Source organism: Callospermophilus lateralis, unplaced genomic scaffold, assembly GCF_048772815.1.
Source record: "Callospermophilus lateralis isolate mCalLat2 unplaced genomic scaffold, mCalLat2.hap1 Scaffold_386, whole genome shotgun sequence".
Classification (NCBI taxonomy): domain Eukaryota; kingdom Metazoa; phylum Chordata; class Mammalia; order Rodentia; family Sciuridae; genus Callospermophilus; species Callospermophilus lateralis.
The window spans coordinates 327664-461936 of record NW_027514285.1 but is presented as its reverse complement, the minus strand read 5'-3'; the positions used below and the strand labels follow the sequence as shown (position 1 = coordinate 461936).

The window sequence follows — 134273 nt, the reverse complement described above, 5'->3', positions numbered from 1 at the left end:
CCTTTTCTAATCATAGAACAATTTGAGGAGGATTGTTGTTCTGTTTTGAAGGTCTGGCTGAACTTGGTTGAAAAACCATCTGGTCTGGGGCTTTTCTTTGTTGGTAGGCTTTTGTTGGCATCTTCAATTTCATTGCTTAAAATTGATCTGTTTAAATTTTCTATGTCCTCCTCATTCAATTTGGGTAGATCATATGTCTAGAAATTGTCTATGTCTTTATGACTTTTTTTTAGTGATTTCTTAAATAAATACAGTGGAATGCATTACAATTCATATTACACATTTAGAGCACAATTTTTCATATCTCTAGTTGTATATAAAGTATATTCACACCAATTCGTGTCTTCATACGTGTACTTTGGATAATGATGTCCATCACATTTCACCATCATGCTAACCCCATACTCCCTCCCTTTCCCTCCTACCCCTCTGCCCTATCTAGAATTCATCAATTCCTCCCATGCTCCCCCCTCCCTACCCCACTATGAGTCAGTCACCTTATATCAAAGAAAACTTTCGGCATTTGGTTTTTGGGGATTAGCTAACTTCACTTAGCATTATCTTCTCCAACTCCATCCATTTACCTGCAAATTCCATGGAAAACAGTATGAAGATTCCTTGGAAATCTGGGAATGAAACCACCATTTGTCTCAGTTGTCCATCTCATTCTACTTAGAAATAGCATACTACAGGGACACAGCCACATCAATGTTTATTGCAGCACAATTCACAATAGCTAAACTGTGGAACCAACCTAGATGCCCTTCAGTAGATGAATGGATTTAAAAAATATGGCAGAAATACACAATGGAATATTACTCATCAATAAAAGAGAATAAAATTGTGGCATTTGCAGGTAAATGGCTGGAGTCTTCATGATTTTCTATTTTATTAGAGTATAGATATTTAAAATAGTTTCTGATTATCATCTATAATTCAGTAGTGTCCCTGGTGATATTTCCTTTTCATTACGAACTTCTGTAATTTGACTACCCCCTCCTCTCCCTCCCCTTCTCTCCCTCCCCCCACCCTCTCTCATTACCTTGGCTAAAAGTTTATCAATTTTACTTATTTATTCAAAGAACCAACTTTTTGTTTTGTCGATTTTTTTTTTGAATTTTTTTGTTTCAATTTCATTGATTTCATCTCTGATTTTAATTATTGTTACTGCTTTTGGTGTTCATCCATAATTTGTCATCTCTCCAACAATGCATCAGTGTGCCTGTTTCCCCATATTCTCACCAACATTTGTTATTATTTGTGTTCATGATAACTGCCATTCTGACTGCAGTGAGAAGAAATCTTAGGTAGTTTTAATTTCCTTGATAGCTAGAAATGTTGAACATCTTTTCATACATTTGTTGGCCATTTTTGTTTATTCTTTCAAGAAATGTCAGCTACTCCTGCTATGAAGACAGACTCCCTTAAATACACAATTTCAACTTCTACACAGCAAACTCTGAGCATTCGGAGTCTTTAGACTCTCTTCATAGCTTTAGTTAATTTTAATAAAGAAGTGGGATGCCATTGACCAAGTGCTCAGGGGCATGAGTACTTGTTCTACACTTGAATTTCTCCAAACTCCATCCTGCCAACATTCTACCCAAACAAGAATAGTTGTCCAGCCAAAGAAAATGAGGAGTCCCTCAGCTTTAGAAGGAATGTAAAAAACCATGACATCGAGAGACTCAAGATCCTTCTGATCCAGGATGATGTGCTCCTTGTCACAGAAATGGCAAGAAAATACCAGCCGTAAATCCGGGTTTTGTCATTGTTTAAATGGACATTCGTTGAGCACCTCATGAACAGTTATGCTGTACTATTTCTTCTGAAAACCTATTAAGAAAAAGTATCCCTTTTGAGAGTAAGAACACTATTTACACATCCCTTTGCCCTGACCAGATTTACTCAGGGATGTGGAAATCCTGATGTGATCCTTTTGTAAACACAGTCCAATCAACCCATTCTGGTGCTGTCTGTCAGAGGCTCCTGAGAGTAGGTTCTTGAAATCAGTGAGCATTCTGCCGCTGGAGAAGTACACCAGTCACAAATAGACAAACAGTGTATGATTCCACTTATGTGAGGTACCTGGAGTAAAGAGAGGAAGCCGACTAGAGATTACCAGGGGCTGCGGGAGGAAGCAATTGGAGTTATTGTTTAATGGGGTGTAGTTTATTCTGCAGGTGAAGAGCTCCTACAGATGGTGGTGTTGGCAGCTGCCTAGCACTGTGATTACTTAACACTGTGGAACACTATGCTGAAAAATGGTTGAGTTAGTCAATTTTATGCTATGTATCATTTACCAAAATTTTAAAAAATTAATAATACTGGTTAAGCATCCCTTATCTTATATACATGGAAAGAGAAGAATTTCAGGTTTCAGATTCTTTTCAGACTGGGGAGTGTGTGCATACCCATAATGAGATATCTTGGGGATGGAGCCCCATTCTAAACACGACATTCATTTATGTTTTATGTAGACCTTATACACATAGCCAGAAGGTGATTGTATAGAAAATCTTTAATAATTTCACACACATAAAAATAGTTTCCTGGTAGGGAATTTTTCACTTGTGTCATTTGGAGCATTCAAAAACTTTAGCTTTGTGGGCATTTTGGATTGTGGATTTTCCCATGGTGGGGATGTTCAACCTGTAATTTAAAAAAAAAAACAAAACAAAAACATAAAACTGTAGCGTACTCCATTTTCCTCTCTACAAATTTGGAATACAAATAAATGTTCAAGCCTAAAGAAGTGAGAGAAAGTTGGCCAGAATTTTTCTATCTTCAAGTAGGATGCAGGTATTTGTCCTGCGCACCCAGTTATTACTCAGAAAAACCCAAGGACTGTGGAGAGCTGAAAAGCAAGGCTCTGGCCTGTGGACTGTACTCAGAGTGGAGAGAGGAAGAGAATCTAAAGTCAAGGAAGAGAATCTAAAGTGATACCTGCTGGGGAATTTTAGTCTTCTGTGCCTCTCATCAGTTTGCAGTGCCAGAAACTCAGACTTTGGAAGGAGAAGAAGGCATTTCAGCAACACAGAATGAACACGTGAACTTCTGGAGCTTATCTGGAGGATGTGCTCTTTGACTTGGCTGTCACCTGGCGAGCACCATGCATACATGTGTACACAAGTGTACTAAAGAGGGAGAATGGGCCAAGGGCAAACACAGTCAGAACAGATCCTCCTTCTCAGAAGACAGGCTAAGACAAACACCTCAACACAAGGACCCCAACACTTCTCCAAAGCTGAGGTCAAGGAGCGGCATTTGACAACTGGGCGTTCTCGTACACTTCCATGGGGGAGTAGATAGATACAACGTTTAGGGGACAATTAGACACATACACTTCTTTTTTTTTCTAAATACATGACAACAGTGGAATGCATCACACTCATTATCACCCATACACAGCATGATTTTCGTAACTCTGTATATAAAGTATGTTCACGCCAAATCTACCAAATCTACTTCCAAGAATTTACAGTAAGGAAGAAAATACAAATATGTATCTAATAACTAATGTATAGTAAAAGTGGGTACAGAGTCTTATAAGAGGTTGTGCAATGATGTAAATATGAATAGTGTCCCCGAAAGGTCCATATGTAGGACTTAATCCCCAGGTGGTGCCATTGGAAGGTGCTGTGGACCTTTCAGAGGTGGGGCCTCGTGGGAGTGGTGTGCCCTCCAAGGGGACTGTTGGAGCCTAGTCTCTTGGTCTCTCTCTGTTCCAGTTCCAGATGTGAGCAGTGTGCTCCACCATGGGCTCTGACCAGGATGTGCTACCATCACCAGAAGCCTAAACCAATGGAGTCATATGATCTTGGATGGGAACCTCCAGAACCCAAATAAATAAAAATAAATCTGTCTTTTTACTTCCTAAGTAGCCTGTGCTGAGTATTTCATTATAATGATGGAAAACTAATACGGGCAACAATTAGGCTTGATTAAAATAAGTTTGGATATGACCAATCGATGCAACACAAAGTGCTTGCTTAAAAACTATTTACATTTGTATAAAATGCTTACTGATATGGAAAATTATTACCCCATATTGTATACAAAAAAGCATGTTATGCAATAATTTGTTTAATATGATTCTATTTTTATAAGATAAATATAAAGCCTGGGTTGTAGCTCAGTGGGAGAAAATGTGTTTAGCATGTACCAGGCACTGGGTTAGCTCTCCAAAGAAAAAAAAAAAGTAAATAGATAGATGCAGATATAGGTATTTACCTGAAAGCATAGATAGTAAAATATTACTAGTAGTTATTTTATAGACAATAAAGTTATTGATGATTTATTGTCATTCCTTTGCTTTAGTTACATTTCTTTATAGGTCTATGTTATTTTTGAGCAAAAATCTTTTTAGCTGGGCATGGTGTAATCCCAGCTACTTGGGAGGCCAAGGTGAGAGGATGACTCGAGGCCAGGAGTTTGAGGCCAGCCTGGGCAACGTGGCAAGATCCTGTTAATCAATCAATCAATCAATCATCAATATATATATATATATATATATATATATATATATATATATATATATATATATATATATATATTTTACTACCTAGGAGTGAACTCAGGAGCACTTTACCACTGAACCACATCCTGGCCCTTTTTATTTTTCTGAAGGATCTTGCTAAGTTGCTTGCAGTCTCACTAAGTTGCCGAGACTGGCTCTATGTGATCCTCCTGCTTCAGCCTCCCAAGCTGCTGGGATTATGGGCATGCAGCAATCAATTTTTCTTAAGCAAGTAGAGAAAACCCATACGTATTCCACATATATTTGAATTTTTAGCCAAGCAATATTGTGTTTGCATTGCTTCTCAAGTGATAGCCCACAACCCCTCAGCATCCCAAGATGACTTTCCAGAAGTTTGTGAAATCCAAACTATACTCAAAAATATTAAATTGTTTTTGACTTTTTTTTTTTTTTGCTGTGGCAATACCTCCACAGATCGTAGATAAAACTGCTGATGTCTCATCACAGGTAGAGACAGTAGCCAAACTTAACAGGTAGACATTACATTTTTCATTTCCAGATTTATGAGTGTACTTGATAAAATAATAGCAATTATTAATTTTATTAAATCCTGACTGATGCTTGAACACCTGTGTTTTGAGTAATGTGCCTAATGAATTGGGGGCCCACACAAGACACTTCTGCTGCTTACTAAAAAAAACAGTGGCTGTCTTCAGGAAAAGTATTAAAGGCAGCTACTTGAATCTCACATGGAACTAGCAGCTCCCCTCGCCCATGCAATATTCTTATTACCTGGAAAACTACAAAAAAAAATCATGCTTTGGACTTGGGTATTTGGTTGACATGTCCTTGGAAACAAACAAAGGAATCTTGTCACTTCAAGGGAAACAATTGACAGTGTTTGTTGCCAACGATAAAACACCAGCTTTCAAGTGAAAATTAGAATTTTAAAAATGTATCAGTCCCCATGAACTTGACAGTTTCACAATGCTTTAAAAACTTCTCTGCTGAATATATCAGCAGTGATATTAATGAGTGTGATTGTTTTATACTGTATTAAAAAATGTATCTTTATTTGAAATAGCTGCATAACCCAGTAACCAATAGTTTCCAAATGACCCCTGCATACTGTTTTAAGAATCATGCATGGATTAAAAACTATTCAGAGTGCAAGACAGACCGATAAATAATAATGCAGCAGCAGATCACAAGAATCAATTGATATGATTTCTGATTTCATATTGTTAGTAAATTTTCTTTAAAAATTACTACTTTACCGTGTGACATTTACTCAAAGAAAAAATAAAATAGAATAATCTAGCAATTCTGCTTCTGGGTATACATCCAAAAGAACTGGAAGCAGAGACTCAATTGTCCAGCCTTGTTTTAAAAAGCAAGGAGAACACCTGGTGTAGTGACTCACAGCTGTAATCCCAGTGGATTCAGGAGGCTGAAGCAGGAGTGTCTCAATTTCTAGGCCAGCCTCAACAACTCACAGAGACCCTGTCTCAAAATTTAAAAAAATAGAAATTGCTTGGGCTGTTGCTCACTGGTAGAGTGCCCCAGGCTTAAATCTCCAGTAGTAGGAAAGGTAGGGGGCAAGGAGGAGAAAATCCTGGTATATGCCCTAACATGATGAACCCTAACTGTATTATGCTAAGTGAAGTCAGCTAGTCACAATAACAAACACTACATGAAGTCACTTACTCCAAGTACAGAGAGCTGTCAAATTCAGAGACACAGAAAGTGGAGTGATGGTTGCCAGGGGCTCTGGGGGGGGGGTGGAGCAGGGAGCTAGTGTTTAATGAATACAGTTTCGTTTTACAAGATGGTGAAGCTCTGGAGATGGATGGGGTGGTGGTTGTATAACAATGTGAATGAACACTTTAAAACGGATAAAATGGTAGGTAGGGAGGGAGGGAGGCAGGCAGTCCTTGTCAAGATGGGTACCACATCAAAGGAGAAGATCCATAATTATCAGGAAGCTTGCTAAAATACTCTTCCTTTGCCCAACCATTTATCTGTGCGAGACCAGATTTTCTTCATATACTTCAACCACATCAACATACTACAACAAATTAAATGCAGAAGTGGAGATTAAAATCCAGCTGCTAGACATAAGACATCTGTGAAAAGGTAAAGCAATGCCACTCTTCCTGCTATGCATTCTTCTTTGGAGGGGAAAATACAATCATTTTTCCTAAAAACATGTTTTGATGTTTAACATGTAATGGTCTTACTATGATTATTTTTGAATGGATTCATAATTCAAGAGTGCAAGGGTGCCTGAGACCAAGACAACCACTGGTTTGGTACATTAATATATGCTCAATAAACTTTTGATGAATGGTCCTCTTCTTCTCCCCATTGGACAAGTCAGGACTTCTTAGCCAACGGAATAGTCCCTACCAGAGTATAGGAAATGCTTGGAAAACAGACTGATGGTTAACAGGTATGGGGCACAGGTAGATAGGAGAAATACCTTCTAATGTTCAGTTGACAAAAAGTAATTGAACATTTCAAAATAGCCAGTAGAGAGAATTTTGAATGTCCCCAACACAAACAAATGATAGATGTCTGAGATGATAGATAAGTCAACTACCTGTTCATTTCACATTGCATACATATATTGAAATATCACATGTACTTCATAAATATGTACAATTACTACATGTCCATTAAAAATGTGTTAAAAAAAAGAAGTCAGGGCTTCTCAGTCTCCATGCTAATCAATACATTTCTTTTCTTGAGAAATCTGCCAAAGGCTTTTCTGATCCAGAATCCCCTCCCCTTGATACCTGTTGGAAATCTGCTATGTCCTGCTGCCTGTCAAAAACCTCAGCTCCTACTCTTTCAATAACCATTTGCCAAAAGTGTTGTCAAACAACTAACTGCACGTAATTGAGCTTCTGAAAGAACATGCCCTTGGGTGAGTTTCAAAGAAATGTTACAAATTAAGATAATAGATGATTATGTGAAGCATACATCAAAATTGTCAGAAGACTGCAATCTCAAAAATTGATGCACTTGGCAAATGGATAGATGTGGTTGCACTTGATGCCCACTGAGCCCTCTCCCGATTTCTCCAGATTTTTTTTTTGCTGCCGCAGAAGTTATGATTCACATTGCACATTTGTACTAAGGAGTGGTTAACACAGAAAAAGGGGGAGGGGGGAAACCTCATTACTAGAGACACCTTCCTGAAACTTACAACAAAATTGGATGGAAGGGCTGGAGATCAAGATGCCAGAGGAAGAATGTTCTTGTCTCTTGTCTCTTCTGATTAATGAAATCCATGAGATGATCATCAGAGGCAAGGGCTTCCATGGATGAATTTTGAATATCTCTGGGAGCCCAATGTCAGATTTTCTTCATCACTCAGAACACATGAATGGTTCCCACCACCTGCACCTGCACTCTGGCTCTTTGCCTTTGGGCTCTGCCTGGTCACCCAAGTTCCCTTGTTCAAAGTAAGGACAGACCAGGGAGATTTCCTTCTGGGATAAAAATCCCTCTACCAATGACTCACAACAGCTGATGGACAAATGGCTCAGTTTCCTTTCCCCTTGGGTGGGGTGAGTCTGGAATTTGCTCTGTACTGTCCCTCAGAGTTCCCCAAGGATTTTGAGTCTAGTTATCCAGGGTGGTCATCTACTCCAAAAGGCATACTTTTTTGATTTTCTTGGGGACTGATTCTAGGACACTCAAGTTCAGCACTAGATATAAAGAAGCACATGTCCAAAGCAGAATCTTCAATTGTTCTAGGAGGTCTCTCTCTTGCAGGTTCCACTTAAGTATGGCCAACTATGAATGAGTCGAGTTCTAACAACTGGAGAAAGCTGCTCCCCAGGAACCTGCACCCCCTTCAGGAGAATCCAGCTGTTCCTTAAACAACGTGGGCCGGGCAAGAAGCAAGAAAACTCATTCTTTCCCCAAAGCAATAGCAGGGCACTGCCTTTGCCAAAGGTCTGATTTTCTGCTGCCTTGCTCCCACCTGCCAGCTGCATTCCATTATCAGCACCTTCAGAGTTCCCAGGCAGAGCCCAAGAGGGACTGCTTCTCACCAGGGTGAAAGAGGAGAGAGCACAGCTGGGCTGGGCCAGCAGATGCCTGCCTCTGAGCAGCCCAGGGACGGGTGGTCATGTGCCCAGCCTGCCTAAGCAGCTCCTTAGCTCTCAGCCACTCTCCTGGGAACCGAATGTTTGCATGGGCTTTGTCCCCAGTTATCTGTGTCCCTTGATCTTGATTTGCTTTTCTGGCCTCTGACCCCCACTGTCAACCCAAACTTCAAGTGTTATCTTGCTCTTTTGTCTGTGTCACCACTCTGTCTCGGCCTCCTCCACTGGCCATCAGCAGGGCACAAACACAGAATGAGAGGAAGAGGGGAGGATTTCATTGAGTCAATTGAGCAGTTAAAGGGGAAAAAAAGGTTGCTTTTATTTATTTATTTTCTTCTTCTTAAAGCAAGTGACTTGTTTAACTTGCATTGATTCACCTTTCGACCTCATTGACTCATGGGTTCCAACGGTCAACCTGACGGGAATAGGTAAATAAATGAGGACCAGCAAAGGGGGGTTCAAGGCCTCCTGTCCTTCCATTTCTGCTTCTGATCTGAGAGTACAGTCCCAGCTTGTACCAGGGAGGGTCAATGGCGGGTTTTAGTTCATAAAAAAAAAAATAGTCACATTTGAGGAAGCAGCTCCTCATGCCATACTTACCATCTTTGGAGTTGAAGCACATTCTGTTTCAAAAACAAATACCTTCTAACATTTTGTTTAGAAAACAAAACCAAACAAAAAATGCCTCCCTAAGAGATCCCCACTTGGAGTATATTATTATGTCTTCAGAAATTATTTCCTCTTGAATATAAATGGGCCATTCTGAAGGAGGTGAAGCCCCCTCCCACCAAATTCCTAGTTTAAAAAAAAATAAAAGAAGAAAATCTACCTAAACCAAGAGTAGAAGGCAAAATTTGGAGAATGTGCCTGTCCGGTGTGACAGAGGCCATGTAGACACAGGTATATGTGTTTTCCCATGTAGACTCAGACAAGGCTCAACTTCAGTGACCTCAAAAAACAAACAAACAAACAAACAAACAAAAAAACTAGGGACTTTCCAAAAAGATGAGAGAAAATACTTTAATATTCTACTCTTTCAGTTGAATCTATGTTCAAAATAAAAAGTGTTGGTGAAGTATCCAGCAGATCTTAGCTAATATTTTTCATTCTCTTTTCCCAATAATGAAAATATAAAATATGAATATATAGCAAAATTTAATTTTAATGAAACAGATGGATCAATATAAGCCCAAGAGTTTGAACAGCTTTTAAAGAAATTTGTATCTATAATTTAATTTTTTAAGTAATCTCATGGCATTAATGAAAAGCCCAAAAATATGCAATCCTTTTAACCCAGATGTTGCAATTTTATAAGTTTCTACCAAGGAATGTTTAAAAATTCATACCCAGGACTATACTCAAGATATGAGAAAGTAATATTAAATAAAAATAAGATGAAAAACTGTATATTTGGCATAATTTCAACTATGAGAAATATGTTTACCTTTGTGCCTTTACATACATACGTACACAAGATCCTGACCATTACAGGTGACCACAAAAATTCACATGCATTAGCCACAATACCAAATTTAAAATTTCTCTTCCAACACATAAATAAATGTTCAATAAATCATACTAACTAATATTCCACTATTTGGAAACTGAAATAACCTTAATCCCTGGAAGAGGCTCCCCCATTATGCACTTACCCTGACCTTCTCTTATGTAACATTTGTCAATATTTTAACAATTGTCTATGTTTCTTTGTTTAAAGTCTGTCTCCTTTCAAGATGAGAACAGAGTTGGTATCCAGTTTTAATTTTAGTTTTAGTTGTTACCTAATATCTGTACATATCTATGGGATGTGGTACAATATTTTGATACATGTATACAGTGTATCATGATCAAATCAACATAGTATTTGTTTGTCTCCTCAAATATTTATCATTTCTATATATTAGGAGCCTTCAGTCTCTTCTAGCTATTTTGAAAAATACCATGAATTGTCACAGGTTGTAGTCTACGTAGCACAGAACACAGTGTCAAAAGTAGCCTGGAGCACTAGAACTAATTTCTCCTCTCCATCTGTATTTTGCTACCCATTATTTCTATCTGTCCCTTTCCTCCATACCTTTCCTTTCCACTAGTGATCACTATTCCACTCTCTACTCCTGTGGGATCAGGAGTAGAGAGTGGAATAGTAGCTTCTGTAGCTTCCCCAAGTGAATGAGAACACACGGCATTGGTCTTTCTGTGCCTGGCTTCTTTCACTTAACATGATGTCCTCTGGTTCCATCCTTGTTGCTGCAGATGACAGGATCTCATTCTTTTGTGGCTGAAAAATATTCCATTGTACATATGTACCATCTCCTCCTCAGCTGTTCATTCCAGGTGCTCGCCTTGGCTAATTCTGCCCTGGCTATTGTGAAGGATGCTGCCGTGAACACAGGACAGCAGGTATCTCTCTGCTACAACAGTATCTATTTTGTGCTTCGCTATCCCATCCCAGGCACAAGCACCATGAGGCATAGTGGATGCTGACAGTACCCAGCCCCATGTCACCTTGGACCACCTCTGAGTTCACCTGCAAGAGAAGCACTCCTGCAGCGGGTTGCTTAGTTTTAACTAGGCATTTTCTAGAGGGATGCAAGCAGGTTCATGCCTCCAGCACCAAGTCTCAAGTTAGGAGGGTGAAGATAAATGCTAGCTTCCCTCCCTCCCCCTTCCCTACCTGGACAATGCTACATGATCCACATGGTTTTTCAGAATATCCACAGCAGGGCAGAGTCCCACTCATTAAAGTGATCTCCTTCCTCCTTTTCTCACTTTTCCCCTCTCACCCTTGCTTTCTGGAGTTGCCTCACAATTAACCACCTGCATGCACATTCCTCAGCCCATGCCCAGCTTAGGGGTGAGCCCAAAGGAGGTACTGCTAGATTTTTGACAGGTATTTGTTGGATGGATGGACAAGTGAATACTTTCTCACCATGACTCATCTGGGAACGGTGTGCAGCAAATCATTTTCTCATGGATGGTGTGAAATCATGGGCATGAGCAAGCCTGTAAGAAGGATAAAAAAAAGAAAAAGAAAGAAAGAAAGAAATTTGAGCATGCACTCGTATCTCCCAATTTTTACAAAAGAATTTGATGCTGTTTACTCACAGAACTAAATAAAGCAGTCTCCAAAAATCTAGGCCTTGCCATGTTGGCTGTATTCTTCAGGGAACAGAACCATTCACTTCATCCAAGAAGAAAGCCACCATTTTCAAAAGGGTCTGGTAGGCAAAGCATTTTTTTTTTCTTTTTAACTCTCTTGTTTCTAAGCAAATAAAGGTCATGGATTAGACTCAATTGGAGGTAAAAAAAAAAGTTCACTTTTGAATAGTTCCACATCATTAGGAAAATATCCTCAGCTTCACTCTTCACGAGCCTCTTTGATTTGCTGGATGGCCCTTTTCAACATCTGTGAACAGCTGGACAAACTGGCTGTGCTGGGCTCGGTTCTAGCATGGCCCTAACATAAACAATCAATAGGACACTGATTAATTTCTCAAGACTGGAAAATAATTAAGGTAACAATAATCCTTCACCCACACCCCCCCCCATTTTTACAACCATTTAAGAGGGAGGTGGCAGAGGTCAGCCATAACATTCTGACCAGAACCCCCATTACTGCACCATTGCCTGTAACATCAGGCACTCTGGGGAGTCATTAGGGAAAAGGTCCTCAGGATGCCTGTACTTATAAGGGAGAAGCAAAGACCCTTAGCCCCATGTAAACTCTAGAGAGTTTCCACCGCAAAGTAATCCACTTCCAACCGTAGTTTGTGAATCAGGGGAGAACCATATGCCTCTGAGCTTCTCAACTTCAGGGGAAAATTTCCCCGTGTCAACCATGCAAATGAATATTTAAATGTAGATAGGCAAGCTCATTGAAAGTTAAGACTTAGACATTTATACACCCACATCCAGAGCAGCATTATTCACCCCAGCTAAAAGGTGGAAGCCACCCAAGGGTCCACCAAAAAATGAGTGAAGAAACGAAATGTGTTATATGTATATGTCTCAGTTCATTTTCTGTAGCTGTAACAAAATACATGAGACTGGATATTTTTATAAGGAAAAAGTAGTTTATGTAATTTGCAGTTTTAGAAGCTGAAAGTTCAACATCAGGCTGCACCAATCTGTTTGACCTCTGGTGAGGGACTTTCTGGATGTGTAGCAACATTCGGAGAAGCAAGGAAGGAAACTACCATGTGCAGAAGAGATATCTCATATTGAAACAGGAAGCAAGTACGTGTGGCAAGAATTAGGAATGTATTTATTATATGACAGCTAAAAATCCTGATGCTACTAATTACCAGCTAAATGATTTGGAGAAATTAATAAATGTTTAAAGCCCCCATTCACTCATCTGAAAAATGAAGATGAATAAAATTATCTCTTTAACAAGTGATAGAAAGTATGGACTCACTTAATATTAGGCGTTATTGTTTTTCTTCTTGTTGCAACCACCTGGAGAGTGTTCAAATTTTCAGTTTAGATCCCCCCAAAACTTTGTAGCATTAAAAAAAAAAATCTCTGAGAAATTATCTGTTACTCTACCATACTGAGACTTACCTGAATAGGATCCTAAAACTTCAAAATACTCCACACAGAGAGGAAAAGGATTCTCTGATCAAAGTGTTGGGAAAACACTGAGCGTGTTTTCATAATGTCATCAAGTTCCCTCTGTGTGACAGCATGATTTAAAATTTCCTTCCTTTTCAAGGCTGAAGGATATTCCATTGTAGCTGCTATGGGGTAGATAGGTTTTGAGTGTGTCCCTGAAAATTTCCCATGCAGGAAGCTTGGTCCCCAACGTGGGTTGTTGAGGCAGTGGGGTTCTTTCAGAATGAAGGGTGTTAGGTCATCAGGGGGTGCCATTAGAAAGTATTAATGTAGTTCTCATGGAAACCCAGTTAGTTCTCATGAGAAGTGGGCTTGCACAGAAGGCTGAGCAGGGTCCCTGAATCCGTCTTGCTTCTGACCTCACTATGCGATCTCTCTCTTTTGCATACAGAGTTTCTCCATTGTTCTACAACCATTGTCCAGAATACGGTTGGTCAAACATATCTCCCGAATAAATGTATTCGTTAAGACATTTTAAAAGGTAGCATTGCTTCGAGTCTTTGACGGAATCACACACGACGCTGTGCTTTTTTCTCTTTAAAGTTAAATGGTGCTTAATCATGGATTGACCTGATCTTGGCCATCCACTCAGCTTGAGAAAAGCTCATTTTAACTTACCTTGAAAAATTTTTTTTGACATGAATAATGTTAAGAATCCGTTGAGACTTCAGCAGTAATTTGTGTTCACTCTGATAAAATGGGATCTCAGGGTCATTTGTCATCGAAAGAACTTAAAGGATTTGAAATGTAAAACAATTCACACACACACACACAAAAAATGTGCTGAAACTAAATGTTTCTGAGAAGGAAGGGAGAAGGTAGTAGAGGGCAATGCCATTTGGGTTATAAGTCTCAAAGCATTAATTGGCATGTATTAGTTTGATTAAAAAAAACTCAAAAGAGCAAACAAAAGAGTAAATTAAAAATGAAAATGTAAAAATTAAAATTAAAAATCAAAGAAGCTGGTGGGATGCACCGATAGAGGTGAGACTCGTGTATCATGGTGGCATATAAAGTATCATGTAGGGACTGGGTCAGAAAGACTGACCGCAGGAATCCTTATTATTTAAAAGTTTAAATCTAATGTAGTAAGAAAGACAATTTACCACTCAGAGGCAATCACCGACACAACCATCCAAAATTTCCTATGTGTTTAAATAATTGAGATAGCCATGAAAATACAATTTTGCATTCTACTTTTTTAAACTTGATATTATAGAATACCATTTCTCCCCCTATAATTATTGCTACAGAACAGAACACCATTACTCGAATTCTCCATGGAGGTGACAAACTTAGAATCTGTATTCATGCTACTGATTTTATTTATATTTAGACTAAGAAAATAACCCAAAATAGAACTACAAGGTTTTCTTTAAAACTTGGTTTTAATACGGGAACATCTAGAATTTCCAATAACGTGGAAAAGATGAAATAAGTTATGAGACATCCATAACATGAACTATCTCAAAGTCAAAACAAAAATTAAGTTTTCTAAGAATGTGTATCAATAAAGGATAATGGTTCACAATGTAAGGTTAAATGATAAATGAAACAGAATCCAAAACTATATTTTTCCAGTTTAATAATGTTCACATGTAAATATATATATATACAATTATACATGCAAAAAAAGAAGAAGAAAATATTACTGTGTTCAGCATGATTATTTCCAGGTAGTAGGAATCAGTGGTTTTATATTTTCATTATTTTTTTTGTAATTCCTAAACTTCATATCATGAGTAGATATTATTTTTTTTATCCAGAAGGAAAAGATATTATTTTTAGAAATGCCCTTGATTGAGTTAATGCACAAAAATCATTAGGCTTTTTTTTTAAACTTGGATCATTCTACTTTATACATGAAGGATAGCTGTAAATAAATCATGATTGTATGACAGTCCTTAATTAGGTGGAAATAGTAGTACTTAAAAAAAAACTTTCTTGGGTTAAGTTTTAAAGCTTTGGATTCATAAATTCCAAGCTAAGTACTCCATCTGTCAGGCCTTCCAGCTCAATCACTGTGTAGCCAGGCCAAGTTTCTGATGACATCTTGAAATGTTATTTCACCAACTTTGGAACTGGGGATGATTGAGATGATGAAAATTGGAATTTTTAGAAACTCTTCCGATCACAATTTATTTTTTCAGAGACTTGTTTATTTTCATCTTCTACATAATACCTTCTAGTCCATTCACAGAACACCAGGCAACATGAAAAGATGTCTACGGCTTGTAAAGAGTTGGAACGGGTTTCATAATCACAGTATTGCTCCACAAAGTAGCAGCACAGCCCACAAGACCCAGGGAGAATGGAGTGGGGCACAGAAACAGGGGAACCACCCACAAAGGAGCAGGTCACCTGAGGACTGGACACCTGGCCCCAGGAATACATGGTCCACATTTTCTTTAAAAGTTGAGGCAGAGACATGCTCTGCAGCATCCGCTGCAGGCATGAAGACTAATCTCGGCAATTTCAGCAAACCAATCTCAGACCTTTGGCATTCCAGAGAATGTTGACATCACTCTGAAGGGTTCAGCCATTGCCAAGGTCCAGCAGGGAACCCTGCAGAGGGACTTCAATCACATCCATGGATTTGAAAAGAAAATGGGCTTGAAAAGAAAAAAAAGAGGCTCCGAGGGTTAACAAATGGTGGGTAAATAGAAAAGAACTGCCTTATGTTTGCACTACCTGGAATCATGTACAGAAGGCAAATCTGGGTGCCGCTCTGGGCTTGGGTTACAAGATGAAATCTGTATGCACACATTTCCCCACCCACTTTGTTATTGAGGAGAACGGGTCTCTTGTTGGAATCTCAAATTTCTTTGATAATAAAATACATCCACAGGGTTTGGATGAGCCAGGTGTTGCTTGTTTGGTATCTCAAACCCAGAAAGATTGTTAATCTGAAAGGCACGGTGGTGCAGGCCTGTAATCCCACTTACTCATAAAAGCTGAGAGAGAAGGATCACAAATTAGAGATCGGTCTCTGCCACTTAGCAAGACCTCTGTCTCTGAATGAAAATTAAAAGGGCTGAGAAGGTAGCTCAGTGGCAGAGTGCTTGTTTAGCAAACATAAGCCCTGGGTTAAATCCTCAGTATATATGAGGGAAAGGAGGGAGAAAAAGATGAGTTAACCTTTCAGGAAATGACAGTGACCTTGTTTTAACTCCAGCTTCTTTGATTCAGCAAGTCACAACAGTTAAAAGCAAGCATGTCAGAACATTTTGGGGTGTCTCTAAGTCTCTGAAAAAGACAGCTCAGCAGGCTGATAGTAAGATCTTAAAGTAATCCAGCTACAGAAACTGGATCCCAGATTATAAAAGCAATTTGTGGCATTATAATTATGCAGTAAAAGACCTCTATTAAAAATATTTTTTTAAAGTTGAGGCAAAGGATCTTACTCGAAAGAATATAGACTTCAGAATTCGCCTGACATCTACATCCTCGCTCAGCTCCCTGGAAATAGGGTAACCCCTTTAGGTATCTACTTTGCCAATCTCAGACTTCAGTTTGCCTATAATATGGTAATAAGGACTCTACACAGTCCTGTAAAAAATCTCTGATTTCTTTAAGATTGGCAAAATGATTTTTTTTTAATGCCAGAACCATGGTTGATCTGCTGAAAACATCTATGAACAGATATGTGGGAATCTGTGGTTTGGGGAGTAAGAATCTGGCCAGGGCTCTCCATCATGCCTCTGAATCATGCCTTCCCACTGTGTGACCTTGGGCAAGTGACTTAGCTTTTCTGAGCGATGGCATCTGTCTCCATAAATGGGGACAATAAGACTGCTTCCTTGGTGAGAATTTTGGACCATTAAATAAGATGACACGTGCGTTCAGCACACTCTCTAATCCAGAGGAAGCCCTCTGTAACTATAGTCACTGTCATTGTTGGTGTTGAATGTCTGCATGGAGAAGCTGATAATCTCCTAGCAGAGAAGGGAACACCTCAAATGACCCGGAATAGTCCAGTAAACATTCAAACACATAGCACAAACCTTAAGGGCCTACTACGTTCCAGGTACTGTGTAGGTTCTAAGTATCCAGCACTGAGCAAAATAAGGTCCTTGCTCTCACGTGATTTACATCCAATTGGGTGTAACTCAAACTGGGAATTCTTGGACCTTCAAGTTTAAGCTGTAAGTGTAAACACAGTAACCTTCCTGGGCTTGCAGCTTACAGATGGCGGATGGTAGGATTTCTCAGCCTCCAGACTCACGTGAGTCAATACTTTATAATAAATCTCTTTCTATATATAGTCAGCCCTTCCTACCCACAGATTTTCACAGGATTCAAACAACTGCAGATTTAAAGTATTTTTAGAAAATTAAATCTGTACTGAACATGGACAGATGTTTTTCTTGTCATTATTCCCCAAACAATACAGTTCCACTGTTAAAATAGCATTTACAGTGTATTAAGTATTCTAATTAACCTCGAGATGATTTAAAGCATATGGGAGGATACGCCTAGGTTAAATACAAATAATATACCATTTTATAGAAGGGACTTGTACATGCACAGATTTTGGAATCCACAAAGTGAACTGAACTGGAACGAAGCCCTCATGGATACTGAGGGATGGATGTTTGTGGATCTATAAAAGAGGTGCATTTCTATATATGCAGATGTATATATAGATCTGCATATGGATAAATATATTTATATAACGCACCACTGATTCTTGTATTTGCTGGTGAACTTTGACTAATACAATCACAAAAGGCTAAAAAAGTACAGCAGATGTTAAAAAAACAAGTGTTGTATACTGCAGCAGATGTTAAAAAAACAAGTGTTGTATACTTTAATGTTCCAAAATGAATCTAAAAAGAAGTACCATTTGAGCTGGGCTGTAATTGATAAAGGGTAAAGGGAGAGTCCATCAAAAGTGCCCACTTGGGAAAGATTGAAATGCTTCCGAATAGGAACTGAGATCCTGGTTTAGCACCTTCCACCTTTGAAGGCATATAGGTTGCTTCACATTTGCATCCTATCATCACACCTGGGCAGCTGTGACCCTCCTGTTCACAGCACTCCCCACAGCCCCCTTAGTGGTGGGAGGTGAAAAGCAAAAGTAAGAGATGTGGAGGGGCTCATGGGGGGGGACTGGGGAAGCTCCCTGGCTGGAAGCCAGTCCCCCAGTGCCATGGGGGTAGGGCCTCACCAGCCCTCATGGAGTAAATACCCCCCACCAGAGAAGCACTGGGTGGGGGGCACGTGGCCCGGGATGCACATGACCGACGGGCAACAGGATGATCATTCTGCAGTACCAGTTGGCCATTCAGAACTGGGCTCAAGCCCAGGGTTAGAGAAGACCAGAGATCAGAACTCTGTGCATTTTCCAGGTCTTGAGGGCGTTCTATTAGTCCAGATCTGGACTGTGTCCTGAAGGCCCATGTGTTCAAGGCTTGGTCCCCAGCTTGGCCCTATTGGGAAGTGGTAGTAGATATGGGTCCTAGTGGAAGATTTTATGATATGGGGCAGAGTGGGGAGGTTATGATATGGGGGCTAATAGGAGGTTTTATGTAGGGAGGGGGCATTTATCTTGAAAGGAGACTGTGGGATGCTGGTCTCTTGGTCTTCTGTATCCCAGCCGTAAGTGAACAGGTTTTGCTCTGCCACACACTGCCACCATGCTGTGCTGCCTCACCACAGGTCCAAGAGCAAATGGGATCGATTGATCATGAATTGAAACTGTGAACCAAAACGAACCTTTCATCTTTAAAAGTTGATCATTTCAGGTATTTTGTTACCGAAATGGAAAGCTGCCTAACACAGATCCCCAGATGATTAGAGTCCAGGGTAGTCTTTAGTTGGAGAGGAAATATGACCTCCAATTACTTTTAAAACTAAAAAACAAATCCCACTAGGCTGATTTTCTCTAGCTCCCAACAGTACACCTGAACCTCCAGGTTCCCAGACACCTAAGAAGCTCATACTATCAGATGGTACCCACATTGGGACATTTGGAAAAGCAAGAAAACTGGAAAAGCCAGGGATAGTCATCAGATCGAAACCCTACCCTGACCACCACCCCTCTTACTCTTAATGTCTGTGTTTCTGCCACAACAGGTTCCTCCTTGTTTCTTTCCTAACCTTTAGCCTCAATATCCACCCAGGGGTTTAAGTCATAAACCTGTTTGTCCTCCTTGGTGCCTCTTTGTCCCCTAGTTCCTTCAGTGTGTGCTCTCTGTGGTTCCCAAATCCATGGACTTGCCTCCATCTCCAACCCACTTCTGTATCCTGCTTGCCATCACTCCTCATCTGGTTCGGTCTCTGAGGGACCCCTTTGCCTCTCCTCCCAACTCTTCGGTCCATTCTTCACACCAGCTACCATCATCTGCCTCAAGTGCTAATCTGCTTGTAACTTGAGCTTCTCCCAAGTTCCACAGCCTTTCCAGTTCCTGCTTGTCTTTCATAGCCAAATAAAACAACTAGGACATAACCGCAGGATCTCCATGCTTATCTTTCCCTTTGGAGGTTAGCATCTCCTCAGGGTCCCTTGTGGTGTTTCACTTTCCTCTCACACAATTCTCCAACACCTCCCTTCGTTCCCATGGGCAGAGCTGAGGTCTCTGGTAGGCCCTTTCTAAAGGGTCTCAATGCCTGCAGCAATTCAGAAATGCTTTGGGGTTGCACATGGGAAGGCATTTGGGGCATCTCCAAATAACTGCTTATGTTGCAGATGTGATCAAATTAAGATGAGGTCATTAAGATGAACCCACATCCAATCTGGATTTTTTTTTTAAGAGAGAGAGAGAGAGATTTTTTTAATATTTATGTTTTTAGTTTTCGGCGGACACAACATCTTTGTTTGTATGTGGTGCTGAGGGATCAAACGTGGGTCGCACGCATGCCAGGCGAGCACGCTACCGCTTGAGCCACATCCCCAGCCCCCAATCTGTCTTGATGCTGGATTTGAACTCACAATCCTCCTGCCTCAGCCTCTTGAGCTGCTGGGATTGCAGGTGTATACCATCATGCCCAGCTCTGCTTTATTCTTATTTGACTGAATTTCAAAAGGATGTGTCCTTTTGATGTCCTTATAAAAAAAAATGGAAAATTTGGATCCAGGCCCATACAGGGAAGAGAATGTCATGTGACCAAAATGGATGGAAGAAGTCATAGGAAGGCAAAGGCCAAGAATGAAATCTTTATGCCATAAGTCAATGAATGCCTGAGGATCCTAGAAGCTAGAAAAAGTAATGAGGGATTCTAGGAGCTTTGGGGGTACCGTGTCCCTGCCAACACCTGGATTTCAGATATCTGGCTTCCAAAACTATGAGACAATAAATTTATGTTGTTGTATGCTGCCCAATTTGAGATATTTTGTTAAAGCAGCTATCAGAAACTGATACATATCCTGAGCACTCCCTGCTCCTCCATAGGGAACATTCCTGTTTTCCCATTGAGACCTGGCCATCTCCCCAGAGAACCAACTTTGTCTCCTTGTCTTTTTCTCTAGGTCTCCCTGAAGGCCTACCACTATCACTTCAAGAACATTTAAATCCCTTCATTTACTTTTCCTCTCCCCAAGGAAGTCATGTTTTACCTATTTTTTAGTACATATACTTCTTCCCTGATCCTTGCAGTCCTGGGGATGAAACACAGGCCCTCATGCAACCTAGGCCAATGCCGCTCACTGAGCTACATACCCAGTCCCCAGTACGTACACTTTTAACTTTCGTCTCATCCTTTCTCACCCAGACTTAAGCCCAAAGCCTTCTCTTTTCAAAATCCAAGATCCTTACTGTTTCAAAACCGTAAGAAAAACTCTTAAGACATACTATACCCCATTTAAAAAATAGCTTTTAAAATATCACTTTATTTCCCTCCATTTGAAACTATCTTGTCACTCATCTGTTTAAAACTCTTTATCCTTTTGCCCTCAGGTTAAAATCCAAACCCCTTATTCTCCATTCAACAGATAATTATGTAATTCTTAGGTTCCAGCAAAAATACCAGGTTCATTAAAAGGAACTATGATCATTTCTTATCGTGCAGATTGTAGAGGATGGCTGCAAAAAGTAAATCAAACACACGAATACATATGTAACTACTAAACGTGGCAAGTGCTCTCAAGGAAGGGGATTGAATATTCTGGACTGATATAAGAGGAGAACCTGATTTAGATTGCATGCCTGTAATCCCAGCCACTTGAGGAGCTGAGGGAGGAGGATCACAAATTCAAGGTCAACTCCAACAATTTAGTAAGCCCTGTCTCACAGACTGATTTTTTCATTTTTTATAATTAACTGGGGTTTTTTTTTTTTTTTTTTTGGATGGTGCTAGGGATTGAACCCAGAGCCTTGCACATGTTAGGCAAGCACTTTACCACCAAGCCACATCCTCAGCCCCTTCAAAACCATTTTTAAAAAAATGAACTAAGGATGTAACACAGTGGTAGAGTACTTCTGGGTTCAATCCCCAGTACCACAACCACACCCAAAAAAAAAAAAAAAGAAAAAAAATGAGCAATGCTCCAATTAACTACCATACTTGTGTCAATTAGTGACAGGAAAAGTTTTTGAGCCATGACTGGTTATATGATTTTATTGTTATGTAAGTATCCTAGGGTTACTTGCACAAACCTAGGTGGTGGTTGTCAATCTCTAGATGTGTCCTTTTGATGCAATCAAGAGATGCCATCAACATCAGATGTTTGAGGCTGCTACAGGCAACAGAGCTGGGCATGATGGCACACACCTGCAATCCCAGCGGCTCAAGAGGCTGAGGCAGGAGGATTGTGAGTTCAAAGCCAGCCCCGGCAACTTAGTGAGGCTCTAAGCAACTCAATGAGACCCTTGACTCAAAATAAAAACTATAAAGGGCTGGGGATATGTCTCAGTGGTTAAGCGCCCCTGGCTTCAATCCCTGGTACCAAAAAAAAAAAAAAAAAAAAGTGAAGCAAACATCTAAAGTAGTCAATAATAATCATACATGTGTACAGGTGATGTATCAAAAGAAAACAGAAGGTTGTTAAGAGATCAACTCAAGATACAGATTGTCTTGTTCAGATCCCTCTCTGTCTCGACCTCACAGAGGATCTCCATACAAGAGGAGAACACTGCAGATGCTATTATACGGTGCCATCCAGCCTTGGGTACTTGCTCATATCACACCTGTTGTGTGACATTTGGCTGCCTACATGCATCCATCTTGGCCTAAATATGTGGCTCTGAAAAACTTGACACACAGTCGCTTTCATCTTCTTGGAATCCCATGTAACAGACATTACTTGGGGGATGAGGGGCTAGGTTTAAGCTCCTCCAGGGTTTAGGGCTCCTCTTAACGTATCTTATGTTCAGAGCCATTTGCAAAAAAAAAAGAAAAAAAAATTCATCCCAAGTACTTGAGGATTAATTGGCTATTGAATTGAGCCCTTTATAATCTGGAAAAAAAAACAACCTTCCTGAGAATTACTTTGTGTGTGTATGTGTATACATGCACATGTGTGATCAGTTATTGAATAAAATATTGTACCTTTTCCATCTTCAACCCATTATAAAACATTAAAGTACCCACAAGTTGGTAAAATATATTTTATTTGTTCATACAAAGAAATAGTATGAATTACCAGAATTTCATTTTCCTAGAAACATCTTTCTCTGTGTAAAATTAATTTGTGTTATACATAGGACAAAATACTTGATTTAATTTTTTTGTACATATTGGCTATTCTAACATCCAGGTTATAAAAGACATACTGCTAGAATTTGCTCAGTATTTTTTTTAGATTACTGGGCTAAATGTAACTCAGTCATAAATTAATGTTACAAAACTGAAAAAAAATCTAACCACACCTTTAAGTTTTATTAACCATTCTTCCTGAAAAACAGAAGGGAAATGACATGGACTTCTGAATCAGCATTTCAGATACTTACTAAAATTATTCTAATTTATTAGAACATTCCATTTTCCTTTCTTATGAGAATATCCTGCTAGGACCTGCAACTGTGTTCTCCAAAGGTCTAAAATTTATATGTCACTCAAAATGACTCCCCCAAAGAATCCCATGAAAAAGACAATTTCTGCTCTTCATTCCATAATCCCTATACCTAAAATATCTTTCCAGGTACCACCTTTTAAGTTAATAGACTACTGTACACAAACGACTCAAAGAAAACATTGGAAAGGTAGAGATAATTTTTAAAAATCTCCAACTTCTTGTTAACCTTTTTATTTTATTTTATTTAGTGAGAAAAAAAAAACTGAGAGAAATAAAATACTTGGATGAATACCAGAGCTTTTTCTATAAATTGGAAGAAAACCAAACATATGCTGGGACAAATTGCCTAAACATGAAATGGTATTTTTTTCTTCTAGCAGCTAAAAAGTTAAGCTTGGTGGCCTTGCAGATGGCCAGAACAGGAAGAAACCCAAGGCTTAATTTTCCGTGTTGTCTAACTTCCCTAAGAAGAAGACATGCGGGTCTATAGTAACTATCACGTGATGTGGTGTAACCTGGGGGCAGAAGCTGCATCTGGATCAGCCAGGAACTACAAGCTATCAGAGTCCTAGGAAGAGATGCATATGACATTTGATTTATTTGTCTCACATAGAAAAAAACTTGCCCTGTTCCATCAGTACTAATTATCGACATCTGTTTGGATTCAAGGACTTGACCCAGAATAGAATTTTGACCCACTTCAGTGTTCATGACTAAATGACCCTCCTATCTGAAAACTTCCTGTTTCATTCTTATTTGAAAGCAGGGGATAAACAACTTAATTAAAAATCGTCCTGTTTGGAAAGAGGGCAGGAACCCGAAGGGAAAGGAAAAGTTCATACATATTTTGGTACAGTTTTGTGGCATACCTTTCTCTGAACTTTTCTGCAATCTCCATGGTGAGTCATGTCATACCATAAGAGTGTCCAGAAGGCCGATGGGACAGGACTAGGTGAAGGACTTGCATACTGCCTTTAAGGTCAAGAGAGGTTATGCTGTAACTGAAAAGAAGTGTTCTCACTTTGATTTCAAATGAGCCTTCCAAACAGAAAAATGCACAACCAATTAGCACCCTGATGCAGGTGTTTTTCCACACTCAAACAGCAAGAGTGCAGAATTATGCTATGATTCTGGGGTCGCCCTAAAGGCAGGCTATAGTTGGGCTAAAATTCGTGGACAAATACAAAGCCAGATGATCAAGATGTCACTTAAAGCCCAGGGACATCTCTGGTTGATTTCCAAAGATGAATTCCTTTGTCTTTTCATACAGCTTTTCTGGATCTGGCAGGTTATCCCATAAAATATACAAAGAAATCCTTTGTAAATATCAAACCATTTTGACAATGTGAGTGTCTTCTTACATATTCCTTAATGTAAGTATAACAACCATTCCTTTGTGGTAGAAGGACTCTAGATTTAGGAAATTGAGGAGGAACTACATATGTTGTTATGTGATATTGCTATATGGTTACCCACTGGCTAGTCATAACAAAGGACCCCCCCAACTACTGTGCCAAAACAGAGTTATAGAGAAAGCCTTTTACACCATAATAACAATGCCCCAACCCTTCTGCCAAGACCTGGCTAAAACAAGGGATGGCTGAACAAGCGTCAGGCTCAAGAATCCACAGGCAACTTGGAGCCAGCTTTCCCAATATGTCCTTACAAAAGACACTCTGGATTCCTGCGGTTTGGCCATTGTCTTCAAACCATGTTGTCATACTGGGATGAGCTAAGAATTCCAAAGAGATATCAAGCTGCAGTGCTAGGGATTTCTTTCCTCTCAGGTTGCCTATCATTTTGGAATCTTTTTGCCCTATTGTGGTTTTGAACCTATGATTCAACACTGGACAGTTCTGTACCTTGCCACACCTTGTCTGACAGTGAGGGATACACTTGACCTTCATGGGTCTTGACACCCAGGCCCTGGGTTTGTGCCAGTGGCTTCAAAAGCCTGTGGGATTCTTTGGTGTGTCGCAGCAGAACTATCTGCCTGGAGAAAGGAGCATGGGCACTCTCATGCAGATTAGAAGAGATCATCTTTATTTTTAAAGCAGCACCCAAGCATGTCACTACATGTGACCTGGGAAAGAAGGGCTAGCATGTGCATACACTTCAAGGTGGTTAATGGACCAAGGAATGGGGCAGAAGGGGACACAGGGCCAGCCTTCAACATCGAAAGTTAAAGTAAATGGTCCCTGTCATTCAGACTGTAAAAGGATATGATGTCCCTATACAGCGTGGCGATTCCCCCTGTGCTGAGTGGAGGTGGGGAGGCACCCTAGTGCGGTGCTTTGGAATCCTTGGGAATAAAACCACATCAAGGAGGGAAGCCGGAAGCTGCTAGGTGAGGTCTGACCTTCAGAATGGAGGCAACTCAGCGCTCCTAGGAGGTACACTGGGCAGGATGAGTCGCAGAAGCTGGACCGTGAAACCCAAGACTCGAGGGGACAGCCATTGAAGGCTGGATACCCGTAACAACAAAAATCTCAAGTTGTGCTTTTCTTCTTTTTAAATATAATGGGGAGGAAAAAAAATGGAAGCACCATCAATTGTGAGGACTCCAACAAAATCTCAAGAGTTAAACACTTTGGAATGTTAACAGATCATGAAGCTAACTCTCTAAAAAGAGTGTGGCTAGGCAGCTTAGTGAATTAATTGCTTATGAATTAAAAATAAATTATTATAAAATAGATTTCTGTACATTTTACATACATATAATCTCTCTCTCAATATATAAGCCACATGGTTAAATGACACCGCCCGGGTCCGTTCCATCCCAGCCAAAGTCATGCCCGGTCATCTGGTAGAACTTCAAGTTGAAGGGCCGGTAGAACTCGCGCAGCCTCTGCACCACCTCCGGGGCGATCTCGGGGTGGGTCCTGCCCTTGGTCTTGCCCAGGCAGTGGGGTTTGCTGCTGCCCTCGGCCTTCTTCAGGCAGGGGAAGCCCTTGGTCTTGTTGAAGTACAAGTGCTTGTCCGTGATGATGCGCTTGAGGCCCAGGAAGTCCTGCACGCGGCCCAGCTCGCAGGCCGGGTCGCTGATGAGCCGCTCGCCGCTCACGAAGAGCATCTGGCCGATGGGGAAGTGGCGCAGCCAGTGCTCCAGGTGCTTGGCGTAGATGCCGATCTGGATGGCGCTCCACGACGTGTCGATGAGGCCCGTGCTCCTGTTTTTGAACGTCAAGCTCTCGAAGGTGGGGATGTCGGGCCGCTTGGAGAGCGTCTGCGTGTAGTACGAGATGGCCCGGGTCACCGGGTCGCGCACCACCACGATGAGCTTGGTGTCCTTGGACATGGCCGAGATGCGCGCGGGCGCCTCCCGCGTGACAAAGTAGCTGGGCATCTTCTCCATGGTGATCTGCCCGTCCAGGGTCCTGGGCATCAGGTCCCTGTGGAAAGCAAACAGAGCAATCTAGGGTCAGAAAGTGGCGCACACCTCTTGAGCCCCACCTCTCAAGATCAACGCTTCCAATCCTGGCCATCTCTTATTAAAGGGGGTGATGGCAGAGACATAAAAATGCAAACTGCAAGCAACATTTAGAGCTAAAGGTCCATCAATGCCCCGTGGGAAGTTTGGAAGCCACATACTATCTGCCTGAAATGGGAAGACATTCTCATGCAAGGTATGTTTTACTCTAAGATCCCTCTAAGGGTGTCACCTGTTCCTTATTTTTCAGGGTACCCAGGTTTCAGATTGCCCCCAAAGAGTTGATGTCAAAACAAACAAAAAAAAAAGTCTTTGGCCTCTGGATGTGCCTTTCCTAAAAAGTAGCACTTGCGTCTCAGAAATTTCCTTACCCTTGAGTTCCCAACAAAACACTTTCACCAAGCCCAGGCAAATGTTCCATTGGTTTTTATTTAGAAAGCAAAGGTCCCTGGATCAGGCCTGGTTGTACCCCTGGCCTGGGGACAAATACCTTTGCTTCAAAAAACAGCAAAGCAAAAACAGCAACAAAAAATCAAGTGAAATCAGGAAAGTATAAGCTGATACAAATACCTATGAGAAAATCCCCTAGGCACAATTCTAGAAACTTCCAAAAAACACTTTAAGAAAAAGAAAAGAAAGAAACTTGGAAGAGATCTATCACAGCAAACTCAAGCAGGAAACAATACTGATACAACCTGTAAAGGAACAGTTCAGAGATATAGGCCATGGGATTTGGCCCATAAAGCAGTTTTGTGGCATGGAGTCACAATTACACTGATTGCACAAATCACTGGTGTCAGGCCCTGGTTATAAGACAGCAAGTCAGAAGATACATGAATATAGCTGATCTTATAAAATAATGGTTTGCAACATTTTTGTTGTTACAGAAATGCTGTTATGTGACAATGCAATGGTTTCTGTGAACCATGGATAGACTCAAGTCCTGAATGTAGAATTTAGGAGTCTGTGGACGCTGCTATTCTTTTTGTAGAATATTTTCAAGTAAATCTGGAAGAAGACGCTCAAAGTGAGCAAGGATATGGTGGGAGAATTGGAGAAAGGAAGCAGGAAACCCTGGGATGGGGAGAAGAATGACACATATCCTATGTCATAAGTTTCTGCTACACCTCAGAAGGTGGGATACATATGTGTGCATATGCCAGCGTGTGTCTATTAAAAGACAGATTCTTACCCACAGGAGAATAGAGAGAAAGAAAGAACAACACTGGGTGAGATGTTCTCCTCTGACAATAGACATCCAGATGTGTGCCTTCAAAAGCTCCATGAAGGTGGGGGCTGTATGCACACCTGGTCCCCTCCTCTGTTATTTCCCTACCATCTAACATGGTTCTTAGAATGACAGCAGGTGTCTACCAAATATATGCTGAAAAAATGTACAGTTAAGTGATCTGGCGTATTGGAAAGTCCCATCTGGAAATATAAATGATTAAGAGTACGTCAGGGCTGGGGTTGTGGCTCAGTGGTAGAGCGCCTGCATCACATAAAAACAAATAAATAACAACAAATAAATAAAGGTTAAATTCTTAAAAAGAAAAAAAAGAGTACATCCTTATAAATGGGCTGGGGTTTGAATCCCTCCACCACTTATTAGCTGTGTGATCAGGAGACAAGTTACTTAATCTCTCTAAGCACTGGTATCCTATTATGCAAAACAGGAATAATTCTGTCTACCTCATCCAGTTGTAAAGAAAAGTGAGTGAGGATTGCCAAGCTGGAGTGGTTTAGCTTTACAGTTAAAGAATGTGGGCTTGGAAGTCAGGTTCAAATCTTGGCTCTGCCACTTAAAGCTGTGTAACCTTGAATGATTAAACTTTTCTGGGCCTCTTTTCCTCACTGGTGAAGATGGAGATAACAACACCTATTGCATGAGAGTTTAATAAAATTTAAATAATAATATGCTTAAAATATATCTGACATACATTACCATGTCTGGTATCTGCTTGGTAAATAACAGATGCCAGTACTGTTATTATCATTAAGTTGCTCAATACCCTGTTTATGGATGTGGTAGAGCCAAAATTAAACATCAATGTGTGTGTGCCAATGTGTCCCATATAAAAAATAAGTGTACCAAAAAAATTAAGTGCAATAATTAACTGGGTATTAAATATTGGTCACAAGCTGGGCACAGTGGTGCACACCTGCAATCCCAGTGACTCAGGATGGCTGAGGCAGGAGGATTGTGAGTTCAAAGCCAGCCTCAGCAACTTAGCAAGGAGCAAAGTAACTCAGCGAGACCCTATCTCTAAATAAAATATTAAAAATGAATGGAGATGTGGCTCAGTGTTAAGAGCCCCTGGGTTCAATCCCTGGTACTAAATAAATAAATAAATAAATAAATAAAAATTAAAAAATATTTTTTTTTTGGTCAAACTAAAATCACCTTTTAGCTATGGGACAGAAACTTCTGATTGATTCACACATCTGGACCCTGGAGTGGAAAAAGAAAAAAGAACCCACCGAATTTCCACATCATTTTTACCAAATATTTATTTCTTGGTAGAACATTCTAAACTTCTAGCTTTAAGCCATCCTAACCCACTGAGACTATAGTTTGAGCACATTTTATAAAAATAATGATATAAACAGTTTATCACATGAGCCAGAAAGGGCACTTCCCTGGAGAGGGTGAGTCCCTTCTTCCAGAACACTGCTAAGAGAAAGTTCAGAAGAAGAGCACTTTGTCTTTAAGGGAGACTGTCGCCGCAGCTCTGTGGCCATGTCTGGTGGATATTAAAGCTGGATTGACCCACTTTGCCTATTAGCCACTTAGATTAATGAAGCAGTGTCATCAGGCTAATGTGATCAAGGATTAAAGAGTCTCTTCTCTCAACTTCTTTTGCATGTGTCTATAAAGCAGGTCAATCCAGATAAAGGCCAGGTTTCTTCCCTATGCTAAGCTGTCTTCAATTGGAGGGTCTATGAGAGGTTAATTTTCAGAATTAAAGTGTTATCCCCTTGCTTTGAAAGAAATCCAACCCCCCAAATTCCTCAGGGTGATTGTAGAAGGGCAGATCTGTCTGACCTTATGGATTCTGCAGTCTGGACTCCAGTTGTGGTGCTTGGTACCACCATTTACTGAGGCCTGTGATCCTTAGATGGGTCACTTATCCGGTTCATACCACAGTTTTCTCATCTAGACAATGAGACCAAGGATGGCTTCCCTCTTCTAGGGTTTTGGAGAGAACTAGAGAAGTTAACCTCGGTACCCAGCCTGGTAGATTGACAGTGCTAGGAAACTGTGGTCAACGTATCCCGCTAACAGCAGGCAAGGCTGTAAGGAAGCAAGAACTGCCCAGAGGGGACCAGTCCCTCATTGGTTCTGCCCCCACAGAGGAGCCAACAGGGAGGTTTGTTTCCCCAGAGAAGCCAGACACAGGAATACTAGAACCTGTTCTCAGCCTGCCTTGACTCCACGATCATCTCTGAACCTCTCTGCCTGCATTGCCTTAACATTTCTACAGAAGGATCTGGTGTAACCAAACAAAATGGCACAACTTTTGTGAACAAGAGACCAGTATAGGACTAGTAAAAAGGAAATAGGAGATTAGCCCATGAACAAGACTCCCCGAACTGTGGGCAGAACTACTGGGCTAACTTGCCTGCTGGACCCCAGACTATTCGGGAGTATCACCTCTAGAGGACCCCTCCCTCCACAGTGGTCTGGAATGTGTCTACATGTGTCAGAAAATACTCAGGCAGCTTCAGGACATGGGGGCTCTGGGGCTGCTCTCCCCTCAGTGTGCCTGGAGACCGACAAGCAGCAGTTGAGAAATAAGATACACAACTGGTTTCTCCATCACCAAATGACTCCTGTGCCCTCTCCACAGGCTTTCAAGGGCTCATCTGTAGTGGGCATTGGGATCAGATGGAGCCCAACATCTCCCCAGCACATACCTAGGGATCCTTCTGTTAAAGAAAAAAATAATTACTTGATGGCACTACTTATTCAGGTCCATCATGATAAGAATAAAAACCACAGCAACAGAGCCCAGCAATGGGGTCCTACAATGGAGCCTGGTTGTGCAGGGAGAGAAATGGGGCTCAATTTCAAATGCAGCATGGGCACTGGGTAGGAATGCAGGATCAAGGAGTGGGGTTGGGGATCAGTATACTGCAAATAACTAGGGGGAAACATCCAGGGTAAGGAGACAGGCCAGGGTAATCAGACACCACCTGGGGGACAGTGGAGGATAAAGAGTCAATCAGATAATGAGGGTGATCAGATGGGGTGAGCGGGGGAGAGCGTTTTCGATAAAGGAATTTAGCAGGGTTCTTTGCTAAAACTGGATTTTACAAGATAATGCACAGATGGGCCTAGAAGAAGGTTCAGTAGACTGATGAAAGTTTGGTCAAGGAGAGAATCTATGTCACACCAAGTCAGGAACACGGCATGACCTGAGAAGCCCCTGGCACAGAACCTTCAAGAAGTTATAAGCAGTTACCTATTTTCCGCTTGAACTGCTCTTCTCTCCCCATCCCCCACCCCACAGCCACCAGCAAACCCCAGAGCAAAGTCCTTTCCATTGCTTTTTGAGCCCACTGTCTCCTCTTCCCCTTCTCTGGTCATACTTCCTTGTCCTCGTGCTTAGTGACCTCACCAAGTTCAACGGTGGCTCAGAGGGGAAAGGATGAGGATGTGGCTGACAAAGGAGATGTGGTGAAGGATGTGGCGAAGGCTCCCAGGCAAGCCTGCTTCTGCCCATCCCACAACCCCAGCAGCTGCTCCAGCCCCAGGCTGGACTGTGGGAAGAGCACACCATGAAGGTTAATTGAGCTACTCATTTTTAAAAAGCCAGTTTCTCAAATGAATAGTCACAGCTAATAATTATAGAGTACTCTGGAGCTTGCAAAGAGACTTTCACATGCATTATCTGATTTAATCCTTTGCCAAAAAAACCTTTGAGGTATGTACTAATCCCCAATTGGCTAATGAGGGAACTAAGGCTAGAGCATAGTTAGTGGGTGACTGTTTTGGAGCCTACAAGTCAAAGAGCTGGGATTTAGAGTCAGCTCTCCAATGCAGCTCCATCCATCCATCAGGACAGTCTCCCTCTCAGCCCTCTTTATTTTCTTCCCAGTATGACCAAGAGCACGTAGACCTACACACCTATTCTTTCTTTAAATAGACACCAGTATCTTTTTTTTTTCTCTGATTCATAGATTAGGATCTTAATAGTAGCTATTTCAGTGCTAACCAGATCACTGCTGATCTCAATTGTTCAAATATGAATCATATTTTAAAACAATAAACCTCTTGGTTTCACATAGTCCCACTGTTAACTGCCTTTTATGGGGCCCGGATAATTACCTCTTTGCCACAGAGGGGTAAGAAGGGATGCCTCTTTGCAAGGACAGAAACCTGTCACATACCACTGGCTCATGGGGAACAACAGCATCTCCAGTCCAAGACTAAGGAGGACACATTGCTCACAGACCATGAGAAGAGTCCCCTAGGACAGCCTAGGAGACACTATGCAGATGCATGCCCACCACTGAATGCAGGGAGGCAGAAAGCAGAAAAGATGCCCTTCTTCCATTAAACCTAAAGGGTGAGGCAGACCATCAAGGCCTAGAAAAAATAAGCACAGTGAACTTCCAGGAAAAACCTATGGCAGGATCCTCAGCCAGGTGAGTCTGGAGGAAGCCCTTCAGGCTTTCAACTGGTTTGATGATGCTTATAAGAAAGCCATGTGCACAGTCTAGGACAGAAGGTCTCAACTCTGGTTGTGTATTTAAACCACCTAAGGTGCTTTCAACAAGTAGAGGCCTGGGCCCCACCCCAGGCACAATGAATCAGGCCCTCAGTGAGTGGGGCCCAACACCAGAGTCTTTTATGATTCTAATGTGCAGCCAGAACTAGAAACCATTAGTCTGCGGGGCCGGGAATCTGCTGGTTGGCCATTTATTCCACTGATATTTGTACCCATGTCAGTGGAGACACTGTGTGGGTCACAGAGGGCATTATGGAGGCCAAACTGTGAACACAACTAAAACTTGGTTAGTTAATACAGGAATTATTTTTTGAGTCAAAGGCCCAGAACTAAAGCTGGAGAAGGATCACACTCTCATCTAATAGTAGTTCACAAAGAAATGAGAGCATAAGCCCTATGGTCTACAAACGGCAGACACAAGAACACACAATCAGGTTTAACACAAAGAGAATAAAAGGATATTTCTTGCCCAAAACACACATACAGATGCACAAGCACACAAGCTTACCTCAGTTGGTTATCAAGCACAATCAGGGTACCAGAAAAACAAAATGATTGGGTGCACAGGGATGCACATCTATAATCTCAGAGATTTGGGAGGCTGAGGCAGGAGGATCATACATTCAAGGCCAGCATGGGCAACTTAGCAAGCGTCTAGAGATAAAATAAAAAGGGTGGGGATGTAGCTCCATGGCAAAGTGTCCCTGAGTTTAAGCCCTAGTCCTGCCAAAAAGAAAAAAAAAAGACAAAGGAACTAGAAGCAGGATATAAGCCCATGTCTACTCACTCGACAAAGAAATCCTAATAGTTGCATCTTACCCTTTCATCACCAAAAGTTAGACCACATCATCCGAAGCAGAACAAAAAAAAACAGGTGAAGAGTAATGCTAGTATTAGATCATCTCATTTATGCCTTTGTCAAAGCTTGTGGATTAAAATTAAATTAAATTCTCTTAAAAAAAAATTCCAGGGGCTGGGGTTGTAGTTCAGTGGCAGAGTGCTTGCCTAGCCATGCAAGGCACTGGGTTCGATCCTCAGCACCACATAAGAATAAATGAAAGAAAGATATTGTGTCCATTTACAACTTAAAACAATTTTTTAAAAAAATCCCTTAAGGACTGGGGCGGGGGGTGTAACTCAGTGGTACAGTGCTTGCCTGCCTAGTTCATATAAGGCTCTGAGTTCAATCCCCAACACCCAGAAAGGGGAAGAAAAAGAAAAAATATATATCATGATTGGGTTGGGGTGTGGCTCAGTGGTAGAGAGCTTGCCTAGCACATGTGAGGCACTGGGTTCCATCCTCAGCACCACATATAAACAAATAAATAAATAAAGTTATGTCCATCTACAACTAAAAAATATTTTTAAAAAATTATGAAACTAAGATTTAATGTAAAAAAAATGGTTATAATCTTGAGGCAGGGAGGGTAAGGAGACTGGTCTAATCATATTTGAGGATTAAAATTCCAGCCTCCAGTTTGAGAGAAACTGGTCTGGGCCCTCTCTCTCAGGACTGGAGAAATCAGCCCAGAAGCTAGGTCTGTTTTCCTGGGAATGCTTGTCTAAGGCTTGCAGAAACACAGAGTTTACCAGGTCTTGGTGGGGCTCCTCCATGCTGCAGCTAAAAGCAGTTTATTAAAAACAAACCTTAAGCCTTAAGGAAGAGGGGAATAAGAATGAATCAGAGAAGTTCTAAAGAGTCCTCTGATTCTGATATTTTCTAGTTCCAAATGCTGCCCTGATTTTCTTTCTTTGCTTCTTCCTTTCCTTGGATGACACCCCCACTCCTAGAGTCCAGCAATTGAACTTATTGTTTGAACTGGTCAATTACACAACAATAAAAGGGGAGATTATTGAAATGGGCGTAACCCAACTCACTACAGTCAAACAGATGCCCAGACATTTACGCAAAACAGATGATGTAAGTTAATGAACTTCAGGGGGAAGAAGATGCACACCTACATTGAAATGGGGTTGGCCCAGTCTTCCAATCCAAGTGAGAGGAATTGGGAAAGGAAAGGGGACTGTTCAGCCCCCTCCTTTTGGCTCTTCCATTGGGAGATATGATCCTATATGATTCCTAGTTTTTCTAGTGTTTCGAACCTGAAGAGGGGCTGTATTTTATTGAATGCTTTTTCAGCATCTATTGAGATAACAGATAATTCTTGGAAACCCATATGTAGCAAATGAAATTTAAAAAATTAGGAGAAAAATTTCCCTACTTAGTTGCAGAAACATCCCATAATTTTGGAATTGCAACAAAGGTTCCCCCCGCTTCTTTTTAAAACTTAACATTTTAACTTACATATAGTAAAAGTTATTCTTGGTGTCTAAGAATTTTGACAAATGCACATAATTATGTGACAATCACTGCAATATACAACAGTTCAACCAGACCCTAAAATCCCCTTGTGCTTCCCCTTCTAACAAAAATCTAACTAATAAAGGGCTGAGGCTATCGAAATCCTTGTTTTGATACTATTCTGGGGAAAATATTATTGAAATGAGAAAATGGTCAACAGGGACTTAAAATTTTTGATATAACAGATATATTTACTGTTGATTTTTTTAAGAGATTATTTTTTGTGAGGATCTCAGCTTCTTATTGGCATGTCCCCTTGACCACGGTTCCAAATTTCTCGGCCTCAGCTTTTTCATCTGTAAAGTTAGCCTTGCTTGGAGGCTGAAGTGGTTCTACCCATTCAGATAAACTGTTCTGATAAGAATGCCAAGGGCTCAAGCCAAGAAATGATGATATCCCATCAACTTTAGTTTTTCCAAGAAGTCCACACCCAGCCACTGTCAATTCATAAAACCAAAACATAACTAAGAGAAAATCTCATAAATAGAATTGAGGTTCTAGGAAAGTTGTGTTCCAAGCCCCTTCCTACGAAAAAACCTGGTTCCTAGTATCTGCAGTCCTAAGTTAATCTAGTAAATGAGGGTGCTGCCTTTAAAAAGGTAAAACAAATAGTATCATTTCTGAGTGCCTGATAAACCCACATCAGCAGCCAAATTCAAAAACACTGGGGGTGGGGAGGGGGGTAAATAGGTGGAACAGAAAATTAAGGGCTGTGAACTTTTCCTTAGAATACTATAATGATGGACATCTGTCATCACACCTTTGTCCAAACCTAAGGATATACAATACCAACAGTGAACCTGAATGTAAACTGCAGATTCTGGGTCATGATAATGTGCCATGTACATTCACAGGTTGTCACAAACATCCCACTGGGGGTGGGGTGGGGTGTTGATGATGGAGAGGTTCTGCCTGGGGTGGGGCTGGAGAGATATATAGATCCCTATACCTTCTGCTCAGTTTTGCCATGAACCTAAAATTGCTTTTAAAAGTAAATTCAATTAACAACAAGAAGAAAAGAAAACACTGACTTCTGGCAAAGTTTCTCTCCCTGACCAAATTCTAATCAGGCCCTTGAATTTTCCAACTAGGTTGCCAGAGACCTTGTGCTGAATTTAAGCTGCCTAGGCCCCTCACCTTCTCCAAGGCAAGAGGTCTCAGCTACTGCTCTGTCTGTTCCCTGGTGAAAGAAATGGACCCGGTAAGGGAAACTAAAGACCCAGAAACTGATGCAACAGAAGCTGGGGGCTTTATATCAAGCTTAGCATTCTCTGGACCAGTGACCTCCATCTCCCTATCACAGAGAGGCCCATGAAACCCACTCACTTGGTCAACTTGAAAGAACAGAGAAGGCTGCTGTATGGTTGAGATCAATTTGGGGTAAGAGGAAGGGAGGGGACACTGCTTCCCAGAAGCAAGCTTGAAAGCTGTCAGACAAGTCTTAGAGGTGAAAGCCGCTGTCAGGTTTAGGGGAAGGGCCTTTAGTTCTCTAGGCCAAAGTGCTAAAACAGGGCTAAAACCAAGGAGAAGAGAAAGAGTAGGATCCTAGGTCATTACAGTCCTAATCACAGGATCTTCTATATCAATACGCATGTGCTAACATTTATTGTGATCTCTGAAGATCAATCTACCAACCAACACTAAAAGTATTCACCACCCCAAACTCCCAGATACCTTTCCGCCTCATGACAATACACATCACAGGGGACCTCAGAAGTCAGAAGGAGGAAATTAAGTCTATTTAAGTCTCCCCTTTTTCTTTTCTTCTCCTACAGAAAGATAAGACACCCAGCCAGGGATGAGAAAAGGAGATTTTCGTGGAAACTTAATACAGTTGTGGGGACAATGACAGCAGAGAGGTGTAACCTGAACTGTAAGCCTTAACTCAGGGAGGTTTCTTCTTTAAAGCAGCTTTTCTTCCCAGGGGGCTCAGTTTGGTTGGGGAGGAAGATGCTATCAATCCAGCCTCTCTTTATCTCAGGCCCTGCTTCCTTTCCTTGGAAGCCTCAAAGTCCACCAGCTCCAGCTCCAAGCTTCCCCCACCCCTTCAAAGGGCCACATCTCCATAAATAATTATCTCCATTTGGGAGAGATGTTTGCATATCAAAGCATTCCTTTGGGAGGGTTTAAAATAATTTCAACTGAAACTGTAAATAGTGGTTCTCAATTTTCAGTTCTCAAGCTGCCTGGATCCTGGGAGCTTCCCCGGAAGTGATGTCAAGATTCCTACAAAAGTTTATGGGCCAGTTTTTGCTATCACCCCACCCCACCCCACCCCGCCTTTTTTTTTAAGGTAATTGGTTGGAAAGAGAAACACAACAAAGGATGGACTCCCCAAGCCCTCCTCCTCTTCCAAATCGGCTCTCCTTTGTTCACCCCCAGCTCCCAACCCCCACTGCAAGGATTTGGCCTCCATTGTCCTCCATTTCAATACTGCTCAGAAAATGAAAAGCCTTTGTATGCCATGAAGGGGGTGGGGCGCAAAAGAGCATCTCGGGGGGGGGGGGGGGGGCCTGGGTCAGCTTGAGACCCCTTTCATTTGGGCAGAATCCGCGGTTATAAGGCCCTGCTTCACAAAGCCCCCCCCCCCAGTTCCTGTTCCGGGAAGGGGTTGGGGCGGGCTGGGTGGACAGGGGGGGTGGGTTTCAATTAAAAGCTAATAGCCTTTTGTGTAGGAGCCCTCTCGGGTATTGCTGGTGTTTATTGGGCCTCACTGTGGGCCGGGAGGGACAAGTCCTGTGAAATCTGAGGGATCTGCGTCCTATTTCCTGGAAAAAAAAAAAAAGAAGAAGAACAAGAAACTTAAAAAAAAAATCATTGCAAAGAAAGAAAAAAAAATGTTCTGGGAAGCAGACTTTCTAGAAAGTAATATCAGCCTTGCCAATGGTGTGGGGGCAGGGGGCAGAAGTGAGTGCACAGAGAGAAGGCAGGTGGGAAGGTACCTGGTCCCAGGCACCGCACACACCTGTCTCTGATGAGTTTGGGTCTGAAATGGGCTCCTCTTGCTCCTGTTTTTCACATGCCCCTGGATGTACCCTCTCCCGGCTCCAGCTTCATCCCCAGACAGAGCTGCCTGCTCTTGGGAATGGGGAGTAGATGTTTGTAAACAGGCCCTCACCCCAGAGCTTTAGAGACACGCCATCTCAGTCCACCTGCATGTAGAACTGGACCAGGGGACTGAGCCATGGGGGACTGAAACCTCTGGGTTCCTTCCTGTCCTGCTGCAGGTAGACCAGAAGCTGAGACCTTGGACAAGGCACTCCAAGCTTTGGGCTCAGTTCCTCTACATATAAAAATTAATGGATTGAGGCCCTGCACTGTGGCACAGGCCTGTAATCCCAATGATTCAGGAGGCTGAGGCAGAAGGATTGCCAAGTTCCAGGATAGCCTCAGTAATTTAGCAAGGCTCTAAGCAACTTAGTGATACTTTGCCAGAAAATAAAAAAAATAAAAAGCACTGGGGATGTAGCTTAATGGAAAAGCACCTCTGGGTTCAATCTCTAGCATCCCTCCCCCCCCCAAAAAAAAGCTAAGGGATTGATTTTAAAAGGCCTAAAATTTGTGAGGTGATCATTAGAGTCAGCATCTCCCTACCCTACCCTCATTCCACCTCCTCCTATGCAAACAGTAAGTAAATTGGCACAAGTTGGCAGGGAGTAATTAGAACATCCACACATACTTAGTACAAAATGTACTTCAGGGGCATAGGCATAGATCTCCAAGAGGTGCAATTCAAGTGGAGGTCAATGTCAAGTGTACCCCCAAATGAGGCACCTACTTGCTAAAAGCAGCCTGGTCAGTAATAAAAAGAAAGAAAGAAAGAAAGAAAGAAAGAAAGAAAGAAAGAAAGAAAGAAAGAAAGAAGAAAGAAAAGGGCTGTGAGGCTCTCAGCAGGTTGTCTAATGTCTCTGTGCCATTTTTCCTCATCTGTAAAATGGAAACATTTTACATTGCTACTTCCTATCCATGCCCTGTTTTTGTTGTTGTTGTTGTTGTTGTTTGTTTGTTTTTTAGGATTTAATGCAGTTTGTAGGTTAATGAGCTCAAAAAACCAGCAAAACTCTGCCTAAAGGTAAGGTGCAATGAATCTCACTAACATCCCCTCTTGATTTCTCCCTTATCACATGGCCCTAGGTGAAGGAAATGCTGGTAAAGAAAAAGAGAAACCAAATGGGTTTGTAAATTCAAAGGCTCCTATAAAAACACATATTTGAAAGAGTTCTCATTTCCCCGCAAGTCTTCCTTTGTGCTATGAAGAATCTCATTTTGTGTCTCCCCTGCCTGCCCCTCCTATTTAGTCCCCCCAAGAATTTTGGAAACTAAAGAAAACTGAACTTCCCTTCTTAGTTTGGCATTACTGAAGACGATTCAAGCCAAAGAAAAATAAGAAATGACACTGCACTTAAAACACATGTGATCTGGGACTGGGGCTGGGGCTGGGGCTGGGGATCAGCGGTAGAGGGCTGGGCTGTGAGGCCCTGGGTTCAATCCTCTGCACCACATAAAAATAAATAAATAAATGTCCAATTACAACCAAATATATATATATATATATATATATATATATATATATATATATATGTGTGTGTGTGTGTGTGTGTGTGTGTGTGTGTGTAAAACACATACACATACACAATCTACTTTTCTTTTAACATGGTGGAGATGTGGTTGGCTGAAACAACCTCAATTTCACATCTGAGGATCCTTGCAGGAGACTCACAGGACAAATACCCTCAGTTACCCTCTCTACCTCCTGGGGGCAGGGCAGGGGGGTGTGGAATCCCAGTTAGCACTGGACTTAAGGCCAAGATAATGGCTTCATTCACTGTCTGCTTCCCTTCTGCTCAACAAACAGAACCCCATTTTATGGTTATCAATTGAAAACAGTATAAGGTAAATTAGGTCAATAAAAAAAACCTTAAGACTGTAAGCTTGAGTTAAACTAAAATGAAGGGAAATGAATACAAATAAACTCTCCTTATCACAGGCTTTCAATAGCTCAAGAACATTTTAGAGAAGAAGTACTTTCTAACCAGAGAGAACAATCAAGAGGGTGTAAAACTTGGAGACACTGCTGATAGAACACTGCTGTTTCTTATCTTGCATTCTTCATTAGTACTTACTTCTTGCCAGTTGGTGGGTCCCTGCTTGAAGCTGGTTAAGAGTGACCTCAGGAATGTTAAGTGGCATGGCGATGACACCCTAACTGGATACCCATCAATGAAATTCTGCCATTTTTGAAAGTCTCAGCTTGCAAAGTTTGGAAGCTTCCCAGAGTCAACCTTCAGTGGGAGAAAATGTCCTGCACTCTCGAATTCTTATCTTTCCATTGTCATGGTTAACCATTTATTCCAAAAGCTCCATAAATTTTCAATGGATTACTACAGACAGGCCAACTTGCCTGTTTATTTCATATCCAAAGATACAATGGAGAGGAAGTGTTGGAGGCAGAATATTTTCACAAATATTCTGTATGATTCGAATGGGTCTCCTCATTATTTGTGACATTCTTTTTGGTAGGTGATGTTGCCTGACTGGTGAGTCTTCAAATACAATTTCTAGCAACATTTCTGTGTCTTAGACACAGATTTAAACCTAATGCTCCTTGTGGGTGCTGGAGGAATCAGTTCAGGAGCATGAACAAACCATACTCAGTGAGATAGCAATTGAGCCACTTAGCCTGGACTGAAGAATATTTATTTATCTGAGAAATGTTGGGAAATAAGGTTATAAAGACTTCATCCACCCTGTCCATCCCTCCACCCACTGACCCACACATCTTTCCCACAAATCTAGAGACCATCACAGTATCTTGATGTTGAAAAGGACCTTCAAACTCTCACCAGGTACATGGCCTTTCTCCAATAGAATTCTAAGTTCTCCATGGCTTCATTTTCATCTGTCCCTCTCATCCCTGCCTCATCCTAGTTGGGGGCAGGCACCTGCTATTTTTCCAATGGGTTATGCTGTTTCTTGTCACCCATGGATAATATTATTTCTAATGAATTTCTCTGAAGTCCTTGTCCCCTTCTTATAACCAGCACCCTCCCAACATCCTCCCTGAAAACACACACACACATACACACACACACACACACACACACACACACACACACACACACCCTACCTGTATCATCTATCTATCCCCTGTTTTCAAGGAGTCTGATGACTGGACTGTGCCTTAATTGCACCGTGGGCAAAAATAAATGACTGCTCAAGGAATGAATAAACACATGCAGGCAGAATCTACATTTGACCTGAGAGGTGACAGGAAGCCACATAAAACATAAGAGGTGAGCAGCGTGAAAATGTTGGCTTGGGATGGGGGTGGGGGGCAGTGCTTAACAGCAGCATGTCTTAAATAGATTTGGGCTTTTAGCTGATTATAAATTCCATGAGCCTGCTGAAGACTGATAGAAGAAAATAGAAATTTGGAATAATAAAATAAAATAGATTAATGGGTGTCTGTGGTGGAAAGAAAAGCTGTACATTGTTAAGAGCATGACCTTCAGGTTGTCTGACTCCTGCCCTTTATTACCTTTGAGATATTTTGCAAAGCTATAAGTTATAGATAATAATGTAGCAATGTAATATAACTCTTTTCCCTTTTGGGGGGTGCTGGGGATTGAACCCAGGACTTAGAATGTGCTTGGGTAGTCAAGGAATCTACATCTGAGCTATACCCGAGGGTATATATAAGTCATAACCATAAATTTATGAATAAATTTTTTCTGGCCCAGGTTCTATAGACTTCCCTTTCCATTTCTCATTCCTTGAAAAAGTCCCTTTCTCATTTAGTTGCAAATATATGTCAACATTCCTTATTCCAAGTAAACTTATAAATTCCTTGGACTTTTTCTTTGAACCACTGGTAACATTTGCCTGGTTCCTTCATTAAGTAATAAGTGAAATAAAATTCTTAACACCATCACTGAATATGTGGATAAGAATCATAATTTCAACTTTTTTTTTTTTAGAAAAATTGTCTCTTAAAAAAAACAAACACTAAATTAACTGTGTGCTTCTTGTAGGGTCTCTTTCTGTGCCAGTATCCATTCTCCCATCTTAATATCAAGAACAGACACACTACTGAGCAGGTGCCATGGCACACACTTGTAATTCCAGGTACTCAGAAGGCTCAGGCAGTAGGATCACAAGTTTGAAGCCAGTCTCTGCAATTTAGTGAAAACCTTAGCAAGACCTTGTCTCAAAATAAAAAGTAAAAAGGGCTAGGGATGTAGCTCAGTAGCAAAGCACCCTTGGATTCAATCCCTAGTTTAAAAAAAAAGAAAAGAAAAAGAAAAGTCACACTTGATTTGAGCAAACACCTCATTATTATGATTCCTCTCATGGAGGTCTACCTTTGTAAAGACTTCTAGGAAGCTGTAGATGGTAGCACCATTCTTTGAGCTACTTTCCTGTCTCCATTTTATATCCCTACTACTGAATTTCTTCTTTTATTCTCATACTTTATGTGGTTGTTGTCCTTTATTTAAAAAAAAAACACACACACACCTTGAGTACTTTTCCAGTAAGGTAGATAAAAATAAGTGAAATTATGTAGCTCTAAATGCGGGGTGGGGGTAACAAAGAAAAGGATAGCTCATTAAAAAAAATTTCTTTGAAAGAAGAAAATAAAAACTAGTAACAGCTAGATAATGGGGAAATCAGTGGGGGCAAGTAGCACCCTGCCTTTTTAAGTAAGCAACATGTGCTAATGGGGTCATAGACAGCACATCTCCTATTGGCGAGGCTAATGCAGGGTGTGACACCCAGGTATTCCGAATTCATCCACGTAAGTAGCAGCTTTCCAAGAAGTTTTTGGCATGGGGGGACATTGGCAGAATTTATATGTCCTCTCAAGATATGCTATAAACGATGGAAGATTTGGGTTCTTGAGTTCATTTATTGACATAGATAGAAAATGAGGGAAAGGTAGGATCACCCCAGATTGTGGGCTAGAATACATTCCCTGGAAGGCCAGCTCTGTGCAGATGGATCAGTTTGGCTTGGGGGTGAGTTAGTCTCTGGAGGTCAGCCAGAGCCAGGGCTCTGAGATCAATGGCTGCCTCTCTCTGAAATGCTCAGTGGTGTTCTCTATTCGCTGACAAAGCCAAATAAAGACCTTTAAGCTGCTACTTTCCCAGATAAATCCACTTCCACATCCCTGGGCTGGGAGCACAGGGCACTAAGCCCATAAGCAAACACTACCTAAAGGAGCCAATAAGAGATGTGCTCTCTATGGCCCCATTAGCACGCATTGGAAACTAATCAAGCTCAAACCTCTCCAAGAGCGATGTTTTCCTGAGTTTGCTAGATGTACACACAGTCACTTGTCACTTGGAGGCAGTCAGGACTACACCTTCACAGACTGAAGCCTGGAGTCAACTATGCGAAGACGCTCTGACCCTGGTCCACACCTTTGTGCATCCATGTAAAACCTCCAGGAAGCTGGAATTCGAAGAGCTTTTCCTAGGCTAGTCCTTTCTGTGAAGATAGATGGTTCATCCCATTGTTCAGAAATGGGGCTTGTTAAGTAATCGCAACAGAAATGTTCTCCTTGCTGGCTGCAAAAAGGGTATGCAAATCCCAAAGATCAGTGACCTTTGGAGAAGAACCTTTAGCTCTTTGGAGCTAAAGAGAATCTGAGAAAAGAAATGGATCCTTTGCAGCAAAATTTATGTATGCAGCATATACGTGGAGCTCAGTTCTCAATGTTAGGTATTGACAGACCCCAGGCCCACCCATGAGCCCAGGTTAAGATCTCCTGATGCAGTCTATCAGTTAGTCACTGGCTACTGGCCACTCACTGGTCAGCTATGCCACTGGTCAAAAGCCTCCTTGACATGGTGTGTGCCAGGGGTCAATAAATGGGTCGGGTGGACATGGATTCTTCTGGGTTATCTAGAGTGTATTCATGTGGGCTCCCTAAGATTTGCTCACCATCCAAATGCTTTGCCTGAACCACCTATATTTGGCTCTGCCTTTATATTTTATTAAAAATCGAAATGATGACCTGGTGCAAAAATGTGTCCACATGGTTTTATAAAGTCACAGACACTTGAAGTTCAATGTCCCAATATTTGAAGTTCATGCCACGTGAAAATATGTCTGTCTTTGATAAAGAATAAATAGGCTTCCGTTTTTATTAGAAGATGGTTCCCGGGCTCCTGTTCTGTCTGGGCCATGACTATATTGCCTCTAAGACCTGTTGAGCACTTTATCTGTGACAAGGGGCCAGATGGGGGGCTTCTCACGGGGTACTCTCCTCTGTTTTACAGGTGGGGATAATGAGTCTGAGAGCAACTAGGCTGAGTGGCCCCAACTCAAATGGCAAAGCAGGAAACCAGACTCCACAATGTTACGCTTTAAATTTCATGTTTATTAAAAATCTATACAGTTCTATAAGATCAAAATGTTCAAGGAGACTCATCATCCCACCTCCGACCCACCCATGATCAACCCCCTCCTTTCTAAAAAGCTTTCCTTCTTCCTTGTCTGACAATCAGAAATGAAATGGTTTGGTTTTAAATTAATGTTTTTTTAATTAATTATGTGGGGCCATAAACTATAGTGAAATAAGCAGCATTTTGTAGATATATATAATACTGTAATATCTATATCTAAAACATAAAGTGATACACACACACACACACACACACACACACATATTTCATTCATTTATATATTTATTTTTAGTACACTTAACCCAGGGGTGATCTACCATGGAGCTACACTGCAGTCCTTTTTAATTTTTATTTTGAGACCTTCTTAAGGAGGTACAGTGATCAGCCTTCCCCAGACATAGCCCTCACTCCTCTGGCCCAATTCCTACTCTGTAGTACGGGGTTCGGCTTTTGGATTCTTCAAGTTGTGTCAGTGTTCTACAGAAGGAAAACCATCTTTGTCCCCAATCCTGGTCACAGTCTTGCAACCCAGAATTGCTCAATGCAGCTCACCCAGAAGGTTCTGCTGGTCATACAGATGCAGCTGGAATAAAGGCAAGAACTGGAATTTCACAATGGGCTTTCCAGGTATCCGGCAGATAAGTCGGCCTGGCCTTATCCACTCTGCTCTCCTCCTTCCCTTTAAATAAACCAGGGTGTAAGGAAAAGAGCCCATTCTAAATGCTCTCAGAGGCCAGGAGTCACAGCTCAATCCATCTTTAGAAAAGGGAGGCGCAGGACGCTGTGCCAGGCTGACCAAGCCTCTCAAACCATGGAACAAACAGGCTAATAAATTAGCCTGCTAAACCACTGAGCCGAGGAGCAAGAATCAATCCAATAGGCTGTCTTCTCTTCTAACTCATTAACTATCTGAGATTACCATCATATGGGGAGTGGCCTCTCAGCTGGAAATTAAATTAGCCTAGCTATAAACCAGGAATGTGGAGTGGAAAGTCTCTGATGAGCCAGCCATTCTGGGAAAAAACTCTGCCCCCAAAAGCTCTCCCAACTCCATCCCCTGAGCCCTCCCTCCTTTGCAGTCTCTCTTCTGAACAACCAACAATGTCAGGGGTTACATTTTCTTACTTTAGTGGTCAGATAAAGAGCTCAGTAAACTGAAGTTATTCCTGTTAAAATCAAGAGGTGGCTTCTTAAGGAGGTGCAGTGATCAGAAATCTGGCATTGATAAAAATATACATAGAATAAGAAATGTTCATGTTTTAGAAAAAGAGTTGCGTGATATAGAGAGAGAATAAGAAGGAGAGGCGAGGGAAGAATAAATGTGCCTCCATCCCCTTCCACCCTGTGCATGCAGATGCAGAGCCACAAGCCTGGTAAGAAGGGCAGCAGACACTAATTGCACATTCAGAACAGGTGTGTGCCTGCAAAGCCACCTAGTAATTACCAGCTTGGGCATTTTGGCTCTAGCAAGCAGAGCCCTCTTTAGCGCCTCAGAGAACTGAGCGTCCATGGGAGCTGTTTCTTGTTGTAGGTCCAAAGCACCAGAGAAGTGGAATTTCTAATTACCGGCTTTCTCTTAATGAAAGGCTACATCCAGACAAGCAAACAGCAATGGGCTATGAGGACCTGGATCCTACAACCCATGCAAACAAGGATCTCCAGTGTTGGCTTTTTATTCTAAGTGGCATCTTTTCGGATTACCAGCAAAAGCAATTCCCACTGAATATGATTCAACAGCATCTTTTAATTTCCATTTCCAAGTGAAAATATTGGAAGGACAAAGAAAGTGCAGGATAACTTATACTCTTTACTCTTTGAAATCATGATGTTAATTAAGGCTTCCTTACAATAGACCTCAGTCACCTTCCTGCTCCCTTAGCCCCACACATTTTCACTTCTCTCTGGGGTCCTTCCCTACATCTACCACACTTTTCTCATGGAAATCTTCTTGTTTTTTCACTTGCATTAAGACCTTCTGCTGAGGGAGAGCTTCCTCACTTGATCTGCTCATGAACTCCTATTCATCCATTAAAACCACGCTCTGGAGTCACCTCCCAATTTAGGTCCTCCGCCACCTCGACATATTTAATCATACCTTCCTCTAATGCAACACATGACACCTGTCAATAGACTTCCCTAGGTGAAGAAAAGCCAAAGGACTTTATAATTGAGAGACAAACAAGCACTAAATCCAAATCAGAATGTAACTGATAAGCAGCAGCTAGAAAATTATTTATGAAGGTCACATGTTAATGGTGAGTTGCGTGAGGTCAATGTAAGCTCCTAACCCAGTTATCTTGAAGCATGCGATCACAGGAATCCACTCTACAGCCGGACCCCACTGCTGTCTGCTAGGAGCCCCCCATATACACACAACACATACACCCTGTGTTTCTGGGACCCACCATCCACCTGCCACATCGGGAAGCTGATGAAGTTCATGATCAACTACAAAGATCATGCTGGGGACATGTTCTTGCCCACACCATCCAAAAAAGACACCATCTGGGTAAGATGAGGTGACTTTGCTCAAAGTCCTCAAAAACGAATGAAAGCTTAAGTCTCGAGGAAGCTGGCACATCTGTTCCCTTGCAAATGTTCTTCTCACAGAACACAAAATAGTCAAGAGCCTGTTCTGTATTTCTGATTCCAGCTGCAAATGAAAAAAAAACCTAAAAATAACTGTGAATGATTGAACATTCTCTTGGAGGAGACAGATGGGCCAGCTCATCAACAGGCTCCCACCCAGGAATCCCAGGCTGGCACTCCTGAGAACCCTGCTTGGTCTCTCCTCTTCATCTCCTACAAATAGAAAGACTCTGGTCAGGGGAATACCATCCTAAACAAGATCTGATCAATTATTTCAACCCCTTTTGTATGCTAAGGTGGAAGCTCCCTAAACTTAATTGAATTCCTCCACAAGGAGGGATAGGAATAGGACTCAAAAGTTCTGGGAATGCTGACCATTGGGGGCACCAATGTGGCTCCTGCTGATCTGAGGATTCTGAGACCCACTCGGGATTCTGTGACCTAAGAAAGAATGTTCACCCCCCTGCAGAATCAGTGAGAACTGGCCATGGGATGTTCCCTGGTCGCCTGTTCACTCTCCTGGATTAGAAGCCCCTCCCAAGGAATGACAGGGATCCTCTCTTTGCAGAAGTGGTTAGGGAAAGCAAGAGGTGGGCAGGGCCTAGCCTGCAGCAGCTTGTGAACCATCTGCTGCTCAGCACCAGGCTGGAGAAACTGGCCTGTGAAGCAAAGCAGGGGATTAGAGAAGAACAGCTCTCTTCCCCCTGGAAACTTCCAACCACAGAACAAAATCCCTCTGGGACAGTCCTCCAGGTGCTTGGGGAGAGGGATGTGCTGATTCTGCAGTGAGAAGGAGTGGAACTGAGGACACATGTCCATTTTCATGAGCAGCATCAGGACCAAATGCTTGTCCCAGTAACTCCATAAGCCTCAGTGCATTATCCAGCAGGGCTGAGGGCAGTTCCTCTTAGGAAGCCACCTATGTGTTTTCTTGTCTTCTCTGTCTTGCAATTCAAATTATTTCATTTTCCTCAAAAATGCATGAGAAAAAAAATTCAAAGATGTGTGCATATGAACAACTTGGGTAGAGCTTGTCTATGCATTTAGTAAGGGAGGCTCTGATGGTCTGAAAAACTTCCTCTGGCCTGTAGGATGAAGGGCCTCTCTCTTAACATGGCATATCAACCACTCCACCTCTGACCCCTCTCCTCCCCAATCTCTGATGTCCTCTCTGCTCCATGCAATGAATTTCTGTTGCTCTGCAGGCTTCTCTGAGCCTGTTTCACATGAAGCTTCCCTGACCTTAATGCTTTTACGAACTTTCTGGATGATCCTCTCCAGAAGCTCCTATCCATCCTTCAGAGCCGTACTCACTAGTAGCCTCTACTTTGGGATCCCCTACTCATAGCATTTCTCACTTTCTTCTATACACTGCTCACCATGGCCCCTCTACCAAGCATATGAGCTCCCCTAGGATTTAGACAATGGCTTAGCAGCTTGTTTTCTGCTTACTGTTCAACTCATTCTAAATGTTCAAGAATTGTCCTAGTGAGGAAAATCATGAATAGATGGATAAGTGAATGAAAGGCAGACAAATTATTTCATCAGGAGTTCCACCTAGCTGCTCTGGTCATGACTAGCAATAAGGCTGCCTTGTTATTGCCTGATTTTCACAAGGCCCTGAAGAAAGAGAAGGTAGGGATCAAATATCCCTTTAAAAGGTACGTAACTTTATAGGAAGGGAAGTGTGATAAGAACGGAAAACTAGTGGGTCCATGCAATAGGGGATCCTACCCCGGTGTGATTCTGTTCACCTAGACCATGTGCAATGACCTTGGCAAAGTCTCCCCCCTGAGCCAGGGCAGAGGTAGAGGTGAGGAGGTGACCCAAGCAGGTGTTAGAATTTCCCCAAATAGGAGGAGTCTGTGATAGTGCATCAGGAGATAATAGGATCATTGTAGCAGGCTTAGAGTGCTCCAGGGGAATCCAGATACTACTGCAACTTTGGGTTTTACACAAACAGGTAAATCAATCCCCATCTCCCTCTGTTAAAAGGTTCCACTTACCTCCTTTCCCAGTGACACCTAATCTGAAAGTTTCCTTTGATTCCGGTGCTCTGTGACTATAGAACACTTTTAAGGGCCCCCCTTGGCTCCAGACACAGAAAGAGAACGTGCATTTTTTTTTCTAACTTACTGTTAGAAAAATTGCTGCCAATGTTTACATCTAGCGTTCACCTTATTTAAGGAAGACTTCAACATTACATCCAGAGTGAGCAATCATCTCAGTGCGAGGATAAAACATATACAGACCACAAGAGAACTCCCTGCCAGGCAGGGTGGAGAAGACCATCACCTTTTCCAACACCATCAAACATCTTGCTCAGTCAATACCACCAACACAGAGCACTTACTTACCTATGAAAACAGACACAGCTGTTTGGAGGAAAGCAGAACCTACAATTAGCCTGCTTACAGAATAACAGCATGTGGAAGGCTATGAAAGAAGCACTCAGCAAGCTTGGACTTAAAATCCTAATCAGCAAGCCTGTTTCTCTGGCCTGGGCCTCAGCAACTTTCTAACCAGGGTCTTTGATTTTACTACAATTCTACCTCTAATTCTTGATTCATTCACTTTGCAGCAATTATCTTGGGGGAGGAAGGAAGGGAGATGTGGACCCACTAGGTTTGACATGACATCCCATGAGAGAGATGTGTGGATTCTAACACAAGCAACAAGAGGGGGCAGCCCGTTCCAAGAGTGAAAGTGGAGAGGGGTGGGGGAAGCAGGTACAAATGTACACAAAGGTACACAAGTACAAGCTCAGTGATCAAATTCTTAGAACTGCAAGAAACCCTGGAGACCTGCTCCATTGCTGGTCCCCTGCTCCCCAAATTCGCATCCAGACAAACACCTCTCCATTGGATAATGAAAGGTATGAATGAAAAGAGGATTTTGTACACAAAGAGAAATGTTAGTAGAAAAAAAAATTAAACACATTGTTTTTTTCTTTTTAGCTACAGTACTTTTCAGAACCTTTAAGATAGCTAACATGGAATCATTTTTTTTTCCTTTACATCACATAGTAATATTTCCAGAACTTTCCGTTCTATAAAAAGAAAGGAGACCCACAGACTATCCACAAAGTATCCTCAGGATAGAAATATAAAACCTGACTTGCTCAAGGTCATCAAGTGTTTGTAGCAAAGGGCTGACCTAAGAATTGGAAATTGGAGGGGGATGCAGATGGAAGAAGAGCCAATTAGGGAAATAAAAGAATTAAAAATCGGAGGGGAGCTAGGGATACAGCTCAGGGGTGGAGTGCTTGCCTAGCATGCACAAGGTCCCAGGTTCCCTCCCTAGCATGGTGAAAATAGAAGCTTGTTACTGCAAATGAATTTATGATAATGATTCTAATTATAAATAGCATCCAGCTCAGCAGACCTCCACAAAACCTCTCCTGAGATCCCAATGAAGGTATAAAATGAAGTTAGACAGATTTTAAAAGCTAATGCCAAAATTTAACAAGAATGTCCATGATGAACTGGATTGAGGACATTCAATCCTGAAATGTGCATACACCTAGAGTTTGTAGCTCCTCTTATTTGCCTGGTAACAAATAAATGAAGAGCACTAAGAAAGCTTGGAGACCTTCTTAACTACAGGTCCCCTGCATCTCACAAATGAGATGACAGGGGACAGTGATGGGAGCTGTGGCAAACAAGAATGTGTCCCCATCCTCAGGTGCAGCAGCGTCCCCCAGCTAGCTGCTACCATGAGAAAGACAGGGTTACTCCCTTTATAAAAAGAAGCAGCACATCTGGATCTACATGTGGAATCTCCTAGTATGTCAATAATCCTGATAAATTTCCATTCTTTTACAGGATTTCATTACATTAAATTGGACAATTGTAAAACGAATCTGCAGTGGGAAAAGGCAGGATAGTGGCTGTCCTTAGAATGGGGATAGTAACCAGATGGGGTAGTTTTGGGGGTTCTTGATTTTGTTGCTTATTACCAAATACCAATTTGTTCACTTTGGGAAAATACATCAGACTGCACACTTCTGATTTGTATACTTTTCTCCAAGCATCTGAATAAAATTTTGTCTAAAAGAAACCTACAAACTAGGTTTAGAGATGAAATGGTATGAAGTCTGGGATTTTTTTCAAATTATATCTAAAAGAGAGAAGACATTTCCTTAGAAATGATGGAGGGAATCCTTGAAAAAGCTATCAAATATTACCATGTTGAGAAAAAGTGGTTACTGGAGTAAAATTCTATAAATTCCACAATGTCTCAGAAGGTCCCCCACCCCCACCCCGTGGAGAAAGAGTTCAACTGAGTGGTACTTGAAGAAGAGAAATGCTTTGTGGAAGGAACAGCATACACAGAGAGGGTCTTGGAGCTAGCAAGAATAGGTGGCCCATAGCAGGGCCAGAAAATGGCAGAAGAGCTATCTATGCTCCTGGTTGAGGGCATGAGTTCAGGGTAGACTGGGCCTGCTTTATGATCCTACCTTCTTGTGCACAGCTGCTAGGGACAGTATAATATAAGGTGTCTCCAACAGACGCAGATGAGGATGCTTAGGGTTTTGAACAATACCATAGGGAAGCAACAGGCCACAAGTGTAAAGTGGGGAGAATTTCAATGTGATCCTGATACAAGGATCCAAGCTTAGATAAAAGCTAATGCCAAGCTTGAATCCTAAGAATCCAAACAGTGTGGAAGTGGCCAGCAATAAAAAGGAACAGGTAAGAGGGAAGGGATAGGGACAGAAGGAAGCTGCAGTAGAAAGGGGTCAAATGCACAGATGCTATAGCAGGAGCAAGGTCTACAGGATGATGCCAAATGACAGGTTGGTGCATGGATGACGTGGATGAAGACTGCCACCAACGACGTGGGTATGGAAGCCACAAAGACGGGCTGAGAAGTGAGCATGGGGATTAGAAGAAAATGTAAGTACAGAGACAGAAAAAGAGAAGGAAAATGTAATCTAGAGGAGAAGTTTATATGGAAAAGTCTTTGTCTTTGGGTGGGGAGACAATAGAAGAAATGGCTTGAACTGGCCCAGGAAGAACATTATGTCAAATTTCAGCAACCCACAAAATCTCCAGGTTGTGGAGTTCGAAAGGTCCCTAGAGAAGCCTTCTTTTCTTTGTATTCAAGAGGCAGAGTCACCAATAGCTATAGCTGGATGAACTCAGGCAGCCTATGTGAACTTCCTTCTTTGCAAAATAAGGGAAATCACATGAAAGAATCTCTGTTGAGATTAAATGAGAGCGGGCTGGGGATGTGGCTCAGTTGGTAGCTTACTCGCCTAGAGTGTGTGAGGCACTGGGTTCGGTTCTCAGCACCACGTAAATGTGAAATAAAGATACTGTGTCCACCTAAAAACTAAAGAAATAAATATTAAAAAAAAAGATTAAATGAGAGCCTGGCCCACTTGCTTGCATATGGTAAGCCCCACTAACTGAACCCTGAGTCTTTTAACCCCTATTGCACCTCAAAGTAACTAATAACTTATTCTTACCTCCTTACCTGGAAAGCTCCTGGAAAAGTATCATTAAAAAATCATACTTAAAATTTTGTGTTATATGATCTCGTGCTTCCTCCTTTTCCTAAAATGTTTTTAGATATCAGTAATCTGGCAGGACTAATGATCTGCTTTTTGTTTGTTTGTTTTGTTTTTAACACTCAGTGCTTAAAATGTTTTGAGACTTCTTTGAGCCTGTAAATTTTAATCAACTTCTTGACTCTTTTACTTCTTTAGCACTTCAAATGCTGTTTTGTATACCACCTGATAAAAGCAAATGCTCAAATGGGATTTTTAGGGAGGTGAAATTACTCTATGTGATACTTTACTAAAGGATACATATCTTTTTATACATTTGTCCAAATCCATAGCGTAAAACACCAACAGGGAACCCCAAAGTCAACTTTCTAACAAATGGACCACTCTGGTCGTGAATGTTGGAAGTAGGGGGAGGCTGGGCATGTGAAGGGGTACTGAACAGATGGGGAATCTTTGTACTTCGGTTTTGCTGTGAGCCTAAAACTGCTCCAAAAAGTAAAGCCTACTTTTTAAAAAGCAAGTACTAATAAATCCTTGTTAGGTCACTGAAATAAAAATTGGTAAACATCATTTATAAAATTGTATTATGGCTGGGCACGGTGGCAAATGCCTGTAAACCCAGTGACTCTGGACGCTGAGGCAGAAGAATCCCAAGTTCAAGGCCAGCCTCAGCAATTTAGACCCTAAGTAACTTAGAGATTCTGTCTCAAAATAAAATTTAAAAAATTAAAAGGAATGTATTATTCATTGATTATATAAAAGGTTTAAAATAGTCATCATTATTTCGGGTCAATGATAAAGCAATGAGCACCTTCCTACCTCTGTGTCACTTTGCTCCACCTCTTCCCACACACCCACTCACCCACTTGGGGCTTCCTCAAAAGCTCTTAGGTGGGAACAGGATGTTTACTTCTTTGTGTATCTGTGTTAACTGGCAGCACTAGCATATGCTAAGTGCCTAGAGACTGGAACAATCAGACAGGAGGGCACCAGGGACCAGCCAAAGAGCACTTCAAGAGGAAGGATTGGGGGCTGGGGAGGGTAGGGGAGAGAAGCGGTGGCTCATCTGGGGGAAGGCACCAGGAGCTATCTATCCGGGAATTGCTATTCTCTGATTGTGTGCTGTGTGACATCTCCCCAGGGAGACTGCACTTTAATGGAAGTATGGAATAAATCTTGCATTTCTTCAACATCTCTTGCAGCAACAAGCAATCCCTTATGTGTGTTTGTTGCCTTGTTCATACCCAACATGTACCTATGCCCCCAAGAAAAAATCCAGAGAAAGGATTTGCTTCATTCAAATCCTCAACAAAATTCTCAGTACCACAGAATAAGTCCATCCAGAAAGGAAAAGGCTTTTGAGGGTTGAGGCCCTGGGGCAGCACTAGAAGGTGGTGAGCCTGTCTGTAGCCAGGAATGAGATCCCTTCCTGACCACCCTGCAGATTGTGGGTGCAGAGAAGCTCAGAGGTTGCCCAAGGGGAAGGGGGAGTTGGAGGACCAGCACAGGGCCCCTAAAGGAGGTTGAGCTCAGAGTGTATATGAGGGAGCATTGCAGATCTGGGGAGGGTGCACACAGGCCACTTGGTCTTAGTGCAGGTGAGATTGAGGAATCATTAGAAAGGGGCTTCATACTGTCGTTTGACAGGCTATACTGTGGAAACGAAGCTATTTTCAATTAGTTATCCACCGAGTTTGCTGAATCACCTTCCAGGCACCCAATACAGAAGAGGATGCCCAAATTAAAAGGGAGGGACGTGACGGCAGGAAACTCAAAATATTCACCTCCCCTTTGTCTACTCCAAAAATTAAGGCCCTAAAAAGTCAGTGTGCTCTGCTCTTAAAGAACTCACTCAGGCCACCACCCTAAAACCACCACGAATGCAGGGGAGGTTAGCCTGCCTCTGTCCCAATGCTTACAGACACTTCCGCTCTAAAAGGCTGGTAAGTTTTTGCAGAAGGTGTAAAAAGGGCAAAGTGAAGAAAGGATGAGAGCACAAATAGATCAGCTGATAACGCAGGCTCCAAAAGCGAAAGCGCTTCAGAACCCATTTCTGCTCGGAAGAGACGGAAGCAGCTGGAACAACCGGGCCCACCCCGGCGGGGACAGGACGCGCGCGCTCAGCCCGCCCCCTCTCACATTTATCATATTTAAAAGAAAAATATTTTATACCCACAACATATGGTGATTATTTTAATATCAATGAAATACAAGCTCCTGACAGTCCTCTTTAACCATATCTATTTCTATAGCTCTGAACTCGTTTTATATTTATTGATGTAGTATTTGTAAATAATTATGATAGTCAATGATATTTCTATTTATGTATACATTGGGCAGTGATCAATTCATGACAGTTAGCACATCCCTCACTTTAAATTGTTCTGTTATTTGTGGGTACATTTGATTCCTCTTTTCTAACTCTTTTGAATATATTATGCATTATTAATAATACTCACACTGCTGTGCTACACTAGAACTACACTAGAACTTTGAGAGGCAAAGGATGTGCTGTACAACTTTGTTATTTAAACATGTTCCATCTGTGACAAAATGAAGTAAATTTTTAAAGAACACAGTATTTTTTAGTATTAGTTTTAATACTAATCAAGTCTCAGGAATTAATACACACACAGGAATTAATACTACCCTTATTTATGTTCCAAAAAATTTAAAGATGGATGTTATTAGCATTAGGAAAATTCTAACACATAGCCCTTGGTTGCAATGAAAATTATTTATTATCATGTTACTAAGATGGTAATTGCTCCTTAAATCCTGAACTTTTCTTCAAATATCTTGAAAAGAAAAATCAGAACGAAAACCCCATCATGAACTAACATCAGTTTTATTTGAGGTTAGTTTTATTTTGGCATAGTTTGAGAGGAATATGAGAGTTTTCACAAGGTACTGTTTTAAATATAAAAAAAAGTTTCATGGTCTATGTACAATTAGTTTTCAAAGATATCAGTATCTCATTTCTTTTTTGGTCATGGTAAATGTTTTCATTTGAGGTAGGCAGCATATTGTTTTCATTACCCTTGAAAATATGCCACATACTTGGGGAATTCATTTTGCTGGGATTCCTGACTATCTCAGCAGCCAAGGGCTGAAATTTCTCTGATGGTCTGAAATCATCCACTGTTAAATGAGAGGTAGGGCCCTATTTGGAAACTATTCACAGCAAAAGAAATGTTTATTATGTTCTGAGTTTAGGGTGGACATTTTGTATTTCTGTCAATCAACTTAATTTCCATGTTCATACAGTGAGAACAAAAAGTATTTTTTAAAAAAGCTACTGACATAGAAAACAATCTTAGTCTTATATTTTTAATTCTGAAGTATTAAATAAATGGCACCTCCTTAATTTGTAAGAATAGCTGACTTGTAGGTTTGTTGTTTTAAAAATTCCTGGTGCACTTTTTAATTATAAATAATTTTAGTAACTAAAAGAGTCAATTTATATAACCAGAAAATTTTATGTGCTATGACATGTTTTAAACCAAAGGGCAAATTAGCATACATTATTGGAAAAAGATTTTGTGACGTGTTGATCTTTCCAAATATTAAAAAATTTTCAAACAAAATTAAAACACCAACCTAGAAAAACAGAAGCTTTGACAAGTCACCTTGAAATGTCAAACAATACAACTTTATCTGGGAAAATATCTTTCATAAATATTGATCTATATTAAATTATAACTTTTTAATAACCAGGTCCCATCAAAAAAGCAAAATCTGGTTTAGTCATCATTTAATTCCTAATTGTAACAGTCTATCTTTTTAAGAATGTTTTTTAAGGTATGTGCTGCAATCTAATTCTTAGAGCCTTATTCAATAATAAATGTATCATTTGGAAGATAATAAGTGTAATTTAACTCATGCATTTCAGCATTTTATTTATCTAAAACAAATAGATTGCTATTAAATATTGACTATTTTATTAACTCAGAGCATCTGGGAAAACACTTATGATTAGGTTAATTTATGTTATATTTTCCCCTCAACTTGTAAAAGATTAATCAACCATTTTATGGTCTAATTTAGGTGCCTAATTAAAAACAGAGTTCAGCACATGCTACACTGTCTTGCTAATAAATCTTGACAGCTTTGTAACATAATGGTTTGTATTTCAAATTGTTGCATATAAATGTACATCTTTGGTCTTCACCCAGCAGTTTGAAAGTGAGTTTCATTCTTGGTGTAAACTCCAGGAATGAATAAGTGCAATTATTTCAAAATGGAATTATCTCCAATAAGATCTTATCTTACATTTCCCTCAGTGAAGACAGGAACAGGCTTGGCCACCAGGTTTTTAGGAAAAAGACTGGGGAAATTCATTTTCTCAATATTCATTAAATTAAAAATATAGGGGATTTTTTTTTTAGTTATTACCCTTTGGGAGAGTTTTCTGCAGTTTCTGGGTTTTGGAATCTCATTCTAAAGAAATCTGCTCAAAGTATTAGTTATAATTGTCTCTTGGTTAATAAGTCCAATTTAATTACTTGATTTGGGGACACTATATATTTTTTAAATTGATTCCAAGGAGTTTGGGAACACATCACTTAACCTATGTCCTCTTAGACTTCCCAGCCTTAAAAAGGGCAAGTGGCAGAGCATAAATCTACTCTTCAGGAAGGATACTATATTTTCTTAGCCTCTGTACTTGAGGGATATTTTTGTCATTTTAATGACTCCTTTGATTCTAGCTGTCCTGTGCAGAAAAGTAAAAGTGTCACAGTAGTGTGATTATCTTCAATCTAGTGTATACCAACTTGGGATATTACCAACTAGTTTGTTTTGGAGTTGAAATTCTTTTAAAGTGAATGACAGCCAGTGTGGTGGCGCATGCCTCAGTGGCTCCAGAGGCTGAGGCAGGAGGATCACGAGTTCAAAGCCAGCCTTAACAACTTAGCAAGGCTAACTTGGTTAACAAGTCCAATTTAATTACTTAATTTGGGGACACTATATATTTTTTAAAATGATTCCAAGGAGTTTGGGAACACAGCACTTAACCTATTGTCCTCTTAGACTTCCCAGCCTTAATCCAGTTAGTGAGACCCTGTCTCAAAACTTTAAAAAAAATTATAAAAGGGGGCTGGGGATGTGGATCAGTTGTTAAAGGACTCTGGGTTCAGCCTCTGGTACCAAAAAAATAAATAAATAAAGTTAATGGCAAAGTGAGCAATCCCCACTGAAATCACTGGAGGCAGTCAGAAAACTATCAAACTCTTAAAGCAAATGCAGTTTTGAATTCAACATATATAACTGACACCGTGTTTTAGTCACTTAGTGAGGGAGCATGACACAGGACAATATTTGGAGCAGGACTGCCTGGGTGGTATATTAGCTTTGCCACTTTCCAGCTGTGATAACTTGGGCAAGTTGCTTAACCTCTCTGTGCCTGTGTTTCCTCATCTGTAAAAATGCCTACTTCACAGGACTGTAATGAGGATTAAATTGCTAATCCTGTAAAACTTGAAACAGTGCCTGGCACACTGGGAAACAAGTGCCTGGCACACTGGGAAGAAAACATTTAATGTTACACACACACACACACACACACACACACACACACACAGATTTGTTTAATATTGGCCAAATCATAGAAATGTCAGTTTATTTTGTGCAACCAAAAATGGAAAGGGGAGTCAAGATGAGGCACATATCTGTAAAATAAATAATAATCACTGAATATTTGTCTAAGTTAATCCCCAAACTAAGGTCATTAATATTCGTAAAAATCTACCAAAACTTAAGAGGAAAAGGGAAATCTTAAAAATTATATGTGTTTGGCCATCTGAAGTTTAAATCAATATGCTATGTCTAGATGTCAAGGGTGGGTGGTTTCTCCACTTTTGCATTTGTTAGTTCCTCTGAACCACACCCTGCTATTTTCAGACACCATCATATCCATGACGTGAAGGTAAAGGCCAGGGTCACTATATAGCACCCATATATCTGTCATTCTGTGAGGGCCTCATCAGCACGTGCTAAGTTTGAGAGTTTAATTCGAAAGAGCTGAATGATGAACTGGAAAAGTAAGCCCAGAAGAATCTGAATCGCAGACTAAAACAAACTCGAGTTCAGGCTCAGACAGCACGAATTAGCGCGTGTGATTTTTGCAGCGGTTAGGCGGTGCAGAGACTCCCACTCTCTGGCCAGTGGCGGGGTCAGCTCTGCGCTACCACCTCGGTGGTTTCCATCCAACCATGAACCCTCTTCATGTGGCTGATAGTGTCTCATTAGGACAAATGGAAGGAGCTACAATCAAATTCCGAGACGTCATGCAAATCCGTCCAGGCCCTGGGCAACTGGGTTAGGCCACTGGCGGGGCTGTGGATCACCCCATAAAACCCATTAACGACGGCTCAGACAGCCATGACCTGGTTCTCTAACAGATTAGGAGGCTGACCCTTGGACTCAACCATCCAGGCTCATAGACTTTTGTCGTAAGTGCCTTTAAAATGTCTCCCTTTCTCATAGATTCTCATTTTGAGGACTTGTTTAAAACATTTTTGGAATTGCATCTTTCTTTCTGGTTAATTATTATTTATACTCTTTTCCAATTGGCCGCCTGAGCTTACCGACAGCTAAGGTACAATGGAGCTCACGTCTTAGGTGGAGCAGGGATTTTTCGAGGAGAGGGAACTCCAGCGAGGGCGAAGGGTGAACCCCAAACATTGGCTCTTACGTATAGCACACTGGGTCAGGCGTCCTAACGGTGTTGGGTTTAAAGTTAAAACGGTCACCTTCAAAATAACTGCTAAGTCCACATATTTGCTCAGAATATTTTATATTAGTTTAAAATTTGTAATTAATTTTGTATTTAAAATATTTAATTTCCTTAAAAAAAAAAAAAAAAAAAAAAAGACCAACCCTGCGGCCGCGCCAGACACGCCTGGTGGGACAATCAGGGAACGCTGCAAGTTTGCAGTTTGCATCTCCCAGGCCGCGGCCGCGGGCTCTGTACCTCCTCTGGTACCTCCGCGTGGCCGACAGTCCTGCTAGTCAGTTTTTTTAGTTAGATAGCTCGAAAGGATGATTAACCTAGCGCCTCTGGCGACTTGGCTTAGCCCGCTCGGCCAAATGCAGCCGCTCCCAGGCGTGGACCCGGCCCGCAGCTCCCAGGCTGCGCTCCCGGCTGCAGGAGCGCGACCAGGGTTTCCAGCGCGACTTTATTCAGAGTTTTTGAATCAATCAAAAGGAACAGGGCAGGTGGAGGGCCGCCGCCTAGGAGATTTCGTGAATCTCCCTGTGGGGGATTTCCACAGCCTGCTCCATGTGCTTCTAGAACTGACATCAAGGGTTCGGTTATTTTCCTTTCCGTTCCTCCCAACCGGGCCTGCAAGAGTTTCTGATCTCAAGTAAATCCCGGGCTGCCTCCGGCTTTGTTGGGCTCCACCTTAGAAGGGCTCTCTAGTTATAGCCTGCCATCCCGCTCCACTCACGGAACCACCATCCCAGGAGGAGGAGGGGGTGGCTGTGGTGAAGAAATAACATCCAATCAATGACAATAGCTAACAATTAAAGAGGTCCCCAAGTGCCAGCCAAGCACCTGACTGCACCAATGCATTCACTTCCCGGCTTTGCGGATAACCAGTATCATCCCCACTGCACGGATGAGAGCACCGAGGCTCAGACTTCTCTAGTCAGGACGTGAATTCAGGCAGTGTCTTGGAAATAGTGAGAAGAGCGGCTGTCACGGCTGGCTAAACCTCTAGACTTAGGCAACTCCTAACAATAAAAACAAAACAAAACAAAACAAAAACATTAAAGACAATGAGTAGAGGGGAGGACGCGACTGGGAAAGGAGCGGTTTTAATCCCTAAAGTCAGTCACTTTTTTTCTCCCATCCTATCCGGATCCAGAGAAATGCAGTAGAGACAGGAAGTGGGGTTCGGTTAGGTTCTCCCCTTTTGTTTTCTTAAGTCTCCAGCCTCTTTGAAGCTAACCGGTATTGGAAAAATGCCGGAGACTCGAGGGAGTCGTGTAGGCTGAGGGATGGTGACCAGAGAGATGGAATGAGGACCAGTGCCTGAGCCCATTGGTCAGAAAACCGGGTTTCCGGAAACTGGAGCCTGTCTCCCACCCCAACCCCTCACCCCAAAAGACCAGTAGCTGGAGGGAAGCAATAGGCAGAGGTCGTAATTATGACCTTGGGGCCGCTGTCCCTCTGGAACTGGACTCACAACTCTATTTGAGAGCACAATTTCCGGAAGCCGCGACTTCTAGGCAACCCTCATTTCTTGATCAATGGGCCCGAATATTCTTTGCGCCCTGACTTGTATGGGGGCGGCGGAGACCAGAGTTCGTGTCCCTGCACCGAGGCCTGGGAGGCGGAAACCTACGGGCTATGCCTGGGGCGCTCCTGTTCCTTCAAAGCTGCGCGCCGCTAGGGCGGGCAGGCTGCAGTGCGCGCCTTTGCCCGACAGGGACCAGCACCGCTCCACGCTCCGCGCGCCACAGCCAGCAGAGGCGCAGAGCCACCCGCCCAGCTCACCCTCCCCAGCCCTAGCAGCTCGCGAGCGCGGCGGGTCTGACCCCCTTCCGGTTCCGGTAACAAGGAGGACTGTAACAAAAAAGTTAACAGACTCTCAGGAGCCTTGGCTGGATGCCGCGGTCTCCACCCCCCTCCCCATCTGGGGAGCAGAAGCGGCTCTAGAAGTTGGTCTAGGGAGGAGACTGCTACCCAAGAGGCATAGAACACTCCTCCCAGTGTCCCGGTCTCGGAGAGGAAAAAGAAAAAAAACACTACCAACACTGGATTGATTCATGAGTGACACTGCCAGGGTTAGACGATAGCCCGCTTCCCTAAGCGCTTTCCAATCGCTGCCACGCTTCCTTGCGATGAAGTCGCCTAGTTAATTTTTCAGGGCACCACGGATCACTGAGTTCTCCGTGAGAAGTTTCTGTAGGTAGTAGCCAGACCCGAGCAAGGAGTAACCTGGACGGCGCGGGGGCGGGATTCTCGACGCTACTAGCCTGCACTACGCGGTCATCCTCTGTCCCCCCCAGCCATGGTGGTCCCATGTTGTCCCCCAACCACCTTCCCAACATGTGCCATGTTTCCCTTCCTCATGGTCTGAGTCGTGGCCGGTGACCCTGGCCCCGTCAAATAACTCACCGATACCAGGCTAGACCCTTGTCATAGCTGCGGTCAAAGAAGTGGGGCTCCGCGCCCACCGCGCGCACGTCGGGATGCACGCGCAAGAACTCCAACAGGGTCCTCGTGCCGCCCTTCTTCACGCCTATGATAATGGCCTGCGGCAGCTGCTTGGTCCCTGACCCACTAAAGAAGCTGGAGATGGAGCTGGGGGAGTCAGGCGTTTCGCGACTCTGCTCTTCTAGGCTCGCGGCGCCCTCCGCCATCTCCTTGCCAGCAGCCAATGCCGTGGCCGGCGGTGCCCGGAAAGGCAACCTGGGGGGCGTCCCATTTGGAGCTGTGGCCAGGGCTGGCGGGGTGTGTGCAGTGCGGGACCCCGAACCCAACAGCAGTAGCCCGGGAGCGGCGGCGCAAGAGGCGCATGAATACAGGAACATGTAGAGCCAGACGCAGAGCATGGCGAAGAGCAGCGCGAGCTTCCTCCTCACCGGTGGCGGGGGCGTTGGAGGCTGCGGCAGGAACCCCCCAGGGACATCGAGGCAGGATCGGCCGCCACTCATGCACTGCCCCATGCGATGCCCGCCGGCGCGGCCAGGGACATGGCTCAGCGCATGGCGCAGGTCTGCTCGGAGAAGTTAGCACGGTGAGGGTCCCTTGACCCTCTGGAAGCCGGGCGGCTGAGTTTATTGCCCCCGCGTACCTGCGGTTGCCACTCCTGCTGCTGCTGCTGCTGCTGCTGCTCTTCCCCAGGTGGCGGCGGCAGCTGTAGCGGCGGCGGCTCTTGACATGTTGCCCGGGAGGAGCAGCAATTGGAACGGAAAGTCAGAGCAGCGGTACTTGCTGGTAGAAGGGCTGTTATTGCAGTGCCATGACCCGTGCTGGGCCAGAAGAACGCTGCACTCCCGCGCCCTGGTCACTCTGGACGGTGCGCACAGCCGCTCACCGGGGCTGCCTCTTAGCAGTCCTGAGAACTAATCCTTGAGAGCAGCCCCGGCACTTGCCCGCAGAGGCTGCGGAGGAGAACTGCGCAGGAAGGGAGCTGGGGACTGAGGTGGAGTGGGCGGGACCGGTCTTCGGGAGTGACAGGCCGTTCTACCTACCAGAAACCTGGAACACCATGCAAATGCAGGCGCTTTGCCGAGGGCTAAACAGCCAATCTTCTCTCGGAACGTGGGGGTGTGGAAAGGGTTCGGGGCGGTGGAGAGTGGTTGGGGATTGTTATTGGCTGCAGGACTCAAGGGGCGGTTTTAGAGAGGCGGGGCCGGGGACTGGTGACAGGAGCAGATGGTGGGAAGGATGCTGGAGTGACCAGACGCTGAGAGAAGTCCTATTCCACTGAGTGGTGCGCTCCCGCACTCGTGCGCATTTCCGCACTCGCTCCCCGGAGCCAACCGTGGCTGTAGTTGCCTAGATGTCGGGACGTAAGTCCCTATCCAGATGTTTCTTAGGCAGGTTCGGGATGTGGATGTGTTGCAGTCAGGGTTGGAGGAGGGAAAACTGGGAGAGAGAGGCACCAGCTACCCAAACCGCACATCTCACACCAGAGACGCAAAGATAGGGCCCTTCCCGGAGAGGAACAGATTTAGGAAGTTTGAGGGGGAAATTTGTTTGGAAATCGCTGACAACTCCCTCCCTCTGGTCTTTCCTCCTCATTCTTGGCCAGGCGTGATCTCTCCCGGCCTGCCCCGTGAACTGGGATCGGCGTAGTAAACTGTCCTCAAGACAAATCTCCAACCTCCCAAGCTGGTTGGGGAGGGGGAAAGGAGAGAAGGAAAAAAAAAATAAATACAGGGAGATAGAGTTTGATTTTTAAAGTTTCCTGGTAGAAACATGTGAGGTTACGTATGGGAGGCTTTATCTGTCTATGACTTTGTGGAAAACTTTAGGTTTGAGAAAATATTCTCTCTTCCCTTTTTCCTGAATAAATATTAGAGCCAACATTCACCCCCCCCCCCCAATTAGGAGACAATGGCCGACATATGGCACTGCTTGTTAGGTGTCATTTTTCGCCACCAACTTTTTTGTTAAATTCAAGCGCCAACTTGGAGCAAATCAGTTGACCATTAAATGAGACGCAGTTATTAAACAGCCAAAGTCTACTACAAAGCCGCCCTACCCCGCGTTCGTTCTCTTCCCCGACTGGGAAGCGGGTCTTCACGGCCACCTGGAGGGAAGCGCGGGCGAGAGGTGCCTCACTCTTGCTGAATTCTTGCACAGGCATTTGGAATTAGGAAGTTCGAGATTCTCAAGTCCATCACGGTGGTGTTCAGGAAGTTTTTGATGCCTGCAACAGTGCCTCTGCAGGGCCAGCTGGCCTCCAACGCCCTGCTGCCCACAGTTCCGGGACAGAACGCTCCTTCTGACTCCAACCCCAGCTTGGCCCAGTGGCTGAGTGTTGCCCACTAGGTGACCTACCGAGAGCCGCCGCCCACGCTGGAATTCACTGTCAGCGCAGGCGGGCACAACCGATGGGACCTAACCCCGGTCTCTCTATAACGGACCAGCCGCAGGAGTAAATGTCACGGACACTCGGCCTCCTGGAGTAAATGTCTCCAAGCATCCCAAGTAGCTGCAGCCCATCCCTGGTCGGGTTCCCCACGGTCTGGAGCAAGCCGAGAAGGCCAGTTTGACTTTAGCATCTTGCACGAGGGACAACTGTGACCAGAGGAGGATTCGGACCACGCGACCCACGAGCCCCCGTTGGGCTCCGCGTGATCTCTTTGTAACTAAGTTAAGTCCAAGACATTTTTCCTGCAAAATTGTTGAAGGGGAAATAATTTAGAGGATAGGTTTCTCCTCCACCCTTTATATCCGCAGCTAGAACTGTACAATTTTTTCCCCTTCTATCTGGAACTTAAAAAAAAAAAAAAAAAAAAAAAAAAAAAAAAAAAAAAAAAAAACTTTTTTTTGGAAGTGATCTAATCGCCCTTAATTTTTGACTTAATTAATTTATTATTAGTTTATTTTAAACTTCTAAACATTAACACAAATATTTCTTAGAACTACTCCGAATATTTTGAAATGGGTTGGGGAAGATGTTCCGGTCCCAAAGGGTGTATCTTCAGATTAACATTATTTAGGCGGGAAATAAAGTTTCTCATTTGTAGGTATTCAGGGATTTGTAGTTCCCATGTGGCTAGCTTCAGGCCTGATTGGGTGTGAATAAAAATGGTCTCTGTCCTGTGGGTTAAGCCAAGCCCTTTGAGTGATTACAAATCGTGGCCGCCGGATATGTTTGGGGTTTCTTTTTTCCGGGGGTGGAGGGAGGAAGGCAGGGAGTGGAAGCAAAGTCATGGGCGTCGGAAATTGCGCCAAGTGCTAAGCGGAGCTCCGCGCCCCAGAGCTAAGTCTCTGCCTGGGCCCATCCGGCGCCCCTTCAATCCCCACTGCCTCCAACAACGAGGTGGTTGGTGGTGAGCGCCACGCTTTGGGGCCTCTGCAGTCTAAGGTCGGCTGGTGAGCCAGGCCCTGGACAGCGGTGTCGGAGCAGGATCTGGCTCCGACCCCACACTTTGGTCCTTTTGCCCACCCGCAGGTCCTCCTACAGCGCTCCGAAGTTCCAGGCTGTGCCCACACGTCCTCATGTGTGGCGGCCGCTCTGCGTCTACCCTTGGCAGACGCCTTTTCACACACGGTGCCATCCTCCAGATGGGGAACCTGAGGCTTTACCTGGGTAGAGCTGGTGACACAAGCTGGCTGTGATCCCAGTTTGCGCCTCTGCTGTTAACTGCTGCTCAGCAGTGTGGCATTTCCCCAGCCTTGGAGCCTGGGCATCAGCAAAGCGCCACCTCCAAAACCGAAAGAAAACTTTATCTTTGATAAACTTATTAAAATTTTTGCGTTTGGAAATACGGAGAGAATTCAATTTCTCGCATACTTGTCTGGATCGTTTTATTTTGGGTTTGTTCCATTCGGAATTACCTAAAGGGGGTGCACACCTAGGGTCTCTGAGGGTTCTAATCGGGGAAGCAGCCGATCTTCTTTCCCTTTTCCTCCAGGTTCTGGTGCTAACAACCTGTTGTGTGACACCCCCACCCCCACCCCCGCAATCGGATTACTCTCTGGTCCTAAAATTTCACGTGTGTAAAATGCCAAATTTGAACCAAAACATTCCCGCAATACTTTCGGCGTGAAGTTTCTTCCATTCTAGGCTGGGGATAGTTGGACCAAGCAGCTGCTGGAGCCTTCCCGCCAGCCCCACCTCGCGACTAGCGGTCTTCCAGATCCCTGCCGAATCGCAAAGCAGGCATTTCCTGGGGCTGCCTGCTCCCGTGGCCTCTGCCTCAGTTCCTGTCACCGGAATCCATACCCTCTTGCGGTTCCTGCAGCCAGCCAGGCGGCCCCCTTGGGGTTACCAGCTTCGAGCTCATTGCGTCCTGGTCTCCACTGCGCGGCCGCTGCTCCAATACCCGCCCGCAAGGGAGCGCTCTGTTCGCGCCTCCTTGCTGCTGGGTGGCAAGGACAGGAGTTGGGGAAGCGTGGTGACCAGGGTCTCACCAGCGCACAGGGAAGGGAACTTTCCCCTCGGTTTGGTCGCCTGTCCATAGCCTCCAGGATTTCGTGGGCGCCAAGGTACCCCCTTTTCTCCAGGCCAAAGGCACCATTTGGCGTTTGAGGGATCACTGACCAGAGGTGAGCATTTGCCTAGCTCTGGGGCTGCAATTAGCCAGACCTCAGGAATAAGAATTCTATGAGTGGCAGAAGGGCTTCATGGAAAATACAGAATCTCTTCCCAGCGTGAACTCCCACTGCACCCAGTGGGACCCTCAACACTGATTCTGGGCATGAATGTAGCACATGGTCACAGAAAGGATTGCTGTTAATGAGAAATTACCTGTCAACACACCACAGAGATGCTTGCCCTTGTAAGCAAAAGAAGTTTGATGCCCAGATTGGCTTGGTGACTTGTGTTAAGAGGAGTAAAGATTTACACAGATTCCAAATCTTTCCTCCATGTTGTCCCAGGAGGTTCCTTCACCCTGGAGAACAGGGCAGGGATTGAGAAGGTGGAGCTATGACAAAAGTATTTATGCCCCATGCCTAGTTGTCACCAAGTTCTGATGGAAGGTTCAGGCCTGAGGTGGAAAGACAGCTTCTCCTTGCCAGAGCCAGCATGCTGTGGCTCTGTTCTTCCTGGGTTCACTCATCCTCCTGCACTTTTGTAAGTAAGTACCCTTTTTATTATATTCTCCCCAATTACCCACCTGGAAGATGCTCTCTCTTTTCTGACAGGACCCTAACAAATGCTACAACAGAGCCGAATAGATTTTTCCTAATCTGACTCTCAAACATTGGCTGTGTGACTTTGGATAAGTTTCACAACCCTTCTGAGCCTCAGTATTACTGTCCAGCAGTGATCCTCCATTCACCTTTCTCTCTTACAAATACCCTCAGACCCACTCTTCCTCAATTCTATTTTCCTAGCAACAGAAATCCTCCAGGCCAATTCTGTCTTCAGGATCCCTGGCCTGACCTGCTGAGATGATGGAGGAAAATATATTCAGGAGATGACTGATCCTACTTTAATTTTCCCATGACAAACTTCTTATGGACAAATAATAATATGCTGCAAATCTATTGTCTCTAGGATGCTCTCTTGCTCAGGGTCTGGGACAAACATTTCTTTCTTTTTTTACTTTCTTTCTTTCCTTCCCTCACCCTCATCCCCATACTGGGGCATTGAACTCAGGAGTGTGTACAACTGAAGTACATTCCCAGCCCTTTTTATTTTGAGACAGGGTCTAGGCTGGCCTTGAACTTTGGATCCTCCTGAGGAGCTGGGATTATAGGCATGCTCCACTGAGCCTTGCTTGAAACAAACATTTCTTAACATGCTCTCCTACAAGAGGTAGCATTTAAGAACATGGATGCTGCTGGAATATTGTGTATTCTTTCTACCAACAACCCTCCACACTAGCAGGCACCTGCCCCAACTCCCACTTCCCCCTGGTCATGGTAGAGGAAGCAGAAGGCTAGCCTAGACAGAGAGTGACACCTTCTAGGGCTCTGGGTCTCAGCCTTTATCACCTCAAGGATGTCTCTTCCCCACTCTTTGCCCCTGAGTCATCGGTCTTCCCCTGTGGTGACACTGACCCTGTCGGTAAAGGACTTGCTGTCTCAGATGCTGGCAATACATACTATCAGCACTTAGCCTGCAACTGTCTGTCCCTACATGATTGCAGAGAGTTGCAACCACTGTATATGTTCCATCTGAATCCATGGGCTGAAGAGCATGTCCCTTCCCAGGGTGGCCCTAGACAATGTCTCATGGCATGGTCATCTCAGCCCAACTCCAGACATCTGTAAAGGGCTGTCTAAGCTCTAGAGCTTCCTGTGGGCTTAGCAAAGGATGCTGGGGCTGTATCACACCTGGGCTTCTCCTGAAGCCCACACCTGCTTCCTCCTTGTCCCTTTTATAAGTGTTGATCCCAAGGGCATTCCTTAATATGTACCCTGTACACTTTACTAAAACTCCAACCTGTGTCTTTCTCCCTTTGTGGTGTGACTCCCATTAGCATCCAAACACACTCCCATTTTGTTTGTTCTTCATAGCAAATTCTATGTAGAGTTGGTCTTTTCACCTGTTATTTCCTCTTTATTAAGCTACATTTATTCTTTTTACATTTTTATTGATTTATTATAATTATACATACTATGGAATTCATTGACATATTTGTATATACACACAACTTAATAAAGTTCATGAATTTTATTAGTACTTCCCTTTTTCCTCTCCTCTCTCTCCGTGATTCCCTTCATCTATTGCTCTTCCTTCTATAATTTTGAAATGCTTTTAAATTGGTGAATTATAATTATATATAAATTGGGATTCATTGTGATATTATTGTAATACTTAATACATATTAAGCTACTTTTATTCTTCCTGTTTTTGTTTGTTTTGGTACAGGGAATTAAACCCAAGGATGCTCTACCACTGAGCTACTTTCTCAGCCCACTCCTACCCTTTTTTTTTTTAAAAAAAAATTGAGACAGGGTCTCACAAGTTGCTGAGGCTAATCTCTAATTTGAAATCCTCATATCTCAGCCTCCCAAGCCATTAGGATTACAGGCATATGCCACTGCATCCAGTGTACTTTCATTCTTTAATAATAGAAAAAAAAAATAAGGCACTGAAAAAAATATTGTAAGAAATACAGAGTATGACTTTCTAGGACTCCGAACCCTAAATCTCTCCAGAGATTTAGGGTTGTTGTCTAACATATTGCTAAATATGTTATGCAAATAAAAGCAAAAATATCTACATTACCCCTCTTTTTTTTTTCAAATGGGAACATTAAATAGCAATGTTTTGCCATGCTATAAGTAACCATTCCCTATCAGTGTGTATATATTTAAAACGCTAACTATAGATAACTTTAATTTAAAAATATATTAATAATTCAAGTTATAATCATCACTTTATCCCTGGGAATATGGTTTTCTAAAAGTACCTCTTTTAGAAAAAAAAAAGTTAAAAAGAAAAGAAAAATACAAGTGTCTTAAGTCATTTCCAAAAATTAGATATTACATAGTACATTAGTACTTATTCACTTCTTGTTTTGAAAAATGCTTTCATTCCTCCAAGTTTGAAGACATTAATATATGCTTTATTTTATCGAGGTTGATAATATTTGCTCTCAATTATAACCCCATGGTCTCTCTCTACCTTAGTTTTATTTTTATGTGATTCAAGGGAGATAAGAAATCTGAGAGTTTCCTTTTTCATACATTAGAGTTGCCTGGAATTCATAGAATAAGAGGCTATTGTTGCTCATCATAGTTCTTTTGAGAAGTATTCATAGATATCTTATCTGCTTGAGTGTTTCTGCCTTTTTATACATGATGAAAGTTCTGGACCAGTAGAAAATTCATGTATTTTTTTTCCACACAGAATTTTATAAAACTTGTTCCATTCTCTATTGGCACAGAATGTTGCTAGTTCATTCTTTGTATCCATTTTGCAATTCAACACACCTATTGATTACTATATTTAGTATACAACCACTGTATATGTTCTATCTGTATCCATATGCAGATGTCATAGAATGTTGCAAGTACATTCTTTGATTATATCTATTCTGCATCCTAACACATCCTTCAATTATCCTGTCATGGTATATAACCAATGCAGATGTTATATCCAGCATTGCTAATTTTTTATGTTTATTTGCATGCCTCAATTGTTTAATTTTTCTCAAGGAACTCATATTCCTGGGGGCTATCCATTCCTACCTGATAATATATAGCTGGGGAAGGACAAAACCCCAGGCCCAAGGCTGTGCTCCTCCATGGGTTTTCTAGGGTGGAAGAAAACTCTGGGGTTATAGAGAAGGCCCAACTATTACTTACATAGCTTCCTGGCCTCCCATCTTCAGATGAAATTACTTCTCAGGAAACTCCAAGTACCTGAGCTTAGGGTGCTATGATTTTTAGGTGCTGCTTGCTTACTTTGTAATTGCACATCAGGGGAAGGGAAGGTGGACAGATAGGAAGAAAGGAGCTCCTCCTGACCCATTTCCTATTATAGTCACTATCCCTCTTCTACTCTAGGCTACCATTTTCCTCCTTGCTCTGGTGTGAATGTCCCCTGCCCCCACATAGTTCATGTATTGGAAAAACTAAGTCTCTAATGCAGTAGGGTTGAGAGGTGGAAACATTAAGAGGTGATAAGGTCATGAGGCTCATGAATTGACTAATGACTTTATTGTAGGAGTAGGTTCTTTTTTTTTTAAAGAGAGAGAGAGAGATAATTTATATATATATATATATATATATATATTTTTTTTAGTTATCAGCAGACACAACATCTTTGTTTGTATGTGGTGCTGAAGATCGAACCCGGGCGGCATGTATGCCAGGCCAGCGTGCTACTGCTTGAGCCACATCTCCAGCCCCAGGAGTAGGTTCTTAATAGAAGGATAAGTTTGAGTCCTTTCCCTATTTAGTGTGCATGTGATCTCTTGTCCTTCTGCCTTCCAACATGGAATGATGTTGCAAAACGGCCCCTACCAGGTGTGACCCTTTGATTTTGCTTGAATCCCAGTCTCCAGAACTGTAAAAACTCAATCTCTGTTTTTGTAAGTTACCCAGTTTCAGGTATTCTTCTATAGTACCAAAATGATTGTACTCTCCACAATCATAAAAAACCTATGTTCCTAAGGCTTTTTAAAAAATGTTTCCTCCTCCCTAAAGTCTGAGATTTTGTATTTCTGCAGAATCTTCAGATTTAAATTCAAGTGAAGGAGCTTACAATATGTACTTGTCTGAAACTTTAACTCAAATTATTTTCTGCTTTTAAGGTTGAATAACTTCACTAGTTTACATACTGATATTGACTACATATTGTTATTTTATCTTATTCTATCTTTCAGAATTCCAATTATGTACACATTATATCTCCTTGTCTTTTATACCTACACCTTCCTCTATAATAACTTTAAACCTTAAGTGTTTTATTGTTTTTAATGTGTGCTTGGTTTCTTTGGCCTATCTAGTTGATCACTGAAAAATTCATTTATTTTCCTTCTTTTTAAATTTCATCTTGTTCTTCTCTTTCATTTTTTCTGACCTCTCTCACAGCTTACTATTCTGTGTCATCTGTTCTTTTATCACATTTTATTTGAAACATTGAATCTACTCTGTGATTTCATTTCTTTTCAGAAGGATCATGTTATTTGTAATTCACTGAGAGTTTCAGAAATTATTCTTACTCCTAAATGTTTTCAATTAGTAAGTTTCACTTTTTAGAGCAGTTTATAGAAAACTGGAGTGGAAAGTATAGAGTTCTCATATATTTTTCTCCTAACACACACAAACACACACACACCCAAATATAGTTTCTCCAAATTTTAACTTATTGCATTAATGGGTACATCATCTACAATTAAGGAGCTCATCGTTTATTAACTAAAATCCATAGTTCACACTAGGGTTCGATCTTGGTATTGGACATTCTATGTTTTTTGACAAATGCATAATGATATGTCCACCATTTTAACCTTCAGAATGATTTTATTGCCCTAAAAACTCTGTGTACTCTGACTGTTCATCCCCCTTCCCACTAACCCCTGGCAACCACTGATCTTTTAAAATATCTCCATATTTCTGCCTTTTCCAAAATGTCACTGCTACGATTTGAAGGTTTTCCCCAAATTTACGTGTTGAAACGTAGAGGCCAATGTGTTGTGTTGGGTGGTGGAGCCTTTAGGAGATGATTGAGCCATAAGGGCTCTGGCCTATGAGAAGATTCAGTGCCCTTAGGAAAGAGCTTGACATAGGGTCTCATCCTTTTTCACCCCTTCCATCTCCCTTCCACCAGGTGAGGAGCAGCTCTCCCAGATACCTGCCAGCGACTGAGCCTTGGAATGTCCCCGTCACCTTCTTAATAATGAAAGAAATAGTAAATTTTCATTTGAAGTCACTAAGTTTTGGGGTGGCTTCTTATAAAGCAATTGATAATAGGAATAGTGCATACATATCCTTACATTTGTTTTAGAAATATGCAAGACAGTCATAATTTTTCAAAAAGTTGGTTGTATATAGATGTGTTTTCACCATCTTATAAGTGACTCTAATTATTTTCTTTTCTAAAAACTACCTTATCTAGAGACTGGGAATATGGCTCAGTTGGTAGAATGCTTGCCTTGCATGTACAAAGCCCTGGGTTCAATCCCCAGCACCACAAAAAAAAAAAATACTGAGAAGTAAAACCCTTCAGTAGAGGGTGTAAAATCTTATTTTGTTGGTTAGATTACTGCTTCTTCTTCCATTTGTTCTACTCCCATTGGAATCCCTACTTCTTGGGATTCTATTGGTTAGCTGTATAGTTCTTTTTACGGGTTCCCATTTAATTGGCTACATTCATCTGTTCTGTACTCAAATGTCCCCAACTGCTCTTCTTTTTGGTTTAAGTCTGCTTGTCTTCCCAATGGTTTTCTTGTATTCAGGGTTTCTTGTGAGGGGCTCGCTTGTCCCCCATCTCTCTGGCTGCTGGGTCCCCTTGGTGTATTACCCCTTTCCCCACTCAGGGGGTGGGGGCAGTGTCTACTGCTATAGCTGTAATACTAGAAATAGTCAGTCCTGGCTGGTGGCAGGTACAGCAAACGATGTCCATGTCAGCCTATAGGGAGGCAGTGTTCTCAACCCCTTACAGAAGCACCAAGGGAAGAATCTGTCTTCTGACTCCCATTGACATGGATAGAGAGGGATTGGGCCACCTGCTTATATTCTCTGGGGCCATAAAGATCAGGAACTCATAAGACCATTTGGTACTTTCCTCCAAATGGTCTATGAATTTCTACTAGCACAATCCAGATACTTGCCTTTGGCTGATGCTTGTCTCTCTTAAATATTCTTTTAGTTAAATTTTTGTTTTGTTTTGTTTGGGGGCTCAAACCCAGGGCTTTGGGAATGCTAGGCAAATGCTCCACCATTGAGCTACCTCCCAGCCCTGTTGTTGTCTCTTGGAAGGAAGGAGTTTAGGGTTCAAGTTAGAAGAGTAATGGAGGCTGGATATACCTGAGAAGATGCCAGAATTCTGATTCCTCTAGGAAGCCAGTGGACACATTCTTGTCCTTATCTCACATAAGCCCCAAGCAGCATCAGATTCAGCTGGCCTGTCTTCCTTGCCACTTTTGCCTTAGAAGACATTACACAATTCTCTTTTCCCCCCTCCTATCTCACTATTCACTATTCCTCATCTTCTTTTCTTGCTCCTCCTCTTTTGTTAAGTATCTATATGTTAGTGCTGTTCAGAGCTCATCTTGGTCTTCCTTGTATTCCTTCTCCACACTTTATGTACCTCAGTGCTTTTCTACCAGGGGTGACTTTATCCTCCACAGAGAACATTTGATGATGTCCAGAGACAATTTTGGTTGTTAAAACTAGGGCAGCTGGGCTGGGGCTGTAGCTCATTGGTAGAGTGCCCGCCTTACACATGGGAGGCACTGGGTTCGATCCTCAGGACCACATAAAAATAAATAAAAATATTGTGTCCAACTACAATAAAAAAAATATAAAAAAAAAAAAACTAGGGCAGGTGGCATCTACTGGGTGGAATTCAGGGATGCTGCTAAACATGTAAAATGCATACGTTCCCCACAACAAAGGATTACTTGTCCCCAAATGTCAATAGTGCCAAGGTTGAGAACTTAGATGATCTTGTCTAGTCTAATTGCTTGAAATACTTTCCACATTCTGATGAACCCCAAATGTGCATTTCCATCCCTGACCTGATTTTTTTCCTTTTCTGGGGGGAGGAGGGAGCACAATTTACCACTGAACTACATCCCCAGCCCTTTTTATTTAATTTTCAGATAGGGTTCCTTAAATTGCTGAGGCTGTCCTTGAACTTGTGATCTTCTGCCTTGGCCTCCCCAGTAGTGGGGATTAAAGGTGTGCACCACCTCACTTGGCATCCTGACCCGATTTCTGCTTTGTCTATCATTGAACACCTGGTAGAATTCCCTGAAAAGCACATGATTTCAATGTATATGACTTGAATAAATTCATTTGGAAGGATTAAATTAAAATGTAGATAAAATGACTAATAATATGCTCAACACTTTGTACAAGTTCAGGAAGAATTAAATTCCATTTCATTGAGATTGGCTATGTCCATAAAGGTACTATGGATTGCTTCTGAAAAATCCCCATTGCTTATAAAAGAAAAATATACTTTATGGAAGCCTTGGAACAGTGGTTCTCAAATTGGGGTCCTAGAACTAGAAGCATTAGAATCACCCAGAAGCCTGTTATAAAAACAGTCAGAAACTGTGTACAGAGCCCAGAAGTCTGTTATAATGAGATTTCCAGATAGCTAGAGTGTGAGAGACACTGGTTTGCGATTTTTTTTTAAATTTTCGTTTTTAGTATTAATTGTTGTAAAAAAGCACATAACATAAAATCTACTCCCTCCTCCCCGCCCCCTTTTTTTTGTAGTGCTGGGGATTGAACCAAGGACCTTGCTCATGCCAGGCAAGCATTCTACCACTGAACTCCATCCCCAGCTCTAAAATTTACCATCTTATCATTTTAATATGTACAGTTCAGTAATAGTAAGAACATTCACATTGTTGAGTAATCTCCAGAATTTTGCTCATCTTGACAAACTAAAACTCAATTTCCATTAAATAATAATTTTTCATTCCCCTCCCCCAGTCCCTGGAAATTACCATTTTACTTCCTGTCACTATGAATTTGACTCCTCTAGGTACCTCCTACAAGTACTATTGTACAGTTTTTGTCTTTTTGTGACAAGCTTATTTATTTATTTTGGAGCTGGGGATTGAACCAGGACCTCATACATGCTAAGAATGTATCTACAACTGAGCTATGCCCCAGCCCTATATCACACTTCTTTACTTTTTTTTGGGGGGGGGTACAAGTACTGGGAATTGAACCCAGGGGTGTTCTACCACTGAGCTTTATCCTGAGCCTTTTTATTTTTTATTTCAAGACAGAGTTTTGCTAAGTTGCCCTAGCTGGTCTTGAACTTGCAATCCTCTTGCCTCAGCCACCTGAGTCACTGGCATTATAGACATGTGCCATCTCATCTGACTCACATGTTATTTATCCGTTGTTCACTGATGGACACTTGAATTGCTTCCGCATTTTACCTACTACGAAAAAATTGCTATGAACATGTGTACAAACGTCTCATTGAAATTTTAATTTCAGTGTTTAGGGTTATATACCTAGGAGTAGAATTGCTGAATTAGATAGTAATTCTATTCTAAATTTATTGGGGGAACTGCCTACTCTTTTCCTCAGTGGATATATGATTTTACAACCCACTTGCATTTTTTGCAAATGTTCCAATTTCTGCACATCCACATCAACAGTTGTTCTTCATTTCTTTGATAGCAGCATGTTAACGGGTATAAAGATACCTCACTGTGGTTTTGATTTGCATTTCCCTAATAATTACTGTGCATTATGGGATTTTTCTACTCTAATGGGGCTTAGATTGTTTGTTTTTTTGGTACAGGAATTAAGCCCAGAGGGCACTGTACCAGTGAGCCACCTCCCCAACCCTTTTAATTTTTTATTTTAAGACAGGGTATTGTTAAGATGCTCTTTCTGGCCTTAAACTTGTGATCTCCCAAGTCACTGGGATCACAGGTGTGCATCAGTGCACCTGGCATACCTGGGCCTAGTCCACAAACCAGCAGACTCATCGGTAATACCCTTGGTAAGTAATTTTCAATCACTTTAACATTAAATGTTAAACACTGAAAAATACTCATTGTCCTCTATACTTGTCAGCCATCAAAACTGGACTTTAAAGGTGTGGTGGCACATGCCTGAAATCCCAGCAATTTGGGAGGCTGAGGCAGAAGGATTGCAAGTTCAAAGCAGTGTCAGCAATTTGTGGAGGCCCTAAACAACTTAGATCCTGTCTCAAGATAAAAGAGAGAAAGAAAGAAAGAAAAAGATCTGGGGATATGGCTAAGTGGTTAAGTACCCCCAGGTTCAGTCATGGGTACCATAAGATAAATAAATAAATAAATACACAGGACTCCCCCCCCCCCCCCCGCACCTTTACACCATCCAACCATAAAGGCTGGCAGATCTGTACTGAAAACCTGACTTCAGAGACAGATTCTTCCTTTACACAAAGAGAGCATTTGGTTAGAAAATAGTAGAGCCACACCCAGGAATTCAAATGTCCTCCAGCAAATTGCTCAGGGAATTGAAAGAGCTTTTGAACTAGCAGGTGGCAGTTTGATAGTCTTTGAACCAGATTCTATTTACTTATTGGCTAAAAAGGAATCTTGGTGTTTTAATCGAAGAGAAAATTCTCAGAGGTATCTGGGGCATCAGTGATTCACACAGCACATCTCCCCCAGGTCTGCAGATATGCATCAGATATTTCAATCTGATTCTTTGTCAAGTGGTAAGAAGTCATTGGCCAATGTATTCTGCTCACTAATAGCCAGGGCCTTACTTAAGCCACATAGAGATTTTTCTCAAACCTAACCATTGAAATAGAACTTGTGATCCCTTCTGAATCTTGAGACATGTGAACCCTGGAAAAACCCCTTCAGCCAGGTATGTGCTATTTGCTTATAGTCACCAGCTTCTATAACCCAATGTCAGTAAGTGCAAATGCCCACCATCCCTTGTTCCTTTTCTCCTCCAGAGAGTCACTGAATCCGGAGTTCACCATGCTATATGTCATTGTCTCTTTATTTCCGCTGCTAAAGTCACTCACTGTTGATGTGTTCTCCTCTTTCATTTCTGACTCTTCTTTTCCATTTTAGACTCTTTCTCCCTCTGGAAATCACCTTTGTAACCTATTCCTCATTTCCAATTCCCAGCAGTCACCAAACAGGCTGGAGTCATAGATAAGTGAGTTTCCTGTCGTCATAACTGCTAGACCCGTCTCCTTCACTTTGCTAAGTGCATTGTGGAAATGTTGGCCACACTAGGAATAAGACTCTCCTGTTGCCTTCCATTAGCACTTTCTGAATTCCTTAACTATGAGCTTTTGGGAAACCCATTTGACACAGGGTTGCCTGGTACCTTTTGTGAGGTAAGTGTGTGAGTATGAAAAAAAAATAATGTGGACTTTCATAAGCCGCCCATGAAAATCGGTGACCTGACTGAATGGCAGGCTTTGTCTCATTGTGCTCAGCCCAGCTTTTAAACTTTTGCAGGCTGTGATCAGACATTTAACTCTATCTTAATAGGCACAAAATTACAAATATGAATCTACCAAAAAAAATGTGATTGGCTTTTAAAAACCAGAACTGCCTTTTATTTGGTTTCCTTAAAACTTTGCCATGAGGAGGTTAACAGTCAAGTGCCTTTCTGGGAATTGTTTGTCTAGCCATTACCATCCATTCAACTGGTACAAAGCCCCCAGGACCCTCTCTGTCCATCCAGATTACTCTTGCTCACCAACACTTACCTTTACTTATCACTTTCCCACTCAAAGGCCATCAGGGTTTCTTGGTGGTGCACACCTGTGACTCTGGTCCTTGATTTCACCTAAAGTGAGACTACCTAGCTCTGTCACTCATCCTCCTTAAGCTCTTTAGAAAGTTATTAATCTCTCTGTGCCTAAGTTTCTATCAATAAAATGGGGTTGGTGATGTTTATAAAGGGCTTGGAGCAGGGCCAGGCCCATGCAGGTGTTTAGTGGACTCGGCTCTTTGTATCATTATTTACATGACCTCTGCACATCTCTCACCAGCCCTCATGGGATACTCTGTATTGTCACTTATGTGTTGAGTAATTCTCAGCCAGGGAAGTAGGGAGAAGGTGCCATCAGAATGTTGGGGTTTTAGGGCTGGGGTTGTAGCTCAGTGGTGGAGCATTTGCCTAGCAAGAGTGAGGCACTGGGTTTAATCCTCTGCACTACATAAAAATAAATAAATAAATAAGGTGAAGGAATTGTGTCCATCTACAAATAAAAATATTTAAAAAAAGAATGTCTGGGTTTGAACAATCCCACTAATTCTACCCTACAGCAGAGCACTTTCCAGCCCCCAAGCCCCTGCAGTCCTACCCCAAGAGAATCACTTACCTGCAGGATAAATGTTGCACAACTCCTGCTCCCTATTCGCATTTTGAAAGCTTGTCTACAGACTTAGACAAGCCAGGTAATCACCATGAGAGAGGCCTGAGGTAAAGGGGAAGGTACTGCTTCCCACCTACAGGCAGGTGTTGCCTGGTGTTAGACCTTCTAGTTTTCCGAGCAAAGTTAGAAAACTTGATTTGTACATAGAATCACCTGAATTTTTATCATCAGCTGTTTTAAAATGTTATAAACTTGAAATGAAAGTTGCAAAGAGCCTGGGGGGGCATTAATGCTTGAGCCAAACGAGTCTGAATGATAGAAGAGGCCTGTGTGACCCAATCTTCAACCTCTGCCCTGCACAGACCCATAAAGACCCTAAAGGTGAAAGAGAAGAATGACCAGGAAGAGTAGGAAGGAGTGTGCAGAAGCTAAACATGTCTTTAATTTTTTTTAATAGATGGGAACATTAATTTTGAAAGCAGGGAAGTAACCTGCTAAAGGTAATCTTAACTGCAGCAGGGTCTCTGTTCCACGCCAAAAGAGCCTCTGGATCTAGGAATCTCCCCTAAGGGATAGGGACAGACCACCCTCAGCAACCACTCCTCCTCTGCATGATTGATTTTCTTCCTTCTTTTCATGTGTGTCTCAGCTCACCACCCAGTGACTGTTTCTTTCATTTCTTTGTCAAACCCTCCTCCACTCATATCCCTACTGCCTGGTAGAGTCCTAGACATACGGTAAGTGGCCAACAAATTGCTATTACTCAAAGTCATTAAAGCAATTATGCACGTTAGATTATTGCATTAGAGTAATAATTTAATGCTCATTGAAATACCTACATGGCTAATGTCAGTTGACAGTCTGCTCCAGACTCAGAGATTCTAAAGTAAATGAACTTCTGGACCTACTATCTCAAAGCCTTCATATATTCATTCATTCATTCATTCATTTGACCTTTATTGAACTATTCCTGGGTTGGACATTGTACTAACAGAGACATAACTGGAAACGAAAGAGTCAAACTCCATGATTTCTTATAGTTCCCAATCTTCAGAATAATCTTGATAACATTTAGTGTGGATATTATAAAGGTACATCTTCTCATAAAAGGGGAAACCACATGCTAATTTAATATATGAATGTAAAAAGAATGCAGGTAGAAATCAAGGCAGCCATATACAAGGAATCTGACTCCTCCACATGTCCTCCTTTTCTTTTTTGAAGACTCAGAAACAAATAAGTATTTCCTAAGGCAAGTGATGGGTCTGAATAATTCCTGCACAGTGAGTTATTAGTGTAAGAGCACAGATCAGGAAGAGATCTTGGGGATCTCCTTGCCCAACCAGAAAGGATTTAGAAACCTTTTAAAGCAACATTTCATGACCTTCCATCTTCCCTTGGCTTCAATGACTCCTGAGGATAAACACAGATTCTATCTAAGTAATGATTCGAGCAATTAGATCTCACTGGGCAATTCCTGAGAAAGTTTGTTTTAGTGCATCCAGCCTCAGGGGTTCTGATCTGGGTCTGATCTGGATACCTTTTAGGCCTAACTAATACTTGGCAGTTCTTTTGTGACTTTTCCTCCTCTGCTTGGTCTCTAAAAATTGCATCTGAGGGCCCCCTCTTTTTACACACTCTCCCTAGGTGGTCTCCTCAAATCCTGTGGATGTAAATACTATCTCTCTTTTGATAGCTTCCCATTGTACATCTCCAGCCCAGTGGTACCATCTCTACTCCTCTGTCCCAACATCTTTTACTTGGGGGTTTTATAGGTAGTCCTAGAGAAATATGCATATTTACTGCCACATCTCAATCCAAGATACAATATCTTCTCTCCTGGATTATTAAAACACATTCTCCAATATCTTCCCTGCTTCCACAGCACCACCCTGCAGTTTTCCACTCAGTAAAGTAATGTTAAAGGATCAATTATACAGGGTCGCTCCTCCGCTTAACAAACAGCCTAACCATTGAAGTTCAAGTGGCTTTCAATCCCTGTACAGATCTCCTTCATCTCCTGCCCTCTTCTCCTTAATCACAGCCCTGCAGTTTTGATGGTTGCCTTTCAGTATAGCAAGCATGTTTGGACATCACAGCCTTTCCCAGTGCTTTCCATTTCCCTAGCATCCATTGCCCCCGTTCTTTCTAACCACCAGGGCTCAGCCCCACAATTCAGCCATTCCCACATAACATTAACGTGTGTGTGTGTGTGTGTGTGTGTGTGTGTGTGTGTGTGTGTGTAAAGTTAGAGAGTTTTGCATGTGCACAGAGCAAATTGCATGCTTGGAAAAGAATAAAAAAGACTTTAAGATTTTGCTTTAGGCCAATCCCTAGGCTTGTGGGGCAAGCCTTGCTGAGTGTTGACAGAGCACCCAGAACAAAGCCAATATGCAATGGCTGATCGAGTTGTTTTCTCCACCTTCTCTTTGTGTTTCTATGTTTCTTGTGGGTTTATTTGTTTATTTTACCTTCTGGAATTCAAGGAAATCTTTGTTAAGCATTAGGTGAACACAGCAAAAGGAATAAAGGAGTGCAGATTTCAATAATCACACATGAAAAATAACAGTCTTTGAAAATATTGGTTTGGAAGAGTTACAGAAATAAAAAGGGACAATTACAGCCTTCATCAATCAATACAAACAAACAAAAGCCAAATCATACAAGCAAACCAACCCTCCAGAAAACCCCGGAAAAGAAGAGAGCTACAATTCAGTCATCATCATCATCATCATCATCATCTACTTTTTAACAACAACAAAATCACAAGGCATACAAAGGAACAGGAAAATATGGTTCACTCAAAGGAACAAACTAAACTAACAGAAACTGTCTCTGAGTAATCACAGAAATTAGACTTATTGACAAGGACTTCATTTATTTATTTATTTTTCAGTATCAGGGATTGAACCCAGAGGCAATTAACCACGGAGCCACATCCCCAGCTATTTTTTAATTTTTTTTTTTATTTTGAGACAAGGTCTAAGTTGTGCAGGGCCTCCCTGAGTTGCTGAGGCAGGTTTTAACTTGAGATCCTCCTACCTCAGACTCCTCAGCTGCAGGGATTACAGGCATGTGCCAACAAGCCAGCTTGACAAAGACTTTAAAACAACTATCTTAAATATGTTCAAAGAGCAAAGAACTAAAGGAAATCAGGAAAACAATGTGTCAACAAGATGAGCAATTAACAAGACAGAAAATATAATTTAAAAAAATTTTGGAGCAGAAAAGTACATGAAGTAAAATGAAAAGGGGTTCAAAAGCAGATTTGATTCAGCATGATGTTCTCCAGTTCCAGCAATTTACCAGCAAATCCCATATTTTCATCCTTTATTTTAATGGCTCAGTGAAACTCCATTGCATGTCTACCACATTTTCTCTACCCATTCATCTGTTGATGGGCATCTTCTGGCAGGTTCCATAAGCAGGCCATTGTGAATTACGCTGCTATACACATTGATGTGGTCGCATCCCTATAGCATGCTGAGTTTTGATCTGTTGGATTCACACAGTGGTGTGGGACAATTGGGTCATATGATGGGTCTATTCCTAGTTTTTTGAGGAATCTCCATACTGCTTTCCAGAGTGGTTTTACTAATTTGCAGTCCTACTGACAATGTATGATTGTTCCTTTCCCCCCACATCCTTGTCAGCTTTTATTATTATTTGTACTCATGGTATTGCCATGAAATGAAACATTAGTACAGTTTTGATTTTGCATTTCCTTGATTGCTAGAGATGTTCAACACTTTTTCATATACTTGTTGATCATTTGGATGTCTTCTTTGGAGAAGAGTCTGCCTAGTTCTTTTGCCCATTTGATAAGAGTTGAATGTTTTATTTCATATATGGAAGCTAGACCATAATAAGGGGGGAAAAAGTCGGGGTGGGAATCCCATGAAAATAGAAGAGAGACCAGTGGAGTGGAGGAAGGATATTATTGGGGCGGGGGGTGGGGAGAGGAGGAAGGAGAAAAGGGAGAAATGTTGGAATGAAATTGCCCAAACTATTCTATGTACATATATGAATATAACACAGTGAATCTTACTTTTACATAGAACTATAAAGCACTAATTAAAAAAAAACATGAATAAATAGAAGGAAGACCAGCAGAATAGAGGAAAGAGAATAGCGGAGGGAGGAAGAAAGGGAAAGGGGAAATACTGGGGACTGAATTGTAACAAATTATATTCCAAGCTTGTAAATATCAAATTGAACTCCAATATTATACATAACTATAATGCACTAATAAAAATAACAGTTAAAAAAGCAGATTTGAATAGGCATAAAAATCATCTCACTTAAAGATAGGACAATTAAAATTACCAAGTATAAAGCAGAAATAAAAAAGAATGAAGGAACATGAGCCAAAGGGACCCGCAGGACACCATGCATTGGACAGATATCACACATGCGACTCCAAGAATGAGGAGAGAGAAAGGGACATCACAATTGTAAAAAATAAGGACTAAAAGTGGCCAGCAATTGGTGAGATATAAGGATCTACAAATCCAAGAATCTCACCAAACTGGAAAACATGAATTGGTGGCAAAGGTGTGGAAAATTGGAATCCTCATGCATTGCTGGCGGGGAAAGAGGTGCTGGGAAATATGTCAGTCGGTAGTTCCTCACAGAGTTAAACATGGGGTTACCATATGATTCAGCAAGTCCACTGCTGGTTATATACCCCAAAGCATTGAAATTAGGGTCTCAAAGAGATTCTTGTATTTGCATACTCCAATTTTCACAGCAGCAGTATTTGCAATAGCTGAGGGTGAAAGGAACTTAAGTGTCTGCTAACAGATGAATAGTAAATAAAATTATGTATCTCTATTTATCTCTATCTATCTATCTATCTATCTATCTATCTATCTATCATCTCTTGCAAACATCATGCTAAGGATAATAAGCCAAGACAAAAAGACAAATAATCTATGAATCTCCTTCTAGAAGTACATCAAATCTATAGAAAGTAGAATGGAAGTTTTAGGGTTTGGGGATAGGGAGGATTGGGGAGTTATTGCTTAATGGATACAGATCTCTTATTTGACATGAGAGAAGGGTTTTGGAAATAGTAGTGATAATTCTACAACATCAGGAATGTAAACTGTCAATATACTCAATGCCATTGAATCATATACTTAAAAATTATTACAATGGGGGCTGGGGTTGTGAGAGTTATCCTAGACTCTGTCACTTAAACATTTAAGAATTAACGAGTCTTAGGCAGGCACAGTGGCACACAACTGTAATCCCTACAGCTCAGGAGGCTGACACAGGAGGATCACAAGTTCAAAACCAGCTGTCAGCTTCAGCAACTTAGTGAGGACTTAAGTAACCTAGTAAGACCCTATCTCAAAATAAAGTAAGTGCAAGGCCCTGGGTTCGATCCTCTGCACCACATAAAAATAATTAAATAAAGTAAAGGTACGACTACAAAAAAAAATATAAAAAAAATTTTTAAAAATGGTAACAATGATGGATCTTATGTATGTTTTATTACTATAAAAAAGTACAACAAAGAAGATATCTGAGTCTGATACTGGGGAATGACATAGTAAAAGATGGAGAGGATGTAAAAGCTGAGGGTGGGTGGCAATGTTGGTGGCATGAAGTCGTCGTCATGTAAAATGAAAGTGGCTCTTTTGTGCAAGGATACCGTGGACCAATGATTAGTTGTCTGGTGATGCCATGGTTGGTTGAGGACTAAGGAGGTTGTGTTAATGAAGTTCTCCTGAGATGCAAACAATCAGAACTGACCTCATTACTTCAGGTGAAAGGAGATTATTGTGAAGACTCTTGAATTGAGGGCAGAGGAGGCCCAGGAAGCAGTCTTCAGCTACCCTGTACCTCTGAAGACCTAACCGAGTTGCCCAACCAGACCTCATAAACCACCATTGCCCCACTTCTCTCCCACCTCCAGTAGTGAGTATCTGCTGCTTTTTCCTCTGGCGTACCCCATTATTCTGTGTCCACTGCTTCCTGTTTCTGCATCTCTTTCCCTTCTCTACCTTTCAGCTTCTCTGCATGCTGTGTGACCTCTCAGGGGTGTTGACTTTCCCTGCAGCTCCAGACAGTAAATGCAGCTGCTGTAGTTATTTATTCTTGGGTTCAGCAAGTCCTGTGCTGGGCAGATCTTTCATCCCAGACACCCACATGGTACTAGGTAGCTTATTCCATTCAATCAATTGTGGTCTGTACAGCAAGTCAAGGGATACAAGGGCTCTATGTCATCCTGACCCCTCTGAAAAACAAAGCTTAGGTAAGGAGGGAGGCCTAAGCATTTATTTGAGAAGCACAAGCGCACAGAGGTGAAGGAGAGAGAGGTGTTACTCTGTAGGCATTCCCTTCATGGAGAGGTTGGAAGGGACCTGGCGGGTTGTCTAGCAGGCCAGTTCACACAGCATGCTAGCTTTCTCCAGAAGTTTTGAAGGAGGCTCATGGAAGAGGATGGGAGGGATTTATCGATGCAGTTTCCTTCTCTTGTTTCTCATTGGCCACTGAACATCAGACTAGAGTTACTTCCTCACACCTCCAGGCAGCGCAATCTTCCTTCTTGTTGGCAATTCAGGGGGTCAATGTGTGGGCTGGGGATGCAGCTCAGTGGTAGAGCACTTGCGTGGCATGTGCCCAGAACACCATGCAAGGCTCTGGGCTCCATCACCAGCAAACGGTGGCACTAATGGGAGTGCCAAAGACAGGAAGCCAATCCCCTGCCCTACGTGTGGAGGGTCATTCAAATATGAAATATATCCAGTGATTTGAATGGTGGTTCCCAAAACCTGTGGTCACCCAGAAACTGTGTGATATTTTGTGGAAAAAAAAGGTCTCCGCAGATATAAGAAGTGAAGGATCTTGTGATGACATCATGGATTCAGATGAGCTCTAAACTTAATGTTACATGTCCTTATAAGAGCAAGGGAGGAGAAACAGGAGAAGTCATGGGAAAGCAGAGGCAGAGACTAAAGTGATATTCCCACAAACCAAGCAACATCTGGAGCCACTGGAAACGGCAGGACACTAGGAATGGATTCTCTCCTAGAGCCTCCGGAATGAGCATGACTCTGTCCACATTTTGCTTTCAAACTTCCAGCCTCCAGAGTGATGAGAGAATGAAATGTCATTGTTTAAGCCACCAAGTTTGCAGTAATTTGTTATAGCGGTCATAAGAACACTAATAAGGGGGTGTCAAGGGACAGATGTCCAAAATGTCGAGAAAGAAGAAAGCAGTAGAGAAAATGTGAAGTGAGCAACATTTGTTTTCAATCGAACTCCTCCTCCAGCCCTGGTGAAGGCAAACGCCAGATCTAAGGAGATGATGCCCTCCTTAGGGGAGGCAGACGGGAAGGGGAGCTGGAAATCACATCAGGTGGGGAGGCTGAGCGCTCTGAGATCAAAGGGAGTCACTGGTTCATTAAAAATGGATGCCATTGTCAATGAGGATTATGGCAGGGGATGTAAGGAGAAAAGGAAGGATAAATACACAGTTGGGAGTTATCTAAGAGGTAGAGATGTGTTCTGGTAGGAAGGGAATGGTAGCAATGGTTATTGGCAAGATCCAAATGGGCAAATGGCTTGAATTTCAGTGGACAATAATGGGAAGCTGGTGGGAGGGACTGACGTGGGTGTGGAGGACTGGGTCTTTCTCTCCATTCTTCTGTCTTCTGTGAGGATGCTGTAAACTGTAGGCATGCCTGTGTCGGTACATCCTGGGGATGTTTTAGTTAGAGTAAGAAGCTGAAGAGATAGAAAGAACTTTAAGGTAAAAGGCCTTCAATGGAATGGGGGCTTCCATCAGTGCCATGTGAAAGAGGGAGAGGAGTGTTTAGGTTCGTCGTCACATGGAAAAAATAGCAGCTAACTTAAACTACTTTAAATATTGCAGATTTTTTTTTAAGATCCAGAGCTATTATCATGAATAACCAGGATAAAGTTCAAAGCGGGAACTAGAGACTGAAAACCCAGGAGCAAAGAGAAACCTTTCCTCTCTCCCCATGGGAGCCTATCTCATTTCCTCCATTCTCTCACAGACCAGCCCCTGCCAGCTCCAGGGTTGTCCCTTACCCTTATGTTGTACCCACGTGGTGCCATGCTTCTTCCAACCAATTAGGAGCTACTACTGCCCAGCTTCAAAAGCTATTGGACTTCCTGTTTTAGCAACTGTCTATTGCTGATCCTATCAAGTGTGGCCAGTAGGTAACGTTCCCCCGGAACAAACAACCCTGGACATGCTCCTTCAGTTGTGCTATGGCATAGCAGGCTGAAAAATGTCCCCCAAAGATCTAAGGCTTGCAGCCCCAGGTGCTGTGAATACCACATTTTATGGCCAAAAATGTGATTGGGTGAAGGACCTTGAGATGGTTTAGATTACCTTGGGTTATCTGAATGGGTTCTAATTGAGGACATGTCTCTTTACATGGGGGAGGTAGAGGGAATGTACACACACACACACACACACACAGAAGGCAATATGACTAAGGAGGCAAAGATTATAGTGATGTGGTCACAAACCAAGGAAGGCTGGGGCCATCAGAAGCTGGAAGAAGCAAAGAAGAATTCTCCCCTAGAGCCTCTGGAAGGAGCTCACCTTTATCTTGATTTTTGTCTCAGTGAAACTGATTTTGGACTTATGAATTTCAGTACTAAGAGAACAAATGTATGTTGTCTTAAGCCTCACAGTTTTGACAATTTGTTACAGCAGTTATAGGAAACTAATACAGATGCTTCTCTGCTTATGGGGAGTTACATCCCAATAAAACTGTCATATGCTGAAAATATCATAGGTCAAAAATGCATTTAATATACAGTGTTAGTCAGGTTTTCATTACTATAACAAAATACCTGACAAAATCAACTTAAAGGAGGAAAGATTTATTTCGGCTCATGGTTTCAGTAGTTTCAGTCACTTGGTTGGAATCCATTATTTCTGAGCTTATGGTGAGGTAGAAAATCGTGGCAGAGAGAATGTGATGCAGCAAGATTGCTCACCTCATAGAGACTGGGAAGCACAGAGAGATTAATCCACTGATGAGGTCACAGCCCTCATGAACCAATCACCTCCTAAAGTCCTACCTCTAAACACTGCTGCATTAGGAAGTAAGCCTTCACACATGAGCTTTTGGGGATATTTCAGACCCAAACCATAGCATACATTTGACCTACAAAACATCATAGCGTAGCAACACAGTATACTGGAGAGGGTCAGTTATTTCCTCTTGTGCTCTCATATCTATCTTGGAGTCACAGCTCATTGCTACTGTCCAGAGAGGATCATACCATATATTACTATCCCCCAAAAAAGGTCAAAATTCAATTTCTAAGTACAGTTTCCACTGAGTGCCTGTTGCTTTTCTATCAACATAAAATAGGCAAATCTTAGGTCAAAGCATCCTAAGTCAGGGACTGTCTGTCCATTTGAGAAGAAAGAAAGGGCTATTCAGGTAACCCAACCCATGGCTCTTGCAAGAAGAGAGAGCCAAGATAATTGAGGGGTACACATGGAGGAATGAAGGCTGCACAGACTAAGGATTCAATTCAATAAGCATGTTCCAAAGCAGGCACTGTTTGATGCCCTGAAATGCAAACGCTTTCCCTTGGAAAAGGTCAGAGATATGGTGTGCTAAATGCCACAATAAAGGTTTTAAGAGGAGATAGTGTGAGTAGAAGATGTGGGTCCTTTAGGAAGGAAGCATTGTTCTATAAAGGTAGCATTAGGGTAACCATGAACTTAGCACCTCAACAGAAATAGAAAGGACCAGATGCCTAGCATGCGTAGGTAATGCAAACCAGAAAACCCAGCCAGATGCCTTGACACGCAAACATACACATAACGCCTACACCCTACACTTAGGGCATACTTTTTTTTTTTAAATCTTGTTCTACATTATAGCCTCTGGCTGTGTCTACGTGAAGCCAAAACAATTGGGCAATTCAGCAGAATCATTAGTCAAACTAAAAGTTCATGGAGGCAACATAACATACTACAGAGGTGTCATATTGAGATTTATAGGAAGAAATATATATTTGGATATTTGGCCTTTGTCCCTGTTCCCGGGACAGAATTCCTCAGACCCTCAGAATTTCCTAAGTGATAGAGACCTAAAGGTGAAAGAGGCATCTCTCCTCTTTTGTGACAAGCCCCAAAGTGACTTTTGGAAAGTCCCTCAGTATGGAGGCCTGGTTACCAGGGGAACCGGCCTCAAGGTCAGAAGGTTGGAACTTTTCAGCCACCTCCTCACACATACCCCTCGAGGGATGAGGGAGGGGCTGCAGATCAACTTAAACACCTGTGGCCCCTGATGTTATGAGTCATGCCTATGTAGTGGGACCTCCATAAAAACCCCAAGGGACAGTGGGACAAGTTTCAGAGAGCGCTCAGATTGTGAAACACAGGAGGTGAGGAGGTGGCACGCCCAGAGAGGGTATGGGAGCTCTGCACCCCTTTCCCATACCTTGCCCAAGGATCTGTTGCATCTGGTGGTTCCCAGATTGTATCTCTCTGTAATAAACCAGTAATCTGGTATATAAACTGTTTTCCTCAGCTTTGAACTCCTGGAGGGGGTTGTGGGAACTTCTGATTTATAACTTCTTAGTGAGAAATACAGGTGACAGCTTGGGGGCAGTCTTGCGGGACTGAGCTCTGTACCTGTGGGGTCTGTAACTAGCTCCAGGTAGTTAGGGTCAGAATTGAATTGAACTGTAGGATACCCAGGTGGTGTCTACTGAGAATTGTTTAGCAGGAGAAAAACACCTAGGTATTTAGGGTCCAGAAGTTCTGTCTCTGAGTAGTAGAGAAAAGGCTGTTTTGTGCTTTTTTCTATGTTAGGGGAAAAATATGAATTACGAGCTCTTCCTAATTTTGGATATGGCTAGGAATTGCACCCTATTACAGATAAGGAGAAAGGTGGGTATTCTAAGGAGTGGCAATGCATGTCAACAGTCATGTGACTGAGTGACAGACCAGAATTTGAATCTGAATACATTTGCCTCTCAAAGGCATAATTTCATCACTCTGCAGACAGAATAAATCTAGGTGTTCTTTAAATTTTCTCAAGCAGCTGGCTGAGATGAAGGAGCCAAGATATTTGAAAAGATGGCAGAAATCTGCTAGGAAATCCAGCACAATATCAGAGACTCCTGACTTCTCTCCGCAGCCTGATTTCTTTAAGAAATCCATGGACAGGCTTTAGATGAGCCATTAACTCACTGACATTGTTTGCAAAGGCATACGTTCATCTTCTGGATGGCAAGCGCTTTGCCTCTTATCAGAGTCTCAAAATATGTTCATCTTGCTTCTCTAGACAGAGGAAACCATGCCAGGGTTTATGAGTAACCATCAATCTTTCTACATATAATGCCAGCTGTCCAGAGCCTACAGATAAAGATTGTGCTTTGGGAGGAAACTTCAACATTTACACATATTATGCTTGTTTTATTATTGAGTTTCCACAACTTCTGTCCAGGCAGTTCTGGTCACAAATAAATATGATATAAATATATAAAAGGTACCTCTAGTACTTACCAAGTCATTCCCAGTGACATGAAGACTTTATTAAAATTCTGTGTGTGTGCATAAGATAGTGGGGATTGAACTCAAGGGCACTCTATGACTGAGCTACCTCCCTAACCCTTTTTTGCATTTTGACACACAGTCTTGCCAAGTTACTCAGATTAGCCTTGAACTTGTGATCCTCCTGCCTCAGCCTCCTAAGTTGCTGAAACAGCAGGTGTTTGCCATTGTGTCCACTGATCAAAAATTCTTTAAAGCTTTTTGTCCACACGCCCTAACTCATTTCACTGAAACTTTCCAAATCATGTGATCCCTTCTCAGTGAAGCGGCAAAAGTTAATTAGCAGGCACCTTATCTATACCAGAGAAGTAGGTGTAGATAGGGGGGAGAATGCCTGGATCAGGGAATGGATGGTTTTCCTCCTTACGCAGCACTTGTTCTGCCAAAATGCACCTGAGTTCTCCAGAGTAACCTTACCAATAGGAAACACACACACACACACACACACACACACACACACAAACACACACACACACAGAGTAACCTTACCAATAGGAAACACACACACACACACAGAGTAACCTTACCAATAGGAAACACACACACACACACACACACACACACACACACACACATGCACACCCAAGGGCCTTACACATGCTAGGCAAGCATGCCACAGGGTCTCATCAAGTTTCCCAAGCTGGCCTCAAACTTTGATCTCCTGTCTCAGCAGACAGGCACCACCACGTCCAGCCTCTGCTTGGCTTCTGATTCAGATATTAAACTCACCCAGAGACACTCTTACATGCAGACTTAGAATAATGTCGAACCAAAACTCTGGGCATCCACACGACTCAGTCAGGACTCAGGTTGACACATAAAATGTGTTCATTCTGCAGGCCCACAGGAAGAAGTTTCCATGTGCTCCTCCACCTGTCTCAAGCCTCATCCTTCAACCCCTAGGCATTACAGAGAGTTGCTTAAAGGTAGGAGGAATGTTCATCAATCGTCCCTCACTGTAACAAAATGCCTGAGCTCATCAACTTATTTAGTTTTTGAGCTCACCGAGTTATAAAGAGGAAAGATTTATCTGGGCTCCCAGTTGGGGAGGTTTCAGTCCATTGGTCACTGCCCCATTGCTTTGGGCCTGTTGTGAGATGGCACATCATGGCTGGCAGAATGTGGCAAAGCAAAGCTGCTTACTTCTTAACCAGGATGTAAAAGAAAGGGAGGAAGAGGAAGAAGCTGCAGTCCCACCCTCCCCTTTGGGGGTACACACCCCCAGTGACTGGAAGACTTCCCACTAGGTCCACCACTTAAAATCTCCACCACCTCCCAATAGACACTGTGGGAAAAAACCTTCAATACATGGGATTTTAGGGAACATTTAAGATATAAACCATGGCAGTAGGGAAATCAGCATAGACAAAACATGCCATCTTCCAGGTCATCTAAAACCCTCATGCAGAAAAGGCTGTGGATATTCTAGTTTGCAAGCAGATCAAACCAAAGTGAATATTTCAAATTCAGAGATATTTGCCAATTAGAGAAAAAGGTGTTTTTTCCACCCCAAATCACCTAAGCTCTAAATAAGTTGAGGGGCTCATATGAATGAGAAGTCTGGGGTGAGTCCTCGCATTAGACATTGTTAGACTCAGAAGCTCAGAAAATGTTATGAGGATCTGGCTTCTCCCCTTCTCTTGGCTGTACTTCCTTCTGCAATGGCTACTTTCCCAGAGAGGATCTCTCTTTTGGGGTGGCAACTTGTAGACAGCAATTCTTGGCTTATGTTCTCACGGATGCAAATCTAACAGTTTAGGTGAAGTCCTAAATGTGACTCTTGAGGTACTATGATCTGGAGCATGTGACCAGTCCATAACAGACTTCTCTGGCCCATAGGATGCTGTATATGCCTCTTGATCAGTCCTAGATAACTTGTCAGCTGGGGTACCAGTTAGTAGGGGCTCTAAATACTGTGAACTGAGGGTAGGAGAGGAATAGTTTTGCACAAGGAATTCCAGTTGCCCTTAACAGAATAAATAGGAATTGATTGCTCGATGGTCAAATAACAGGGTGCTCACTTAATATAAATATTTTAAATCTGTAGATATTTATAAGTAGTTCTAAGACAGTGGATCTCACTGGGAGATAATTTTGTTCCCAGGGGACACTTGGCATTGTGTGGAAACATTTTTGTTGTTGTTGTTGTTGTTGTTCTGAAGACTGAGTGGTGCCATGGGTGGAGGACAGGAATGCTTCTAAAATTCTCCAAGAAACAGGACAGCACCTACCCTGCCTCCAGCAAAGAATTATTTGGCCCAAAATGTCAATAATGCTGAGGAAGAAAAACTCTATTCCAAGGAAGCTGTGACTCATGTCATCAGAAAGGAGAAAGAGAATTCTGTCCAGTTATACTGAACATATTCATGTCCTTAGTTTGCAAAGACCTGCTGGCACTTCAAATTGAGGCAGAGACCCTAGATCTAGTCCTACTTGTTTTTACTCTTGAGCTAAACTTACAGCCCTATCCATCTGGATATCAGGAATTATGAACATCGAAGTGACCATTTCAGATCCAATGTAATTAGGTGGGAAAATCCTAGTGGACTTTGTATAAATCAAGGTTATGGGCAATAGTTAATACAACAGATGGTGAGCATGGGTCTATGATCGCCTCAGTGAAGATGAGCCAAATGGCTCGGCCTATTCCACTACGCAGTGCTTGGGAGAAGCTGCCTACCCATCTGTACTCATTGTCCTTCTGTCTATATTGGCCATAAAAGTGGCACCTGGATCAGAGCTTCTTAATGACATTCCTTGGGGCTTCCAATGGTTCTCCTGTACAAACAATGTGAATTGTGGGAAGATTGGTAAAGGACCCTGAACCTTTCCTTCCTGGCGTCAGTTAGGATGCTTTGGCTGCCAAGGACTGAAAGCTCTCTACTCAAACTGTTTCAGACAATAAGGGCACTGATGTATTCTCTCAAAGAATCTAAGCCCAGAGATTCTAGTTTTGTTTTGTGGCAGGTCTTCCTGCTGTCTTCTCCCCTGTAATAGTTATAGGCATCCTGTCTAGGTGCCACAGACCCAGGCCAAGAGAAGGGGCACCATTTCTTACAAAATAGAATTCCCAGAAGCCATCTAGCACCCTCTATTCAGGTGGTAATGGCCAAGACATATATACCTGTCCCCAAACAAATTCCTTGAAAATGAAATGGGCTCTCAGTGGTTGGTTTAGGAGCCTAATCACTTGTAACAGAATGGATACAGGGTGTCACCTAAAGACTACTGTACCCTAGTAGAAGGTGGATGCTGATCTTTGGCTAACCAAAGTTGCCTTTCCTGGCATGTCAGTTGCAGAATGAAGGTTCTAACTAATATCATAATCATGTCTGTTGTTATTGTTGAATGTATATTCAACAGTTAAGTCTAAGTCACAATGGGATTGGAGCAACATTTGGTTATTATTAAAAAACTCAGAGCAATTCACAAGGATAATGTAATAATGTGACGAGCATTTCTCTTGATGATGCTGTCTGAAAGAGTTCCTCAACATTGGGCATGACTAGAACATTTAAGAATATCAGGGGCTGGGGTTGTGGCTCAGTGGTAGAGCACTTGCCTAGCATGTGTGAGGCTGTGAGTTCAATTCTCAGCACCACATAAAATAAAATAAAATAAAGGTCTAAAAAAAGCACAAGTTGCTACTTAAAAAAAAAAAAAGAACACCAGAGTTTGAAAGGAACTAAATACCAGAGACTGGATAAATTTTTTTTTAAAGATGTTTATTTAGCTCACGGTTCTGCAAGATGGGAAGTCCCAGAGCGCAGGGCTAGCATCTGCTGAAGGCTTTCTTAATACATCATAACATGGAGGAGGTCATCAAGCATGCTAGCTCAGGTCTCTCTTCCTCTCCTTATCAAGCCACTGACTCCATCACAGGGGGCCCCATGACTTTATCTAATTCTATTTACTCCCCAAATTCCCACTTGCAAATACCATTGACATGAATTTTGGAATTAAGTTTCCAACATATGAACTTTTGGGGGAAACTTCTGGGTTCAAACCCCATAGATGGTATTTACAGTCTTGAGAGTGGATGGGATCATCAAGGGAAAGAGTAGAGATAGAAAGGAGAAAAAGATCCAGGACGGATTGAGGACTGAAGCCCTCTGATGTTAAAAGGTTGAGGAAGAAGGGAAAGAACAGCCCAACAGGGAGCCCAGGACCAACCAGGAAAGTCAAAGAAAATCAAGGAGTGTGGTATACTGGAAGCCAAGAGAAGAAAAACGGTCATTTAGGTCAAATGCTCATAAGAGGTCAAGTAGGAAGAAGGTGGCACCCTGTCCTTTGGATTTAGCAGCATGGGGATCATGGGTAACCTTGAGAAGTGAGGTTACAGTAGAGTGGTGAGGCAGGAAGCCTGGTTGACATTTTTGTAAGGGAGCATGGGTGGTGATTGCTAGAGATTAAGTGTTTGCATTTTCCCCAAAATGCATCCTTTAAAACCTTAACCTCAGGTATATTAGGAATAAGGAAGTAATTAAGATTAAATGAGGGCTGGGTTTGTAGGTCAGTGGTAGAGCACTTACCTAGCACATGTGAGGCACTGGGTTCCTTCCTCAGCACCACATAAAATAAATAAATAAGTAAAATAAAGGCATTGTGTCCATCTTCAACTAAAAATATTAAAAAAAAAAGATTAAATGAGGTCATAATGGTGGGGCCCTGACCTGACAGCATTAGTATCTTTATGAGACACCAGGGGCTGGGGTTGTGGCTCATTGGTGCAGTGCTTGCCTAGCACATGTGAGGCATTGGGTTTGATCCTCAGCACCACATTAAAAAAATAAAAATAAAGGTATTGTCCATATACAACTAAAAAAAATAAAATAAATTGAGAGAGAGAGAGAGAGAGAGAGAGAGAGAGAGAGAGAGAGAGAGACAACAGAAAAGCAGGATGGCTCTCTCTCCAGAGTATTCACTGAGGAAGGGCAATGTGAGGACTTAGTGCGATGTCTTTTTCTGAGCTAGGAAGTAGCCCTCATCACAAACAATACTTGCTGGAGCCTTGATCTTAGACTTCCCAGCCCTCAGAGTTATAAAAATATGCAAATTATGGCGGTACTGGGCAGGCTACTTAGAAGCTACCCCCTGCCCCCCCAGCCCCCCATCCCTCACTCCTGTTCTTTTTATTTTGAGGCAGCATCTTGCTAAATTGCCCAGGCTGGTCTCAATCTTGCAGTCCTCCTGCCTCAGCCTCCCAAGTAGCCAGAATGACAGGTGAGCACCACCACACCCAGCAAGAAAATGAATTTCTTCTTAAATTCTTTGTTATGGTAGCACAAGCTGAGTAACACAGAGGGTGACTAAAAATAGCAAGTATAGACAATCTCTTGTGAATTCTGCCAAAAAAAAAGAGCCAAGAAATAGGATAATAGTCAGCAGAGCAAGTGGAATTAAGAGGGTTTTTGTTTCATCTTGTTTGCTCTTAAAAATAGGAAAAAATGACATTTTTGTATGTTTGTGGGAAAGATAAAATAGATAACAGGGAATTAGTGCTGTAGGAGAGAGAGGAGGAGGATTTATGGAGCAAGGTCTTTTCCAAAGACAGAGCTGGCTTTAGATAAGGCACAGGGACAGCTCATAATGAGAGAGGGGGAGGGGGAGGAGGTGAGGGCTAAGGAGAAAGGAGGATGTGTGGAATGTACAGCTGAGGAAGGACGGAGGGGCCCTGGAATGTGATCCAGGAGCCCAAGTCTGGGTTCAAGTCTATGACCATGAATTACGGAAAAGCTGGTTCGTGTGGCTGGGTACTTTCTCCAGCACCTTCAGCTGGTCAGGGTAGAGGTGAGTAAACAGAAAGTCAGCTTTCCCCAGGGTTGAGATGATTGACAAGTGTGAATGATGGTAGAGTGGGTTATGCTGGCATGTAAGCCAGGTAAGAAGGGAGCGCCATGCACTCCCAGCTCACCCCCAATACCCACTTGTCCTCTCTCTCTCTCTCTCTCTCTCTCTCTCTCTCTCTCTCTCTCTCTCTTTATTTTAGTTGTATATGGACACAATACCTTTACTTTATTTATTTATTTTTATGTGGTGCTGAGGATCAAACCCAGTGCCTCACATGTGCTAGGCAAGCGCTCTACCACTGAGCCACAACCCCAGCCCCTGGTGTCTCATCTTATAAAGATACTAATGCTATCAGGTCAGGGCCCCACCATTGCATTTGAGGTGAGTCTTCCTCAACTTCTCAGCTCTAGGTGCCACCTGATTCTCCATCCTCAATTCATCTTTGAAACCTTCAGGGATCCCTCTGAGAGATCTTTTCCTGAGGCTGCCTGAAGGGGGCAGATCTGTGCTGAAATCCTGACTCTGCAATGGTGGACGCTTTAGACACAGTGACAGGAGCTATTGGATAGGGTTGTCCAGGCCTTTCTAGCATCATCTACAATACAGAAGGGGAAGAATACAAAGCAAATGCAAGAGTAAAGGGCTATTGGAGAGAGGGGAGAAAAAAAAAACAGGAAGAGAAGGTAGTGGTGGGGGATAGCATGTGACACAGAGAGTCCTGGGCTGGCCTGGTACCTTCTACAAAATCAGCAGGTCACCTCGGCCTCCAGCTGTGCTCAACAGTGGATGCATTTTGCCTTTTGACATTGGGGGCTGTGTGCCTAATCATGCTTTTTTGAAAGTGACCTTCCTCTTGGAGCAGGTTCAGGGACCAGATGGTATCATCCACTCAACGGAGGGCCTGGAAGGAGCTCCTTCCCGCCCTTCTTCACCCTCTACCCCTCCCTCCTGCGGATACAGCCAGCTCTAGGACTCAGTCACTGCCGACTACTGACTACCGTTTGGAGACCCAGCTAATTACAGATTAGAATTGGCTAATCCTTTCTTTCTCCAGCTGTCCCAGACCTCGGTTTGTTCTAGCTGTCTGCTGGAATGCCATTTGCACAAATACATGTGTTAGGGCCTTTGATCTCTGAGCACAATGACATAAATTTATCAAATGTTTGCCTCTTTCTGCCTCTTTGACAAAGGCTGATTTATTGGACGCAGCCCTTGCCTCCCTGCCTTTCTTGAAATATGAAGTGTTTGTGAATAGCCAAGGTAATATTTAATATCCTGCCAACGAGCCTTTTGCACTTGCTAACAAATGAGCTACATCCCTGCCAAATGGCCCACATCTGTTTGGACTCCTCTTTTGGACTAAACACATTAGCATTAAAATACCTCGTGGAGAATGCCAAGTGTCCCTTTCTAGATGAGGGAGCAGGGACAATTCTGAGGGAGAGGACCACTTCCTGGGGTGGGGGAGCCTTGCTTGCTACAGATGTTTTCCACTTTGCTGGAGTGTCTGGGCATGAGAGGGGTCCCTGCAGGCTAGTGGCTGGGGGGGCACAGTCACCTTGCCTGCTGCCCATCACAGGAATCAGGGTGTGGGGCAATTGTGCAAATGGACATTGCACAGTTCATTTCTGGTTCTTCAATTCAGACGAGTTTTCCCTAAACAATTCCTGAGAAAGTGGACGTGGCTTTGGAGTAACATTATATTTAGAGAAGAAAGCTTATGAAGTTTAAATGTGCCAATTCAAGGGCTCTTGATGTGATCTGGCTTAGCCTTGACTGTGTCTGTTTTTCCTGAACAGGATGCTGGCTTGGGAAATCCCAGGAGGTCGCAGGGTTGTCATCATGTTAGTGGCCTTGCAATAGGCTGCCCTTAATCTGGAGATATATATATATATATATATATATATATATATATATATATATATATATATATATATATATATATGGTCTTTCTTTACAATGAGCTTGGACTACAGGGTCCAAACCTTTATCTTCCTGTTGTGGCTTTGGGTGGGAGAGTCTGGGCGGTTTCAGAGCAGCTGGGCCCACCTTGGTTGACATTCTTTCCCAAGGCCTTGGGGGCTTTCTCTAGGGCTCCCACATTGGATCACTTCCTCAGAGATCCAGACCCCAAAGTCTCTCTGAGGACCAAACTAAAAGGTATTTCCCCATCCTCTACCCTCTTCCTACAGCATGTCCCAAACCTTTGATCACAAAAAAAGATGACTTCAAAAGGGCTCTGATTGGCTAAATGAGCCAAAAGGGGCATAAACCCTAAATTAGGCTGATCCACAACCTGTGTCTCAATGCCAAGAGTTCTTTCTCACTAGATTTGAATAAGTTGTCTTTCAGCCAACCCGTCCTCCACCCCAGAGGCAACCATAGTTACTGGGTTCTTTGTGTTTTCTTCTGGAGATACTTTAGTCACAGGGGCAAAACACAGACTGTTTTGTTCACTACTGCATCCCCAGTATCTGGGTCAGGACCTGGTTCAAGGTAGGTAAATGTATGAAAACCAAGTAATAAATAATTGTTTAAGGAGTCTTGACATCTTAAAGGTAGAGGGTTTGCCAAAAGTGGTGCTGACAAGAGATGGAGAAACCCTCTTCCTGGATCAAGTCATACCTAAAGTCCTTATGTTTCCACTATATGAATTAAAGCATACCTTTTCTTGATCAGGTCAGTTTAGTTCAATCTCCTATCATGCAGTTGTGAGTTCAAATGAAACATGGTTAATGGTTAGCTCATGAGGACATACTCTGCTATCGGATTATCTGTATACAAGTGGATAACGAGCTTAGTAGAGAGGAATTTTTCTCCTAGTCCGGTTCTGAGTAGATCATCTATAATTCAAAGATAAACAATTGCCAAATGGCAGCATGAGGCAACTGGGCCTCACACATGATTTGGATCAAGGTTATTATTATTATTATTGTTAATATATATTAATTGTAAAGTCAATGGGATTTGCTGTGATATTTCCATACATGCATACAGAAGGCATCAATCATATCCACCCACTCTTCTTCCTTTTTTTCTCCTCCTTCATGTCTTTCCCAGTCCCTTTTAATTAGTCTTTACTTCCAGATTGATTTTTTTGTTGTGGCTTCTACTTATGAGAAAGGACACGTGACAAATGGTCTTTTGGTGCCTGGCTTATTTCCCTTAACATGTCCTTCACTTCCAGTCATTTTGCTGCAAAGGGCAGCATTTCACGTTTCTTTTTACTCTATTACGTGCCATATTTTCTTTATCTGTTCATTTGTTGATGAGCACCTAGGCTGATTTTACATCTTAGCTGTGATGAATAGTGCTGTAATAAACATGGCTTTGCAGGTCTCTTTTGTATGCTGACTTTGTTTTCAGGAATGGTATAGCTGGACCATATGACAGATCTCTTTTTTTAGTTTTTTGGAGGAATCTCTATACTGCTTTCCATACTGACTTTTCTAATTTACGGTTCCACCAATAGCATATCAGGGTTCCTTTTCCTCCACTTCCCTGACAGCATTTTTATTTTATTTGTTTGATTACAGCCTTTCTAACTGAAGTGAGATGATATATAACTGTGGTTTTGATTTGCATTTCCTTGATGGCTAATGATATCGAGCATATTTTCATGTATTTATTGGCCATCTGTATTTTGTCCTTTGACAAGTGTCTATTCAGATCATTTGTTGGATCAGGTTTAAAGTGAACAATCTGTTTTTTTTTTTAAATTTGTTTGTTTGGAAAATGAATTCAGGTCCTCTTATTGAAGAGGGTAATTCAGGTTGTAGAGAGACTCAGGTGGATTGGGAGAAAGATGAGGAGGAGTTCATGTCCCAGTTCATGTCAGGTACAGGCACTTAGGAGAGAACCCTGAATCCATGTGATTAGGAGATGTCATTTCAGTGAAATTAGGAGAAGGACCATGAGAAGAGATGGAGAGGAAACAGGAGGAAGGACAGTAAGTGGGGCAGGAAAGTAGTTTTGAGATTAAAGAGGGGAGTAGGGCCAGATCAAGCCTGATAGACTTCTACAAGTTCAAATTTCATTCCTGATACAAAGGCAAACCCTTGCAGGGTGAAGCATGGGGCAACAGTGTAGTGTGATCTTCTGGTGCAGAAAGACCATGCTGGCTGCTAACTGAGAAAGAGACAGGGTAGGGGCAAAAGAGGAAAGGAAGATAAAACTGGAGGCTTTCAGGCATGTGTCTCAGGAGAGGAATGGCTAAACCATGGGGGAGGTAGTAGAGGTGGGTGGTAGTCAGATTGGGGGTTCATTTTCAGAAGCCCCAATGATGAATGGCCACCTCAACTTGGTGGCCTCAGTGATGGGCTCCAGAGTGAGTTCTGACCCAGGCTGGGCCAACTGGAATACAAGCTCAGGTTTTCACAGCCTTGCCTGTCAGGTATTCTGTCTTGTACATGGTAGGGTCTAGGCACTGGTTGATGGAAGCAGAATGAGGAGGTGAACAATGGAGGCTCTGATCCGGAATGCATCTTCACATCTTACAGGTGGTTAAGGAAACAGTGGGCAAAGAGGCTGGAAAGTGTAATATATCCAGAATGAGGTCAATTATATTTGGGTTTCCAAGTAGTGGCAGGGATAATGCTCTCCCTTACCATCTCTTCTAGGAGAGAAGATTAGATATAAACTTATTTAAATGAGTAGATATAAACTTATTTAAAAGGCTTAATGACTGATGGGAAAAGACTCAAAGTCGCATGCCAAAGTCCAAGTGGATTGCTAGACCCTGTTTGCTTTATATTCGCTTTTTATTTAGTTACCCGGCTGGTTGACATCACTGATTCTAGCAGAGAGACAAGGTAATATCCCACTGACAGAGAAATATTTATAGGTGACCACTAGCTGCCTGCAAGTCCTGAGAAAGAACTGAGCCAACATCCCCAATGCAAGCCAAATGAGGAGTTTGTTCTCTTTGGGTGCATGTCATTAGAAGGGACAAGTGGGTATTTTCTAGAAATGTTTCTCCCCTGAGTTCTTTCTATAGTCAGAATTACATGGGAGTCTCATTCTCATGGCTGTCCTGTCACTTGGAGTATATTGGGGAGTAGAAGGGGAGCAGAGCAGAAGACTGAGATCCTAATTTCAGTTAAACTCAGTGTTTCATCACAACAAAGCCAGCAAGAGTAAAACTCTGTTCTGCTCTGAGCATTTCCAATGGGCAAAGAAGTGCAGAATCTCAAGCTATTTTTCAACAAAGCTAATAAGAGGGGAGGATGAACAGGCAGGAGGATGAACAGGCAGATGAGCTGAAGAAAGGATGTTCAACCCTATAGAGATCCAGTGCAAAGCACAGCATAACTTCTGACAATTTTGCTTTTCTCCTCCAGTATGAGGGTATGGGGTTCTCAAAACCTATTTAAAGTGTCATAAAGAAGGTATTGGGTGCGATAGGTCCCAGTTCTATCTTTGACCATAGGCACAGATAGTGGCATTTTCCTCATAGCTGAAGACTTGCAAAGGACATTCAGGTGGAATTTGATTTTATACTTAACTGACAAAGACTGGGTTCATTAAAATAAAAGAAAGTTGTTAGATTTTTCCCAGAGTCTAAAGGAATACGGATGCTCCTCAATTTAAAATGGGAGTCTGTCCTGATCAAACTCATCATAACTTAGAAATATTACACATCGAGGATGCATTATCAACTACCAAATATCCAATCTCAGCAGCAGGACACACTGTGGAGTGTCAGGGGTTCCCCTCGTAACTGCATGGCTGCCTGGGAGCTGTAGCCCAAACCACTGTCCAACGTCATGAGAGGATCAGACCACATACTGCTAGTTCTGGAAAAGATCAAAATTCAAACTTCAAAGCATGGTTTCTACTTGATTTGTATTAACTTTCACACCATAGTAAAGTTTTGCACTGTTTTTGTTCATTTTTGCGGTGCTGGGGATTGAAACTCAGGGGCACTCCTCCACTGAACTACATCCCCAGACTTCTGTATTCTTTAATTATTGATTTTGAGACAGGGTCTTGCTAAGTTGATCAGACTGGCCTTGGACTTGTGATCTTCCTGCCTCAGCCTCCTGAGTTGCTGAGATTATAGGCATGTACCACTGCCCCTGACTTATACCTTTTTTGTTTTAATCGTGTCTTTAGAAAGCTTGCTGTTAGGGCTTTTTCTTTCCATTAGTTTGCAGTAACAGAATGACAAGTGCAATCCTGTTTCAGATCTCAAGTCACTTCTCTCACACTATGTAGCACCTACATAGCTGGCCTAGCCCTAGCCCTCCATTTACGACCCCAGGGGCTGGCCTGAAGGACCCAAATGAAAACCCTATTCGTCTAGGCAGCCTGTGACCTGAACATTAATGCTATCCAGGGGCAGGAGGTGTTACATTTTTTGTTTGAGCCCTCATTAGTCTGTGCATGTGCTTTTGGGACTCTTAAGACAGCTCTGTAGCTCAAACTTCTTAAGGATATTTGGTTGAAGAACACTTGGAAGACAGATGCTTCACCCAATGGGGGCATGTTGATGAAGGCCATGGAGTTAAGAGCCTTATGGTGGGCGTGGAAAAAAGCCACAGAAGTTGAGTGGGCAACTGCTCTTGAATGGACAGTTATGGTTTGGAATATGAGGCTTCCCCCCAAATTCCTGGGTGAAGTCAGTGATGGTCAGAAGTGAAATTTGATTATGAGAGCTGCAACCTAACCAGCCCATTCTCATTTGAGTGGTAACTGTAGGCAGGTGGGGCATGATTGGAGGAGGAGGGCCACTGGGAGCATGCCCTTGGGAATTATTCCCCTGGCTCCTTCTGCCTCCTGAACTCCATGAGCAGAGCAGCTTCTCTTCATCACACCCTTCTGCCATGATGTCTTGGCTCATCTTCGGCCAACGAAGTTGGCTGATCATGGACTAAATCTCTGAAACCATGAGACAAAGTTACTTTTCCCCCTCTTAGGTATTTTGGTCGTGGTGATGAAGAGCTGTCGACTGACACTGGGACTGTGTCTGTCTCTAGGGTTCCAATTCCACATGAGGACACATATACAGGAGGGCATCGAAGCTGGTGGGGAGTGTCAAGAGTGGCTGTAGCATAGATTCACATGGAAGACGCCAAGGGAGAAAACTGAAAGCGAGGTTCAGATCTGAATGTTGATGGCATGCTGCTGGGACATTTTGAGCAGGAGAATGACAGGTCAAAGAAGTTCTAGAGAGAATTTCTTGGTGATGGTTTAAAAAAGAGGAGCAGGAGAAAATGAATGGTTTTTAAGCAGAACAGTAGGGTGTGTGTGTGGGGGGGGGTTGTCAGCATTCTGTCACTGTAACAAATACTGAAATAATCAACCTTATTCAAGAATAATAAACCTTATTTCAGAAAAAGGGCTTATTTGGGCTCGGTTTTGGAGGTGTCAGCCCATGTGCTTGGCTCTGCTGCATCTGGGCCTGTGGTGAGATAGCACATCATGAAAAGAAAGTGAGGCAAGAACACACCTACTCACCTCATGGCCAGGGAAGCAATACAGAGAAGACAGGAAAGGGCTGGAGTCTCACTTTCCCCTTTGAGAACGTACCTCCAGTGACTAGAAGATTCCCAAGAGACTCCATCTCTTAAAGGTTTCCACCATTTCTCAAAAGCATCATCCTAGTTATCAAGCCTTTAACATGTGGGCCTTTTGGGGCCCATTATAGATTCAGACTATAGTAGTATCCATCAAAAGATGAAGAGATATAGAAAATACATGTGTATATATACAACCATGAAAATTGAAATCTTGTGTCATCTTCAACAATATGGATTTTAGAATCAGAGAATCCAATGCTGGCTAAGTAAAATATGCCAGACAAAGAAAGGCAAATACCACATGTTCTCACTTATTTGTGGAAAACTTATTTGTTTGAACAATCAAACTCACAGAAGCAGAGAGTAGAATGAGGTTAAGGGATGAGGGGCATAGGGAGACAGTGGCCAGTATATAGAGCTTCATTTAGACAAGGGGAATATTTTTTCTTTGTAATATATGGTAGTGTGGTAAATATAGTATAACATAGAATTCAAAATCATTGAGTGAATTTCATTGTTCTCATCACAAAAGACAAGTATCTGAGATGTTTAACATACAGATGATATGTTTATGGTATTCATAAACCATTATGTCACTTTGTACTCCTTAAATATATACAACTATAATTTGCCCATTTACAATTAAAAAGAAAGATTTATATGTTGTGTAAGCTTCCGCTAGTTCACAAGCAGTCTACTAGGAACTGCAAACCTGGTACGAGATGGTTAAATACCACCACAGCACACCGCTCCTGCTCTTGCGTACTGTTTTATTGTAGATGCTCTTTCCACACATTCCTATGCCATGTTCCCCATACTCAAATAACCTGAATATAGTCAAGAGGTAATATTTCAGATAAGTAGAAACAGGGATTGGATGCTATTTACAATCACTTTAGACATTTTCTTTTTTGTTTTTGCAGTGTTAGGGTTTGAACCCTGGACTTGGTGGATGCTAAGCAAGTGCTCTACCACTGAGCTACATTCCCAGCCCTAGTGATTTCCAAGAGAACAGTCATATTGTAATGACTTTTAAAATGCTGCTGTAACCCCTTGAATGAATTTCTATAGGGCAACAGTATGCTGGGAGACTGAGTAATTAAAACTTCCCACCATGGCCATGACCTTGAGCAACTGGGTATCTATGAGAACCAGGGGAGCAAATGAAGGACAAAAGATTTACAGGTGACTGTGGTTAGTACCTGAGGCCACACCTGGCTACAGGTTAACTCACAAAACTCCCAGGATTGGAACCATCTCATCTGGGAGCCCGTCAGCTCTCAAAGCCATTGTACAAGTGAAGGCTAATTTCTGCAGTACAGGTACAGGTACAGGACGGAAACGTGGTTCCACAAAAAGGGAAAGAATGTGAGTTATGTGGGCCATTATCCCAGCTTACCCTTTTCCCACCTTACTTTCTCACACAGCGTTCACAACGCAGTGCAGCAAAGAGGAGCTGGTGATCCCCAGCAGGGACTAAGGAGGTACAGGCATGGGGTGAGAGCCAGAGGGATTTCTGGAATTAAATGGAGCGCTACCCTTCTAGAAGAAGTGCTTCCGATGGCAAACTATAAAGATGCCTTTGATTCCCTGAAGTTTCTGATAAGTAAGGATGGTAGTGGTGGTGGGGAGGAGGGGCAGTTTTCTCTTGATGATGTACAGCAACCTATCCCATGGGTTTTTTGATAGAATATGCAGGTGAAAGTATGCGCGAGGTAAAGAAAATAGAATGGGGCCTTGGCTCATATGCGGGGAAGGGAGCGCTATGACCACAGTGGTATTTCCTTTGAGGTGGCCCTGCAGGGCCCTGAGGATGCGTTATTATAGAGGTCAGGTTAGGAATGCCCACCTCCTCTGACCACCAACTGCCACTCTGGCCAGCAGGTGGGGAGTGTTTGTGCGTGTGTGGGAGGAGCTAGAAAAGGAAAATGCCCCTGTGCATATCTCTGAGGGAGAAGAAGAAACCGTGGTGAGGCTGGGGGAAAAGAGGTACAAAGACCTTTAAAAAGAAAAATAATCTTTCTCTATATTAATTGAGACAACCCATTTCTTATGTGGGGGCATTTTTGGATGTTATAATTAAAAAACTGTTAAGTGATCACTGAGCACCAGATCACTTTACAAGCTGATAGTAAAACCAGTGACTTCTCTTCTGCTTTGCTCCAGACTTACTCTTGCCTAACAGCAAGAGGAGAATTGTGCGTCTCTCTGTGTACTTTTGTTTCTTCCCCAAATGCCCACTCATTATCAACTCTGAGCATCTCCCTTGTCCCCTGTCCTGCCTGGCCACCGCTTACAGGTGAGCATGAGCAGCAGGAGGAGGGGCAGGTGCCACAGGCTGCAGAAGAACAGCTTCCGGGAGCTCTTTCAGTCTGCGTCCACGTAGAACCGGAAGCCGAGGTAGGCAATGTACAGGTTGATGGGGAGGGACATGAAGGGGAAGGTCCACGTAGTGATGTCCAGGACCGGGGCAGCCGCCGACAGTCCAGTCAAGGCCAGGCAGTGACGCAGCGCCACGCGCCTGCACAGGCCTGGGTGAGTGACTGACATCATGCAGTACCCTCCTCGGGAGTAGTCTTCACGGAGGCCCCAGCTCAGGGCTTTGAAATGAGGAAACTGCCAGGAGTAGAGGATTCCTCCCAGAAGAAAGGCTCCTGTAGGGAGGTTCAAGGGAAAAGAGGGAAACAAGGTCAGGTCATCAGAGACTTCCAGAGGAATAGGGCTGTATCCCCTGAGAGCTTGTCTGGTCCTCAGGGCTGTTTGCAGATGGGACCAGCATCTTAGATTCTCTGCCAGTCTCTTCTCTCACCTCTGCTTCTACAGATCAGCCTTGCTGGTGAGGCAAGGGGGGTTGGGGGCTGGATGTTCTGCCTCTTCACCTAGAGAGGTCTTCTTGGTGAGACCGTGCTCAAGGGGAGGGCTGCCCCCAGCTGCTGGATGCTTAGCATCTGTGGGTCCTGGCGGTTCCACACTCCTCATGCTGCCCAACACTGTGATGACACAGGCCCCTATGAACTTGCTATCACTTTAAGGAAATTTGGCACTGAGCTCAGTACTGCCTCCCGTGGGAGCCTTTGGGCTAAAACCTTCGGGCTCCATTTCCACAGCTGGGGCTTGGGGCGGGAGAGGCTTCGTGGGTCTGGAAGCAGTGCTGCAACCTGGAGGCCACTCTGATCCACCTGACTTCTGGGAGCACTGCTCCTCATAGGGCAGTGAGCAGCTCCTGCTGGGCACTGAAACAGAACTGAGTGTATCTCTGAGCTAGCGCCAGACACTGCCTCTAGGTTCGCTTGTTTCACCAATGGACCGCCAGGGCTCCCGGGGCGGGGCCTGTACGCTCCTCTCATGATTTCCCCAGAGCCTGAGGCAGGAGTGCAAGCAGGAGGTCCTAAGATGGCGTGTGCTGGAGAAATGGTGTGACTCTGCTTTGGTTTATAGGAACATGGCCCCAAAGTAGAATTATAACTTGTCTGTGACTTTGTGATTTTAACAAGGACCTAATACCTAATAACAAGAACCTAATACCTATTAAGCGATCCCATTTGTGAAGAACCTAATAGCACTATTTAGCACAAGGGTCTTCCCACCCCCCACATGGGTGGATGGTGGAATGTAGGCTATCATTTCCTGAGCATACTTTCACAGAGACTGCACCATTTAATCTTAACTGTAGAATTTTATAGACTGTAGGCAGATTTTATAATCATCTTGTAAAAAAAAAGTAGATCAACGCTAAGTTCTTCCAAAAGAGGCGAAGGAAGAAATCAAAGCAAGTAGACCTGATTTTCAATCTAGGCTCCTCCCACTACACTAAGTTCTCCCCTGAAGCCAGGCAGCAGAGTGGGGGTGGGGATAGTCTTAACTGTGGGTGATTTCTTACTCATATAGTGGGCACCCATGAAATGGCAAGCACTAAGCTAGGCCTTGGGCACAAATCAGTGAGCAAAAATCCACGTGACTCTGCTAGCATTGAGTTTCCCCTTGAGTCAAGTCAAGAAGGTGAACAAGAATCACAGTCTCACTAGCAAATCTAAACCACTTCTCTAAGAGCTGTGAAGGGAAAGCATACAGTACAATGAGGACCTTCCTCTCAGGAAGGGGTGACTGAGCTGAGCTCCAGGGAGAAGGGAGCTTAAGAAGTGAGGGCCAGTGGAGGGGAAAATGTTCACACAGGCTCTGGAGGTGAAAGCAAGATGCAGTCAGGGTATTAAAGGAAGATTAGCACAAGTGGTAGGAGTCACAGAAGAATGTATCCAAAAAGGGTCAATTTTATTTTTTAATCATTTAAAAAATAAAATTAAAATAAAAAAGCCTAGAGTGCTGGACTGCCAATAACGAGAGAGCTATTCTGGACAGGGCTGGAGGCAGGAAGAGGTGAGGCCACACCTACCCTACTCTGTAGGCTGCACCAAGGATGGGTTCCAACTGAAGGCAACAGAAAGCCAAAGAGCGAGCTTATTGTGAGTGTATGTGTGTGTATGTGTATGTGTGCAAGTGGCATCAGTATTAAGCGATCCCATTTGTGAAGAACACACTGAAGGAGCCAAAGTACGACTGAGAGGTCAACAAAGAAATGAAAGAGACAGTGGTTAGGATGGGGTGGTGAGAGCGAAGATGGAAGCAAGATGGACTTGAGAATTCCAGTGGGGACAGGAGAGGGCGGTGTCAAGAGCAACTCTGGGGCTCATGGCTCTGCAGAGGTGCCACTTACTACGATGATGAAGGGGGGCAGGTGGGGAGCATAGGTAGTGAGGCCGTGGGTGTGCCAAGTCCTAAAGCAGGGTCTGGAAGCCAGAGTGTGGAAATGGGCTAGGATAAGCAACTGGGAGACACACACACTATTCCTGAGTGCCACAGTGTCCTTTCAGTCATTATTTATGCTTCTGGTTCCTACTTAAATGTGAATTCCCTAAGGATATGTTCATTTTCATTTGTATCTTGAGAGACTATGACAATATACAGTAAAGGGTCCATGGACTCATCAATGGGAGCCAATGTAGAAAAGAACTGATTTGCTAAAAGGAATCCCCAAGATCCCTGTTTCTCAGTACAGGCTTATAAGTTAGGGAGGCAAAAAGTTAGAACTTGTCCTCTGTCCCTTCCGCCTCCTCTGGTAGTGTTGTGGAGTCTTTTAAATGTCACTGCTTCCTGCTTGGAGTCCTGAGCACGGAACTGAGCATTTCCTAACCTACTGTGTAATACACCCTGAGAAGCTCTGTTCCTGCACAGTGGGAGAGGAGGTTGAGAATTTGTGACCACAGTTGTAATTTGGTAGGGAGGATCTCTTAAACTTGTAGATCTGTGGGACTATTCAAAAAAAAAAAAAGAGAGACTGTGCTACATGAAGGCAGAGCCCAGCACCGGAGAAAGCAGGTTTTTTTTTTTTTTAATGTATTTGTGTGTGTGTGTGTGTGTGTGTGTGTGTGTGTGTGTTAGTTACTGGGAACTGAACTCAGGGCTTTGTACCTATGAGCACTCTACTGTGGTACAACCCCAGCCCTTTTTTATTTTACTTTGCAACAGGTTCTCACTAAGTTGCTAAGGCTGGCCTGGAACTTGCTATCTTCCTGCTGGGATTATAGGCGGGAGCCACCAGGCCTGGCTGAGAGAAAGAAATTACAATAATTTAGAAAATAAGTCTGGGGGCTCTAAGACCCCAGGGGAGCCTGTTTATGTACAAGCCCATGAACTTTCATCTGCATTCCTCAATGTATAGACTGTGGAGTCAGACTAGGGGTGGGCTTCACAAGTCATCCAAAAAGGAACAGAACTTTTCAATCATATTGTTCTGGGCAGGAACTTAACTCATTTCTTAATTAAGTTCATCAGACAGGACAGTTGTGATACATCAAGTAGAACTTGTGAAGGTACACAAGACTTGAGAGGGATGAGGTCCTGCTTTGGTATCCATCAATGGCTTCCTTCAGCTTCCACAAGTCAGGTACCTCCTTCTCAGTCTTCCAGTGGGGAAGGAATATAACAATCACCAGATTTTAGGGTCCATGTATCAGGAGTTACTGTCAAATTTCCTAAATTAATTTTTAACTTTTAATCCTCATTCAACCCATAAGATACATACATGTAAGTATATTATAAATTATATGTTAATTCAAACAAACACTCTCCAATTTGAGTAAGAACGGAAGCTGCAATTTTTCATTCAATGCATTCACTTTGTAAACAGGTATTATCTGAGACACACCATTGTGTTTCACATGCCAGATACAATTCTGAGTTACAGAAAGGTGGTGGCAAATAAGACAAAATCAGTAAAGTCTAGCAGAAGAGACAGACACACAAAACAGCACTGATGGGTGCTACTTAGATTCAAAACAGAGCAATTAACACTGGTGATCTGAGACTGCTCAGGGAAGGCCTTTCCATAAGTGCCTTTTAGGCCATGACCCAACTAACTGGAAGTAGAACTCCATCAAGTCCTGGGAGCAGTTCCAATATGTTTCTGAGGCGGCATAAGGTCGATAGCAAGGAAGGAAGAGTTGCAACAGTGGGTTGATGAGGAATCAGGAAACCGGGATTTGGAGGACAGACTGGGGAGATGGGAAGGAGGCAGGGTGTCAGAGAGAGAGCAGGGTGCCAGAGACTAGGGACGGTGTTCATAATGGAGGCATGAAGAGTTTTATTCTTGGCCATTTTAAATTTGAGGTGCCTAATAAACATCCCAGTTCAAATGTCTTTTGGCTGTCATACCCTAGACACTGTGTGGAGGAACTGGACATGTGCTTTCTAATTCTTATAACAACTCACCTACAGTAATTATTATTATCTTACAATTGAAAAAGATTAAATATTCCTCCTTATCCAAGACTTCAGTTTTGCTGGGTGTGATAGTACATACCAGTAATCCCAGCAACTTGGGAGCTGTGGCAGGAGGACTGTATGTTCAAAGCCAGCTTCAGGAACTTAGTGAGGCCCTAAGCAACTTAGTGAGACCCTGCCTCAAAATATAAATAAATAAATAAATAAATAAATAGGGCCAAGGATGTGGCTCAGTGGTTAATCACCTCTGGGTTCAATCCCCAGGACCCATCAACCCCCCCGCCCCCAATTCAGTTCTCCAGGTCATCTGCAACCCCAAATATTAAAGGGAAAATTCCAGAAATAAACAATTCTTAAATTTTAAATTGCATACTATTTGGGGCAGTATGATGAAATCTTACAGTTCCCCACCCAGGATGTCAATCAACTCTTTGCCCCATACATCCACACTGTCTGTGCTAGGCTCCAGTTAACCACTTGGTGGTCACTTAATAGTCCTGATTATGGGGTCACTTGTCATGGTACTAGAGTGCTTGTATATTGCATATATAGGGGGTCTGGTACCAGCAGTGGCTTTAGGTATCTACTGGGGGGATCTAGGATCATATTTCCTGAGAATCAGGGAGGACTACTGTGATGAGTATTGTCCATGGGTATTTTGCAGTACTGGCACAGTACACTAGCACCTTCTTTTGGAAAGACAGACCACACAGATCCCTACACCAGTGGGCTGGTGGTGATACAAACGCCAGTGGAGCTGCACAGAGGATGCTTGTTGAAGGAGGAGCTGAAGAGACGATTTTCTAGTTAACTGAGAGAAGAGTTTGATACTGTTTCAATGACAAGTGACATTTAACTTGACAGTAAGTCCTCTTGGGGGAACTGGAAAGGACAGAGGAGGGTTGGGCCACCCAGGGTGGGACAACTGGAGGGACAAACAGGGTGATGGAATTAGACTTCTTCATATTTGGATGGAAAAATAAATCAATCTCTGGTTGTAAGGTGGCGAGTCAAGAGGCGTGTTGTTAGATATTCTCAGGGTACAGGGTGACACTGAGGCTCCTGAGCATGACATATGGAGTGGCCCATGAGCTGCCTCATATTCACAGGGTTTGAACTAATTACAGTTTGAGTTATGACAGCCAGAAGCACACGGGGAACGTGACAGGGCCAAGGAGTATCTTGTCAAGCAAAACATCCATGGTGACTTAGACATGGGGCAAGGATGACTCAGAGCTCTGCGTGTTTGTCTCTAGAAATAGCCGAGAAAGAGCAATCTCTGTTGGGAAGCCAAAACATGAAATGGTTAAAAGAGCAGGCTCACGTGTGAAACTTTTCTTGTCTTTCTCAAAAGCTCTCCTTTTTGTGTGCCAACTCAAGTATTCTGTGTTGCTCAATATGCATTTTCAGTTATGCTTCTGCTTAAAATAACATAATTTGGAAAAAAAATCATTTTTGAAGAGTAGCATGCTGCTGTATCTGTGAGAGGAAATTGAGTATGGGTTTGGCTCGTGTCACAAATGAAAGCGCTTTAGAAATCACAGCTTAGCCTTAATGGATTGTAATCAGAAAACCACCACCCACACACAGTTCTACTTGGTATGCTTCAACTGCCTCTGCTCATATAAAAGATGAAAAACAAATTACTCTCTTCATCAGATAAGGTGAACTAGAACAGGAAGGCTTGATTTAGTCCGGGGCTGTGGTGGGAACCACCTTCCTTATGGGGTAAACAAAGTACTCAGTCCGTGAATTCAAAGGCCTTGCCTTCCCTCAAGATTCCATGCTCCACTCATCCCCTCTGTGGCACTCCCTCTGAGCTGTCCATTTTTATTGGGTCCATCTTCAATGATAGCAATACTGACTGCCTGCCTACTGCATGACAGGCAAGCCTGCTTTCTGCTGGGGTCTGTACAGCAGGAAGACAACACCAGTGGAATTACAGGTGGGTGGTGAATGCTTCCTTAGGTACAAGGCTTGGTGGTATGCAGTAGAAACACCACATTTAGCCTTGAAGGGATCAAGGAAGACATCCTGGAAGCATTTTGTAAACTGATCTCTGAATTTCAATCCATTTACAAACATCATGCCTTTTCTGCTTCTTTTAAATGTATCTTCTAATCTTCCTCGTAATGCAGCAGAATTTTTGTATATCTTTAGTCCTATCTGGAAGAAATGCCTGCTTCCTTCTTTATCAAATCATTGTTAGTGAGTGAACACACATAAATATGGACATTCAACAGGTGGCATGTCGTCAGTGTGGTTCTTTCAGAGCACAGCAACATGCTAACATCATCATGCTCCAATCCCAGCTCAAGTCTAATTCAAGGGAATATCCAGGTGTCCCAGGTGTTATTATCATTATTATTTTATTTATTTATTTTTATGTGGTGCTGAAGATCAAACCCAGGGCCTCACACATGCTAGGTGAGTGCTCTAGTGCTAAGCCACGACCCCAGCCCCCCCCAGGTATTATTGATTTCTTTTCTTATATAGAAAATGAAGAGCACATCTATGAACAGCTAGGAAGAACCCTTACCCCAGAGCACTTTACTCTGATCAGAGGGGGAACATAGTAAGTGGGGCAAAGCTGATCAAGATTTTTCCTGGTAACACTTTAAAGATACACGTATTTTTCAATTCTTCTCCCTACCCCCAGTCATGGGAATTGAACTCATGGGCTTGTGCATGCTAGGCAAGCATGTACCACTGAACTATATCCCTGGTCATTTCTCAACTCTTTTCAAATCATCTATGAATCACTTCTTCAACACAAAGACTGAGGGAGAATCTCACTCATTACTACCTCTGTCCAAATGCAAAATGCTCTTGTCTGTAGTACTTTCATCTCTCTGCTTACAAACAAAACCAAGGCAATTCTAGCTAAATGGTACCCTAATAGGAGGGAGACAAAAATCTTCTTCCCGTTGTAGCTCTGACTCTACGTGCTCTTCCAAAAGAAAATCCTTTTGGAACAGAGTTCAATTGTCTCAGTGTGCTTTTTCTGTCCGCCCCCACCCAAGCCCATCATTGTCATTCACCATCCACGCATGCCCTTGCAGAGGATAAAGGAAGCCAGCTCCAATGAACCTCTCTGTTGGGTTGAGGAGGTCTTCCCTTCCCAGTACAATAGGCTCCTCTCTAAATGTGGCCGTGTGAAGGTCATTTGTTCCATGACTGCTTATATTTGTGCCTTCAGGGTTATATGGTTATATAAACTGAAGGCTAGCTGGGGAAGCAAAGCCAAGCTCAGAGCTTCATGGTCAAGATTTTAAAGCCTTTCTTTTGAGGGTAAACACAAAGGAGCTTGTGAAACAGATCAGCCTCAACAGTGCAATAGACTTCTATGGTGGCGCAGATAAAGAGAAGAGGACGTGGGGCCAGTTTATCAATCGCACTGGAGACAAAAGATAAGATTAAAAGTTCTCTAAAAATAGGAAGCAGAGTGGGCAACAGCTGCCTGCTCTTGAAGGAGTCTTTGGAAACATGACTTGGGAAGAATGAAGAGGTCCAGTGGCAGAGCTGGACGCTCCCCTCACCTTGTCCACTCCACCAGGGTCACGGGGGTTGTTTTATTTGAAAGGAAACATGGGAAAAGAGAAGCACAAAGCTCTGATTCTGGTAGAGGAGTTCTTTTTCTTTTTTTTTTTTATCTTACCATTTGCCTGGAAAGAAATTTCTAGTACCTGTGCATTTTCTCAAAAATTCAAATGTTCCCTACTCTCTTAACTCCCCAGGCCCTGGGTCCACCCTTCCAGGGCACCATCTATCACTTCCTTCAGGGGGCACTGGGCCAGCACCCGAAAAGCTTGTGAGCAATCACAGTCAACATAGTATGAATGACATATGTGAGTGCGCACAGTACCAAAGTTTGCCTCTTGGGTCTATTAACATATTTCTAGCATGTTCTTTCACAGCTATTCTTTTTGTCTTTGGAATAAAATAATAGGAATCTGAATACTGGTTGTTTGCTATTATTTTTCACAAAAGTATTCCTTGTTTTTTGTCTTTAAAAATGTCATTTATCTTAAGCTTGAGCTCTAAGGTACTCATGGTAAAATTCATACATGAACATATTCATTTTTGAGTTTGACTTCAAATGGAAACAATATTTTAAAGGAAATCTTTAAAAAGTGCTTGAGTTAAACAGTACCTGGTACTTAGTTACACCCTCCATAAATATTTGTTGAATGAATGAGGTGAATAAATTCCCTCTATTCTCTCATTTGGGTCTAAAGGAGGTAAATAAAGTTAAAAGGTATTTAACATTTTGTAGTTTACAGCTGAGGTTAAAAAAACTCATTCTCTTTTTGTTACCAAAACCATCCATCTGCCAAATGCCACTTCCTGATAAGAGCCCATTTCTAAGCCCTCATTTGTAACTGAATGTTGGCTGACATAATTAATGTTTACCATACAACGTCTGAATTATAAGCCAAAGACAACTGACAAATCAGCTCTATTTAATGGTCATCACAGAGGATCATTCCATAAATTCCTAAGACATGGGATTTATTCACATTTAGGAAAATGACAAAAAAAGTATATGAGCTTTTCTTAGAAGTGGGAGTGATGGAAAGAGAGGTGGCTGTGGCAAAGAAAAAGAAGGAGGTTTAGCCTGAAGCCTCTGACATAAACAAAACAGCCTCTGGAGATAAACACTGTTGAGAAGCCTAATGCGTGTGGCTCCAGGCCTAGTTGGGGCTGGAATGTCAGCTGCCAGGCACTTATCTGGGATGTTGCCCCCCACAACCCCCACCCCTGGCCCCTGGCCTTAAATTGGACTCCTTCACTGGGGCTCCAGCAGGTCACTTCTGTCATTGCCTTCCTGTGCACGGAATCAAACCAAGTGCTTTGGTTCCCAAGACAACAGGCTGGTTACATTGGGGGCCAGAAAGCAGCCCTCTCACTCTGCCTTCCTGAGTTTGAGCTGGAAAACATTTATAATGTTTCCTGCTAACACTTACACTTAAATAATAATAAAATAAAAGGCAAGGTAAGCAGGTAAGCAAGAGGAAAAGGCTTACTTCTGAGGCTCAGAGGAAAATGCACAGGTAAAATCCATTATAATGGCTACCTTTATAAACAGACAAGCTTTGTAAAATGAAGCAACTGCTTCCCATGCATAAAGCAGCTGGCTGCAGAGCCCCTGGTGCCTTAATGTGACAGCCACAGATGAAGTTGTTGGCACTGTAGGCTGGGAGAAAAGCTGAGCTGTTTACAGATCTCTGTGCAGTGATAAATTAGCAAATATCAAGAACAATTTATGTTTGTTAGCTTTCATAATTTTAGTGTGCCTGTTGAATTCTCTCCACCCACCACCCCCCCGCCACCCCCCTACCTTACCTCATTCACCTGGTGCTGGATAACTGAAGGGGAAGATCAGATGCCCTCACTGGACCCACCACACTGGGGCATCTAAAATAAATGAAGTTCTTTTTCACCATCTAATTAAAAAAAAATCAAAATAGTTATAGGGGAAAAAAATCAACTCCTATGTGATATCTTTTATGTCTTTACAGGAGAAAAGAGGGCAGTAAAATCTCTTCAGTGCTCAAAGTTCTTTGGAGGTCTTATCTGCCCTGTAGCCACCACAAAAACCACAAAAGATCCAGATACCAAGACAGGAGAAAAGATACTTCTGATCACAATAACATTTTCTTTTTCTGAGGATCACTTTGACCTATAAGGCACCCTGAAGGCACATCATTTTCTATACCTATTTATCTTCTTTATACATCTCCCTTTGCAACTAGACAGTTCCATAAAGTTAGGGCCTTTAATATGTGAGGCTGCAGGATTTCCATTTCAATACTGGCCAGAGATGCATCCTCTCCAATCCTAACCATCACCCATTTAGCCCCAGTGAGGGCTTGTGCAAAGGTAAGGCTCTCTAAAATGTTGGTGCTGGTGGAAATTTTACATACTGATTGCTTGGGTGGCAAAGGAATGCAATGTGTTCAGTCTAATCTGCTGTCCTTCAAACGTACAGCCTTCATCCATTTGCCCACTTGGAAGTTTGCTATGTTAACAGGACGATCAGACTGACATTTTCATCAAATACTTAAAAGATGAAATTTCGACTAAGGAGGGCAAAGAGGGTGTGGGAGGCAGGCAGCAGGTTTAGGGAGAGGTAGAATCCTACTAAGAGGGTCAGATTGTGGAGGAGGGAGGCTGGCAGGCAAGAGAAGGCACACAGGCCTGAGAGGAGACTTAATGGCAGGCTGCAAAACTTACTGATATTCCAGTTCTACAGGAGATCCTGCTGTACATCCCTAGTTAAATCATCCCCAAAGTGCAACCCTGCTGCATTTATGCTTTGTATACAGTACCAATTCCTCAGTAGGCAGCTCATCTTAGGTCACATTCCTGCTCACACTCTAGGGCTCTCGCTCTCAGGCCAATAAGCAGGAATTATGTATGCTCTTCCCTGTTTCTGGAAAGTACACTCCCTCCTCAAGTAAACTGCTCATGACTTGATTCAGAGGGCATTCTCCAAAGTCTTCCTGGATCAATCTGGGAAGGTTAAGAGAGTCTATAGCCTTCTTCAGAAGGCTAAAGCTCTTAGATCACTGCCGGCCTGCCTCTCCCAGAAGACACGGAGACAGTATTTTCATGAGGACAGGTAATGGGTAGTTATTTTCATATTTGTCAACATCTAGCACACAAGAGGTCCTCAACCAATACCTATACAATGAAGCTATAGAGGGGAGTAGCTTGTTAAGGTGGTAAGCACGGCAGTTGCCAGTCCAGGGAATAGGGAGATCTCCCAGCTGCGCTTGCTTCCTTTCATCTGTACCCCAGCTTCCAACTCTTCTCTTCCTTATTGTCAGTATAGTTCAATAGGCTGTTGCAAAGAATTCTCTCTTCACTGGCTTCTCCAAAGCAATCAATGTGTGGCGGTTCAAAGATTAAGTGGTTTGGAGATAACATGGAAGAAAGGAAGCTTCTTTTGCCATCTGTTTTTCAGAAAGGTTCTTTCTAACCATACTATCCCCAAAGATAAAAACCCAGATGATTGTAATTCCAGCTCCTTGGGAGGCTAAGGTGGGAGTATTACAAGTTTGAAACCAGCATGAGCAATTTATCAAGTCTGGTCTCAAAATAAAATTTAGAAAGGCCTGAGGGTGTAGCTCAGTGGTACAGCACCTGCCTAGCATGTGTGAGGCCCTGAGTTCAAACCCCCATATGAAAAAACAAAACAAAACAAATCCATGAGATATAACTTCTGTAGAAAAGACAAATTATACCATTTTATCTTGAATAATTATCTGTCTATGCCCTCTGTCCCCAATCCTAGACATTCCCATGGAATTCTTCTAATGGCTGATGTACTGTCTGGTTCTGTTTTTGTGGACTGTTGATTCTTAGTGTGATCCCTAGACCAGAGGCATCATTTTTACCTGGGAACCTGTTGGAAATAAAAATTCTCAGAACCCACCCAAGACATACTGAATCAGAAACCCCAGGCGCAGGGCCCAGGAATCTGTATTTGTAGTAGCACTCCAGGCCATTTGGATGTACACTGAAGTTTGGGAAATTTGTTTCTGATTTAGCAAGACCACAGGTACAATCTTATATAAGGTCCCATTATTTAAAGTGCATACTCATGCAAGGCAGATGGAACACAGATTCAGAAGGATATCAATCTTCCTTTCTAGGTAGTACTGTCTGAGGGAAATTTCTGCAATGATGGAAGTGTTCTGCTGAGCTGCCCATATAGTACTGACCACCACATGTGGCTCTGAGCACTTGAAATATGGGACTGAAGAACTGAATTTTTAAGTCAATTTGGATTAAATTTAAAAAGCCACCAGAGCTCATGGCCACTATCTAGACAGGGTAGTTCTAGAAGATCACACTCCTAGTAATCTATTTTCTCCAGCCAAGCCCTATCTCCAGTAGTCCTTTCAAATTATTAATCCATCATGTGGATTAATCCACTAATGAAGTCAGGGCCCTCATGAGTTAATCACTTTACCTTTGAACAGTACTGTGTTGCCTAACATATGAGGTTTTGAGGGGACAGTTTAGGTCCAAGCTATAATAAAAGATCTCATTTTTCAAGACAATCATGCATTTTTCAATCTGATACCTAAAAAGGTATGGCCTGGTTCTTAGCTATCCATCATACCAAGTTTGCCTAAAAACGACTGATTGGGTTATAGAAGGGCTGTTTTTTTGAGAAATCATTTTAAATATGACTATTAGCAGTTTAGTCAAAACCAGACTCTCAACAAAAAGGGTTCCTACCTGCAATGTGGACTCCTAAGCGATGAATTTTGCTGATTTTACCTTTCTGGCCTTTGGGGAGGCAACTAAAAGCCTTTATTTGCTGAGACTCAAACTCTTCTTGAGGAAATCGTGGAAGGTGTGAAAAGGGTCCCTATCCTTCAGTGAGGACTCGTCACGAGGACCCTGTACAAGGTGGTGATCAAGTTTTCCATGGTTCTGAATTTGACTGCCTTCCTCAGTCTTCCACAATACCCCTTCCTAGACCTGTGACCCTTCAAGGCTAGCTCTGGCTCTAGCCTTGTCTGGGACTTTCCATACAGAAAGGTAGTTTTTGGTGCCTGTTTTGAAGATACTGAACAGTTTCCAGGTGCTCCTGGCAGGGCACAGGGGTGCCTCCCAGTAGGGTCTCAAATACTGATGTGTGGCTACTCCTCCCATGGGAAGGGGAGAAACCAGAGGATGCAGACTCCAGGGAGTTATTCACTTTCTATGGTCTCCACTACAAAGTCTTAGAGAGAGATCAGAGGGTGAGGATGGCAGAGTTAGGGGGATAGGGAATTTGGTTCAAGTCATGGTTGCTGCTCCAAATAGAAATGAGGAGAGGACTCTGAGCAGGAGTAGGAGGGCTGGTAGTAAGTGGGAGTGCTCTTTGAATGTAAATGCTGACTCAAGGTGAAAATTCATATACCATCTAGTCCAGGAAAACCAGACCCATGCTTTCCCCTCACCCAAAAAAGATGTCCTGAGGGACCCAGTCTCTTCCCCACCAGCCTGGAGGCATCTTCCAGTATTTAAAACCACAGTGAAAAAACAATGTTGAATTGCTCAGTTTGAAACCAAATAAGATCTCATGACCTTTTCTCCTCTGTGTTAACTCACCTGCTGTATGAAGGAGGACAACTGAATAATAACAGCAGCAGTGGCTACCATGATTATGCCCTTCCTGGCCTTTACATTGAATATCACTAAGGACTGCTTGTGTCCTCTGGACAGCATGTGCTGGGAACTCAATCCCCAGTGCCACCTGACTGAAAGATGGGCCATCAGGGGTTTTGGCCTGGAGGGCTCCACACTCACACTTACAAATGGATTAATGCCGATTATAGAAAGCCTTGGGCCTGTGGGTCTGATCTCATGTCAGTGAGCGCTCTTTCTATCTCTGTCCTGCTCTTCCACCACAGAAGGCTTGCATGGATGTCCTCATTTCATCCTCAACAACTCTGAGGAGAGACCATCCTTAGCCCCATGTGGGAGAAGAGGAGACTGTCGCAGAAGCAGCCAAGCTCAGTTCCAAAGGTCACCCGGCTAATGAGGAGAGAGTCAGGTTCCACCCTCAGGTGGCCCAAGGGAAGCACCCCTGCTCTTAAGCACCCTGTTGTTATTGTTTCCCTCATGGAGGAGACTCTGGTTTAGGGTTTATCACAGGGCAAACAAGCACCTACGTTTTAGAATATTACATCTTTAGATTCATTAAAACCCACCATTTAGAGGATATTAAAACTGTTCTAAGAAACAATCACGGTAAAGGTGTAATCGCATTTGTAAGCTTGCCAAATCGGAGTGTACAAACTTTTATGAAAAGTTTCAGAAATGTGGCTTACAAGGGTAATGGTTTATGGTCAGCCGCCTTTTGATCTCTCATGTGCAAAATATGTACTTACATATACGGCAGGAAACCTCACCACTTCCTTCCTAAGCGTTGGTCAAAAACACTAATTACTTGACTAATTAGACTGAGAAACTTCCCTTACAGATGGTAAAAATGAGCTATTTTCACCCCACAAATTTTGCTGTGACATACCACCAAAAAAAAAAAATGTAAAAATGTTTCAATGGTTTTATTGTACACAGCATGAACAATTTAGGCAAATCATATAAAAATAATTTGTTCTTTCAAAAGAGGGGATAATAAATAACCCTGTTCTACAGAAATGAAGGAGGCTTGACACCCCTTTGACAGGGAACCAGAAGCCAATCCCATATACACCTTCTCTGTAGACTGGGCCATTCTGAACAGATCAGCTAGTCCTGAGTTGGTTTGAGAGTTTTTACCATAATTTTCAGAGATTTTCTTTTCACTTCACCTGTAGATACAGGCAACATCCCCTCCTCTGTTTCTCTTAGACCTTCCTTTCAAGGGAAAGCATATGTCATATTTATGCACAAGCCAGGATGACAGTCTCCCTTTAGCTTTACATTCTTAATATTTTAGAATGCCTATACCAGCTAATATGCCAGCAGAATCAGTTATGATTAAAATGGAATCTAACCAAGTTCTGTGGCCTAGAGAAGGAGAATCTCTGAGGATGGGTGCTCATGCTTGCTCAGAACACCTATGAGCTCCTGCTTCTGGTACCCGTACCCCAGGTCTGTAGAAAGAAGCTGAGACTTTGCACTGAGAGGCACTTACCAGCGTCAAGGCTGCCAGTTGCTGCTGTCCAGCCCATGACAGGTGGGATAGCCCCAACAACAGCTCCAACCCATGTGTTGGCAATGCTGATCCTCTTCAGGGGTGTATAACAGCAGGTATACAGGAAAATGTTGAAGACGGCCAGGGCTCCTGTAAGTGGATTCACCCCCCAGGTCAGAAGAGCAACTCCTGGAACAGCACAACAAGTGGCAAAGGACACAGCTAGCAACGGGCTGGAAGAGAGAGAATATCAAGGGATCATTTTCAGTTTAACTCAAACACATTTTGTAGAATCCAAGCTAAGAACAAATAATCTATGTATCCAATGAAGTATTCCAGGAGGTAGAACTGGTTTAGGGAATCCTCTTTAAGGAACATTAAAGTAAGGGAGGCAGTTTTTGTGGGAGACGTGATTGCCTCTTTTGGTTTGCCAGCTGGGAGCAAAATAGTCCAGAGTCCAGGGGAGAGCACTCTGGGTTTGAGGATAGTTTTGTACCTTCCTGGAGTCGCTCGATTTGTCTCTATAGGAGTCATCATGTCCTCTTGACATGGTTAAAGTAAGGACTACAAGACATGCCTACTTTGCCTGGTGTTCTGGTCTAATGTCAGTGCTAGATATAAATAAGGGACAGCTGGCAACAGGTCAGGTAGAACACAATACTGCATGATTTGGAAAAAAAATATAGTCAATTCTGGAAACAGTTCTACTCCTTTATACCACATCACCCAATTAGTGATACGGAATAACAATGGCTGACCTCGATGAGGACCATGATTATACTTTTTATAATTAATCAGGGGCCTCAGTATGGTGCCAGTTCCAGAACAACAGTGAATGCCAGGTGACTGTTGAATAGTGCCAATGCCATAACTGGGTTTATGGATAAGGGATTTTTCAGGAGGAGGTCACACAATGTTATGTACATAGAAGAAAACCAGCTAAAATTCTACAATGACAATGATTAAGGCCTGCTCCTCAATAGGCACAGTTTTCATAGCAGACTTTGTATGGACTCTTGTGAAAGACTTGAGTCTAGATAAACTGAATCTACTAGTTCCTGTTTACATGCACAGGGATTTATTCTTTCTTAAGAAACTAAGGAGGTGCCTCAAGATTACTTTCTCCCTGCAGAAACCATTATTCCACTTCTGAGTAAGAGAAGATTATGGTGTTCAGTGGCCCAGTGGATTACAGATTCCACAGTGCACTCCACTGTGACCCACTCGATTAGATTCCACAGTGTACTCTGGTTTTAACAATGGCCAGTTCCCAGAGGGAGGCAATCTTTACTCCACATGCAAATGCATGAAACAGTTCCTCCTATTTACAGGGCTCTAGCTTCACTCTAGTTTCCACTTTCTCCCATTTAAGCAGAGGTTGTCTTCTTTGTTTTTAAAGACACACTCTCCACCTTTGTTCTTTTTAATTTCTTCCCTAATCTGTTTTTTATCTTTGATCTACGGACTACTGGCCTCATGCATCCTCAAATAAATTACTTTGTTCATATTTTCCCCAAGGTAAGCGCCTCTAGACCTCACAATCTTCAAAGCCAAATGTCCTGGATTGGGATACACACATTATCTGTTTCCTCTATCCTGCAACCTCTTATTTGTCCCTTACCTCTATTCTGGAAATAGATTTAGCTAAGGTAGTGATATGCATCATGTGACCTGGGAACGCCTGGCTTCCTAACTTGTACACAATGTAATTTTCCAGATGAAAGATTAAGAAGATGCCTCTGTGTTGTTATCTCACATATGCCCAGAAATGAGAATTTAGATGGCTAAAAAGCAGGGCAAATATTTTAACTGCTGTTTGTTCAATAAGGTAGTTTATAGCTTATAAGAACAGATCCCTTCTTTGCCCCGTGGGACTCTAAAAAGCTAGCTTTATTCTGGGTGGGGGAAAACTGTGGCTCATAAACATTTTTATTTTTCCTGAATCAGCCCTTGTGTTAAAAAAAAAAAAAAGTTGTACAATCTTTCTCCAAGGTCTGTGGAAACCAGTTGGATTCAAAGGTATTAGTGTTATGAAAAGCCCTTTTAGAAAAGCACACATGAATTTAATTTATTGAGATAGGCAATTTTATGTGGAAGTTTAATTTTTGACCTGTGTTGAAATCACAGAAAATCTTGAGACTCAATTTTGGCATTTAAATCAATGTGCTCAGGGGCATGAATGAAAATTGAGTAAGTTGATAAGCCACATAAACAAAACTGAAGATATTTACCCAGGACAGCATGGCCATATTCAGCATCTGGGGGAGAAAAAAAGCCCTGAATCAGGGGACATCAGAGCTTTCTTATAGTTAAAGGGCAAAGATATTCCAACTTGAAAACTGTGAAATTTACTTTCTTGTGATGTTTTACTTTTTCTAAAATTTTATGTTAAAAGTAATGAATATACTTCTAGAACCAGTATCAACAGTGGGTATGGTATTAAAAGCAAAACAAAACAAAACCAAAATTCACCAATAACACAGTGGAGAAACGTATTATGGGTCTCTAAAATAATCTTTTTAAAGGGGGGCCAGAGATTGAATCTAAAGGTGCTTAACCACTGGGCCATCCCCAGCCCTTTTAAATTTTATTTTTTTTATTTTTATTTTTTTATTTTTTTTAAAGAGAGAGTGAGAGAGGGGAAGAGAGAGAGAGAGAATTTTAATACTTATTTTTTAGTCATCGGCGGACACAACATCTTTGTTTTGTATGTGGTGCTGAGGATCGAACCCGGGCCGCACGCATGCCAGGCGAGCGCGCTACCAGTTGAGCCACATCCCCAGCCCTTAAATTTTATTTTGAGGAAGGTTCTCACTAAGCTGCTTAGGGCCTTGCTAAGTTCCTGAGGCTGACCTCAAACTTGTGATCCTCCTGCCTCAGCCTTTTGAGCTGCTGAGATTACAGGTGTGTGCCACCATGCCTGGCTCTAAAATGATTTCTAACAGAGTAAAACAAGTTTCTTGAGATAGTATTACCTTCATTTTATGGATGAGCAAATGTTAGATAAGCAATAGCTATCAAGTGTGGTTCAATACAGCAAATGTATGGAAAAGGGGGAATACCCAACCTAGTCTGTGTACTGGGGGCATGGAAGGGGAACGCTGCTAGGAAGAAGTGACATTTAAACTGAGACATGATAGTGACGTTTAAACTGAGACATGAAGGATGAACAGGTGGTACATGGGCAAAAAGGGCCAGGTAGGGGATGGCATGTTTGAAGGCGAAAGTAAGAAACATGGCAAGTTTGAGTGACAGAAGGAAGTTCCAGGTATCTGGATTGTGGATAGCAGGTGGGAAGTTATTGAGAGGACAGAGAGGTTGAAGATTACAGTGAGGTGTCTACACATAGCTTCTTGGCAGATGAAGAGTCAAGGAGGATTTCTGTGTTTTAAAGAGGTAGAAAAGAATGATCAAGATCTGCTTTTTAGAACTAGGATCACTCTGCTGCCACATGAGGTCAACAAATATAGACAAGCAGATGTTTATTCTCTTTATGAAAGAGGCTCACGTTAGGCATTTTGGAGGAAGCAGAATCATGAACACACTGACATAATTTTTATCAAATGCTTAGATGGAATGAACAGCCTTCAGATAGCTTGTATGTTTAATCTATCTTGCAGATTTCCCAAAATATACCGATGGAGCAAGTTGGCACAGACAGCAGATCCTCCTCTCACTCAGTGGCTCTTCGGTCTAATGACACCAGGGTGATCATAGTTTGCATTTGCAGCTCTATTATTCTTGGCTCTACTTTATCTTTTCAGGGTCTTTTAAACTATTTTGTTAAGTTTTGTATATTTTTTCAAGTTATCTGAAGTCTTGTATAAAATAAGGCAGAGTAAAAAGTTAAGAAAATGAAGAGGTATCTATAGGATTTTGATTAGAAACTTTGTGTACCATGAAAATATACTAGTGAAAGAAAAGAGAGCTCTAGGAAACCGTAGGTAGGAAGAGGACAAACAAAAGTAAAGGCTAGAGACAGAAAACAAACCTAGCAGTATCTGGATTATATTTTGAAGTTTGGTTTATCATGAAATCTTTAAATACGGTAATACTGAAGTTGTTGAAGTCTACGAATTTTAGTAAAGAGATCTATTTTGAGATAGAAGATTAGAAAAGTCCTATCCTCATCCCTTAAATACTAACTATGATGTTTTGCTATTAAAATGTGATCAGAACTAAATCTCAAAGACCTAAGGAGCAAATCTGAGAATGACTGGTTTATTATTTCAGGCCAATTATTCCATATCCTCATTCTCCTAATCATATTGTTCAATGCTTAATCAGAAATCCCATCTGCCTTTTCCACTCTTAGATATGCTTTGGAAGTATCTCAAACCTAGAGACACATACAGCTATTTCTCCTTTTATCATTTATTCTTCATTATTTTTTTCATTAGTCTTTTTGAACCTTCTATCCTTTGAATTTCTTAGCAGTTTGCTTCCATGTTGTGGGCTACATTGGTATCTGGCTTTCAAAGGGAAAATGGGGAGGAGAAAGTCTAAGGGCTCAGAGTCTCTCTAAGGGGAGGCCTCAGTGGAACTTCTGGGTAGATGCTCCACTCCTTCACACCTCCACCCAGTGGTTCTACCTAAGTATAGTTTCTGGTTTTTTTTTTTTTTTTTTTTTTTTGTGTGTGTGTGGTGCTAGGGATTAAACCCAGGGTCTTGTGCATGCAAGGCAAGCACTCTACCAACTATGCTATATCCTCAGCCCCGAAGTATGGTTTCTGGACCAGCAGTATCAGCATTACCTGGGAACCTGTTAGGAATCCTGGTGATCCAGAGGCTTGCTGAAGTTTGAGAAGCTACACCATTACTAATGTGATGCTTGTCACCATCTGGCCAAGCCACATGTGCTAAGCCTACAGAAACCACTCTGCTCCAGTACTGACTGTGTAAGGTAAGTCACACACTTTCAGTTGTCTTTCGGTATGTATCTTGACATATGCCAGTGGAAAGAACCCAGGGCTGTCAATCAATTTTGTTATCAAATTGCAGAGGTACTGTGGCAATATCCCTCAACTCCTCTGTATCATCTATCTGGATTTAACTTAGTCATACAGCTACAAGGGTTTAGACCATGAGCGTACTTTAATGGTGAGCTGAAGTAAGTGTGGTGCAAGTATTGATGACTTGATTCTAGGCCACAGATAGACTGAAGCTCGCTGTACTTTTTCTACTATTGACTCTGTTGGAACATTTTCATAGGAAAATGTTTTAAAAATGCTTTATTATTATCAGTCAGGAGGTGTGAGTTCTATTTCTGACTATGATGTTGACTAGCTATGTAAAAAGGGGCAACGTATTTAACTTCTCTGGTCCTTAGATTTCTCAACTATAAAAGTAAGAGGCATTTTCAGTGACCAAGACTGGAACTCAAGTCAAACTTGCTTTAGGTAAAAAAGACTCAATAACAAGACCAAAAAAAAGGCAGAGGTTATAGATATTTAGCTGTTTGATCTTGATGAGCAAAGTAACCTGTAGCATTTGTTTCTTTACTTGTAAAATGGGAGATACTTAACAGAGTGTCTTAAGAATTAAATGCAGTGATGATGCAAATAATGCACTTAGCAGAGTGTTCATAAATGAGCACAGTGTTTACTTGTTCATTTATTCACTTATTCATCCATCCAAATTCTCATTGCCTATGTCAACCGCCTTGCCAAATGTGGCAATATAGCAGTGAACAAGGAGTGTAGAAAGGGTGACAGACTTTAAACACATTAACAGAAGTACTATGAACTCTCCAAGTGTAAAAATAGCCAAAAGAAAAAGAACACATGAAACAAGACAGAATAAGACAGAATCTAAACAGGGAGGACTGGAGGTAAGGCCTGATAATCATCCCAAATCGTTTTTTCTAATTTATTTTTTCAGACTTAAAACAATATGGGTATATATTAAGACTTGTGGATATAAAACTGTCTTTAATATAATTATATCTTGATTAGGAATTTCACTTTATCAAATTACAAAAAAAAACCACACACACAAAAAACAAACAACTGGACAAACTAGATTGTTCACATGTAAAATCTCTTTTGAAAATATTGATGTTTCTGCCCCCTACAATAGTAGCTGTCATGGCTTTTATCAAGTTCAGAGAAACTAGCTGAGTGTGGTGGCACACATCTATAATCCCAGCAGTTCAGGAGGCTGAGGCAGGAGGACTGAAAGTTCAAAGCCAGTCTCAGCAACCTAGTAAAACCCTAAGTAACTTAGGCAGACCCTGTCTCAAAATAAAAAATAAAAAGCTCTGGGGATGTGGCTCAGTGATGAAGAGACCCTGGGTTCAATCGTGGGTACTAAAAAAAAAAAAATAGACAAAAGGAAATTAACATCTCTGTGAGGAGTTCTCACTAGAGTGAAAGATCAGAAGTGTACCCTTTAAGTGTTGTGATGATTTTGTGAAGAATTAAAATTTTCAATAACACAAATAAACGTATGAATAAGGAAAATAACACTATTTCACTGGGGCTGGGCAAGAAAAGACCTAGTAATTTTTTTCAAAACTTGTATGCAAAACTAAATTACATTTTAAACGGAGATATCTTTCCACTGAGCGTCATTACATGGGATCTTTCTACTTGGGCCCTTCCTGCCCAAGGCTATTGTAAAATAGACACTATTAGACTTAACAGTGGGGGGATTCTGTCAATCCATTTCCATAAATTATTTTTTCCTCTTTTAAAACATAACATTGCTTTGTTTACTAAGCACTAGTTCTTATGCAGTTGTGACAAAGAATTCTCTTTAGACATTAGGAACAATCAAGAGAAACTTTAATTTTATGTCTGTTTATTGCACTTAATAAACTTAATTTAAATTACCTGACTTTTAAATAACTTCCTAGAGAAAATGCAGCCTTTCTAAAGCTTAAGTAATGTGTCAGGAGAGCTATAAAATGTTGTACTACATCAAGAAAACTATATTTTGAGCAGTTCTGAAGACAATTGGTTCATACAAAAATTAATTTCATCCTCCTGATTATTCTCCCAGAATAAATGATCTTAATGTTACAAAATAAAATTTCCTTTTTTTCAAAAACAAAAGAAAGCCCAAAACCTCAATCAAACCAAGTCAATTTAACTTCTATTTCCTGCATAAATTCCACATTTGAGCTTTGAAATGAGTTTTTGGAGGAAGTCTCTACAGATAATTGTTCTGAAGATGTCTCCCTAGAATCTTGTTAAGAGTTTTCTATTTCTAAACAAGTTTCAAGTTATAGATACTGTCAGGCAGCAGAGGGCTGATGCAAGCTAAGAACTTAAGGAAAACAAAGACACAAAAGCTAAAACATTTTTTTAAAAGGCAAGAAATATGAAAATAAAATTTTTTTGTTAGTGATCATATTCAGGGCATGAAGATTGTGGTATTATATTAAAAACCTTTTTTCAAGAAAGAAAATAAAAGATAAGAGCTAAAGGAATTTTTGAAAACGGAAAGACTCTTACTAATTTAGGAAGAAGATAAGAAAGATTGGCTGCAAAAAAACAATTATAGAATATAAAACAAAACACCAAAATGAACGTTACTCTATTGTTGACCTCTGAAATACAGCATTCTCATCCAGGGAGAAGCAAATGGTGACTCTTGAATTAAGTTACATCAGTTCAGTTTAAATTAAGGGAAAGATATTTGAACAAAGACTCTGGAATTTTCAGAGAGGTGATTCCCATCCTTTGATCCCATCCATGAAAATCAGAGTTTCCAGAGGAGTCGTCCAATCTCTTAATCTATTTCTCAAACCACTTGAAAGCAGGGACCACCTACTGAATCCCTCCATGCGTCCTCCCTCCTAAAACACCCAGTGCCTGCCACACGGGAGACACATACTTTTCCTTTTCCCAGTTGAACCAGATGGTTTAATTTTCTGACCCTCCTCCCACTTTTTAATTTATAGGGTCCTATAAAAAAAAAGCAACTTTGTTCACCTATACAAAATAGAGTCAATGAATTTTGAAGAGTCTTTGAAATGTTTAATAAAACCTAATTTATAAAAAAACGAGGTTGAGAATAAAATTATCCCTGCAATTTTGGAGTCTACCTAGGAGTTGTGTGTGTGCAGCTGTTGGGGGAGGTGGGCCCTTAGGCCCTTACCTCTGACTGCATTGCCTCCTCTTCCCTTTGGGACTGAGCCTTTGGTCAATGGACAGTATTTGCAAATGCTGACATCTACAGGGACCAGGCTGGCAATAAAACAGTGAAGTGGGACTACTTAAAAACAAAGTGGTGAGGGTGGTAGGAAGTGCTACACAGGTTTGGGTGGCAGATAACCTTGTGGAAATGCACAAAAGCAGCCCAGAAGTCTGGGGCTTGATGTTAACATTTTCTGTTTATGTGTTAGCAACTACTGAAAATTGTAGGAGAGCCCAGCAGGCCAAACAAAAAATTACCTTTCCAGGCTGCTGCTCTGCTCTCTTGGGTCTACGTGAAAGACATTCTCCAGGAAGGATGTGTCTACCTGAATTTGTGCATGCTGCTCCTTTGCTCTCAAATTCACTCACCTGCCCCTTACTAATACTTCTATTTCATATATGGCCAATTCTTACTTATCCTCTAAGATTCAGTCTGGACACTGGAAAACACCAGGGACTGGGGCTGCAGCTCAGTGTAAGAGAGCTTACCTAGCATACATGAGGCCCTGGATTAGACCCCAGCACCTGCCAAATGAGAGAACTACACCAAGAACATTTTACTGCACCCTTCTCACTTGGCCTCCGTGTCTGTGCTGGGTCCCACAGCACTTCTTACTCCTTATTCTATAACAAGCTGCCTTGCTTGCCCATTCTCTAATATATTTATTTTTGTGTGTGATGACTCTGTGCTACTCATCTTTATATTCTCTATGACTGAAAATGATGCCCAAATGAGCCCTCACAAACTGCGTGAAAAGCATTCTTCTAAAACTACCACTTATAATACCATCATCCAATGGGAACATTTGATCATGTCTTTTATTTTCACATCATCTTGTTTGAAGAGAGAAGAATAAAACGAAGGGACATTAAGACTATATGAACCTAGATTACTAATAAAAGGTGTGTACTTTTGTGACATATTTTCCAAGTGGTTATAAAAATGTAATAGACAAAAATGTAAGTTACTATGATAGTTAACTCTTCATATGCATATTTATCAGAATATCTGCATATAAGAAGGTACATGGGCCGGGTGGTTGGCACACACCTGTAATCCCAGTGGTTTGGGAGGTTGAGGCAGGAGGATCACGAGTTCAAAGCCAGCCTCAACAACTTAGATATGCCCTAAGCAACTCAATGAGAACCTGTCTCTACATAAAATACAAGTGGCTCACTGGTCAAATACCCCTGGGTTCAAAAACTGCTACAAAAAAAAAAAAAGGTACACAGGACTGAAGAATCCACCATTGGCAGGCTTGCTGTCAACAAATTTATAAATGGTTTCTTTTTTCTCATGACAATAAAAGAGTCCAACTTTCAGAGAATCCCCGTGTTTCATTGCTTTGTCCAGACTAATGACTAAACTTGATGATATGTACAAACACTTTTTCTTGACTTTTCATACCATGGCTCATAATATTAAATGATTTTATTTTAAGAACTTCTATATATTAATATCTCTATTACTAAGTTGAGACCAAGTTTGTTCTTCCTGCCACTTGAAATCACTGTTTAATACCAAAGGAAAAAAGAGAGAGAGAAAAATTCCTATACTTATAAAATGTTTATGTTCTTATTACATTAGCAATATACACACACCAAGAGACTAATCATAACAATCTTTAGAAAATGTGCAGAGCTTTATCCTGGTCCAGACACACATCTACTAGACTCGTGTGACTGGGTGATGAATAATATTCACAGCTCCCCTGCAGCCCACAAAATGTTTACATTTGCTTAAGTGCTTACTGGTAAAACCTTCAGTAAATTTGAAAAATGTCTCCTGTAAATCCCTATAATACTTAAGCTAAACCCTGTTCTTTAAGTTAATAATGCCAACTAAACAATCCATTCATTTCATTTCGAAAACTCAATCTTCATCATTCATTTAAAACAAGGTATTGGTTGACCCCGATTCCAAGTGTTTTAATTTATCCTCTCTAAATAACCTTTTGCTCTGCTCTTATCATGCAATCCATCCTGCTTACAGCCCACACCTACAGCTTGCAAGTTATGGATCACTCTCATCTGATCCATTAAGATGGAAAAACCTATGCTGACATGGATTATTTCCCTGTCAACATTGCTAAGCTGGAAAATGGATAATTCAAAGGAGACATAATCAAAATATAGATGTCTTTCAAAATAAAAAAAGAAAGGTCCAGACCAGCCCTCTCTCCTGCAGGAGGTATTCACTTTCCACTCAGTCCTCATTGTATCTTCTTTGTCTGACCTCTCAGAGCCCTTCTTGTTTCTACCAATTTATTCATTTCATTCAACACATTTTTATGGATTGCCTTGTTCTGTCTGCTAAGCATTCTGTGCATATGGCTTTTTTTTTTCCATCCAGATTATAAAGCTTTGACCATTATAAAAAAGATTGACAGTGCTGGTAACATTACAGGTGAAAATAAATTCTCAATGAGTTGAATAAAAGAGAGATTTACTGAATTCTAAAAGATTTAGAAGAAACATTAAACCTTCACATTTTTAAGAATTTTAATTAAGAATACCAGAAAAAAGGGTACTACTTAAAACAATCATGTGTAAGCTATGTTTGAAATTTAATTCAGAAGGATTTCAAGTTTGATAAAGATGGCTAATTAAAGGTGTCTGCATCCCTCTGTCCTCTCTGAAAGCAATAAGGAGAACAGAAAACAGAAACCTTCCACTGTGATAGGACCAGGAACCAACCTTATAGAAGAATGTCAAATGCAGTGAAAACAGAGGGGAGTGAAAGAGGATGCAGACCTCTACACCTGGATAAAAGAGAAGATATAGTCAATATTACACTTAACAATCTCTTCTTTAACTGTGACTGCAAAATGCAGAAAGAAGATAACATAACTGTATGTGTTGAGGGAAGGAGGCATGAATTACAGGTAGAAAGTTACAAAGTGGAGTCGGGTTTGGGATGGAGAGCAGGCCTAAAATAAGCTAAAATTATGAGAAAGCTGCCCTAGAAGGAGAAGCCTTAGGTGTCCCCATTTCTACCTCTCGTGCTTAATTGCTCCCTGTACTTTTTCCTGGCCTTGGAGTCTTGGACCAGGTATGAAACATCAGGCCCACGTCTGGGCAATCAAACTTTCTCTCCCAAACCTTTGGAACTGAACAGAGAACCCACCTGGAAGACCTTGGGGACAAAGGCTGAAGTTGCCATTTTGGTGATGAGTCAATTTAAGTGAAGAAGGATGAGAAGAACCAATGTTCAGAGAGAGAAAACAAAAGTAGAAAAAGGCAAGAAGAGTGAAGTTGGAAGCTAAACTACGACTAAGAAGTGGTAAGTGGGCCACTCTTTCCAGAAGCGAAAAACCAGAAAAACTGAATGGCAGAGTTTATTTAACAGACTCACGTCCGAGAAGGAAGACTCACCTGTCCACATATTAAGTCAGAAGAAAAGGACCCAACAGGGTAGCATGGTTAAAGGCAGTTCTGACAGAGTCCTCAGCAAGAGTCTGAACTGCACGACCTCCTCCTAGGCAAGTTGGTCTCAGGGGAGCCAGGAGAACATAGATGGAAAAGGAGTCTCCAGGGACCTGACAACTGCCAAATAGATCTTAGAAAAGAATCACTTTAAACTGCTGTGTTTTAGCCTCCTAAGAACTCGGATATATCATCTTAGGGAGAAATATTGGGTATATTCACTTTTTTTTTGGTTTCTTTTAATAAAATTTGTTCTTTTTAGTTATGCATGACAATAGAATGTATTTTGACATATCATACATACAAAGAGTAGGGGATACTCACTACTGCTCTTCTTCTGACTCTCCCTCTTGGTCATGCTAAAACCACTATATCCATTTAATAGAAATTAGAATCAGTATTACAAGGAGACATGGAGTCTCTTTAGGTAAAAGGAGTTCAAGAACTGGACACCCATAATATATAAGGGCTAGAGGGAAAGGAGTTACTAGTGAGGATACAAAACAGAAAAGAAATAGGAGGCTCAGGGACCTCAGAACTAAACCACTTCTTGATTTTGCCTATGACAAGTCCCACTTACTAACATATGTGGCCAGACTAGGAGAAGCTGCAGACCCCTCTGTCTTGGGTGTGACTATGCTCTAGGGGCACAGATGTAGGTGTTGGGCTCCAAGTTAATAAACTCTGTGGTGAGGATGTGATAGCAAAGGTTAAGATAGCTCCATTATGACCCCTCTGGAGCATGCTCTCCAGACTTCCTCTGATGCAAATTCAAGAAGAGCTCTTTAGCCAAATGCACCATGGCTCCGGGTTTATCCATGTGCATCTGGGATACTTCCTGAGTGATGTGACGAACAGTGTACTCAAATTCATCAAGTGGCCCCTAAGCCATTAAAGACTCTGATAAATAATTCTACCATAACAGCCTCAGAGCTGAAGCAAAAAAGCAGAAAGCTATGGGGTCAAGGGTTTCCACAAGAATCATATTTGGTAAACAAGCTGCAAAAGACAACTGAAACAGATAATAACTTGTGTCCCCCAAAATTTCAGGATGAATTTGACATGTCACTTTAAAGATTGTCTTTCTATAAATGAGGAAAATAGGAAGAGCAGTATTTTCCCAAACATGATAAAAGAAACAATATTTCAAAAAATTTTTAATGATAACTAATACTTCAGACATATGCAAGGGGCTTATGTGTGTGGGCACATGCATGCTCACTACTGGGGGCTGAACCCAGGTCCTTGCATGTGTTTGGAAATGCTCTATCACTGAGCTATACTCTCAGTCCTTTTTTGCTTCCTGCTCCCTCCCTCCCTCCCTTTCTTCCTTCCATCCTGCCTCCCTCCTTCCCTTCCTTCCTTCCTGCTAGAGATTGAACCCAGGCCTCCCAAATGCTAAGCGCATGCTCTACCAGAGTTACACTCCCCCAGCCTTGGAACTGGCATTTTCCATAGGCAATTGACAGGGAATTAAAACCTAACTACAGTCCTCTGAATTCTCCTTTAGAAAATGAAACAAATAATATTATAACAACATAGATCTTATTTTCATTAAATTATCTTTTAGCTGTAAAGGCTTTCCCCATTGATTCTAAAGAAAAGTTATAAAGATTTCTACATTGTTTAAAATGAAAAGTATTATATATTTTTAATGTGATTGACTCTTCCCAAAATAATCATCTTATTTATTCAATACATTCAAAGTCACTTTCTTCATCATCTGTAACAACACAGACAAAACATAGCCCAGAAGAACAGGCAGGCGAGCAGCACCAAGGCTAGTAATCAAGACCATAATAGGACCAGATGCATTTTCATTTCCTTGAAACACAGTGGAGCTGCAGTTTATTCAGTTTATGTAGGTCAGCCCTAAGGTGAAAATGTATTATACTCAAAATTATCCTTCAAAATCCCCTGAAGTCATCCATAAAGTACGCTGTGCAAGGTTAGGTACATGCAAGTATGGAAAATAATGACTGTGTTCATTAAAGTTTGAGAATTTCAGAATTAAATTAAAAGAGGTAACAAAAGAAAAGGTTGTTTTTAGATGGCTGGGCATTCAAACCACTGTGCCATAAGGCTATTTCCAGTGGAGGAGAGGTGGGCGCTCTAAGGGCTGTTTCCCTGAGAGGTTTATTCTTTTCTACCTTAATTGCATGGGCATGGTCAGCATGGGCAGCATGCATGAACAGTAATGTCTTTTTACTGGTGGTGAGTGTCAGGATTCAACCCAACCATGAAGGTGCAATCTCTCTGGGATTATGTTATACTCTTTCCTTTGCTACCCCATCTTAAAACGAATCACCTGCCACCTACACAAGGCACTGTGGAATTTAATAAAGGTGGATATACATGGAGACAGTGGAACTATCAGTGAGAAGACTGATAGTCCTTAAAAAACAACCAAAGTTGTAGAATAGAGGAATAAAGGGGGAAGCAGATGTGTGGTTATCTTGTGGGAGACCAGTGGTGCACAGGAAAACAGGGGGAGGCTTGAAGAGCAGACAGTCTAATTGGCTTTGTTGGCAAATGGAACCACCTTTGGTTCTGAGTTGAGCAACAGCAG

The 134273-nt window shown here is 42.2% G+C and overlaps 2 protein-coding genes across 2 annotated transcripts in view; both read right to left on the bottom strand.

The window, feature by feature from the left end:
* Positions 1 to 25916: 25916 nt before the first annotated feature.
* LOC143389265 (heparan sulfate glucosamine 3-O-sulfotransferase 3B1-like) lies at positions 25917 to 61883 on the bottom strand. The gene is made up of 2 exons (XM_076842432.2): positions 61333 to 61883; positions 25917 to 26559 (listed from the first exon to the last, which is right to left on the bottom strand). The coding sequence occupies exons 1-2, from the start codon at positions 61881 to 61883 to the stop codon at positions 25917 to 25919; spliced, it is 1194 nt and encodes a 397-aa protein (XP_076698547.2).
* Positions 61884 to 105082: 43199 nt separating this feature from the next.
* The window catches only part of LOC143389260 (protoheme IX farnesyltransferase, mitochondrial), a 133442-nt gene continuing 104251 nt past the window's right edge, over positions 105083 to 134273 (bottom strand). The window contains exons 6-7 of the mRNA XM_076842428.1: positions 120138 to 120370; positions 105083 to 105369 (exon numbers count right to left, since the gene is read on the bottom strand). Of these exons, the coding sequence (XP_076698543.1) occupies positions 105083 to 105369; positions 120138 to 120370 (520 nt within the window). The remainder of the gene's footprint in view (positions 105370 to 120137; positions 120371 to 134273) is intronic.

Coding starts and splice junctions, on each gene's coding strand:
- LOC143389265 (XM_076842432.2), bottom strand. CDS start 61,883: ATGGGGCAGTGCATGAGTGGCGGCCGATCCTGCCTCGATGTCCCTGGG. Junction 26,560..61,332: donor AAGGGTCTAGCCTGGTATCG/GTGAGTTATTTG, acceptor TGCTTTCCACAG/GGACCTGATGCCCAGGACCC.